Here is a 144,179-nt window from a genome sequence, read left to right as displayed (position 1 = left end):
GGAGACTGAAAGGAGGGCTGGGTATATTTATTTATTTATTTTATTTATTTCTACCAACTTGAGAGCAGAGTCCACACTTATTACCCCTTTAAACTATTCAGCTATGGCCCTTCTCCTCAAGTGGGACTCAGTCCTGCTTTTGATAATTAATGTTTATCTCCCTCCTTCACTAAGAAAAGCTGAAACCACTGCTGTATGGCTGGAGTTAGAACACTACGTTAATAAACAACTCATGGAACACCCAAATGCTAGGGTCCTACTAGGGGGAGACTTTAATGCCAGATTGGGACCAGATGGTTATACATTATTCATGAAACTTCATCAATACCCACCATCAGAGGTTCCTACAAACCAACGCCCCCCCTCATACGACTCGTTAAAGACATTAGAGCTAACTATGCTGGCCTCTGCCTTGCCAAGTTGGCAAATAAATTTAACTTCTTCATATCTAACGGCTCATGGCCCGATGACTATGCTGGCAAGTTTACATTCATGGCAGGGTCCAAAACTAGCACCACTGACTACATCTTAACTTCTATGGACTTAGTACCTTATATAGAAAATTTTGAAGTCCTGCCTTACCTAGAAAGTGATCATCTTCCTGTGTGTACATACATGAAGCCCTTTATCAGGCAGATAACCTCCAAGGACCATTTTATCCCTGCAATCTCTACAGCCAGCCTAACAAGATGTCGGGTCAAATGGACCCAACAACTTGATCAGAAGGTAAGGAGAGCCCTAACAGAGGATAATTTTCAAAAAATCCACACAGCCTTTATATCAGCCAATTCGACTCAAGATTTATTAGAACTATATAAAAGTTTAGTTTTTGAGCTACAACCATTATTAGCACATGACTGAAATTTCTTAGCTAAGAGGTCCTGTACCACCTCCAAACCATGGTTTGATAAGGATTGCGTAGAAGCCACAAAAGCCCTTAACTTGGCATACAAGGAGTACAAAAGCGAGACTGGATATGGCAATAAAGCAATTCTCAAACAGTTACTTACACTTAAAAAACAATTCAAGCAATTGATTGCATTCAAGAAAAGACAAGAGACAAGGTCTTCCTGGGAACAGCTCATCGTGGCAGCAAAGCAAAAGAACTCTTATTTTGGCGTTTAATAGCTTGCCACTCTGAAAGAATCTATACCCCATTAGACTGTCATATATGTCCTATAACCTGGAAACTCCATGAAGACCCCTCCAGCGAGAGCACAAGGTCTATAATGAAGGATTTACCTGAGTGGGCTCCAGTTTCAGAGTCTGAAATCAAATCCCTCATTGGCCAACTCAGGATCGGGAAGGCTCCAGGAGCTGACTTCATTTCGGCCGAATTACTAAAGAATAATATGGAGTGGTGGATACCCGTCCTGGCAGCGCTATTCACCTATATTGACTCTACCAGCCATGTCCCAGAGGATTGTAGCTTGGCAATTGTGGTCCCAATTTATAAAAAGGGAAAGAGAGACAATCCTGCCAATTACAGACCAATAAGTTTGCTAAATATAATCAGCAAACTCTATGCCAAACACCTTCAAGATAAATTAAAGGAGTGGCTGGATCTTGAGAACCTGATTGCTGAAAAACAAGCTGGGTTTAGAGAGGGGAGAGGCACCATAGATCAGTGCTTAGTTCTTCATCATTTGATTGAAAAACATGCATCAGATAGACCTGTATCATTATACGCTGCCTTTATAGATCTTAAGGCAGCTTTTGACACGGTTACAAGGACTAAGTTATGGGAGAAGCTGGAAGCTACCTCAATTGATCACAGACTTCTCTATCTGTTACGTGCCTTACATACCAAAACTTCCCTCAAGGTGAGGGAAGAGTCTCTCTTGAGGTCAGTTAAAACTCAAAAGGGGGTTAAACAGGGGTGCATTTTGGCCCCCTTGCTCTTCAATTTTTACGTAAATGATATGGTAAAATGGTTAAATAATCCAAATTAAGGTAAAGGTAAAGGTTCCCCCGCACATGCGTGCTAGTCGTTTCCAACTCTAGGGGCCGGTGCTCATCTACGTTTCAAAGCCGTCTCCGTGGTCATGTGGCCGGCATGACTAGACGCCAAAGGCACACGGAACGCTGTTACCTTCCCACCGTAGTGGTCCCTATTTTTCTACTTGCATTTTTACGTGCTTTCGGACTGCTAGGTTGGCAGAAGCTGGGACGAGTAACAGGCACTCTGTTACGCAGCACTCGGGATTCGACCCGCCAAACTGCCAACCTTCTGATCGACAAGCTCAGCATCCTAACCCACTGAGCCACCGCGTCCCTAATCCAAATTACCACCCCCAAAAAATAGGTGACCGAAGCATTGCTCTGCTGCTCTATGCAGATGACGCCGTGATTCTCTCCAGGACCCCAGTTGTCGTTAAAAGAGCCTTGCGAGCCCTTGTCCAGTATTGCAAATATAATAAACTGGACATAATTCAATTCTCAAATTGGACTACGACCAAGCAAAACAAGCCTTTGCGTCAAAGGGTAGAGGACATCGAGAGGCAAGCGGACTTAGGTATAGCTCCGCTGTTTCTGCCTCGACTCTGTTAGATACGTGGTTACACCTGCTAGGTATCTTAGTCAGTTGGAGTCAGTAAACCACCGGAAAGCATTCTTGCTTGCATGGTGCCATGTGTTTCCATCGGCCATCCTGTATGGCAAGCATAAAAAGACACCAGTCTGAAAGACTCTGCTCCTGTGGCTCAGGAGAGATGGAGACCATTGGACACATACTCCTTCGATGTGTCATTTGGAAAAACCAATTATGCTCCCCATAATTGATAGCTATCCTGGTCATTCAGAAAGTATTTATCTCCAGTGGCTGCTTAAGGACGAGCAGGCAGTGATCACGGCGCAGGTGGCTAGATTCTGTGCAGCAGCATTGGAGATTTGCCAGAAACATAAATAATCATCTTAGATCTTTTTAATAATCTTTTATAATTGATTTTATTATGTGTTTTATCCAGTTTTAGACTATACTTAATGTATTTTTATTGTCAGGCCAGTATGATTGGTTTTTCTGAAGCTAGCTTGTTTTTGATATACTGTCTGTAAAACTAGGCAGACCCTGGTCGCCCACTGACTGCATCATTGATTGTGATGTATTGCTATGTCCTCTTGTGATGGGTCTGTTTAGTTTTGTTTTATTTGGATATTTGATTTTTGTGTGGCCTTTGGCTGTAATTAAAACAAAAACAAAAAAACAAAACAAAACCCCAGTACGGTATACTCAAAAGTATACATGGGATTGGAAATTTTCCACACAATTCTAAACATATTTACTCAAGTCCATAGCAAAAATAAATTGAATATAAGCTGGAATAAACATTTTACTTTATTGGCATAGCATTCTACAATGTTATGTTATTGCTACTTAAATTAAATGGAGGACGCTTCTGTTCATTGTTTGCCAAGTTCTATGTTTCTAATACAGAAAGTTTCATAGGCTGTCATGCCAAAGGTATTAAACTGACATGATTCTTCTCTGTGGGTATATGACTGAATGCACAAATAATTAAAGCAAATGCTTTTTTATTTTCATTTCAAAAATCTAAAGATCAAAGGATATTAGAAAGTTGCCTCTGAGATTTTGTATCATCTCCTGACATACATACATACATGTATGTATGTATGTAGGTCTTGGCGTATTCGGGTCTTTTCCCAGGTAAGATTGAGGGTGTCTTGGCGATGTTTCGACGAGGTCCCACTCATCATCTTCAGGCTGGTGTCTTCGGCTTTGTGCTTGTGCGAGCACGAAGCCGAAGACACCAGCCTGAAGATGACGAGTGGGACCTCGTTGAAACGTCACCAAGACACCCTCAATCTTACACGGGAAAAGACCCGAATACGCCAAGACCTACATACCTGTACCCATGTAAGTAACTGGCTAACCTACCATGCTGTTATCATGCTTTTGCTCATATGTAGTATCAGCCAGCTCCTCAAAATTAATTTTCAGTCTCCCAATTCTGTTAACTACTGTATATGAAAAGAAGGATCAAGTAAGCATAAATGTGGTTCAGAAAGACAAACGAGAATAGTGAATATATCCACACTTAATACCTAAAAATAATAAAAATAAGATGTCCATTAACAGAGATCAGATATTGTAACTTAATCTCTGCCATAAGAAACCACTTTTCATTATTGAATGTAATGTGCACATTTCTTATGTAAACCTTTGCTATTAGCTATCACACTTGATACCATTTATTATACCACATATAGTAAAACATATATATGAACCTTGCGGGATCACAGCAGATTCTTCTATTTTAGTATTTGATCCCAAAACTGGTTAGTCACACCTTATTGAGGGAAAAAAAATTTATATTAATCATCTGTGAAGTAACTATTACATCCAATAAAATTATAACAATAATGAAAAACAGAAGCGACAAAACACTTTGTTCTAATGATTTATTTCATGATATTCTGCATATGGAACTACAACTTTGTTTAGAGGGTGTTTTAATTTAAACTATAAAAACCAATGTGTAACATGTTTTACTATAGAAGGAATTTTGTAAGGAATTTCAGATTTGAATTCAAATATTAGAAAACTTCAAATATACATTTTTCTAAGCAGCATTATACCTCTTAAAAGTAATACAAGCATATAATAGTTTATTTATAAATAAGATTTCCAAAAATACAGTACAGAAGTAAATTAAATCACCCGTTTTTTTAAAAAACACATAAATGTAACCCAAATATAACCACCAATATACACCAATACAAAAATAAGATCTATAAAGTAAACACATTTTTGTTCAGGATATTACTGCATAATAATTACAGTAACCTTATAATCCTTATAATCTGATATTATCCACAATTTCCCTTCTCCCAATCATATCTGCGCACAATAGTCTAACAGTTAAATGAAAGCAGCAAATTTCCTTACAGTGCTGAATATAAACAGTTTTGATGATTTCAGAAACAGTCTAAATATAACAGGTGTAAATCAAATAGTAGAGGAGTTAGATGTGGAGTAAAAATTTGAATTTCCTGTTACAAAACTTTACCATTTACGTGTCATCGTAGAACAATAGTTATCATGGCATTTAGGCTGCAAATTGTTCAGAAGAACCGTTAAGCTTTTTAGAATAGCAAATAAAAAAATATACTTCAAGTAATGGTGCAACTGATGCCCCTCCATTTCTAAATATACAGCTGTCAGTAGCTTTCCATATTCTAAGGTTCAGAAATTATTAAACAGAAGTCCAAGGGATTGTGTAAAAATAAATACCATGTTTTAGGAAACTGTTCTAAAGAAACATGCATTTATTAAGGTTAAGTGAATGACGGATTATAAAAAGCAATGTATTTGGTAGATTACATTCAACTTGCAGTGATCATATAAGAAAATGTGTCTTCTGAAATATATCTAGGTCTAAAAGCTCCTAGAACTCAAAGAATGGATACTATCACACATTGCCATATTAACAGTGGAAAGTTGTTACTGTACCTGCTTCCACAGATGCAGCATATGCCAGTTGAACGTTCTGGTGGTGGTGATTTTTTATTTTTATTTTTTAATATATAATTATTCTTACCAGATTTTAAAAAGACATTTATTTTGAAAATAATCATTCATCATCTTAATTATTGCTACCCACATTTCCTTTAAACTATGTCATTTCAGGAAACTCCTATAAATTTTACTTTATCAGGCTGAAGGACACTATTCTTGCTTTACTGTTACAAGGGATCAGCAACTAAGGCCAACGTCAGAAGTACAATGCAAATAAAGCATCCTGTTCACAACGCCTATTTTCCACTTCTAATTATTGTGGGAAATGGGTGCATAATTACATCACCTTTTCACTCCTGTTATCATTACCCCCCCCCAAAAAAAAAGGTGCCTCTGGTAGGCTTAGGCAAATCTCTAGTGATAGAAAATTGGCCTTGTACAAGTGTGTGTGGGGGGTTTTAGTCTCTCATGGAATTCATTAAGTTTCCATGGAATACAGCTTGAAAAAGTCTGCTCCAGAGCTCCTGGAGTAGGCAGCATCAAATTGCATGTTCAATAAACATGTCATCATTAGGTGGTCAATAGCGGGTCCCCGTAAAATTGATAATTTGGCTTTTGAACAGCCCAAACCAGATTGAAGACATTATTAAGGAAAGGTTGTATGGTAACAGAATTCAAATCCTATCAGCTGAATTGATGGTAACCTATAGAGCAGGGGTCCTCAAAGTTGGCCACTTGAAGACTTGTGGACTTCAACTCCCAGCCAGCCATTTCCAGAAGTCTTCAAGTGGCTAGGTTTGAGGACCCCTGCTATAGAGGCTGTGTAAAGTTATACTAGTCATTATGCAGAGGTAAGGGATGATCAGGAGGCCCTGGAAAATAGACCACAGCTAAGCTGTCTTTTGATAGCCACAGCATCAAGTCTTGAGTTGGCTCAGAAGTTTTAAATGTATTCCTCTACTGAACCAGAAATGCAAGGATTGCACTGGAAACCCTGGTGATACAAAATGAAAATCCTGTTGTTAAAGTTACCCTAATACAAAGTCCCCTAGTTGATAAAAATAAATGGTGTTTTGTTTTTTTGGTGGTCAAAGTCAATTTGCAAAATTCTCAATTTTAACGGTAAGATGACTATTGAATGGCAGGAACAAATATGGGAATGTGTCTATAAACAAGTGACTTTTATTTATAAGAATTACACTTGGCACAGAGCATTAAACCTTCAAAGTTAGAACAGGATTCTATTATTTACAAATATGTTCCATGATTTAGGAAAAAAGACAGCTGTATCAGCGTGAATTTTAAGCCCAAACCTCTTGCACATTTCACTCACAACCATTTTTTTCTATATTTTACATTAATAATATTCTGGCTCAACAAATACTTTTTGTCATTGGAATCTCAGAAAAAAAATTCAGTGAATGGATTACAATGGAACTACTTATCCCAAGAAGCTTTGCAGATGGCACAGTACGGAGGCTTCACATACACCCAACACACACTGGAATTCAGGCAGAAATGGTGGTAGACGAAATGAGCCAAGTCACCTGTGCTGCACAGAAGGTTCAGCCGAGATGGGCTGTGGGTCCCATTAAGGATTGGAATGCTTTTGACCCCCATTGTTGACTGAACATTGTAAGCCATATACCTGGGAATGGATGAGAACGGTATGCTAGTCCTTAAAACCTCCATCAGTCAATAAAACCCAACCATATCACTCTGATCACTGGGAACTTTGCCATCAACCTACCAATTTGCCTTCATAATTATTCAGTTGTTATTAAAAAGCCCCTAAGCATTCTTTTATTTGTGGATTACTCACTGACATCTTGGTAATATACTCCACTTAGCACACAAGAGACAGAATTATAATCCATCTTTTGAAAGGGCAATAGTGAATTAAAATTGTGATTTTTAACAATAGTTCTGAACAATGGAGATTCTAACATACTGTATTTACTATAGATATTGATAGCTATATGATTATCTTATAACAACACAGGTTAAGAACTTTTTCTGAAGGGATGAATTGCAGTTACAAGTTAGGTCCTTAGGAAACAAAACTATTGCTAATTATTCCAAACTATTTTGATGGGATGCTAAATAAAGATACTAAAATATATAACTAAGCAAATAATGGAGTCTAAAATATCTATAAATAATTTAGGTGCAAAATACATGTCCAAACACTGTATAATTTGCTCAGATAATACTTAGCATTTTGTGAACAATATCTCTCTGAACAGTTGTTTAAATTCATGCATCAAAATCAAGAGATTATGAACAAATATAACAGATGCAAAGTAAGAAAGAAAATTAAGCAGCTGTCCTACTCATATTAAAACATATTTAGTTCCAACTAATCTCTCAATTTATTATCCTAGCGGTATTTTTATATACAAAGGGAAAACATTTTCCTAAATCTGGATTTTAATGTTTATGAAAATCCCCTGTACTATCGATATTTTAAAAAGCCAATTAATGAAGTTATTTTTGACACTCTTTTTAAACTAACAATATTACATGCATTATGTGACAGTCAATATTTCAAAGAGTATGTAGAATGTTTACAGTGAAAATATTTTACTGAACTTTTTAAACAATATATATGTAACCGTTCAACCATTAGATGTTTATCTTAAGAGGCACAAAAATCTATTTCCCTGACACACCTTAGTTTGTAGGCTTTTTTGGAGACAGGAACATAATTATTTTTTATGATCCATTTTAATATGAGCAGCCAAGCAGGTAACTGGCAGATTTTTCTATATGGAAAGAATGTGGTATATAATTTTGCTGCATCCCTCACACAACATGATCTACTAACTTTTTTCTCCTGCAAATCTAATTATCTGTGTATGAAAAGATAAGGCATACAACTACCTACTTTTCTTAATAGTAATGAAATTGCACAAATCAACCAAGAGAGGGCACTTCAAGAACAAAATAAGGGTAGATATCTCAAGTACTGTACAAACAATATGGGACAATGCTTTATTTTATTCTAGATAGCATTAATTTTAGATTTCTTGCCTCATTTAAACAACAATGCAGTATGGAATGCATGAGAGAGTACTGTTAAATATATGTTTAGCTTTCAATGCTTTCTCGGTTCTCAATTTTCGTTTTGAGATAAAAGTTATCAGTGAACATTCTCCACAGACTAGCTTTTCTGAGTTAAATTTTATTGGAGCTGCAGAAACAGTTCATAAAAGAATGCATTCAGGAGTCATTAAACTAAAAAGCTGTAAATGGATCCAGATATCTGAGTGACTTTTAAGACATTTGGGATACAATGTAGTCACCTCGAATGAATCTGAAACTTTTTATCTATTAATTACATTTTCCTAAAACTCAGTTCAGTCAATATCCTACTATGTGCCAAAGTTCTCAAGGTGAAATTTACCAAAGGCTGCTCCAGAGTTTATGTAAAACATAAAGTGATATTTATTTATTTATATCCCATCTTTATTGTTTTTATAAATAATTCAAGGCAGTGAACACACCTAATATTCCTTCCTCATCCTACTGTATTCTCCCCACAACAACCTTTGAGATGAGCTGGGCTGAGAGAGAAAGACTGGCCCAAGGTCACCCAGGTGACTTTTGTGCCTAGGGCAGGATTAGAACTCAGTCTACTGACAAAATTGGTTGTCTAGACCAGGGGTGTCAAACTCAATTTCATTGAGGGCCGCATCAGCATGGCGGTTGCCCTCAAGGGGCCGGGTGGGTGTGGCCTGGGTGGGCGTGGCCTACTGGGTGGGCGTGGCTAGAGTGCGTATGGCCTACTGGGTGGGCGTGGCCAGCTCTACATCGTTTGCATCAAGGGTGCCTATGGGGGCCTGGGCAGGAGTGGGACAGATCCGAGGGTCTCTGGCAGAAGGAGGGTCTCTGGGCCGGGGCCAAGGCAGTGGGGGCTGTTCCCTCACTGTTTCCAGGATGGCTTCGCGGGCCACATGAAACCACTTCGCGGGCCGGATCCGGCCCCCGGGCCTTGTGTTTGACATGTCTGGTCTAGACCAAGAGGTCTGTAACAGTTTCATCAAAATAATTACACCAGCCAACACGTACAGTATTTCTAAGAGGAGATGGGTGTCAGATTAATGAACTTCATGTTCCCTCTTGTGAATTATTTTTTAATAAACGTATTTCACAGCTGTTAGAATTAATAACATCCTCGGGATGTCTCACTATATAATACATGACTCCTATCTGAGAGGGTGAAGCAACAGGATGCTTGGTTCCCAGGAAGTCTCCATATTAGAGATTGAAACTTGTGCAGAATACACACTTTGGCTGGACTTGGCTCAGGCTGGTCATGACTGGTATTGTACACTCCATTAGCAGGGAATGCTGCGTGTGGCATAGGTAAACTACAGCTAGTAATATTGTTTACACCTTCTCTTACTAAAAGGTGATGGGTGAAAGAGTAATTAAGCAAAGCGAAGTTGGACAACAGGGATTATTACCTATTAGGCCCATCAGGGGACAATCTTGACAATTTGAAGATGAGGAGCACAATGTGGAACATTAAAGAAATAAAAGCCCAAATGCAGGGATTAGCAACTGAAACGTAAGAAAGAAAACTAAATATGTTGTATGTCTGTGAAACACTGTAGTAGTAATAGATGGGAACATAGGAGGTTTATACATGTTGAGTTAAAGAATATGTTAAAAATAAATAAATAAATAAATAAAGATGCAGTTCCAATTAGAATGAGCCAAAGTATATGTCAGAAAATATGAACTGGTATTATTTGTGCATATAAATGTATGAATCTGTAAGTTGATGATTAGTTGCCGATTTACGTTCCAATGTATGGAAATGGTGGAAGAAGCAGGAAGGAGATTTATGGAAAATATTCAATATAATGAATGAATGCGATCCAGGTGAAAACACTAGTCTGTTAGATCATTTGAATCATGTAAAAGAAAATAAAGAAAAAGGACTGGACTATTTAGACAGCCCAAAATAAATGAGAATGGTGAATATCTGGTGAGGATCTGTTTAGAAAAAGCTGCATTTTTTTTCCAAATTCATAAGCATAACTAAGTTCATTTGTACATATAGCAAACACACAAATTTAAAAGCCTGATTGACTTGATTGTTTATGATGAAAGCTTGAGAGGGATAGAGGCATGATAAGAGAGGCTCTGAATGTGGAACAAATCATTTTTGATACTCTCAAGAATGGATCTTCAGATAGAAATAAAAGTTAGCCAATTTCAGGAAGGTGACCTAAATATCTTTTATGAAAAAAGTGTTAGAAGACAAGATAATCTCCAATCAGAATGAATGGAAAGTAGACTTAAGCAAAGAGGATATGGAAGCTGTTTGAAACAAGCGAACAGAATGTTATATTACCAGATGCATGTATAATCAGTGTAAACATCTGTCAGAAATGATTTAATATAATTTGTTCTGTTTTTATATATGAAGTGAACTAACATCTGTCATCAGTAATTATTCTGTGTGCTACTACTCATAAACTGATATTGGTGCTCTAGAACAGAGGTCCCCAACCTTTTGGGCACCAGGGACCGGTTACACGGTGCAAGCTTTTCCCGAGGGGGCGTGGTTTTGTGTGCTGCCTGCATCCTGCTGATGGGGCTTTGCTTGTTTGTGCAGACCGGTTGCTGGCATGCCGCGGCCTGGTACCAGCCCATGGACCGGGGTTGGAGACCCCTGCTCTAGAACAGAACTGTGCCCCAGTCCAGATCTGTAGGGAAAAGGTGATTTGAAGCACACCTGGACACACTCCTTAGCAACTCAAAAGAAACTGCAGCTATTCCCGAGGCTGCCTCACTAGCCAGTATCTGCCCCAAATACAGGTAGTCCTTGATTTACAACAGTTCATTTAGTGACAGTTCAAAGTTACAATGGCACTGAAAAAAATGACTTATGACCATTTTTCACACTTAGGACCGTTGCAGCATTCCCCTTGGTCATGTGATTTACATTTGGATGCTTGACAACTGGTTCATATTGATGACGGTTTCAGGGTCCCGAGTTCATGTGATTGCCTTTTGCAACCTTCTGATAAGCAAATGTAATACAGAGTAGATAATGCTAAACCTAACAACTATATTTACTATATAAATACTATTGCTAAAATATCTCCAACATATATTACACGATCTATGAATGCATGAAATTTAAATTTTAAATCCTTCTAGTGGTGACAGTACAAAACAAGAAACACAGTACACAGAAACAACAACACAGTACTGTATATGTTTTCGGTAGATATGATATAGTAAATGTTGATAAATTTTATAGGCACAATCAAACCAAAATTAGGCACTTAGTAGAATCCTATGCATATCTATTCAAAATAAATCACATACAGGTATAGGGCTGGAACTTAAGCCCAGAAAAACAGATCTGCCATTTATTCCAATTGCAACAAGGCAGCTTGCCTGTTCTTTTGGGAGAGAATGAAAAAAAATACTCAATGTATCACTAATATAAGTAGGATTTAAAAGGTGCTTAACTTTGGCTGGATCATGGCATAAACTTTGCTCAGTATATACTTCTAAGACACATCTAGCTAGCACTTAAGGCTAATTATTGCATGTACAAAGAGGAGAGAATTACACATTTTATAAGCAATTTTTCTTTCAAAAAGCAGTGGATTTTATGTTTTGTTTTTACACAACGTATTTTTTAAACACACAGAAACAAACATTATTCTTCCTTTTAAAAATACACTGTTGAAATGCCAGTCTTCTCTAGAGATAAGCTGCAGTTTAATATTATGCATCATAAATAAAAAGGCATTGGAGGCATTAAAACAGATGAATAGGAAAACAGACATTTCTACATAATCCAGCTAGTATGACTGATAAAAAAATAAGAAATTCAAACCAGTCATGATACTTCCAAACCTGTTGATCTGTGTGATAGAATTTCTATCAAAATCGACTGTATTATCAAAGCAAAAGTAATATTTGTACATCAATCATTGTTTTAATCATTTAATCAGTAATATTTGTACATCAATCATTGCAGTGGTTTCTCTACAATGCTAATCTGAATGGAAGTACACTTTGAATATAAACAGAGAACTGTGTCTTAATCCCTAGGCAGAATGAAAAATCTTCATTATTAAAAATAAAAATAAAAGCCTGGGGCACGTTGTGACGTCTAAGATTGGTGGGTAGATTTTAATTGACTTTAAGAGTGCCATAGTTCTATTATCACAAAACCTGCAACACACATCCAGCATGGAGAACCCATCTGTGCCTACCATCCATCTGTTTAGACGTGATTGGCAAAGTGGTAGGGAACGCGCAGTGGTCGCCTTTGCCTGAAAGGAATAAACCACAGGATTTTCCAGCGAGTGCCAAAAACTTCTGAGAAGGTCTGCTGCCATGGCTTTCGAGGTCTTGATCTACAGACGACAGCATCATTAGTGAAAGACAGCACTCCCATGGTGCACTTCAGTCAGCTAGCACAATACAGGTTGGCTGGGGATCCATTACTTGACTCTGATGAATTGCATCTGAGCCGCCCTAAGCAAAGCTTTTCTTTTCCCTTCAGCAGCAGCTGAGACTTTAAGAAACAGAAACTGCATTTGCACTTGTAGAACTAAGATGTTCCTCATAGTCAACAGACTGTTTGCCAACAAAAGAGAGCAAAACAAAACAAATCCCCTTTCTGGACCATGCTTTGAAAGCATTGTTTTGAATTGAACCGGACAGAACTTTTTTTAAAAAAATAAAAAAATTTAAAAAAAATTAAAGCACCATGTGAATCATTGTGAAAAAGCTAAGCTAAGCTTTCATTAGTGCCTTAAGTGTTTCTCATACATGCATTTTATTGCCAAGCTCCATAAAGATTTTAACAAAACAAAATGATACTCACATTTCTTCACAACAGTTGGCCAGTTTTTCTATACTTGTAATGTCCTATTTTAAGAAAAAATAGCTTAAATATTTCTTATCATGAAAATACAAAGGCTGTTATTTTTCAAAAGTATAGGAGGAGCATAAATGTTACAATTTTTTTTTTGATGTATCACTGACAGTGAGGTACTCTATTTCCTCTATCTGTGCATACACACATAAGACAGAAATAAATAAAAGTAACACTTTCTACAGTTTAACTGTAATTCACACTCATACAGACACAGATACAAATATATATAGATAACAAAGCTGACATTTTTTTTACAATTTTACTGTAATCTTATCACTCAAGAGAAATACAAATGTTTTCTGTTTCCATGTGAGTATCTTACTCAGTCAGATGATGAAATCCAATATTCCAAATATCTGAATATAAAGGATCTTTAGAGTTGTGGCCAAAATAATTTCTTTCATTTATTGTACCTTATCAAAATAGTGTGCCATGTATTATTTTAGCAAATATTATATTGAGAATAGTGAGTCCTTGACTGGGTTAGTTCAGGTATTTTCTGTAATTAAAAAATAATTCAATTTCAATAAAAAAAATATCCTAAATTTAAACTTTTAATAAAGAAATAATTCCTTATTTTTTTTAAAGAACAATTTGCATAGTATAGCATATATGCCTTTCGGGGGACTATAAGTCAGACCAAAATAAGAGCAAACCCATTTAGTCTCATCCTTTCTTCATTTAACTATTTGAACTGGACAATTAAATTAATTAAAAATCTCTCCAATATGTAAGAATGCAGTTCAGCAACTTCAACCTGAGCAATACAGCCACATCTAGGAAACAAGATACTTATCTTTGTATCTTAGGTAATGAAACTGGGCTGGTGGGTGACCTCCCCAAGTCAAGGTTATGTCAGAGTACCTTCAAAATATCCTAACAGGCAGAAGGGAAATCTGACATTCATTATGAAGTGGGCTTTGCTAAAGATTCAGCATACAAAGTCATGAAAGTTACATTATTTGATTAATTTAAATAATAATTTAAATTCAAATAACTTGAAGGCTAAAGAGAAAATAAATTTAGAAACAATGCAAAAAATGTCTAAGGTAAAAAAAATCCAGAAAAGGCTGAATATGAATAAACTTACAATGATATTCTTTTCATGTTTATAAAAATAAAGTATTTATATAAAGAAACAAAATTTAAGCAGACTGCAGATATTGTTGAGTCTTTCAGTATAAATATTCCTTTTAGAGTGCTATAACCATATTAATGCAGCATTAACGACCAAGGTTGTTTTCCCTGTTTCCTAGTTCAGGAATTTTCATTATCTTTAATAATAATAAAAAAATCCTGTCTTTTAACCACGGCCATCTGGTTGTCTGTGTCTTAACTTGGAAACTAAGCAGGATACGATTACTTTGTATCTGAATGGGAACCAGTATGATTATAATCTAGACTACAAAATTAAAAGACATACCTCAGATTAAGGCAATGGCAAAGCTTCTCTAAAAGTTCCAAGTAAACTGTTTGGTTGTGTCCACATAATCACAAGAAACGTAATCATAAGGCATCTTTTACTGGGCTTACAATTCAAATATGGGCATATTCAAATATTTGTGTAACAAGCGTAAGTATCTAGCCTGAAGCCAAAATTTTCAATATCAAACGTTTAACATCCAAATTCACCCAAAGAACATCTCACAAACACCAAATGTTTTTTTTACTACCTCTTCGTTTACATCCTTCACTGGATTGTGAGAATTCTAGAATGAATATGTGACATAATGCTGATCATGAACAGCAAGGAAAAATTCTCAAAAAAATAAAAAATGAAAATAACTTCTAGTTATGATAAGGATGTCTAGATTCTTAAGAAAGGAATAGCTTTTTCAACATGCACGACATAACCTATGGGAAGAACAAGGCATCAAGTGAATCAAATAAAAAAATACAAAGTTTAGGAAAGACTACAATTCTTCAGAATTGTACAAAAATTAATTGTAAAAGAACATTGTAAAATTGCCTTCAGACTAGATCTAGATGCCAAAACTGTTCTTGTAAGAAGGGACAAATGTATACATTTGCCATCCTGACCTGACCTCAGGAAGCAACAGCAGGCCTTATTCCGGGCATTGATTGATTCAATAACACTTCAGAAGAAATGTTTCACTTTCTGAATTGCCAACATTTCCTGTAGTGTTTAAGCGTTCTCCCATAGCTGTACATCTAGCCACTGACCGGGAATGACCCTACTTAGCTCAATACATCTAAGGAGATCACAGCTGGAGGCACAGTAGTTCAGTGGCATTTTAAATAACTCATAAACATGGCTATATGAAATAACAAGAATGCTAACAAATCCACAATATCTTCAGGTCAGAAAAAAATGAGACATTTGAAAATTTTACCAACAGTTTCAAATCTGTAACACATACAGGCAGAAAAATCAGTCTAGGACCAGCTTCCCTGATCAATTTTAACCCTTCTTACGTGCAGGAGAAGCTGTAGGTTGGAGTCCCAACAATGCTTTTCTGTTGCAGGACCAATAATAGGGAATTCTTTGCCCCTTGACATCCATTCTGTTCCTACTTTATTAGGTTTCAGAAAATAAGATGAAATAGAATTAAGAGGTCCTTCATTCTTAAATGACCCCCTTTGCCTTTTCTCATTTCTATGATGGCTATTCTATACCTACGGCTTTTTCTGATTGCTTACTTTTGTCTTTTTAGTGGCATGACTGTCACCTGATGGGTCTCTCAACTGCCAGCAGGTAAAAGTAATCAACCAACCAATTCAGGTGCAAGGACAGACTAAATTTTCCAAAACTGTATAGCTACTAGTACAGGTTGGAGAGTTTTATTGGCCTCTAGACCAGGAGTCCCCATCCCCTGGTCAGGGGACCAGTACCAGGCCATGGCATGCCAGCAACCAGTCCACATAAACAAGCAAAGCCCCATCCGCTGGATGCAGGTAGCACACAAAACCACGCACCCTCCGGTCTGTGGAAAAACTTCTCTCCTTGGTGTCCAAAAGGTTGTGGATCTCTGCTCTAGACTACCATTTGCTCCTTATCAGCTGGAAAGCTCATTTATTCAGCCCAATTTGGGCTTGCAGGGGTTGACTTTAAGAGAGGAAATGAAAATGGAAGACTTCTGGGGCTGCTCCCAAATCTATTTTAGGCCTGTTTAATCATTCTCTCCCTAAACAGGAGGAAATCATGTTGCTGCCATTCAGTCACAAAATAGTTTCCTGGAGGCCTATTTAACTTGCCTCTCAGAATCCTCCTCTACTAGGCCCTCCTTTATTCTTAGAGGATTAATAGAGCATAAATGAGGTTCGCTGATAGCCTCAGAGTACAAATTGTATTTATTTTTAGGATATCTGAAAAATTATAGCCAGAGTGTAATCACAGTACAAATGACATATAATTGTAACCATTCACAGATCGGCCACCTGTGGGCTGCAAATGCACCCCCCCCCAGCCAATATTTCCAACTTTGCCTTGATGAAATTCAGCTGTAAAATGGCTGGTGTCAGGCAATACAATAATATTCTTTTCCTTTTTCCAAAGATAACAGGGAGATTGGATTCACTAATTACAGCAGCGCCTGCAAATGTCCCATATGCATATCTACCATTCTATATTGAAAGTATAACACTGGATAGAACACTTGTACAACTGGCCATTATTTTAATAAAAATGTGTAAAGAAATCAATTTGTTGTGATTGAGCCATTCAAGAATTCCAAAAGACTAATTCAAAGGCACCCAAAAACAATAGCAAAACAGACATCACGATCTACATCTGAAATACAATGCGCTCCAGACTATCATTCTTTTTTTAAAAAAATCTGTTAACTCTGTTAATCATTTGCAATAACATATGGAAAATAAAACAGATCCTGTTTAAGATTTTAAATAAAAATAATCAAAGATAATCCTTAAAATTAGGCTTCAGATTAGTCTCTTCAAAGGATGCATTTCAACCAAAAACATCTGGCAGTATTATATTGAAAGACAGATCTTTTCTAACTTTGGAAATGAGATTAGAACAGTAAATCATTCATTTGTAAGTGTCCAAGTAATTTCTAATTATTTTATCTGGGTCATGGTAATCCTCTTTTACTAACCTCCCACAATGACATCAGAGAATCACTGCTTAAGCGATTATCCTGTTATTTTCAGCAGTTACTGATAACCTGGATTTTTTCATTTATACAAAAGACTCCAGATAAGTGGCTTACCAAATGAAAATCTAATGTAAAATTTAGTCAAAAAAAATAAATCGACCCAAAATGTTTCTGCCTCCAAAATTGCCAGAAAATAAAAAGGAAAGGAAAAACACTAAGTATTTTATTCATTTTAACTTAAAAAAAGGAATATTGTATAAACCAAACAAATTGATTGCAGAATACATTAAATACATGTTTAGCATGTTAAATTATCATTAAATTCAGATTAATTTATTATTGTTGACTTCGGATAACGTAAGCTCTGAAAGCGGGTGAAAGAACAACAGAAGCTAAAAATACTGACTTGTATTAAAAAAAAATCAGCAGATAAATAATTAGAATTAATTTGGCAGCTAAGTGATTAGAACCATGCTGATAAGCTTTGTACAGGAATTGTGGAAATAAGTATATCAAGAAATTACCATTGCAGTAACAGCTGTTTAAGTCACGTAAAAGCAAATGAGCTCATTTCAAATTTCTCACTCTTATAACAACTGAAAAATAATCCACCACTCCTTCAACAAGACGCTGCATACATACAATATAGGTCACAGGAGGTTAACAGTACCAACCCCAATCATAAGAAATATCCATGTACTATACATGTACACGCTGCCAAAACCAAGTTCAGATCACAACTAGGGATCACAAGGTGGGAAAATGATTACTGTTTTATAAACAAGGTGAGAACAGTTATCCTACAAGTTACAGATCTGTGTTTAACAGATCTGACTATCAGGGAAAGACTGATTCCTTTCAAATACAACATGTATTTTTTCCCCCTTCCATACAAGTCTTTTAATATAAATCGGAAATAGCAGGGGGGGAAAAAAGCCTCCTTGCATGCAGCAATGAAGGACGTTATTTTTTTCCATTAAAATATATAGTATCTTCTCACTGGCAAATAGTGAAAAAAATTTTTTTTAATAAAAGTTATGGAGGCAAAGAAGGGAGGGGGGCCATTTTTTAGTTAATGCCTTAAAATGTTAAAGACTTAATTTTTCTTTCTAATACACTTAAAGAAATCAGGAATACAGCATTTTTAAACTTTGGATGCAGGCTAATGGTAGGTGGTATTTAGCCATAAGGCTACTTCAGCTGCAGACTTTGTCGGCCAAGGAATTCCAGCTAGTGGGGCCAAGAAGAGCATTTTCCGCTGTGACCTGAGACCTGCAGAACATTCGACCACCAGAAATGAGAACGGCTGCTACCCTTCTGGAAGGGTATCAAAACTTGGTTTTGCTGATTGGCTTGGGGCTCCGAGGGCGGCATTCACCTTCGGTCCTTCCGCCATGACCTGAAGACCTGGTTGTTCCAACAAGCGGGCCTGGACTGACTACGTTTTTAATTAGGCTTTTTACTGGGTTAAATTGTCTTTATTGCATCTACTGTTTAATTCTTTTTTTAAAAAAAATTACGTTATGTTTTTTAATTTTTACGGTTGTGAACCGCCCTGAGTCCTCAGGGAGAAGGGCGGCACATAAATTTAATCAAATCAAATGAAGTGATTGACAGGGTAAGAAGATACTTAGCCCATGCCATTCAGGACTAGGGTTAGGCCAGAATCCCAGACACTACAGTCCTTCTAGAAACAGTCCAGTTTTGGGTATAGTCTGGCTTGAGAAAGATAGCAGGAATACTGCCAAATCACACTCCCATTCTGACTGGAAAAAGAGAGAGGGGACCATATCAGAGCATAGTGAAAAAGTTTTATTTGGCTGGAGGGTGCGGACAAGTTAATGGCCACCAAATTTGATATCTTCTGATCTAGGGACTTAAGATTATGCCTTCAGCGTAGCCAACTATTTATCTTTTGCACCAAACTCCTAAAAAGCACTGGATGAGCTACACTGTTTTTTTTGTCACATATAATGAACTACATAAATGTTAATAAATTGAAACTAAATTATGACAAGACAGTATTACTAGGTAGTTAATTCTGAACTGAGATGGTCCATTCTGTCCTGCAAGCAAAAACCTGTTCCTCAAAGATTGGGCTCTTAATTTAAAGTGCTCATGATCCATAATTATCACTAGGAGCACAAATGCCCTATAGATTAGGATGACTTCTTCTAGCATAAGCTTCTGTGCCAGCCACAATCTTAATTAGATAGGGATCATCCTGCTTCAATGATACATCCTCTGGGAAACTCACATTTGAATTACTATTAATGCAGGGCTGCCTCTGAAAATGGTCCAAAAACTTCAAATGATAATGAAGTTCTGAGACTGGTAACTGGAACTCAGCACTATGAACATATTATTGCCAACAAAATGGCTGTTATTTGGTTTCCAACTCTGTTTTGACCCTTTAATATCAACCTAATTTGGGCCCAAGGTACTAACAGATGAAATCTTCAAACGTGTATTTACTATTGACAGGCAAATCTGGCAAATTGATAACTTTTGGGTTACAAAGTTTTGAAAACAACAGCTGAAGAACAATAACAGATTATATACTTTCAGCACTGCATAAATATATGCATTAAAATATTTCAAAGGAATTAAACACTTACATTAAATACACCAATTAGCTGAGTATAAAAGAGTCCAGTAATTCCAACTAACATAATTAAACCCATGAATGTTGATATTCTTGTTAGGGCAAGCTCATGTCTAAATACAAAGACATCCTGTAAAAGAAAACATAATAATTTAATCTTGTTATTCTGATAAGCAGAAAACGCAAAGGGGCACCTCGAAAGTTCAAAATTGCAGGTTCTTTGGCCAACTGTGGGTTGTTCCCTCACACGTTTTTTTTGCTGCTCATATTTTTTACCATTGCAGATTGTTTACTACAGGAGACAGCAATGCATACCCTGAATCTCTCCTACTGATACTTTAAAAATACAAATTGTCAATTGCAAAAACTAAGTCTTGCAACAACTCTTGTGTTTTCCTATGAAAGCATATGAAATTTTGACATTTGCAATGACTTCCGACAATTACCAAGAGATCTTTATGTTGTATTTACTTTCCAGAGAGATCTTGTGATAATACTCCTCCTACTGGACAAACAACTGCAGTGGCTGCAGACTTTCAAATGAAATGTATACTATTTTGCTCCTTTACCAAACACTTCTTTGCTGCAGTCATTCCAGCAGAATGTGCAAATTATAGTCAGTTCTGCCAAGCTAATATTTCTTAGTTCACAAGTAAGAAAAGCTTTTATAGTATTCAAGCTTTTGAATGTAATGTGGGCATATTGAAGTTCATTTTTAATATTTATACATTAAAAACATTAAATGTTTTTACAGGCTGGATCTTGCTGAAATTTGTCATAAATAAATCTTCTGAGTCGCCACCTGGTAGATATTACTTTTATTTAGATTTTAAAATCTGACAAAAAAATAATAATAATCGATAGTTTGATTCTATGTGCAGTGCAGCCTAATAAACAAGAGTTGTGACAAACTGTTGCATGATGGAGATGTTGTGGCTATGATGCATCACAGAAAAGCTGAACTAGTCCTGTAATCAATCAGGAAGGTAATAAATAATGCTTTAGTGTAAAGAGAATGAGAAAGAGTGAAATGTGACATGGCATTTATTACTGCAGTTGACATTGTGTAAGATGAAACATTGACTATGCTGAACTTTTTTCTGGATAAAACAGGTTTTCCTCACTATTTCTGTTTCTTGTTACCAAAGGACAGAGTAAAGAATGGGATGATGCAGTTATGCCGAACCTCAAAGTCTCAACTCCATATATTAACGATCATCCCCAAATTTAGCTGACATTACAGCTGACCTTGTTTAGCGACTTCAACTGGGACTAGCAACTTGATCATTAAGCAAAGTGGTCACTAAACGAGTTACTTTCTCATCACTGTTATAACTGCAAACAATTGCTAAATGAGACAGTCACTAAATGAGGACTAGCTAGTGTTTTTGAAGCTAAATTCCTAAAGCTTATTTATTTTTTCTTTTCTTCTACCCTTTCACTGCCTCTCTTCCTCTCTTGCAGCTTTCTCAAGGCCTCCCTTTCTTCTCCACTCACTCATTTTTTTCCTCTCTTGGCTTTCTCCTTCCCCATTTCCTCCTACCATCTTCTGTGCAGACTTTCTAGGGGTCAGCAGGGGATTATTTTTGTAAGGGGTCAGATGCTGCCCCACCTCTCTGGGTGCTGTTGGAAGACCTGCAGGCCAAGGAGCATGGCGGCAACAGGATAGCACTGGCTCCAGAGGAAGGAGGCTGCTGATAGGCTGCTACTGCTGCCCTGGAAGCTCAGCTGAGACTCACATCTGGCTATCTTGCCACCTACCACCCACCCATTCCTGTTTTTATACAGATGGCAGGCAGGGCATGGCCTAAAGGCCGCCAGTTGACAAGTCCCGCTCTAAGGTAAAGGTAAAGGTTCCCCCGCACATGCGTGCTAGCCGTTTCCAACTCTAGGGGCCGGTGCTCATCTCCGTTTCAAAGCCGAAGAGCCAGTGCTTGTCCGAGGACATCTCCGTGGTCATGTGGCCGGCATGACTAGACACCAGAGGCACAAGGAACGCTGTTACCTTCCCACCGTAGTGGTCCCTATTTTTCTACTTGCATTTTTACATGCTTTCTAACTGCTAGGTTGGCAGAAGCTGGGACGAGTAACAGGCGCTCACTCTGTTACGCGGCACTCGGGATTCGACCCGCCAAACTGCTGACCTTCTGATTGACAAGCTCAGCGTCTTAACCCACTGAGCCACGGTGTCCCGCTCTAAACCATCCTATAATTCCCGTGGACTCTTATCCTGTCCTCCCAAATGCTCGCCAGATTTGAGAGTGTAGTAATAGTGGTGTAGCGGACTCCCTCCTCCAAAAGCAATTATTTCAAGTATCAAAAATATGTCAGCACACAATTTTTATCCTACTCTTGACAAGCAGAAGATTCTCTTACCGCATTAACTTTTCTTAGTGGTTCAAAATAGTAATAGTGGGAGAAGTCAAGTAGCAGTGTGTAAGAACTCAGGAGTTCTGTGTAGAAGCACAACTGCAAAAACAGCCAATGATTATCTTCACCTACACAATTGTTAATCCTGCAGAAAACAGTGTAAACACAGAGATAGGAACATCAAAGGTTTGTAACATTCAACACTAAAGCTGTTGAGTCAAAAAAACTGGCGGCCTTTAAGAAGAGAAGCGTGTTTCCCATAGTGACTGAAAAAACTGGGGCAAAACCCTTACCGCTACTTTCCTTTGCCTTTATCATTTGTACTGGTCTAGTTCTACCAGCTATAACCTTTCACAAAGATAAAGTAGTTTACTACACAAGGAATTTTTATAAAGTTGCATCTTTTTGCTCTTGAATGAATATCTTCCTTGTAATAAGGTCAGAGGATGATTCTATAGCATACGCCAGGACTCCTTGACTTACAACCACAGTTGGAACCACTCTAGTGCTAAGCAATGCGGTTGTTAAGTAAGTCACACCTCACATTCCAATCTTTTCTGCCAAAACCTCTTTAAGCAAATCACAGCTTCCCCAACTGAGTTTGCCTGTTGGAAGGGAAGGTCATAAATGTTGATCACATGATCCCAGGATGCTGCAATCATTGTTAAATACATGCTAGTTGCCAAGCACCCAAATTCTGAACCCATGACCATATGGATGCTGGGACAATCGCAAGTGTCAGGACTGATCGTAAATCACTTTTTTCAGCACTCTCGTAACTTCAGGCAGTTCACCATTTCTTTCTCAGAAGTCCCAATGCTGCATTTGTAAGGTTAAGTACTCTCTGGCTTCTGAACTGTTTTTGAAATATAGTAGGAATGTTCCTTGGTTTTACAGTGCTACATTAATATCTCATGTATTTAAAAACAAAATTAGTACAGGTAGTCCTCAGGTTATGACCCCAATTGAGCCCAACATCTACGTTGCTAAGTGAGAAATTTGTTAAGTGATTTTTGCTCCATTTTATGACTTTTTTCTTGCCACATACGTTAAGTGAATCGCGGGAGTTGTTAAAATTAATAACTTGGTTAAGTGAATCTAGCTTCCCCATTGACTTTGCTTGTCAGAAGGTCGCAAAAGGTGCTCAGGTGACCCTAGGGCATTGCAATCATCATAAACATGATTGTCAAGCATCCAAATCTAAATCACGAGACCATGGGGATGCTGCAAAGGTCATAAGTGTGAAAAATGGTCATAAGTCACTTTTTTTCAGTTGCGTTGTAACTTTGAACTGTCACCAAGCGTTCATTTCAATATCATTTTGGTTCCTGAAACATCACAATGCTAGTATAGAATTAAGAATTCTGTAATTATTAGAAAAGCTTACATAGTCACTGTAATTAAATTAGAAGTTTTTTTAAAAAAAGATGAAATTAGATGACATACTTGACAAGTCACCTTACCATGGACAGTGATGATCCATTCTCCTAACGCAGTGCCCACACCGACTGCAGTGATGGGAACGCTTTGGTCTCATCATGTTACACTTGTTACATAATTCCCAGGAGTCTTTTTCTAAAGTGAGACACAAAGATAACATTAACAGAAATACAGAATCGTTGCTAAGTTTTTGTTTCTTTTCAAGAACAACCACAGAGTTGTGGTACTTGTGGGGACTAATGTTCAGGATTTTAGAAAAAAGCATATAAAAATGTCCCTTATTGCAATAACTCAAAACCATTGGATTTTCCCATCTAGAGAGTGAAACTGGAATCATGGGTCATAATAAAAGTACACTGAAAACAATATGCAAAGAAACCTCAGAATTTAAATTAAATCTTTAGAACTTGTACACAGCCCCTTCAAATTCAAATATATTTAGGTACGTCTAACTGCTCCCAATATTTATCTGTGCATATATTTTTAAATTATTTTTATTTTTAAGGATGCATTTAATTCCGCACCAAAAAAAAAACTTTAGATGCAAGCTACGATACTCACATTTTTATAAAAAAAACAGCATGGTTTTATTTTTATATCTGAGCACACTAAAATAATGTTAAAGCTATTTTTGAAATGACACTGACATGGCCAAATGTGTCTTATATGTATGTTATACCTATTACTTCCATAAAATTACATTTATAGTGAATAATCCAATTTTTAAATTTTATTTATAGAGATTGATTTTAAGTTTTCTGTCAGTTGCCATATTTCTCAACTTGGTGAAAAAATGACATACTTGCACATTGGCAGTTTGGAAATCTAATATTCAAGATCATTAAACTAGCAATAATGCCAGATGGGAAACTGATTTTCAGTCTGTTCTCATAAAGCCAATGTCACAAAGGTGTTACTCTTTAATAAGAGAGCTACCATTAACAGAAGGCGAGTTCCACAGTGTAATTTAAAATCAGGGAATAAATGCATCTGACCATACAAGTACGTATAATACTAAAGAAGCAAAGAGATATCTTTGCTTCTGGAATATTGGGTATATTTGCACTCCACCCCCCCAAAAAAGAACCTTCCCCAGATTACATTAATATAATTCAACAAAATCAACAATATAATCTAAGCTTCTTCCACTTGCATGCAATAAACACGTGGAATTTCTCTAGACACTTATCTTAATTATAACATACTGCCTCTTCTGTTTAATGTTGCTTCAACACTTGATTCAAATATCTCTAGGGATTTCAGTACTAATTCATTCTCTCTCTCTCTCTCTCTCCCTCTCGCATCAAATATATTGTCCATAGTTATGAGTGTCCACTGTTGCCAATAGAAGAAAGAATTAATCATCTTTTCCTCATTTCCCCCCCACCCCCAATCATCCAGCATTGAAACTTCCACTGCATGGAGAAAGGCAAGAAGGAATGGTTAGCTTTCTCATTCCCACGTGGTAGGACATCTAGTCAACTTTATAATATAGTATCAGCAATTACGTTTTAAAGACACCTTCTTCTCTTTGCGTGACAGGAGGACATTGTCCCTTTAGATGGCTGTTTGTTACAAGGGGCTTTGAGACTATTAGGATGTTCTAATTTTTTTAAAACCTCATTTTTAGAACTATTTCATAAGGTTATCTTACTTTCTTGAATATCAACATTTGACAGAAAAACTAGGAGACAGATAAATAAAGGAAATTATTGATAAACATTACAGTTGCATTCCACTCCAAATCTTTTGACAATCCCCTAAATAGGACTCAGGGCTGGGGAATTCTTGGCCGGCATGCAACTGCCCTGCCCACCCCACTACCCCCAGCCTCATTTGCAAGCTCCAATTTCAGCAATATCATTTCAAGGTCTTTTCTAGAATCCCATCAAGCTCTTCACTCAGCTCTTTCTTGAAAGCAGCCAGTAATCCGCTGGATGGTGTGTATAGTAGTCCCTGACGTACGACCACAACTGAACCCCAATTAAGTGAGCTTTGTCCCAGTTTACAATCTTTTTTTTTGCCAGAGTTGTTGAGCAAATCACTGTAGTCATTAAGTGAATCATGCCATCATTAAGCAAATCTGGCTTCCCCCATTGATTTTGCCTGTCCAAAGCCCGCTGGGAAGGTTACAAATAGTGATCACATGATCTCCAGGACAGGGCACCTAATATAAATACACGCAGTTTCCAAGTGCCCGAATTTTGATCATGTGATGATGGGGATGCTGCAACAGTCGGGTCAAAACCAGCCATCTTTTTTCAGTGCTGTTGTAACTTTGAACAGTCACTAAAGGAATGGTTGTAAGTCAAGGGCTACCTGCATACAAGTCAAAATGCATAAAATGACCGGGGATATGAAAAGATGCTGAGAGATTCAGAGGATCAATGGTGTCAATTCCTTATAGACTCAGGCAACCAAGACAGTTTCCAACCATAAAACAGATCAAAACATGGATGAAGATTTTGGGCACGTGACTAAATTAAAGCATACAACCTCAGTCATGTTGATATAAGCTGTACCTGTAATTGGTATCTGTGGGCTTTCAGGTAAACTCCCTGGATCTGCTACTGAAGCTCTTAACAATGAGGCCATACAGAACAATGAAAATAGATAGTAGCCTGAAAAACAGATACATTTCCATTCAGAAAACTTTAATTAACAGCATTAGGGAATTTACAGAGAAGAATTGTATGTACATTTTTGAAAGTTCAAAGGCACTCTACCTCATGCTGGTCATATAAAAGACAAATATTACAGAAGAAGCAATCAAATCGCACGGAAAGTATCTAGATGCCTACTCTATTTCCACGTAAATATTGGATAGAATGAAGAAAACGACAAACTTGACTTACATAGTATAGCAGCTGCAGATATATGTCCTTCTTCATAATGTGGGAAAAGGATAATTTTTGGAATTAAGAGACTATTGTAAAGCCAGACAACGATTAATAGGCCCATACAGAACCAGCCCTGAGGGTCAACAACAAAATGAATTCGTAGTCTCATTGTACATAATATGATGAGTTTGTCCCACACTGGAAGGGGGAAATCAGCCTAAAGGAGAAAAGAATTGCAATTAGAATTAGATTAGCAATATGAATAATCAAAACACCTAATCATAATATCTGCAAATTTATGAATTTTTTGAAGTGCCTCCAATCTGGAGTTATGTTAGACTAAAATACAGATAGTCCTCGACTTACAGTCACAACTGAGACTGGTTGTAAAGCAAGTCACCACTGTCATTAAGCAAATCATGGGGTCTTAAGTCCAATTCCAGCTTATCCAATGGGTAATTGTTTGCTGATCACATGTTCTGTGGGACGTTGCAATCAGTCATAAATGCAAGCCAGTTGCCAAGCAACTGAAATGCAATCATGTGGTATAGCAGTCATATATTTGAATATAGATTGTAACTTTTTTTCATATTGGTTATAAATTCAAACAGTTGTTAAGCAACCAGTTGTAAGTCGAGGACTATCTCTAACCACAGGCCCGACCACACTGTAATTCTTACTCTTTATTTAAATGATTGTCAAGCCTCCACTTCTAGTTTACCCTAACTTTATACTTCTTTGATTTTTCTTTTTTATATTTAGGGAAATCTATACAACCTTTCAACCCAGATTTGCTTCCACAAAAATGAAAACAACATAATTATATAAAATCATTAAAGAAGCAGCAGGTAGAAGTAGGGAAGAATGATGCCTTCTTCCCAGAAAGACAACAGGGTAGATGCAGGCCAACCTTCCTCAGACAACAATTTCAAAGATGGGGCATTTCTATCAAGAAGACCAAGTCTTCAAAATCCCCAGTCCTGCCATTAATGGTGTGGCTTCCTCCAATATGACTTCAGAATTACAGAACACAGTTGGAGGGGACCTTGAGCAACTCCTTCCTCAAGCAGGAGACCCTATACCAGGGGTAGGCAACCTCGGCTCTTTTATGACTCATGGACTTCAACTCCCAGAATTCCTGAGTCAGCATAGCTGACTCAGGAATTCTGGGAGTTGAAGTCCATGAGTCATAAAAGAGCTGAGGTTGCCTACCCCTGCCCTATACCATTCCAAACAAATGGCTGTCCAGTCTCTTCTTAAAAACCTCCGTGATGGAGCCTCTACAACTTGTGGAGACAAGTCATTTCTCTGATCGTTCTCTCTGACAGGAAATTTCTCCTTAATTCCATTGGATCTCTCTTTGAGAAGATTCCATCTGTTACTTCAAAGCATGGTCTTTCAAATTAACAAATTCAAAACCACACAAGGATTCTAAATTATGTGCACAAATCAACATTTTAGTAGATAATGCAACAGCTCAGCTAATAAAGTGTAATTTCAAAATCTTCAAAGAGAGCTTCACATGCTTTGTATATCGCATAAGCCATATCCTGATTATTTTGAAGCTGTGGTTAACCAGTCAACCCATTTCCAGCCAAAAGAGAATGTAATTGGTCCACTATCCTAAGAGGCACATGACATGATGTCATAAGACAATATTGGTCAAAACTGTAACAGTGTGCCTCCCTGAAACCTATGAAATGGATCCCAACAAAGAATAGGCTAAATTTCAATTCTCCGAATAGAGAAGCCACATACCTACAGAATCTTCAATGTGTCAAAATTAAACTTTAATCTCCTGACTCTCATCCAGCCCATTACTGGTTCCAGGTACTGATTCAGCACTTTTACAGACTCATCTAAGTGACATGTAAAAAAGAAACAATGTTGAAAGAAAAATAGTCATAATTAACCTTTGATAATTTTACTCAATGGTCTGATGTACATGCTGAATAACAGCTGAAAAGTATTCAAAGCCTTGAGCTAGAGTCCTTCAAAATGTTGTTTTTACTCGTCTGAACTCTTTCATTTTTCATCGGTTGTTGGTTGTTAGCTGCGAAGTCGTGTCCGACCCATCGCGACCCTATGGACAATGATCCTCCAGGCCTTCCTGTCCTCCACCATCTTCTGGAGTCCATTTAAGCTCACACCTACTGCTTCAGTGACTCCATCCAGCCACGGTAACAGAAAATAACTTCATCGGTAACAGAAAATAACTGATTACAATTACTGTGCAGTTGTAATTCTAATCATTCAATAACAAAACTACTGTAGTTTTCTGGATGTGCTAAAATGACATCTCCAATATAACTCTCAACAAGAAAAATATTAACCTTGCTGGCTGGGAATTCTGGGTGTTATAGAAATGGCCTGCAGAGAATTTAGCTAATGCAACATTCTGCAGGAGAGTAACTATCTTGATTTCCACATAATTTGTCAAGGTAATCAGAACAAAATAATGTAGGAATGTTTATAATTTCTTATTTGAATTGAAAGTATTTTCAGTGATACTCTGCACACCACAGGACTCACTGCTTATCAGCAGTTTGTTCCATATTCTATTAAAAATTGAAATTATATGCAAACTAACTTGAACATCATGGTTTTTTTTCCCTCCTCTACTTCTCCTTTTGCTTTTCACTTCTTGCCTGAGATTCTTAGCAGCTCAGAAGCTTAGTTAAATTGTAAACATTAACTGTAGTGCAAAATATTTATTCTCAACTCCTGCAGAGTACCGTATTTTCCGGCGTATAAGACTACTTTTTAACCCATGAAAATCTTCTCAAAAGTCAGGGGTTGTCTTATACGCCAGGACAGGGCTGGCTGGAAAACCTGGAGCGGATCTCCCATTTAGTCTGCACAGGGAAAGCGGGACCAATTGGAGAAGAAGCTGCAGTCTGTGATTTTTTACAGGCTGGGGTCTGGGCGTCTTTCCTTCTAAAGTTGAAGAGCAGCGGTAGTATATCCCAACTTGAAAGGCAGGTGGGGAAGGCAGCAGACAGAGCAGCGGCTTAGCTCTAAGGACACATTTGACTCAGGAACTGGGCAGGCTGGCTGGAAAACCTGGAGCGGATCTCCCATTTGGTCTTTTTTTAAAAAAATCCCATTTATATCCTGCCCTTCTCCGAAGACTCAGGGTGGCTTACAATTTAAAGCACAAATCAATGTGCTTAGCAATAGCCTTCATTCTGTATATATGCCTGTTTATTAGGGCTTTCACACCACCCCCCCCAAGCAGCATTATTACAAAGTCAGCTTATTGCCCCCAACAATCTGGGTCCTCATTTTACCTACCTTGGAAGGATGGAAAGCTGAGTCAACCTTGAGCCTGGTGGGATACGAACCTGCACTAATTGCAGGCAGCTGGTGTTACTTAAGGCTCTGCGCAGGGAAAGCTTTAGAGTGAATTAGGAAAAGTGAAAAAGTGAATTAGGAAAATAAGGGACGGTTGCTGGAATTGGGTATGTGTAGTTTAATGAAGAGAAGGGTGAGGGGTGACGTGACAGCAGTGATCCAATATCTCAGGGGCTGCCACAAAGCAGAGGGAGCCAAGCTATTCTCCAAAGCACCTGAAAGCAGGACAAGAAGCAATGGATGGAAACTAGTCAAGGAGAGAAGCAACCTAGAACTAAGGAGAAACTTCCTGACAGTTAGAACAATTAACCAGTGGAACAACCTGCCTCCAGAAGTGGTGAATGCTCCAACACTGGAAGTTTTTAAGAAGAGACTGGACAGCCATTTGTCTGAGATGGTATAGGGTTTCCTGCCTTAGCAGGGGGTTGGACTAAATGACCTCCAAGGTCCCCTCCAACTTATTATTATTATTATTATTATTAATATTATTATTATTATTATTATTATTATTATTTATTGTTTAATCCACTTGCACTGTTTTATGTTTACATGTTTGATGACAAACGGCCTTATGTTTATAAGTGACAGTTTTCCTACTAAGCACCTGCATGTCATAAGCATTTGAATTAAAATTACCATATTAAAATCAAATCTGATGTTTTTTAATTTTTATTTGGTGTGCGTTGGAAGAGGGGTAGTTTTATACGGCGAGTATAGCCCAAACCCTATAATTTAACAGGAAATGTAGGGGGTCGTCTTATACGCCCAGTCGTCTTATACGCCGGAAAATACGGTATAGCTTTTTTTTTTTTAAACAGAATCTGCTCCAACAAAAAATGCATACAGAAAATGTGTTAAGTGAAGCTCTGGTTTCCATCTACAGATACAGAACACTCTATGGGAAATGCTCAAATTCAAAAAAGATAAGTCAAGTTTTTCTTTGCCAAGAAAAGTTCAGCAAACAAATCAGAAATTGCATAAAAACAAGTAACATTCTGAAAACATACAAGAGAAGAAGGATTACTTCACTGAGGGTGTATCACGCCATATCTAGTGGTCATACAGCATATTTGTACTTAATTATCAAAGGTTTCACTTTGCTATTAGAAAGGCAATAGGTAAGAACTGGAGCAAATTTTCTGCTATAAAATGATCAGTAAAGACCTAGAGGAGTAAACATGGGAAGATTAATATATGTAACTATCAGCCACTAATATCCTTGGCTCTTGGAAGCTATAGAATAAACCAGGCTGGCATTATCTGATCCATAATTCTAATCAATATCTATCTTGGAATTTATATAATTAGACTTTGCAGAGCAAATCTTTGATACAAAGGTTCTATTAGAAGCATGCAGATCTGAAACAGCAGATAGGAAAACCGCCTATCATATCAAGACTTACTAATACAGGAGGAGGGATAATTTTATATAAAGTCAAGACAACAATTGGCTGAAGAAGGATACTGTTTTCAACCGTTTTTATATACTCAGTTAAAAGAAAGGTTTGATATGGATAAAAAGATAATTGGAATTGAAAAACCAAACAGAAATTGACATTGAATTATGTACAAATGATAAGCTTTTGTTAAGATCTGAAACAGAAGAAAAAGGTTAAAGATTGCATGACAAAATGTCTATTAATTTTGACGTAATATGCCCGATACGAAGAAGATTCACTAACTCTTTCCAAACTAGAAATCTACAGGCCATTGCCTTTTTCTCCACTCACAAGCCAGGCAGCCTGAAGACAGCTTTAGGTGTTCTGCTCTGGAAGCTGCGTTTTCCCTCTTCCCTCCAGATATGGCATGTCAGCAATGCTGCTGGTTACGTTAATATGCATGCAGGAGGAGATTTGAAATGATGTGTAGGCAAACTTGTGGCTCCAACTGATCCTGCCAGTTTCCTGTTAGAATACCCTTTTTCAACCAGCTCCTGACTTATTCTCTTGCCCTCTTGATCCTCTTTGGGCTATGAAGGAGACCAGATCCTGACTTTCATAGTCACTTTTTAAAAAAAATCACGCCATAGATCCACCAGTTGACACAGAGTGCAAAGCCCAAATGAGTAGCCATTGGTGAAGAGGAACATGGAGTTGCTCTTGAAGAAGAAATTCAACAGCAGTTACGCAAACATCAGCTTTGCCCTCTGGAAGGAGTGAGGGGAAAAACTTCAAGATCGCCTTGCCTTACTTTGGTATAAGAGCAGGGAGAGAGAATCTTCATCAGGCTGTTAAGATTCTGTTATTATATTCTGCAACAATAAAGTAAGGTTCTAGTAGTCCTTGTGGAATCTGTTTCCTAAGCTGGGTTACCTTAAAGGGCTGACACTGGCTTTAGATATGTAACTGGAAGTAAAGCTGAAAGGATTTGTCCATGGTACATCCATACCCTGAATGGCAGGGAATTTCTTTCTCAGTGGACATGGCTGGGAGGAACCATGGTTCCTCACTTAAATGTTCTTGGGTAGTCTACGGCTTTCTCAGCTAAATCCTTATTGACATACTCTTTTTGCTTCTTCTTAAATGGTTGACAGGTTGAACTGGTTGTCCCATCATTTCAAGAAAAATTTAATCAGTCTATGGAGAAAACAAAATTAAACTAATGGAACAAGCAGAAAACATTGTGTATGCCAATCTGCAGAGGCTTTTCTTGTGGCGAATGATGTTCATGACTGGAATTCCAGTCAAGCCAAGCAACCCATTTACAGCCTTCAGGAATTTATGCATGTCAGCTGTATTGACAGCAACACTGACCCTTTCTGGGTGCTTTTGGGGGGAGGGGAGGGCGATCTGCATAATTTAGGACAGACGGATTTGAGAGTTGAGAGTGGAGGTTCGCTCTCCTAGCTTGTGGGTCGGAGAACAAACCTCCACCCTCATCCTCCACCCCAGCTACAGATATTCTCTCCGCTATCGCAAAGAGATTGGTTTCTTAGTTGGATCAAGGACAGGAGGAGGAGAGAATGGCAACGCAGGTGTGGGGATGTGGACTGTCTCATTAAAGCAGCTACATCGTTGGACAAGCTCTCGCAGCTACCCGGGCAAGGCTTCGGTCATATCCCTGCGATTCTGGATAGGGGCATTTATTTATTTATTTTTATTTTTATTACATTTATATCCCGCCCTTCTCCGAAGACAGGGCGGCTTACAAGCTTAGCAGTAGCCTTCATTCTATGTATATGCCTGCTTGTTAGGGCTTTCACACACACCCCAAGCGGCATTATTACAAAGTCAGCTTATTGCCCCCAACATTTGAATGAGCCACCAGGCAAAAATACTACAGTACATTCACACGCATACACGCACCCCCCCCCCCCACACACACATTTTGCAAAGAACCTCTTCCACACGAAGCACCGGACCATCCTCCTGAAACCACCCACCCCACCCCCGCTTGCTCATTTCTAAGCAAAAAAGAAAAAGTCTTGGCAGGCAAGCCAGGCCAGAGAAGGGAGCCGCGGTTCCTCAAGCAACTCCGCAAACCCCCAGCCTTTTGCAAGGAGCTGCGCGACAAGGGAAAGTAGGCGCGGAGCGTTCCTGCCGTGAAAGGCGGAAGGGAAACGGGCAAGGCAGGCAGGCAGGCAGGCAGGCAGGCAGGGTCCCGGCTCATTCGGCTCCCTCCTTTTCCACACCGCCGCCAGCCGCCCCTCCCGCTGCCCGCGAGCCCCATCCGAGCGACAGCGCTGCCTCCCGGCGCTTGGCGTCACTCTCGCGTCGCTCACTCACCGACGGGAGGCCCCGCGGACCCCCGCGCGCGAGATTCAGCGCCGCGCCGCCGGCTTCCGCTACCGTCCTGCGCGCGCGCGCGAGCAGAGGCCCTGCCAACGGCTCGCGTCCTCTCGCGCCGGGAGGCTGGAGGAAAAAAAGCAAAAGCAAAAAAAAAAAAGCCCTTCCTACCCGGCTCGTTTTTACGTGCTTAAAAAGCCGGCGGCTTCCTGTTACTTTCGCTTCACTTCCGCCCGTGCGAGAGCGAGTTGGGTGGAAAAGCTTGCAAGCTTTCTTAGTCGCGGTCTGGAGCCTAAAGGAGGAAGGAAGCGCCGCTCCGTGGCAAAGGCGTCGTGAGCGTTGATAGTAGTAGAGCCGAAGGCTCTGCAAGGCGGTCCTAGACTCACCACCGCTATTGAGCCCAAAATGTTTGTGGTTAAGTGAAGCGTTTGTTAAGCGAGCGTGGCCCCATTTTATGACCTTTTCTTGCCAGAGTTGTTAAGTGAATCACGGCGGTTGTTAGTAGCTAGTAATGGTTATTAAGTGGATCTGGCTTCCCCATTGGTTTGGGTTGTCATAAGGTCACAAAAGCTGATCACACGACCCAGGGACACTGCAACTGTCATAAGTACATGCCAGTTGCCAAGCATCGGAATTTTGATCATGTGACTAATGGGAGTGCTGCAGTGGTCATAAGTGTGAAAATAGATGTAAGTCGCTTTTCAGTGCTGTTGTAACTTTGAACGGTCACTAAATGAGCTGTTGTAAGTCGAGGACTACCTGTAATATCAAAAGAACAATGTACCTATATCCTTTTTTTTACCTAATATAGTGATTGCCATGAAATACAGGTTTTACAATACAGTATTAAACAAAGCATTGCATAAAATAAAAAGGGGAAATACGATTTTGTGCTGGCAGCCATCCAGTTGAACAGGCAAAAGTTATATAGAATATGAACTTCGGAAGTTGGGTACCAATCTTTTCAGTATGGGTTCAAATAGCACTCAGCTTAGTAAACCGAATAGGAGTCTCAAGTTTATATAATACTTTGACAAATTCAGCGTAGGGTTGCCTTGTATCATATACGTCTATGTAATTGCGATGTTTTGCCTTTCAAGGTAGAACAAACAGAATAGATGTACTTTATTAATTTTGCTCAGTGGCCATCAGTACAATTCCAAAGTAGTAAATCTGTGAAATAATAATGTATTCAATTTGGCCATTACCCAAATTGCCAGACTGACTGAGGGTGGCTCAACATAACATGACAATACCAAAATAACAATCTGAGTAAAACAGGCTGGTCTGAACTGCATAAAAAAAGATCTGATCAACACACAAACCTAGTATCTGCACCCAGCAGGGGTTTCCAGAGTCCAGGAGAAGAGTCATGTCCAGAATATCATCTGGTATGAATCTACCCAGATTTCAGGGGGAACCTCATTCTGGAGATCAGGTGCTGCAACAGAGAAGGGAAGCTATATAGGTCCTGAAAGATGGCAGTTTTTGATTGGAGGGAACCAGAGCACATCAACCCTGTTGGTCTTGAACCATCCATTTTATGACCTTGCCACAGTTGCTAAGTGAATCACTGCAGTTGTAACAGAGTTAAGTGAATCTGGCTTCCCTGTTGACTTTGCTTGTCAAAAGGTCGCAGGAAATGATCACATGACTCCAGGACATTGCAACCATCATAAATACTGTATGAGTCAGTTGCTAAGCATCTGAACTTTGATCACATGACCATGGGGATACTGTAACGGTCATAAATGTGAAAAACAGTCATAATTCACTTTTTTCAGTGCCATTGTAACTTTGAAAAGTCAATAAATGCATTGTTGTAAACTGAGGACTACCTGTACCACTAGAGATACATAATCTTTCAAATAGCCAGATTCCATGTTCTGAAGAGCTTTATAGGTGACAGACAGTTTGATCTAGTGGTTAAGGCACCAGGTTAGACAACTTGGAGACCCTGAGTTCAAGTCCCCTTAGCCACGAAAGCCAGCTGGGTGATTTTGGGTGGCCAGTGTCTTTAAGCCCAATCCATCTCTTTAGGTTGTTGTGGGGGGAACAGGATGAGGAAGGGGTATTAAGTACATTTGCTGCCTTGAGTTATTTGTAAACATAATAAAGGTGGGATACAAAGGAAAATAGCCAACCAACAGCATCCTGAATTGCATCTGGAAGCAAACTGGCAGCTAGTGCAACTCACAAAGCCGAGTTGTCACATAAGCATGCTAAAGCATGCCCATCTCTACTCATGCCACTGCATTCTGGCCCAGTTGAAGCTTCTGAATGGCCTTCAAGGACAATACCATATGGAACAGTAAAATAAATTCTTGGTATGAAAAGTTGAATATACTTCCATGCTGTACCTTTACTCTGAGTTATGGTAAGTCATAAACTAGAATTAACTTTGTGGTGCAGAAATTGGGTTCCTTATTATTTACCTGTTTTAGTAAGATAATGTTCTAGACCAGACATGTCAAACTTGCGACATCATGTGACATCGTGCAACGTATCGGGATGGTTTTGCCATTGCCGGCAATGAGATGGGTGTGGCTTCCGGATGACACATCTGGCTCACGGCCTGGCAGTTTGACACACCTGTACTAGACATATAGAATGTTTGGGGCCATACATTACTCTGTTAAATGATATAAAGGTGTCAGTAAGCTATGCATGGAACTTGCTGTCACTTCTTAGGTTGCAAATATAGGAAAAATTCCTACAAAAGCATTGGTACTTTTATGTGGAATTTTAGCTACAGTATTACATTAAATTTAAATGAGATCTATTTCGAAATTTTAGACAAGTGTGTTACTGTAAAATAGAAATTTACTTCATTAGAGTTACCAGATTTGGGCTTGAAAAAATCCAGGTGACCACTAAATAAAATCCTTGCTTCAATCACAAATGAAATGACCAGGTAATATGCTTTTCTGAAGTGAGTAAGACTTATTTCTGAGTAAACATACTTAAGGTTGAGTCACCAATTAAGAATCCATTTGAATAATGAAGAAACTGATAAATTTGATTACGGGTGCAACAGGATGTCAGCAATAAAGGCAAGGTAAGTAGGTTATTATTTATTCAAAGTAAGTCATAGCACTTAGCTTTGATCTTATCTGAACTAGAAAAAGCCAAGCAGGGTTCACCCAGATCTACCTAACTGATAATCCCAGATCATAGGCAATGGCAAGCCATATTCTTGCTAAGAAAACTACATAGATTTTTCCTTGAAGTCTGAACCAAATTTAACTCTAGAGAGTCTTTACCTGGAAAGTCATGGGCATACAAGAGAAGTGGTGGGCAGGCCAAAATTATGGTAATGTGTGACAACATCATCAAGCAATGTTGCAATTTACATGCATACATAAGGCATTGGGATGCAAGTATGTAATTGAGGCATTGTGTGTCATGATGGTGACGCTGTATATGTGGCCATTTTGCTGTCATTGCAGTTTAACCACAGATGCTTCTGGGAATAGTCACAATGAATACAACCTACAACACTTCTCCTTTCACATATGCACAGAGATACTGAAAGAATGGAAGAAAATTGCAAACCTTCAGAAAATTCTTGGATATATACTGTATATAAAGGTAAAGATAAAGATTTTCCGTCCAGTTGTGTTCAATTCTAGGGGATATACATACATACATACATACATACATACATACATGTGTGTGTACATGATAGATGATACATACATACATACACATATAAAGATACATACATAGAGCTGGTATGTATATACATACACCAAATCAAAATATATTAAAAAACAGCAAAAGTCAAAATCGGGAGGTCCTTGGTGCTCTCTGAGTTTCTTTGTTTTCTTGGCAGCCGTATGATTTTTTAAGTAAAAATTACATCAAGTATAATTTCTAGCACATTGTCCAAGTCCAATGAATTATCTTATATGGCTCCTATAAAAATTATCTTGTTTGGATTCTATAGAAAGAAATATTTTAAGCAAATTCTGCCCAGAGCAAAATCAATTATGGCTAATTGCCATAGGCAGATCAGGATGGATGGCAGCTTCATCGCTACCAGCTGGGAATTCTGCATTGAGCACCCACAACTGATGCACATACTCAGTCTCCTGGCTGTGAAGACACCCCCCCCCATCTGTCAGAGTGGCAGGATGCCCACCCTGAGCTAGTCTGATTTTTCTGTTCTGCATTAACATTCTAAATGTAGGTGAAATAGACAGCTTAAAGATTATCAACTTGCATCATATTTGGAAAAGAAATATACAATGAAATATTAACTATTTTTAAAGAGGTAAAGTCTAAACGGGTAACACGTATATCCCAGTTGTTCAGTGAGTTTTACCCCATTTTATGACCTTTCTTGCCAAGTGAATCACCACAGTTGTTAGTAACATGGCTGTTAAGTAAATCTGGCTTTCCCATTGACTGCTTGTCAGAAGATTGCCAAAAGGTGATCACATGACCCCAGGACACTGCAATCGTCATAAATGCATGCCAGTTGCCAAGTGTCCAAATTTTGATCATGTGACCATGGAGATGCTGCAGTGGTTGTAAGTATGAAAAGCAGGCATAAATCACTTTTTTCAGTGCCATTGTAAATTTGGTCACTAAGTAAATGGTTATAAGTCAAGGAGTACCTGTAACAAAATTGTTATAGGTTGGGTTTTTTTTTAATTCAAATTAAATAGCCTCCAAGGATTATTAGTGTTGACCTGTCCTTTCCAATTAATCAGCTGTTTTATTCCTAGCTTCTTTCTCCTATGCATGTAGTCCTTGACTAATGACTGGTCACTTAGTGACTGTTTGAAATTACAATGGACCTCCTTTCCCAAAGCAATTTACAATCTTATTCCTAAGTTATAATATCTGAGCCTCCCCCATGCAGTCAGGTGACCATATTTTGGGCACTCTGCAATCACACATGTTATGTATGCAGGCATCTGCATAGCAACAGCCATCAGGGGGCGTTGGCCTGGACAGTTTCGGCGGGAAACCTAGGGCCAACCCCATTGGCTGTTAGCTTACCTGGCCAGGTATATAAGGAGGCCAGGTAGCCCTCATTCCTCAGTTCACTTCCCCTTCCAATAAAGAGCTGAACTCACACACCGGCTGGCGTCTCTCTTGCGTCGGACCCACTACACAATAACACATTTACAGCCATTTGCAGCTCCCTGTGGTCACATGACCCCAGTTTACAATAGTTTTGCTGGAAACCTGCATTTACTTCTAGTTTACAGGAAGAAACAATGGAAAACAACGATTGCCGCATTTGCTTAATGACTGCCATGTTCACACAGCAAAAAAGGCCGTAAAATTGAGTACAGTGGTAATGCTGAGAAAGCTGGTTTCTCAAGATATATCAGCTACACAAATTCTACCGAGCCCTTGCAGAGACAATCCTCAGTGCTTACTCAGCCCAAACTTTTCATCTTCTGTCATCTGCCTGCTGTTTTGAGATGAATCCTGGAAGAGTCTTTTGTTTTCAATATTTTGGTTTTTTTATTTGCAGTTTATATAATTTGCAAGCCATCTGGAACGTCGTCCTGAAAATGTGAGAATATGAATAACTGGAAATTGACTTCTATAACCTCAATTTGAATTGTACCAAAGGCTGACTTTCAGCAGCGGTTCTGGACTGTTTCCTCAAAAACCTTACCAGCAAACAAATATCCTTGTGTCTGGGGTTCCTAAACATTGCACAGCCATGCAGAATCTTTCTTGGGGCTCCCCGATGTCTTGTGTTATGTTGTTGTTTATAAATTACCACAGGAATCACCAGCTGTCATCATAAAATTTTTATTGGCACTCTGTAAATATTAAATCAGCAGGCTAAAATCATGCCATGTGCCTGAGCAGCTGATGCTCTCTTGTGGATGCAGCCAACCAGAGAAGAGGATACACGCAAGCCTGTCTACAAGCCTGGTTCTTCATGAGAAATTCTGGCAGGATCACTCTATAAGCATCGTCTTGAACCAGAACCTGCACCTTTCCTTCGCATCCATCACAAATGTTTTAAGATTAACAGCAGTGGATTATCTTGGCTAAATATATGAGCTTCCTACTCCAGAGATGAGAACTGAGCCTCATTTTCAAAGTGAAATGTGTGGAAAAGGCACAGATCTGCACCCTCATACTTTAAGACACACACTGAGGGTGCTTCAGCTTACATTTTGTTCCTCTGAATTTAGAATAAACTACGTACCTTTGAGCAGCCTAGCAGTACTGTTTAAGCCTCCTGGAAAGGCCTAGTTTGTACTCAGAATAGTAAGATGGTAACTTAATTATACCATTGCAATTTGTAGGTAGGTAGGGCTCATTGATACAAATGGAATATTGCATGTACTGTAGGTAAAACAAACACGCACATAAGGGAAAACAGTTTCGTCTTAAATTTCTTCCTGCCAGTTTTCATTGCTTTCAGGACCCTTTTAATGAAAGGGAGAAAAAAAAAGCATTGTGCTACATGGTCTCACAATCTCTAGCAATATAGGCTTGATACAGGTTTACCAGTTTGGAGAGCAAGCCTGGGTTATTAGGTAATAAGATATATGAGAAATACAAATCTTCACAAAGGATAATATATCTATGTATTCATTCACTCATTCATTCAATGAAAACTTCTTCTTGTTGTTGTTAGCTGCGAAGTCGTGTCCGACCCATCGCGACCCAATGGACAACATTCCTCCAGGCCTTCCTGTCTTCTACCATCTTCTGGAGTCCATTTAAGCTCACGTCTACTGCTTCAGTGACTCCATCCAGCCACCTCATTCTCTGTCGTCCGCTTCTTCTATTGCCCTCGATCTTTCCCAGCATTAGGCTCTTCTCCAGTGAGTCCTTCCTTCTCATTAGGTGGCCAAAGTATTTGAATTTTAGCTTCAGGATCTGGCCTTCTAAACAGCAGTCAGGATTGATCTCCTCTAGGACTGACCGGTTTGATCGCCTTGCAGTCCAAGGGACTCGCAGGAGAGTCTTCTCCAGCACCATAGTTCAAAGGCCTCAATTCTTTGGCGCTCAGCCTTTCTTATGGTCCAACTTTCACTGCCATACATTGCAACTGGGAAGACCATAGCCTTGACTATACACACTTTTGTTGACAGGGTGATGTCTCTGCTTTTTAGTGTGCTGTCTAGATTTGCCATGGCTTTCCTCCCCAGAAGCAGGCGTCTTTTAATTTCTTGGCTACAGTCCCCATCTGCGGTGATCTTGGAGCCCAGGAAAACAAAATCTGTCACTACCTCCATTTCTTCCCCATCTATTTTCCAGGAATTGAGAGGGCCAGATGCCATGATCTTGGTTTTCTTAATGTTAAGTTTCAACCCAAGTTTTGCACTCTCCTTCTTCACCCGCAACAAGAGGCTCTTTAGTTCTTCTTCACTTTCTGCCATTAGAGTGGTATCATCTGCGTATCTTAGGTTGTTGATATTTCTTCCGGCAATCTTAATTCCAACTTTTGATTCATCTAGCCCTGCCTTTCTCATGATGTGCTCTGCATATAAGTTAAATAGGCAGGGCGACAGTATACAGCCTTGCCGGACTCCTTTCCCAATTTTGAACCAATCAGTGGTTCCGTGTCCAGTTCTCACTGTTGCTTCTTGACCTGCATATAGGTTTCTCAAGAGACAAATAAGATGGTCTGGTACTCCCATCTCTTTAAGAACTTGCCACAGTTTGTTATGATCCACACAATCAAAGGCTTTAGCATAGTCAATGAAGCAGAAGTAGATGTTTTTCTGGAACTCCCTAGCTTTCTCCATGATCCAGCGTATGTTGGCAATTTGATCTGTAGTTCCTCTGCCTCTTTGAAATCCTGCCTGTACTTCTGGTAGTTCTCGATCCACATACTGCTGAAGTCTAGCTTGTAGGATTTTAAGCTCTGAATTGGCTAGCTTCTTATATACTGTACTGTGTAGGAAGTTTGACAGCAAGTATTTTAGCATCTTTATTTTACTTCTACTTGTGATTTGTGCAACAAAGTGAACATAATGCTCACCTCTCCTATTTTCCTCATGACAACTCTGTGGGGCTGAGCTGTGAGGAAATAACTAAGCCAACATCATCCAGTTGGTTTTCACATCTAAACAAGGACTACAACTCATGATTTCATGGTCTCTAGTTCAGCACCTTAACTCCTACACTAAACTGGGTATTATATTGCAGTTGTATGATAGTACATGTCTATTTAGAAATGAATTCTGTTTATTTAAAGATGAAGTACTTTGAAGAAGGTATGTATAGGACCATGATCAAGCTATAATTCAATTCCCAACTTTGAAAAAACACTGTTGAGCTAGTAAGGGTTACTTCTGAGCACACACACACATATATGAATAACTTACAACTAATAAAGGAACTAAAGCATAAAATGAATAGTTTGACAAAAAAAAAGCATGTTCACATCACACATGAAATCCTCACCAATTAACCCAATTCAACATGGACTTTAAATATTAGGTAAATATTTTAACTTTTGATCTTACACAAACAGCCGACATAGTTTCCTGGATGCTAGAAACTGATCTTCCATTGTCAGTATGGAATATTTTGTAACCATCGCTAGCCCATTCCTATTTTCTTACAAGAATGTGTTTTAGCATTTATTAACATTTCAGATATTTTAAATATTGCTCACAGTATTTTCAAGTTTTTGCATCCCCTCCTTCCCTAAAATCTGTGCTAACAATAAATATGCAATTCTTTTTTTAATTGTTAGAGGCATTACTGGGATAGTGTGATCCAGAACAGCTATTTATGTTAATTAACCTGATTTTTAAAACAGAAAAAAAGTACTCTGGAGACTGACAATTACTCATATTTAAGTAAGATAAGTATAGCAATAATTGTTAATTACTTCTCCAGCAGGAAATACCTTTGAAAATCCAGAATATTTAAATTGAATTATAAAAACTCAAAATACATAAGCTACTTTTGAGAACAGCCCATGTCCTATGTACAGTGAACTGTGATTGTACTGAAGCCCTTGGCCGCTATCCTTGGGCGGCAATCTTTTGCCTTTACTTTTTTTTTTTTTTTTGGTTGTTAGCACCTGGGCTCAACTTGCTCTGAATATGGGAGTTGACTCTTAAAATCAGATCCAATTAACACATCCTTGATATAACAGAATACAGTGTTAATTACATGCAGCTGATCATTGCTGGGTTAATTAAACACTCACCCCCCCAGCAAAGGCATTAATCTAATTAACAATTACTACAGCTGCTGTTTTCTCTTTACACTTGCTTTCTAAATGGTGCATATTCACACTTCAGTCCTAATCCAGCAAATTCTTCCTCTAAAGAATTCCCTTTGAGGTGGATGGCAGAAAGAGGTTAGAAATTGTGGTCAGTGCTCAGAGAACTGAATACTGAGAAATAATTTGATACTCTTGAACATGCGTGGTGTTTGCTAAAGACCAAACTAAAATATGTTTATATTTTCTTATTTGATATACCCCTTTTAACTGTTGGAAGTTTGAACATTGTAGCAATTTTACAGTACCCATTAAGAAGTAGTAGCAGCAACCTTAAACTCAGTTCTCCTTAGAACTAGAACTGATGTACAGCAATACTGTAGAGTTTTGTGTGCAAAGTTCTACTGAACTAGTGGTATAGGTATACCTACATGTGAATATATGGGAAAAAAGATTTAAAGTTTAATTGTACACATCAGCTATTAGAAAGGAATTGATGGAAATTAAAATTCTAATAGGTCTTGAGTTCCAATGTATTTAATGTATTTACTGAGAGTTGGGCAGCATATAAATTTAATTATACTTTCTTTTGGTTATTTATTTATTTATTTATTTAGTTACATTTATATACCGCCCTATTCCCTGAGGACTCAGGGCGGTTTACAGGGAATTAAAAAATCCACCATACAAAAGTTAAAAAACCAAATTAAAAAATATTAAATTCACCCTGTATACTTAAAACCCCAGTTAAAAATTTCTCCTCAGCCTGGGCCTGAGAGCTCAAAGAGCCAGGTCTTCAGGCCCCGGCGGAATGATCGGAGGTCGGGGGCAGTCCTCAGCTCCACCGGCAGCTGGTTCCAGAGGGCAGGCGCTCCCACTGAGAAGGCCCTATCCCTGGGTGTCACCCGCCGGCAATCTCTCACCGGCGGCACCCTGAGCAGACCCTCCCTGTGGGAGCGCACTGGGCGAAGGGCGTTTGATGCCGGCAGCAGGTGTTCCCTCAAATAGCCCGGACCCAGGCCATGTAGGGCTTTATAGGTAATAACCAGTTATAATACCACATACTAGAATATTGTCATCGTTTTTGTTTTAAATGAGCTGTTCAGATCTCTAATCAACTTGATGTCACATTTGGAACCATCAATGCTGGGCTACAAAATATGGAAGTCTGCAGCCCAAACTGGTAGCCTAATTTTCCTTTCATTCCTATTCAGGATTTTTTTTCCTCTGAAATTCAAATATGAGGCAGCATACATAAAGATGGAGAGGAAAAGGCAATTTAAGCTTTATAGGACATACTGTACTGCTTGTGACATCCCTATTTCCCTATTACAGCAAAAATGCAGGTGAGGATATATCCCAAAAGCTTCAACAATGAGAAAGGCACATGATTTAGTGAAAATGTGACTTTGAGAAATAAATGTTAAGAGCCTTGAAGCAAAACATTTTTTGCATACTTTGTAAGAGATCAGTAATTTCAGGCCATAAATTGTAAAATATTTTTATTCAAAGTATATAAAGCAGGCAGTAATTCCATATTTTATTGTGGATGATAAACAGAGTATTCACATTGCGCATTTAGTCCTACGGTGCAAAAGCAAGCTTTGCTTTGCTACTCAATGTTCACTCCAGTAGGTCTACTATTACTATCCTGTCTTGTGTTCCACATTTATCAGGATCATACTTTTGTTTTAAAATGTACATAAAACACATACCCAAATATACCCCTAAAAAGATGAAGCCTATTAAAATTATTGTTGCTAATTGGACATCTCAAGCTGCAATTATGTTTGGAGTGTGCCGTTTCCTATAAGCTACAACAGTCTTTATCAAGGCAGATGCAAACTATTACAGAAGGATTTATCAGTATTCCTGGCTGAGCAAGTATAGATTCAATTGAAAGTCAAGTTATTTCAGATGGTTCATATGTGCTAAGGCTCATTCAAATAGAGGGGTGGGTGTAGAAACCCTCCTTCCATTTCTTCTGTATTCTGAATTTCACACCTGCATTCTTCAATGATCATAACCCTCTTGGTTACTGGGTTAACCATGGTGCAGTTCATCTTCAGTTGCTTCATGGAGAATTTGGTGGGCGAGCAGTGGGAACAAAAGCTATAAATGCGATCATCAGCGCCAGGAACATGGAAAGAACTGCATTTCCCAAAGCAAAGGTTGTTTTGTATCACCACTTTGTCACAATTTTCATGTGTAACGCTCTGAAAGGAAACACATTTATTAAAACAAATGCCATAGTACTATGTTAGAATAAGATAGCCAGATATACAAAAAAATAATGTGTCCCTGCAACCTTTAGGTGCAAGCCAGTAATATTAATACAGGGGTAAGAATTGTTTTAGACACTAATAAATTCCAACTTTACTGCCTTGACCATTATTAGAAATGCAGAAAGATTTAAAGGGAAAATCTGTTTGCCGGCTCTTTGAAATATAGATATTTCTACAAATTACTCAGTTATTGCCTAAGAATTCCTTGAAGATTTTCCCCAGCAGAATGTGAGTCAAACACCCACTTTCAGCTTTTTGCAATTTCAGTAGAACAAACCTGGAGTCTACTGTAACAGAAATTTCCAGCCCAAAGTTATTAATATTCTGGGTTTTTTTTAATACAGTTGTAATATTTCAAATATCAGACAATTTCTAAGAACCACTTCTTTCACTGCAATTAAACTCCAAGGTTTTGGCTGCAAAAATCCATTTGCTATCAGATACCAACAAATATATATTTTAAAAATCCACATTTTTTCACATAGGGGCTGTGTAAATTTTTACAACCCTTATTTTAGCTTTTCTTCTATAAATTGGGGAAAATAGCTTCTCTTGTAGGGCTATTCTAAGCTTGAGCAGTATAGCATGGCCCATTTCTAATTAAAATGTAGGAAAGTATTATATTTGTGACATTTACCTGAGAGAAAGGAAGCATGTTGCAAACCTCCTGGTAAATCTCAGTTACCTTGATTGGAAGGATCACCTCTTCAGATCTTGACTTGGACTTCAATTTAAAAAGGTCCCAGAATTTTTTGGCATCTTTTCTGAAGGCTGCTGCTGCGTCTCGTTTAGTCTGTGGGTGAGAAGGTGGAGAAGGTGGATGTTTTGGATACACAGAGGATGAGGTTATGTTTGAAGAAGCCCAGCCTCCCAAATCAGCCATTTCTTGCTTAACTGTATCTGGGGAAATAAAACGAGGTTTTTGAGGTCCTCGTGGCAAGTCTTGTTTGATTTTCATTTCTGCCAGTGATGCCACTGGCCCCTCAGGTTTCCTCACAATTCTTTCAAATGCCCCCAAATACTTAGTGAGCATATGTAGGGAGTTTTTCTGCTGCATGTCTTCTCTTTGTTCTGCTTTTCCAAGCCATGAAATCAACAATATCTGAAACAATAGTAAAAACATCGTTGTTGCCTCTTTCCTTCAATTCCCTTCTGTTAAAAAAAAAAGGCAGCAGGAAGATTGTTGTATTTATAAAGGAAGCCTGAAGTACTTGTTTCCAGCTGTTGAGTAAGGGAGGGGGGAAGAGACAGAGGAGAAGGCTAATCAGTGACACCCATTAACATTCATTAACTACAGCCTCTAACAATGATAAAGTTAACTTGTCCTGCTGTGTGTGTATTTCTAGTTACATCTGTTTTCTCTAGTAGGAGTCATTCTGAATTTTTTGGATTAGAAGTTTAGCTGTTGTCTTAAGTATTGGGGAAAGTTCGCAGATATTAATTTAGCTAGTGCTTTTGGTCCCAAGTCACCATAGGGCATTAAGGATTCAATACAATAACATGGAGAATGCAGCTTTGAATTAAATTTCTTGTCTTAGTAAGATGAAAGTTTATCATTTGAAAATAACAGCTGGGTTATATCTAGTCAAGTTATATGCCATTTTGAATGGATCCAATTAGATTTTTTTTAAAAAAACAACAACACAATTACACAGTGTAAAAACTAATAGAGGATGTACCTTTTGAAAAATGCAAATATTAAATAAAATAATGAGCCAGTTTCTCACTACTCAGATAATTAAAACACTTAGGATTTTGGAAATGTTCTAGTTCAACCTGTACTTATTGCAAGACTCTTTAATTTGTAGATCTTTTTAAGTCTTACAATAGGTAACAAAAATTGGGAAAATATTAGTCCACGCAGGTCCCCAGAGTGTAGACTTTAAGTATTGTCTTCCTTTTGATAATTAGGTATTATTCTCAACTTTGTTTGCACATGAACAGTTTGTAAATCATGGATAACTAACCAAAAATGTTCCTGTTGGTTTGGGTCAACCATCTTACGCTGTGTTTAAAAGAGAATGATCCATGTCAACTCTTGGTATTACTACTTGGTACCACTACTCTGGCACTCCATGTGTACCATAGTTGTAGTAATTTATTTTATCCATTTCTGAGGAAATGGGTTTGCCATGAAGGTTCTGTAAAATAAAATCTGAGTATTCATATTCCATCTTTTCTAGAAAGCCAAAGTTAACAACTGGACGTGTATAATAGGAAAGTTAACTATCTGGCAGGAGTGCCTTTCAAATCTCACTTACAGTTTATAAGCGAAACAAGCACTGCTAAAACTATCTTACTCATGCTGCACCAAAAGCATCCAGAATGTTTATAGACCTCAATGCAGTGGTGGGATTCAGCCAGTTCGCAACAGTTCGGTAGAACTGGTAGCTAACTTTTTGTTGCCCCGGCCCAGAATGAACCATCCACACAGAGAACCAGTTGTTCACATATTTAAATCCCACCACTGCCTCTATGGTGTCTTCATATATGAACTTTCAATGATTGTTTGGCTGTAAGTTATTGCTGTTCAAGCTGAAATCACCTCACCAGAAGGGATTGGATCCTATGTCCTTTCATATTATGGTGTAATTTTTAATCATTTCATAACTCTTCTCAGTTTAAAACATTGAAAACAGCATTGGCCATCAGTTCCTTAGTAGTTGCTTGACCTATAACCTATGTCTTTAAAAAATAAAACACATCATGTTCTATAATGGCAAGTAAAAAACATAACTGCTTTTTCTAAAAGTGAGAAGGTAAGTTTCCATCGGAGATACCACGTGGCTTTAACAAGCTAGGAAAAAAAAGTCACTTTCAATGCTTCATTTTATTATGATATATATTTTTCAACAGCTGGATGCAAGAAGAGGTCGCCTCCATTCTCATGGGACACATAAAACATACAGGGATGGAAACGGAGATAATAATCTTGGTAAGCAGTGAGTCCAAAGAAAGCTACTGCATTGTTTTAAGTGTCTGTCTCAGTCCTTGTTATAGATTTCAATCTGGATATTTAAGTTGCTGCAAATGGTTCTGCTGGATGTGGACTGAAATGAATAAACATCTTTGGGAGACATGATAAATCAACATAATATATATTTGCATAGTTTTCCTTTTCTTTGTTGAATAGCCATCCTGAGAGGGAGAAGGAGACTGACCTGCACTGAGACTCGGGATGCAAAGGATGAAGAGTTTTACAAATGTTGCTACTCTCATCCCTACAAAAAACCTATCCTATAAGGCTTACTGCTCTGTCACTCAGGAGAGCCTCTGTCCCATTGCAAGGAGATGGTGTCATGGTCGAAGAGACTGTTTCTCTTTGCCTTCAGAATTAAAGAGGTATATAAGTTCCCTTGTAGCCCAAAACAATCCAGCAGCAAAACAAAAAGAGACTTGCACTGTCCCAGAAAGGAGGCATTTTAGGGATTCCGGAAGAAAAAGCATTGTTGTAAACTTAAGGCAGAGAACTCCTCTGTTGGTTCTCTCTTGTAAATAGGTTGGGACTGTTTTACAGAAGAAAAATGGTAATGACTTGAAATGTCCTCAGTCTTCTTTCTTCTCATTCCTCCCCACCTGCGCCCCCACGCTTCCTTTCCCCCCTTTTTTTAAACAAACAGAACAACTCTATGCAATTGTTTGGGTTACTGAATATGGCAATCATGCACCTGGACAATCAATGCTGGAAAAGCCACATGGTGTGTGTGTGTGTGTGTGTGTGTGTGTGTGTGTGTGTGTGTATTTAGTGTGGGAGAAGACCAGGCAGAGATAGGAGCAATGATGCCTATGTTGCAAATTGCCTCCTCCGCCTCTTTTCTATGGGTAGCTTGAGGTTTTGATGTGATATACTTTGATCAATTATCACAGCACCAAGTTTTTTCTGGAAAATTGATTATACATTCTCATCGATCTCCAATGCTATTTTTATTAATACATTCTATTTAGATATTACAGTAGAAAACAGCACATAATGCATGCCATTTAAGGTACAAAAGTAGTTCGGCATCCTTTAAGTTCAAATAAAACTAAAACTACAGCAATAAAGGTATTATTTTATGTAGATTCATTCTGTCCCTCCAAATACACAGTGCAGGGGGGGGGAAAAAATCTTATTTTCACTGCCACTAAAAAAGGGGGGGGGGGAAATATGTGTCCATAAAGGATCGGTATACTTATAAATATTTTCACCTATTTATCAATATGGAATAATGGAAGGTAAAATTTGACTTTAAAAAATAACATTATTTTTCCAATGAGCAGTCTCAGATTTACATACAAGTGTGTATTAGGAGATTATTGGCCTGTCAAAGTGAAGTGCGGTGATTTTTTAAAAATTGTTTTTGTTAGTACATGTCTTTTTCCCCTTTCAGAATTTGTTAGAATATTCATTCAATTCCAGGCTTTTATAATAACTCAAATAGATTACCCAGTGTACTTTGCACATTCCAGTCTGTACGAATTACACATATATTCTTCCTATATATTTTTTGTGTGCAAGTGGATTTTGTTTTCAAATTCTACCTCCCATTTGCAGTACAATTCTTCCCAGCAAACATCCACACAAGAGGATTGGGAAATGTGTATAAATTCTCAGGTTTGTCTGGCCCAGTCTAGCACCTTCAAAAGGTGTTGGACTGCAACATCCAGAATTCCTGTCTAGGTTGGCTGTAGTCTCAACACATCACAAAGTCGCAAAAAGTTGAATGGACATTCAGAATGTCTCCAGTGTTAATGGAGGGAAGGAAAGAAAATTATCAAAGAGAGGCCAGAGAAATTTACATGCAAACAAAGCTTATTGCTTATCAGGGATGGTAGCAAAAGTTAAAATGCTTCTGTTGGGAAATCAACTAGCAATGATGGCTAGGGAAATCCTATAATGCTTCAGAAGTTGTATTCATAACTCATAGACAATTTTGAAGGGAACACATTTGAATTTGTTACCATGAGAATTGGAAAGTTCACTGGACAGTTAGCAATAGCACTTAGACTTGTATTCCACAGTGCTTTACAGCACTCCCTGAGTGGTTTACAAATGTCAGCATGTTGCCCTCAACCATCTGGATCCTCATTTTACTGACCTTGGAAGGACAGAAGGCTGATTCAACCCTGAGCTGGTCAGGAACAAACTCCTGGTTGTGGGCAGAGTTCACCTGCAATACCGCATTCTAACTTCTGCGCCACAAGGGCTCTTACATTTGCCCCAAATATAGACATATAGAAATTCATCGCAGAATAATGTAATGCAATTTTGTTAAGGGAATGTTTGACATTTGTTGGAAGTTTACATCCAGTCATATTATAAAATGGGCATGAGCATTACGGATTATGCCAAAAGTGGCATAATGTCCACTTTTTTGCTCAGTGTATCTGCAACCAGCCTCTCTTGACCAAGTGAAGAGCAGGATTTTGCCTGAATTCCTAAATAACCGTAACAGTTGTAGGGGATGAAATGTCTTATCCGAGAAAGATGGTGAATAGCATATGATATAATGTCTATGTTCAATTCAGAGCTTTTTCCAATGAACCTTTTAGCCTCTCCATGTACCGGATCTCTTGAAAGAGACAGAGATGAGTTCTGGAACTAATACATTTGATTCTTGACACATAGCCATTGTACCACAAACCATGGGAGAGCAAGGGAAGATAGGACGGCAAGCAGGAAAAAATAATAATAATTCTCCATCTCATTTGAACCCTTTTCTCAAGTAGGGATTTTTGCAAATGGGCCAAGCAACTGCCCATTTATAAGTGCCATCCACACTTCCAACTGACTGAAAATAAAAAGTTTTATCCTATAGAAAGCCAAGTAGGGGTCTAGCTATCAATTTTGTTCACAGTTTTGTGGAACATATGTAACTGTATGCTTTGCCCTTCCTGCACTCCTTTCTTTGCCATTTGCCTTGCTGTTGCACTAAAATGCAGTTCCTCCGTTGCTTTGAAAGACGAGGCGGGCCTCTTCTCCAGTTTGTGAAGGCAACACGTTCCCTGTTGATCCATTCCAGCTGACCTGGGTTTCGTTGATCATTCAAACCTATAATGCATTACATGTATAAGCAGACCGTTGGAGAACAACTGATTCAAGCATTTTAACCAAGGTGTGGTTTTTTGGTTCTATCTGATCTTCCATGTCACAGATTTTCTAATCATTTCCAGGGGTTTTTTTTCCCCCCTCTTCGACAATAAATTTGTTCCGTGGACAAGGAAGATTACATTTTGTGGTGAAAATAGATTCTGCTAGTATTTTAGACTAGAAAAATGTCTGAAGATTTAATTGCAAGGAACTGCTGCAACCAGGGCTTTTTTTCTCATAGAACGCTCAGAACGGAGTTCCGGCACCTTTTTTGGATGGAACCTTGTAGGGTAGGCAAGGAGGGTTGTATGACATGTGTGAGTTCCGGCACCTTTTTCTTTTACAAAAAAAGCACTGGCTGCAACTGATCATACCTATTTTCTGCTTGGTGTTTTTCTACCGTCTAACTGAGAGCCATCTTTCCATTAGCTTTTAGGACAGAAGTCCACAATCTTTTGGGCACCAGGGACCGGTTCCGTGGAGAACAGTTTTTCTGTGGACTGGAGAACGTGTGGGTTTGTGAGCTGCCTGCATCCCACGGATGGGGCTTTGCTTGTTTGTGTGGACCGGTTGCTGGCATGCCGTGGCCTGGTACTGGTCCACAGACCTGGGGTTGGAGACTCTTGTTTTAGGACACAAAGGAAAAACACCAGAAAAATTGAAGTATGGGATCCTTGGTTGTTTTCTTGCAGATGTTTCATTACCAAAATAGGTAACATCATCAGTGCTAGAAGGGAGTGGGAGTTTGCCCTCATTTTATATACTAGTGGTTTGCCCTGTCAGTGTTGATGGGAGCATGGAAGTAGTTGGAAGATTTGGTCAAATTACCAAGTGCCCCAAGGATAGAAGTGTAAGTCAGAAAACTGAACAGCCAGGAATTTACATTCCCCGACCTCTCAGGAAGACTTAGATGGACTAAGAGGTATTGCTTATGAAAATGTTTTATTGTAAATGTACTTGCATGTGCAGTACCTAAACATTACAGTAATATTTAATCCTTGTTACTGTATCAATAGAACTTAGTCAAGATTTATTGTCCATTGGTCAGACCACACCTAGAATGCTGTACCAAATTCTGCACACTGCTTTTAGGAAGGATATTGGGAAACTGGAGTACGTTCAAAGCAAAACAACCAAGATGCTAAGAATCGTGAAAGGAAAAACATACCAATAATGGTTAGTGTATTGGATATCTGTAGGTTGAAGAAAGGTTACAGAGAGAGAATGGGTCCCCAACCTGTGGGCTGTGGCCCACTAGTGGGCCACAGCCTGCTGGCCACCGGGTCATGGGACAGGCTAGCCAGTGCGTAGACATGTGCATGGACATCCCCCCCACTAGCGCCACAGCTGCGGGGCACAAAATGGGCTGCTGCTGTGCCTTGGGGCGTGAAAACAGGATGCCGCCGTGCAAAAATGGGATGCCACCAGGGGTGGAAACAGGGCGCTGCACCACACAAGGACAGGGCAGGGTTATAGCAAGTATTATGTGGGCGCTAGCCCCGCCCTGTTTGTATCATGCGTGTGTTCACGGCCCCGCACCCACACGCATGTGTGTAAAATGCTTCCCCCTCCCTTTCCCTCTGGTCCGCCAACTGAGAAAGGTTGGTGACCTCTGGTTTAGAAGATGGGCAAAATTGTTCAGATTTGATACAGAGAAACAATGGATTTAAGTGACTAGGAAGTGGATTTTCCTTGAACTTCATGAAAAAACCCTAATGGTAAGAGCTATCTCACAATGGGACAGATTGCCTAGGGAGGTAGTCCATTCTCCTTTGCTAGACGCTAAATGGCCATCTGTTAGGGATGCTTACAGGTAGTCCTCAACGTATGAAAGCAACTGATCCCAAAATTTCTGTGGCTAAGCAAGGGAGTTGATCAGATAATCGTGGGAAATGCTGCAATGGTCATAAAGTGCAAGGACTTGTAACTTTGTGAGGGTCACTAAATGAATGGTTGTAAGGGAAGGACTATCTATGGTGGATTCCTTGTATTGTAGAATTCTGCATCTTTTATAGAGAAATTTCGGACAGTTGTAAGAATACATACCTATCCAAAAAGGTCTTTTTCCACTGAAGTTCCAGAGCCAGTTCAAGTGTGATTTGGAAACCACACTAATTAAATGGCCATGGTACCTAGAAATAAGACATTTTTTTAGACTCAGGGAAATACAGTACCTCTCTCAGCCCAACCCACCTCACAGTTTGTTGTTGTGTGGAAAATAGGAGGAGGAAGGAGTATTATGTATGTTCACCACCTTGAGTTACTAATAAAATAATAAAGGTGGGATAAATGTCAAATAAATAAATAAAGCAATGTACAAATGAGGCTATTCTTACCTTCTCTTGCAAGTTTGGGCAGCAATTGCCCATGTGGCTTTTGGGTCAGTGATTAGGATATAGCATCTTCCATCATGATAGGTCCATCCTGACTGACAAGTTTTCATTTTAATATCCTGGAATAAAGCATTTTTTTTTAGTTCAGAATGACTTGCTAAATTGTCCACCTTGAAGGAAGTGTTTGACTCCTTTCAGAATTGGGCTTGGGAAAGTTAAGAACATTGGTAAATTGGGTCATTTCTGTTCAAAATTATGAATTTGGCTATTATTGCATTTCTGATGACATCAGGATATAAACGAAACACAAATACTGCCTATTGTTTGGCAGTAATAAGTGAATACTGTACACTACCACTCAAAAGCTCAATTTTTATTTTCCTTGCTGTACCATGTGGGGAAGGATTTTTTTATTACAGTGTATGCCTTCTACCTGCTCATAACTAAGTCACTGAAGATACCCGACTATTTCTGCCTTTGCTTGTTCTCGTAATGTACATTCAATATCTTATCACAATAACCTTACTTGCTAGACCATTTGCAGGACCGTCTGCTGCCAGGAACGACTGCCCATCGCCCTGTGCGCTCACACAGAGAGGGCCTCCTCAGGGTGCCGTCGGCCAGACAATGTCGACTGGCGACCCCCAGGGGGAGGGCCTTCTCTGTGGGGGCACCTGCCCTTTGGAATCAACTCCCCTTGGAGCTCCGGATGGCCCCGGATCTCCATTCCTTTCGTCGTGACCTTAAAACATGGCTTTTTCAACAGGCCGACCTGTTGAAATCGGACTATTTATGGGATAATTTGATTTAATACCTTTTAATGTTTGTATTTTGTGTTTTTATTGTTGTTAGCCACCTTGAGTCCTTTGGGAGATAGGGTGGCATACAAATCCCATAAATAAATAAATAAATCCTCCTTATAGTGTGCCACAACTGCTCCCTCATGACATGTATCTTCCTGGAGTTATAACTTTTGTTGTATCAACGGATGACCTTCGATCCACAAACTGTACATTTTCATAAGTTGCAGTATTCTCAAGCATGCCGATAATGAGTGTGTTTACATTTTTCTCCCTTCAAAGTCAGATGTGGGGATCAAAATTGTTACAATACCGTTTGGCTTCACGGGTATTTACATTTCTCAAAAGTTAAGCACCCTGAGTACAACCACGATTCCTTCCTGCCCTTTTCTCTATTCCTTATCAGCTATAAACCAATTTTTTTTGCCAGTGGTGAATTAAAAAGAAACAAACAAACCGAAACCATACACACGCAGGAAAAAGAGATCCCTGCCTTGTTTGAGTAGTTCCACAATGTCCAGGCAGTACCATTGCACAGAAACATCTTCTGTATGTTTTCTTCAAAAGACAAGAGACCCTTCAAATTTGGTGTGCATCTATTAGGAAATGAAAGGCTGTCATCCTGAAAATAAAACACTTGAAATATTAGCATTCTATATTGTTTATTGCTTCTTGCCTATGTATATTTGTTGATAGATGTTAAATCAGTGACGTCATTGAAGAAATCCATCATTTTAAAACCTCTTTCAGAATTAAGTGCACATTATTGTCGCCCCCCCCAAACCAAGAACAGCACATGGTGATTTCTCTAAGCTGAGTTCTTTATTGCTTTCACATCTGTAGACAGAATCTTGCCAGACTGAGTACTCTACTATTTGCATATACCATATACTCTGGGAATTATTAGGGAAGAGCTGTCTTCGCCCTCTTTCTTTCACACCTAAGATCTGGGCTGAGTTGCCTCTTACTCTTAGGAATACACTCCCTCCCTCCTGGGGTCCACTTGCCTACTACATTCCATCACAAATATTTCCTATAACTTTACTTTTTTATTGTTGTCATAAAGTAACTAATAATAATAAACACCCAATAAATCTGAAAAGCTCAAACTTCTGGTTTTAAAAATGTTTCAAAATTCACCTGAAATCAAACTTTTAAGCTAGAGATGGAACCCTACCTTCCTCTGCCTCTATCACCATCCCTCACCATTGGATAGTCTAATCCAGGGGTCTTCAAACTTGGCTGCTTTAAGACTTGTGGAGTTCAATTCCCAGAATTCCTCAGCCAGCCATGCTGGCTGAGGAATTCTGGGAGTTGAAGTCCACAAGTCTTAAAGCAGTCAAGTTTGGAGACCCCTGGTCTAATCTAAAGGTGCCGGGAACTTTAATTCTGGACGGTGACATCTTCCCCACTGGAAGTGCAAATTCAACAGGAACATACCAGAATACTGGAGTCTGCTTGCAGAACTCCCATTTTCTTGGAGGAAGGTACATTTTTTCTTGGCTCTCTTTGGCTTCTTAAAGATACAGTTCCCATTTTGGTTTTTCTAGGCAATGAATTGCCTTCATCTATTTTCAGCCCTGTCATCCCATGATACTTTTTAAGAGATAGGAAAGAGAGTCTCACATCAGTTAATTCCAAAGGCATTTAATTCACAGAACTAAAAAAAGACAGAGATGGTTTTGATATACAAATGTCAAAGACATAGAGGACCCAATATGTGTGGAAATAATATTTAAAGTAGAGCTGCTCCAATCCTATATAAAATGGGCAGTAATTTTTGAGAACAAACAAAGCATGCAAAGTGAATTGATAGATCCTCCTATTCTCACAGTCTCTTTTTCTCTATTTTTACATGATTTGTTTCCAATAATATATTCTGGCTAGAGAAACCTATTGGGGAGTTAGGTTTATATGTATGAGGGTAAATGGAAAAATGAGCACGGAAAGCATTCTTGCAGTCATCACTCACAAACATATTTTGCACTAAAACAGCAGTTCTGTTTACTTAGTACTGTTTATTTTTCCTCTTTAAGATTCAGCCTACATCAGGGGTCTTCAAACTTGGCCCTTTTATGACGTGTGGACTTCAACTCCCAGAATTCATCAGCCAGGCACGCTGGCTGAGGAATTCTGGGAGTTGAAGTCCACACATCATAAAAGGGCCACGTTTGAAGACCCCTGGCCTACATGTTCAACTCCACCCTATTTCACACCTAACATTGACTAATTTAAGTTGCCATGGCAGGGGAATCCTTCTCTAAAATGTGCATTATCATTTCTGATTAAATTATTTCAGATTTTGTCACGCTTCAAAAAAAACAGTGAGATCTGTTTGACTAATAGAGCATTTTAAGGAAGTACATACAGCAGAGCTGGCTTTAGACTAAATAGTCAGTGACCGAAGAGTGTGCCAAAATTTTAGGGTGTGCCCAAATTGTGGTCTGAAAAAATACAATAAAAAAGGGAAAAAGCAGAAACAGCACTCACTCAAGGGTTACATATAATTTTGCAGAAGTGCTGTCATATGACAAAAATGGGTGGTGATGTAAGTGAAAATATTTGTAAATAGAGTAAAAATATCTGAGAAACAAAATGGGACTGGAAAATCTTAAGTGTAAGGCTCCTAAGTCAAAGAAAAGAAAAAGAAAAGAAACAAGAGGGCAAAATCAGGCAATGAGCTAAACCCGGCCTAGGAGATGCCAGGATATGACTTGCTTAGGGCATCAAAATGTCTATAGCTGGTCCTGCACACTAGTGACAATAGAGATAGTCCTTGACTTACCACTGGACACTTGGCAAGCATTTGAAGTCACAACTGACCCAAAAAGAGTACTTATGAACCAGATTCAAAGTCCTGACGGCTGAGTCCACGATAACTGTAACTTTAACCTTACATCGTATCTTAAGGGCCTTTTTTTCAGCCTGATCAGCAGTCAGTCTCATTTTTATTAAGTCAGCTGAGATCTTCATGAAAACATGCATGTAATTTTGGATCAATGCTTCTTTTCCCTCTGTTCATGAGGCCACACTTACTATTTTGCCATTTCCGATGACCCATAGCTGGCTCCTCGTAAGATTCACTGAGCTGAATTTGGGCGGCTTGTCCTGTCTCTGTGCTATCGTCGCTTTGGAAGAGGGCAGCGGGATTCCTTCCAAAGTAACAGTGCCGTGCCTGGAAGATGAAGGGGAACCTGGAAACAGTCTTTCTTTCATCCCTAAGCTCTGAAGATTTTGGCGTGTGGAACGGAATGAATTGCACTGGCCTAAAACAAGATGGCAGATGGTTAGTCTTTTTTAAAAAAAATAAAAGCAGAGCGTTGGTCACATTGATATGGATGATGAAACAGCTTGTCATTAAAAATGGGATGATAGTTCATTTGATATTTACTTAGTTCTTTTAAATAATCCTTATTTCTCTACTTAATTTGAAAACTGAAAAACAATTTTAGAAGTTCGATGTGAGAGATGAAAATACAATTTCTCAAAATGAAAAAAAGTGATAAAACTGCTTGTGCACATAAACTCCACATTAAAACTTATCCTACTTTGGCAACAGTATAATCACACAAATACTGTACCTCTTTTTAATTTCTTTTTTTAATCTTGCTTTTCCTCCTGGAGTCTCAGTTCTACTCTTCCCATCTGTTTGAGTCACAGAATTTCACAAGTTTGAAAGTCTGACTCTTGATGTCAGCTGTGCTTGTTCACACTGGCTTGCCAAATCATGGCTGGACTATGTCTTGATTTTATTTGTCTAAATATTTTAGATTGCTTTCAAGCCATAAACAGCCTGAGGCAGTGTACAAAATTAGAACTAGTTAAACTATATTGAGAAGTGAAGATAAAAGGAAAGAAAAGGTTGGGAAGAACAGGGACCCATATCAGGGTCTAAATGTTACCGGCTCCCCCAACTAAATGTTACCAACTAAATGTGCCCACTGTGCTGAAATGTTTATCATTTCTAAACGCACCTCTATGCAGACAATATATATTTATTTGAATTGGGAGAACCTATCTGTATTAAGTTTTAAATACTGCATTTGCTCTTTTTTAATAGTGCTTATTAATGCTTTTGAAGACAGAAGGGTAGGCATGCTTCTCTAGCTATGCAGCCATGCAGAGTGGTTCAAAAATTAATCTCAGTGGATGTATGATATCCTGTGATGCAGCAATACATCTAAACTCAACATTGTTTAAAACTGGGTTGCCAGGACCTTAGCTCAAATGATATTCTGAGCCAGTGGCACCCTTTCCTGGGGAGGCAAGTTCTCCACTCAGTCATTTGTGCTCCACTCATCTCCCATTTGAACTACTGCAAAGTGCTCTGCATGGGGCTACCTTTGAAATGTATCCAGAAGCTTTAGTTGGTACAAAAATGCAGCAATTTGTACCAGCTGAAGCTCCTGGACACTTTTCAAAAGTAGCCCCATGTAGACCCAATTGCAATAGTCCAAAGGGGAGCAATTTTGGGTGCCCAAAGAATGGTGCGTGTGGCACCTCTACTGTGTGGCTCCATTGGGTGCCAGTCTGCTTCTGGGTCCAATTCAAGATATTGGTTAAAACTTTAAAGCCCTACATGACAGGTTATCTGCAGAACCATCTTTCTCCCATGGCATCAGCCTGTCCTACCCAGTCAGGCAGAGAAGGAATGTTGTGGAGCCCACCCCACCCCCATCAGCCAAAGAATTCTGAATGGTGGGGTGCAGGAAGAGAGCCTGCTCTGCCGTTGCTTCTGCCTTGTGAAACACTCTCCCCCCTCTGAAGTGAGGCAGACCCTAACTTTCCTGGACTTCCAGAAAGGTATGAAAAAATGGTCCTGAGACACCAAGAGGAACACGCAGCCGTGGGGCTGGTTAACCTCCTGAAGGGTCTTCCTTGCCTTTTAATTACTTTTTAAAATTGCTTGCCCCTTTTAAAATTTACATGGTTGGGTGGTTTATATAACGAGTGGTTCCAAATATGACTGATCAATCAATCAACCCATCAATTTATTTAATGGTATTTAGCCATTTCCTTCCAAAACTGCGTCCTCGGAATTACCCCATAACTGCCCTATGATTAACAGGGAAAAGAGAGGAAAGGGTATTGCAAGTCCCGCAAAAGGAGCCGTAAGCCACAACTTCGTCTGTTTATCAGTCAGATTCCAGATCTTTTGGTGGATGATAGCGGTGTCTGCTCTTGTGGTTGTTTGTTGATTCCTCCATGCTGTGCTCCCTCAGCAGGACAGAAGGGGTCTGTAACTCTCAAAGCTATTGTCTTTCTTTTAAGGGGAAAAAAATAATAATAGAGCATTTTGATCCAAAGGTGCTAGCAGCAACATTTGTGTGTTGAAAAATAAGCGACTACTCAGCCAAGATTGTCCCAGATTTCATTAGGAAGATCAAAAGCAAATACCTCCTTCCGAGTCCAAAATTTTCACTACAGCTTTTGTCCGAGTGCCAAGAACAGCATTCACCGGGGAGATCAGAGCCACTTCAAAGACTTCATCCTCTTCCTCTAATCCATCATAGGTAATTGCTATATGCCACGTCTTGGTTGACATTCCTACCAGAAGTAAACATTTTAATTACACTTTAATTGCTTTTTCAATCAGCCTAGGTGTCTGAAGAAATATATTAATTAACATGTCTACAGCTATAACAGACTGGCTTGTATAATTCTATTGTGCTTCTGCCCATTGATTGGACTCCTGGGGCTTTCCGAAATAACACTAACTAGAGATCAAATTTGTTCCTAAGTGCCGATGATTCCATTCAAATAGTAACAAAGATTGGTTTCCTACAGGGTAAATGGATGGGGGATAATAGCATGCAGTTCAGGAGGGGAGGATTGGCTCTTCATGTAAATTTTTTTAAAAAGAAATTAAGAGAAATCTTCGTTTTGAAATCTTAATTGCCAGGAACCAAGTCGTGTTTTGAAATATTGTCATTTTCAATCACCCATCACAGGGAGCTCTGTTCCAAGTTCCAGGTATGTCTGTCAACACCTTGAACCAAAGCCAGTATCTTGATTGCAAAGTCCAAGTAATCTGTTCGGCTGTGAGTAGCAATAAGTATCCCATACAACGCATACACACACACACACATACACATACACCCTCAAAAGAATGTCTGAGAAAAACTAAAACATACAAAGAGTTGCTACTTCTACCTAAGAGTTGGTCAGAAAGTCTAAGAAATCTTGAAAAGAAGTAATAGGTATTGCAATCTCTTAATTGCTACTGAGTTTGGTTTCATGCAAACACTCAAAATACATGGGCATATTCTCATCTAGGAAAAGAACAGTGGTTCTGCCAACAGGATAGGATAAGAATATGGAAGGCCAATTCTGGCCGATGCCTTTTAAAATAACTTCCTAAGAGTAAGAGCAGCTTAATAGCGAATCAAAGTACTATAAAAAGCTTGGATTCTCACGGACTGGATTTGTTCAAACATTTGTCGTGGGCGTTGAGCTCTTGCAGTGCTTAAGTGGTCAGGCTGGATGGCCTAAATGATTCTTTTCCACATCTGTGCTTCTTAGGATTGATGGTGGTGGCAACAGTTTTGGCCTAAGGAGCAAGAACAATGCTTCCTTCTTAAGATCTTTAAGATCTCCTTCTTCTATTGGGATGTAAGTACTTGAACTGCAGTTTTCCCAAGGCTGCCATTATTGAATCAAAATGCCCCTTTTGTATGGAAAGCCTGCATGCCAGTAGCAGCCCTCCAGAAAAGAGCGTCCTAGAATGACAATTTCCTTGTCACAGAGTTGACTGACAGAGTCCAACACTTATCTCTAATAGAGCAGTCATGAGAGAAGTGGTTTTTCAGCGACTCTGTAACCATTTTTGCACACAGGCAAAAGAAAGCAAAGAAGTGTGCCTATATTTCTTTTCACATCAGTTCCTTTTATTTGGGGTTTCGGTTCTATGGTCAGGATGAGATATTTTTAAATGAACCTAAATGATATTTATTTTATTTTATTTATAAATACTTCTTAAAAATTAAAGTAATAAAAAATAGAGCCGTGGTGGCACAATGGTTAGAATGCAGTATTGCAGGTTGACTCTGCTCACTGCCAGGAGTTTGATTCTCACCAGCTCAAGGTTGATTAAGCCTTCCATCCTTCCAAGGTCAGTAAAATAATGACCTAGATTGTTGGAGGCAATATGCTGATTCTGCAAACTGCTTAGTAAAGCACTATAAAGTGGTATATAGGTCTAAGTGCTATTGCTAATAGCAACAGTCATTTAAAAAACCCTGGAATATTAAAATGAAGAAAGAGAAGCACTAATACATCAGTAACGTGATAAAAGTTGCTTGGACAAGTGCACAGCTACAATGTTTGCAAAAGCAACAAGGCAGGACAAATAGAAAGATTTTATCTAGCACTGAAATGATAACAATCAGCGTTTCAGAGATGGGCAGTTACCACCTGCCTCACTCAGATATTAGTGAATGCCAAATAAAGTTCTAAAGAAGATCCAAAACATTAAATAAGTTCATATGGGAGCAAATGTTCCTTAAAATATGCTGGACTCATTACTGTGGGTCTTTGAAAGGCTATGTCCTGATCCTTGGATTCTAAAACAGAAGCGAGCTAAATTGTTGTGTAGTCATAGTCCAAATATCTGAATCTTTTTTATTATTTTTTTATAATCACAAATGCTTAATATTTTATCAACCACATATTGTCTGGGTTCCAACATTTAACTTACTAATACATGTTAAATTCCTTTCTCTCTACCTCGTTTTTCTAGCCATTGATAAAAGGTGCCCCATGTTCTAAAGTATACTGAATCTTCTTTCTCTTTCATTATCAGTGTCAATCTATCCATTTCTGCACCATCTAAAAATTTTTTAATTAACTCTTTTTCTGTTGGTAAATCTTCATTTTTCCAATGTTGAGCAAATACAATTCTTGCTGCAGTTAATACATGTAAAATTAAATATATGCACTCTTTCTCATAATTTCCTACAATTGTGCCTAACAAAAATAATTCTGGCTTAAAATCCACAAGTCATAAAAGGGCCAAGTTTGAAGACCCCTGATTTACAGCCTTTGGTTTTAGGCTACCACCTTAATCAGTGATGAAATCTCACCTGGATCAAACTGAGTAAGTCTGGAAGGAGGCAGGATGAAATCCTTTCCTGATAAAGCAGTCAGTTCATTAACCTAAGACAGAAAAACACAGCTGTAAAATAGAAGCTCTAAGTCGGATAGCCATTCCAAGATATCTGCCATTAGGCTTTAACTAATTATCAGCTTCTGTGCCTGAACGTGTAGCTAGCCCTCAGCAAGCAACCAAGCTAGTACACAAGGTCTGAGCATGATATTTCTAGTTTAAATCCTTGAATAGGGACACAAGTGAAAGAAAAAGGAAGAGTTATCTTTCACACCTGAAGCTTTGCGTGGGCTCGCCACAGGGCTGCGTGCTTAGCACCTATCTGTACTCACTGTACACATCCGATTGTGTATTGTCAGACCCATCCACTGCACTCATTAAGTTCGCAGATGATACCACCATAGTGGGCCTTATTACAGGTGGAGGTGAAACAGAGTACAGGGGGGAGGTACAAAAACTATCCCTATTGTGTTTAGAGAACAACTTGCACCTGAACATTGGCTAGACGAAGGAGATGGTGCTAGACTTCCAGAGGAAAAGAGAGGAACCTGCCTCACTTTACATCGGGGGGGGGAGCTGTGCGGAGAGAGTTTCCTCCTTTAAATTCCTGGGCGTCTACCTCTGTGAAGATCTTACCTGGAAAGTCAATACAACCCAGGTGCCCAGAAAGGCCCAACAGAGACTCCACTTCCTCAGGGTAGAACAACGGCTAATGACCTTCTTTTACCGGTCTACTATAGAGAGCGTTCTCTTGCACTGTATTGTGGTTTGGTATGCTGTCCTGACAGCCGCGGATAGGAAAATATTACAGAGGGTGGTGAGCACAGGACAAAACATCGTGGGCTGTCCCCTGACACCACTGGATGACCTCGCCAGGGCTCACTGCCTTGGAAGAGAGAGGAAAATTCTCAGGGACGACTCACACTCTGGTTGGTACCTCTTTACTCTCCTACCATCGGGTAGGAGATACAGGAGTATAGCCAACTGTACCAACAGGCTGAAGAACAGCTTCTATCCATGGGCTGTCAGGCTCTTGAACGGGAAATAACTTTATGTATGACTGACTAGCGAGGCCAGTATGTTGTGTGCAATTAGCTCACATGGTGTAATAAGATGGTGGGTTTGTTGCCACTGTGAATTGTGGTGGTGGGGGGCACGAAGGGAGGCTCAGCCAATCACAATGTATACATGGTTGTACTTTGACAATAAAGGTTCATTCATTCACTACAGAGTCAAATGAACTGCACTCAAATGAAAGAATAGAGCCAAAATAAACAAACAAATAAACAAATGGGAATTTAAAATATTGAGAATTCTATTTGTAAAGAACTATCCTTAGTGTATTTAAATTTATTCAGAGAGAGAAAAATGCATTTTACTTAATGAAGACTTTGCTTTAAGTGCATGATTTAAAAAAAAAGACAGCTTTGGTAAATATTATCAATTCCCATAGCAATTGTGCTGTTACGGCTTTGTACAAGAAAATATACATGGATGGATGATTCATATCATAGGGATATTATTAAAGTCGACTACAAAATACAGTTATACTGTGTATAAAATGAGGTTATTCCATTTAATAGCATGAACTAAACCTTTTGTCATAAAAATTTGTGTCAAAAAACCTTCTGCCTAATTTCTGCCCTTGAAGATATTTATTTGCTCTGGGCCAAAATCTGCATAGGGCAATATTTGTTGCACGTTAACAGTTAACACACCAGGGATTCCAGTATATAAATATAAGAGACTGAGAACAGTTGTGTGTGCGGTGGAATTCAAAAAAATCCAAAGGGCAATTTTGGCCATGCAATCAAAGCCGTGTGTTGTTCTGTACATGCATGTGATGATGTTGATGCATATACAAAAAGATGTAGGATTTGTATGGAGTTTGGTTACTAGACTCTACTTTCCTGAGAAATAACTAATTTGGTGTGGTGGAGCACACCAGATGATCCTAAAACAAATGCAAGTGGAAGCAGTAGGTTGTGGTAGGGAAGTAGTAGATTGTGGTAGGGTCACTCTTTCCAATGTTAAAAGAGAATCTAAGAATAATACACAAGGGGACAAAGGCAGATGTGGGGCACCAAACTTCCTGAAACAAAGAACATGAAACTTAAATGCAGATGAAGGCAATGGCCAAGCACTTCTGCATTATGCAAAAATAGACATGAACTGTATGGGTATGACTGAAGATGAGAGTCTTAGGTTAAAGGAGGAGATGAACACACAAAAACCACAGGGAAATCTGGACACTGATGGTAGCAGTATTAAAATCATCAACATGCATCTGAAATGTAATATATTGGATGTCTTAGGAATTAGTGCACAGCTTCAGAATGAGCACTTTAAACCAGATCTTACCTTGTACTTGTGATAGTGATATTGATACTACAAAAGGGCATTGCTAGGTACCTGCCTGGCTGTAATCCAGTCATGATAATATGTAATAGAAGGAGTGGATTTTCATGAGCATCTATGTTATACCAATAAATGTGGCTATTCCAATGCAACAGAAAAAGGTATTGAGAAATTCTGTGGCAAATTCAATAGATGCTAGAAGCAAAATAGGAAAAAGGATATAGCACTAATAACCAATGGCTTGAATGTAAAAGTTGGTAAACTAAAGAACCTGGAATCGTGTAATTTTGCAAGTAGAATTCTTTCATTATTGCAAACACCAGAATCAAATCAATTATATAATAGGAAAAAAATGGAGATGCATAATCCAACTAGCCAGGATATTTTCATGTGCATCAGATTATACATTACTGCTATTAAATAGTCTGGTAAAAATAAATAAAAAATAAAAAAAATAGATGTGATCAAAAAGAGTTACAGTCAGAAAATAAAAATCCATATAAGGAATAAAGTCAGGATATTTAACCTAGGTGAAAGAAGCAGAGTTGCTAAGGGAAAACTAAAGTAGAAAAAAAAATCCAATGAGGAAAATATTCAAGTAGTTTTCAGATGCAAATGAAGAATGAAGGTAACCAGAAAGACACGATGCCTGAATTTAGACTTCCAACACTAAGCAGCAGAGGATGATGAAATATTAAGAATGTTAATAGAAGAAAGCAACAAGCAAAGGACAGACATTTTTAAGAGGATCAGAGAAATCTTAATAGCCTAAGTATACTCAAGAGTACAGTAAAACATAATAAAAAAATAAATATTCTTAAGAAAGAAGAAAACAAATACTATAACTTTTCTCAAGTAGAATAACATAATGATAGAAAGTTTCAAAAGAGAGAATTCTGTTCAATTACTTTCTAGTGCAGGGGTCTTCAAACTTGGCCCTTTTATGATTTGTGGACTTCAACTCCCAGAATTCCTCAGCCAGCTTGCTCAGCTGAGGAATTCTAGGAGTTGAAGTCCATAAGTCATAAAAGGGCCAAGTCTGAAGACCCCTCTTTTAGTGGAATCAACTCCATTAGAATTGTAACAGAATAATAGAGCTGGAAGGGACCTTGGAGATCTTCTAGTCCAACCCCTTACTCAGGCAGGAAACCCTATACCATTTCAGACAAACAGTTGTCCAATCTCTTCTTTAAAACCTCCAGTGCTGGAGCACTCACAACCTCTGGAGGCAAGCCACTCCACTGATTAAGTGGAATAAGAGAATAAGGTATAACAGGCAATAGATCAGCTACCAAACATAAAAGCACCAAATGCAGGTGAAATACACATGTGACTGTTGAAAGCTGCTTGTGCAGTACAGTGACAATGCTTGCAGTCTCATATCAATATGGGACACAAATTTGTACAATTTAGAAGCTGGAAGAGAACAGTATATACCCCTGTGCTGAAGAAAGAGATGCAAGAAGATGTGCAAATCACTTATACTGCGCTGATTCCTACTGAAAGCAAAGTCTTCCTTTCAATCTTGCCAAGAGGATGGAATAGCCTGTAGCCTACACTGAATATCATGCAAGCGCTTGCCCTCATCTTGGTCTGGATAAAAAAAATTTCAATTATCTTTCATCAATTGGCATGAGCTCAGGATAGGAGCAGCTGAACAGTACACAGTGTGGATATGGCAGTCTGCCTCCCAGAATCGCTTGATAGTGGGATGAGTAGCAATTAAATTGAATGAATGAATGAATGAACACAAAAAAAAAAACAAATAAGCAAGCAAGCAAGCAATGTCTTAGCTTGGACAGCGCTTCAAATGTATGAGGTCTTCAAATACCAGCCTTTGTCCTGTTTAAGATAGGACACGTGACAATAATCAGCAAGGGGAGAAATGGGGGAGGAGGGCAGTGGCAGAGTCTATTTCATATTTTTTAAAATTATAATGGGACACCAAAGGAATGGGGATGATGTCATTGGGGAAGATGGGGGGTTGAACTTTTCAGTCTTCTTTTATGTTTCTTTGTTAAAATAGGGCAGTGGTTCTCAAGCTTTTGTTCACCGTGGACCCCCTTTCAATATCTTTTGTGTCCATGGGCATGGACCCCCAAGATTTAACTCAAGATTTAGATCATAACATTTCCTCATGGCTTCACAGACCCTCTGTGATGACATCATGCCCCCCTCCAGGGACCTTCAGACCACAGGTTGAGAACCAGAGAAATAGGGGATAGGTTGAGGCAAATGGGATATGTTAGGCTTCCAGCTCTTTTTTCTGGAGTGAAAAAAAATCACCCCTGTGAAAATATTTAGACCAGGAGTGTTCAACCTTTACAACTTTAAGATTTGTGGACTGCAGCTACCAGAACATCCCAGCCAGCAGCCATATTCTTAATTTGCATGTCCTTTTGAACCTAAATATGATTATCCTTTGTGATGAGTTACCTTCATTGCCACAAAAGCAGAATCTCCTTTGTATCCTGATCGTGTAAGTTTTAAAGACAGCATCTCTTCATTTTCGCACACTTCATACACATCCTGCATCAGTGCAATTTTACACCATTTTAGTTCCAACCTATTGGAAAAGAGAGGAAGAAAACATAACAAGGAAATCTCATAAAAGCCCCCCCCAAAACCCCTGCTTTTTGTCTCTGTGTTGATGCAAATTTATTTTTTCTAGCTGTGTGTCATTGTTTTAAAGAGAAGAATGGTCTTAAGAGAGGTAAGCTGTTGAATTGATCAAAATTAAGCACTGTTTGTGTTTTTAGCTGTAGTTTTATACCTGGATCATATCATGTAGAAAACAAAAGTGCTTTTGCATGGACTAATGACAGCTATTTCTATGATTTTAGCATTAGTGGGTAATGCACGTGCAAATAGAAATGATTTTAATCTCTGGCTTGCAGGTTTATATAGCAAGACATAGGAACAAGCTGGACGGCATTCCCTAATCTGGTGTTAGTTTGACAGATATGGAAAATGACAAACAGGCATAGGTTCAGTACGAGTAAATCAAAAGACAGTTTGGTATAGTGCTAAAGGTGCTGGTCTAGAAAGTAGGAGACTGTGAGTTCTAGTCCCACCTTAGTCATGAAAGCCAGCTAGGTGATTTTGGGCTAGTCACTCACTTTTAGCCCAACCCACCACGCAAGGTTGTTGTCATGGCGAAAAGTAGGAAGAAGGAGCATTATGTATGTTCACTGCGTTGAGTTACTTATAAAGTAATAAAGGTGGGGTAAAAATCCAGTAAGATGGAGATACAATATATAAAGGGGCAGTGGAATAGGATATACTCAGTGAGTTTCATTTTTCTTTTTTAAAGTTACAAAATAATTCTCCTTCTGTTCCCATCTATAATTTCATTTCATAATGCCTACAATTCTGCAAGGACAAAGGGGAACCTGTTAGACATTTTGAGTAAAAGGCAAGTTAACTACTTTTTGCAGAGCCGAATGTGTAGCTTAAGTGTTCCATAGCCTGACGTCCTACAGATGTTCATGGTCTGCAGTTCCTCTCAGTATGGCCAAATCCTTGTGAGTCATGAAGTACACAGGACAACTGTCACTGTGGTTTAAGTCTAATCTATTGTACAATATGATAGTAAGAAGAAAACAGCAAAAAATGAATGTCTCATTTTTATTGGATTTTACTTTTTTGACTAAGGACAGAATACAGATGATGGAGATACATGCCATATATAAGTACCCTCATTAAATATAATTAAAGTGAAATCCACATGCTGTAGACCTTATGGCAGCATCAATCAGCCCTTGGGCAAAGACCCAGTGTCATCAGCCTCCCTTCCCAAAGTGATGTTGCCTTCTCTCTAAGAAAGTATTCAGCAGGCTGCAGAACAGCCAAGGAAAAGCCAACAGGACTTCATGTCCTAATACAAGAATGCTACACACACACACACACACACACACACACACACACACGAGAAAGAGAGAGAGAGAGAGAGAGAGAGAGAGAGAGAGAGAGAGATGTTCTAGGTCATTTTTACACTCATATTAAGGCTGCAACTTGAACCACTTGTCCATTCTACATCTAGCATATTGGATGATTTCGGAAATTCAGTGGGAAAGTACCACAGTACCTTCTATTTAAAAATAAATATAATTAATGCTGGAAAAGAGGTATAATGGCACTGAAGCAACTGTTACCATTCCACGGTGTTCTTTTTTTACACTCAAAACCAAAATAGCAAAGAAATAGACAGCAGAGAGGTTTCAGTTAAAGTCACCTATTTGGTCCCTCCAGGGAATCTGATCCAATTATATTAAAAGCAACACCCTACAGAGCTTTTCCCATACTATTTTAAACTTTAACAAGCAAAAAAAGAAGAAGAAGAAGAATGGGAAAAAAAGCCAGTCACACTAGGCAGGATTTTAAAAAGAGTCTGTTACTTTTTATTGAAAAGTATGGGCTTTGTGAAATACTACTGCCTGCTTTATCAAATGCATGGAGCGGCTAAAACTGAGCTACATCTGTTTAGTCACTCTGTGCTTTGATGAAGTGAGCTATTGATTCAAACAACATTAGGGGGCTACTTATTGTCCATCACAGCTGATGTGAATAGAAGAATGCAGCTGGGGTACCGGTAAATGACACTGGTGGTACATTTCCAAAAAAATACTGTTTCTACCTTCAGAGACATCATTTTGTGCAGTGGGCAGATTTCAGTGCTAGTTAAAAGACAGAGCATGTGCTGACAGCTGTTATTGAAACACTGTTGAGAAAAAGGTCAGGTTTGGGGGAAGCCTTCAAAATATAATTACACTCTTGTCATTTTGAAAAATCCTACTAAGGATTGTTGCATAGATTTGCGACATGTTAAAATCCCAGAACTATAGTGACCTCTAGCTGTCAGAAAGTAGACCAAAAGGCAGTTTTCCCCATTTCCAAGTAGAAGTTTCCTTAGAGGAGTGATTTACAGGAAAAGTTCCCCTCACAAGTAGAAACGCTGTTTATCAGTGTTGTAGTGTCATCCTTAAAGTTGTGCTGCCCTGCGTCACAATGAGCATAGTGCAGGGGTAGGCAACCTCGGCTCTTTTATGACTCATGGACTTCAACTCCCAGAATTCCTGAGTCAGCTGACTCAGGAATTCTGGGAGTTGAAGTCCATGAGTCATAAAAGAGCCGAGGTTGCTTACCCCTGGCATAGTGCTTGTCAATCCTTCACTAAGAAAACGTAATGGAAAAAAACGTGGGTACTTTCCCCCAATTCAGTGCATATTTATAAGAGAAAGAGATAGATTGCCTTGAGATCAGGAGATGAATTGTCCTCAGAGGTCCTAAGATTGGGGAGATATAGACACTCCTCCCCCACCCCCATACGCTTTCAACCCTACGTATTGAAGAAGGAAGAGACCCTATGCCACTCAGAAGAACTTGCAACAGAAGCTGCAGCAGAATTTCCTGAAGAAAAGCTGGGAAAATAAGGGTCAAGGGCATTCCTGTCTCTGTGCATTAGCCAATCAAACTGCAGAGGGTTGTCTATAGCAAAAAAGGTACAGAGGGTTGTCTATAGACTCTAGAAAGAGTACAGAGAAGAGCAACAAAGATGACTGGGGGACCTGAGGCTAAAACATATAGGGAACGGTTGCTGGAATTGGGTATGTGTAGTTTAACGAAGAGAAGGGTGAGGGGTGACATGATAGCAGTGTTTCAATGTCTCAGGGGCTGCCCCAAAGAAGAGGGAGTCAAGCTATTCTCCCAAGCGCCTGAAGGCAGGACAAGAAGCAACAGATGGAAACTAGTCAAGGAGAGAAGCGACCTAGAACTAAGGAGAAACTTCCTGACAGTTAGTGGAACAACCTGCCTCCAGAAGCGGTGAATGCTCCAACACTGGAAGTTTTTAAGAGGAGACTGGACAGCCATTTGTCTGAAATGGTATAGGGTTTCCTGCCTGAGCAGGGGGTTGGACTAGATGACCTCCAAGGTCCCTTCCAACTTCTTCTTCTTCTTCTTCTTCTTCTTCTTCTTCTTCTTCTTCTTCTTCTTCTTCTTCTTCTTCTTCTTCTTTTCTTCTTCTTCTTCTTCTTCTTCTTCTTCTTCTCCTCCTCCTCCTCATTATTATTATTATTATTATTATTATTATTATTATTATTATTATTATTATTATTATTATTATTATTATACACAGGAGCAAAATTGAAGAACAATACTTGACTGGCATTAAGCTGGAAAATTCTGCTTTCAACTCAGACCATGAAAGTAGAGGTGGAGGTCTCATTCGCAGTAGGCAGGAAGTGAATAGAAAGCAATATTCATTCCTGCCAACCCAGAAGCTACTGGTGATCCATACTCATGATTAGGGGCCATCTAGCAGGGCAGATGCACCCTTATCTGTGCAATAGCAACTTCTCAGCCTGAATTTCACCTCTGCCAGGAGGTCTTGAACAGGGCAATTTCTTAGCTTCATCTACCTTTATGCCTAAGGATAATGACTAAGTTCATATATCACATTAAGCCATAAACCCAGCAGCTAGGTTCATATTGCATTAAGCCAAACCAAGTTAACAACATTAGTGCGGTGGGTAAACCCAGGCAAAGCATATGGGTGCACTGTGAAATCTAAATGGATTTGAAGTATTACTATCATTTAAGAGTCAACATGGCAGCAATCTCCTGGACTAAAAGTTTTCTTTCAATGAAACAACAACAGATATTTTAAAACAGCAACAACACTGCTTTAGTGGTGGATTTTGCGGTATAAATCTGTAAGGCCTGCCAATTCCATTAGTTCAGTTTCAAAGCTGATCCTACGGGATCTGACTTAAGGAAGCAAGCAGTAATTATTGGGAATGATGCAAATGTTTAAGAGAAAGGAAATCTTAGCTTACATCTGGGGGAGAGAAGAATGTCCTTCAGGATCCGCAACCTGAAATTCCAGATCATCTGAATTTTCCTCCCAGTAAGGATCAATGACATAAAATATTATTTTGCTATTTAAATCTTTCTGGCTGAATTGTTCTTGAATAATTTCTCCTGGTAAAATAAAGAAGATACAGAAAAATCAAAATATTCTTTAAAAATAGTTGTGTCCATGCTTGTCTAGACCAGGCGGTTTCAAATATTTTCAAGCCGTGGAAATTGCTAGTTACAAGACAAAAATCTAAACAAATCCCAGAAACCATGATCAAAAGACTAAAGTGTGCTGATAGAAAATTCACTTATGGAACATACTGTAGGCTTCCACAGAACACAGTTTGAACAACCCTGGTGCAGTCAGTTGTTAGAGATGACAATTGTTACTTGGTCAGGTAATTTAAAAATCACTGAAAAATGTGGTGTGGCTGCCAATGTATCAGGAAAGTAATACAATTCACTAGGATGGGGGTGATGTGATGTTGTTAATTTACTGTCAATAGCAGAAAAGAATGGCTTAAAGGGTTTGATCAATTTTTCAATTACTTCTTTCAAACTGGAAGGAGTTAGCCTGGATGTTTTGTCCCCAAACACCAAGAACCTGATTCATTCATTGGGGGCAATAAGCTGACTTTGTAATAATGCCACTTGTGGGGGCGTGAAAGCCCTAATAAGCAGGCATATACATAGAATGAAGGCTATTGCTAAGCACATTGATTTGTGCTTTAGATTGCAAGCCGCCCTGAGTCTTCAGAGAAGGGTGGGATATAAATGGGATTAAAAAAAATATACCGTATATACTTGAGTATAAGCCGAATTTTTCAGCCCACTTTTTGGGCTGAAAAATTCCACTTCGGCTTATACTCCAGTCAACAAAAAAACTTACCGAGGACTTGTGCGCGGCCGAGGCTTTGGTGCTTCCGGGATCGCGCGCACCTCTCCCAAGCCACCGCCGTCCGAGACCTGCAGGTCTCCGTTCCTCCGCGCCCTACCTGCCTGCTTCTTTCAGCTGTCTGCCCATCAGCTGTCCATAGGGATGCTGCAAAGCTCTCCTTCTCTAGGCCTTGGACTCCCTCCTGGCTGAAGAGTAGATGAACCAAGCCAGCAAGGAGACAAAATGTTTCTGCAGCTGTTTTTCCTCTGAAGTTTTTTTTTGTTTTTTTTTTAAAGTAATCTCCGAAGGTTATGCCAGAAAATGGAGGACGCTGGGTCTTTGCAAGCTTTAGCTGTCCGCCTGGCTGCCTGAAGGCCGCCCTTTTCAGGCAGTCTGACAGACAGCTAAAACTTGCAAAGACCCAGCGTCCTCCATTTTCTGGCACAACTTTTAGGGATTTATTATTATTATTCCTACTACTACTATTACTACTACTACTACTTCAGGAGTAAAAAGTTGCAGAAAAAAATTCTCTCCTAACCTTAGTTCCTCTACTCTTCCATCTGGAGCCAAGGTAAGATTTTAAAAAGGGATATTGGTTGGAAGGCAGAGGGAGAGTTTAGTTTTAGCATCTAAAAAAAGGGGGGGGGGAAATCAGCGAGTACATCCCAACCAGCTTTTTATGTTTTTGTTATTGAAGAAATATGGGGGAGGGGGAGGGGTTCTGGGGTGGGTTGGGGAGGGGATAATATTGTAACTTCAATAAAAATTTTCAATAAAAAAAAAGAAATATGGCTTTCTGGGGGAAGGTGGGGAGGGCGTTAAGGAAGGAAAGGGTTTTTGGAAGCTCGTCCTGAAGCTGCCTTTTGTGCAAGGGGCCTTTTCTCAAAGCCTAGAGAGGCAGCTTTGTTGCCTCCCCGTAGACAGCTGATGGGCGAACACCAAAAGCTCCAAAAGGCTAGGGAACTAGTCCCAGAACACCTTGGTAGGAGGAAGGGCAGAGGCAGAATTGGGAAAGAGGTAAGACAGGGTTTTCCTTCCCAGATGTTTCTCTTTGGCAAGACAGCCAGCTGTGCTGAAGCCCAGTATCTGGGGGTGGGGGAGACCTGAGGCAGGCGGGCTGGTGCTTGCATTAGGCCTCCCAGGATCTCCCCCACCCTCAATTAATGACCAGTGCACTCTTTAATGAATGCACTGAGGAGAATACGTATGGCTGGTCATTACTTGAGGCAGTTCATTTAACATTATTTAATGGCAGTCTCCATTAGGGTCACAACCTGAAGACTATCTGTGCAATACTTATCAACAGAATGTGTGGCTGGTACAGTCTATGACATATCTGTTTTTTCCCCCTCCTAAGCTTATACAAAAGCTAACAGATGTAGCAGAAGAATGCCAAAGCAATCAACTAAAGAAGTTGAAAGAGATTTGTGAAAGGTAAAAACTACTTAACAATTCTTTTGACTACCATTCTAGATGTACTTGGAGGGGAATAATCCCCTGTCAGGACAGAGGGAGTCACTTCTGGGTGAATGTGTATAGTGAGACCTGGGGAGGTTTGGGGAGGCGCCCAAACTTCCCCAAACTTCGGCAGGAGGAACGGAGACCTGGGGAGGTTTGGGGAGGCGCCCAAACCTCCCCAAACGTCGGCAGGTCTGCGCGGAGGAACGGAGACCTGGGGAGGTTTGGGGAGGCGCCCAAACCTCCCCAAACTTCGGCAGGAGGAACGGAGACCTGGGGAGGTTTGGGGAGGCGCCCAAACCTCCCCAAACGTCGGCAGGTCTGCGCGGAGGAACGGAGACCTGCCGACGTTTGGGGAGGTTTGGGGAGGTGCGCGCGTACCTCCCCAAACCTCCCCAAACTTCGGCAGGTCTCCGGACGGCGGCGGCTTGGGAGAGGTGCGCGCGATCCTGGAAGTACCGAAGCCTCGGCCGCGCGCAAGTCCTCGGTAAGCTCCGGGCGGTCACTTGCTTCGCGTCTCCTGAGGGAAGGGGGGGCGACTGGAACGGGCGTGTTTCCTCGCCTGCTGGGCGCCGCGATTTGCCCGGGGAACGCGCGGGCCCCGAATGGCAGCGTGGAGTGAGGAAGCGGACAGCCAGGGCTTCCCCGAGAGCCGCGGCCACACAGGGTATTCCTGTGTATTCAGGCTTGCAAAATGGCGGATCGAGCCTCTGCTGGCGGCAGAGGCTTGCAGAGCGCGGATCCAGCCTCCGAGGCATGCAGAACGGCGGATCGGCTTATACTCGAGTCAACAACTTTTCCCAGTTTTTGGGGGTGAAATTGGGGGTCTCGGCTTATACTCGAGTCGGCTTATACTCAAGTATATACGGGTAGCTCTAATTTATAAGACATATTGTCAATTTGCAAAATAGCACAGAACCATAGGGGGGAAAAACCCACCAATTATTTTAAAAAATCTAGATACACAACTTGGAGCTATATGTTTCTGTAGAATCTTAACTATATTTTACTGACAAAGATGTCTATTTCTTTCATATTCCGTAATGAATCTAAAATGAGCACGCCCAGACTTGGCTTTTGTGGTGATATTGCTACTCATTCAAAGAATGTTATTGGCGATTTGAATGGAACAACAGGGCTGACGGTCAAAAATGACTGCCATCAATGGAGCCTTGCCACCCGGAAACAGCGACAATCAGCTGTTTCGCGGTTTGGGAAACCCCCCCCTTCAGGAGAAGAATTTAATAGCGGCAGCAGGATTTTGGGTATCGTAATATTGGAAGAAGGAGGATCTGCCTATTATAGAAGAGTGGACTTTAAAAGTTTCGAACTTAGTAGAAATGGTAAAAATTTCAGTATATTTGAAAGGTTAATTGCAGCAAAGATACATTTCGGAATGGAGAAGATGGATTGATTACACTCTGAATAAATATGGGACTAAAAAGTTTTATTTAGCATATGAATGAGTATTAGAATTTAATAAGATGTATTATTGTTTAGTTATGCTTAACGGGAGTTAAAGTATGATAGGATTTAAAGTGTATTTATAGATAGTTAGCATATTCTAGCTCAAGCTTGTTAGATGCAATGCCCTGTATTCAGCTCTGGGAAGTCGGGGGGGGGGGGGTAGAGGGGGAGGGAAGGGTGGGTTTTATGGGGAGGGGGAAGTTGGGGGGGAAAGGGAGGGAAGGGTGGGTTTTATGGGGAGGCGGGGGCAATTTATGTTAAAATCTACTGTAAAACTTTTCAATAAAAAAAAGAATGTTATTGGCAACCAGAAGCGATCCTCAAATTCTAATTTTTCACAGGCTTCTTCTATCATTCTTCTTCTCCTCACAATACATCAGTTATGTAAAAAGAACTGGAAGAATGGTGAAATGGTTTTTAATTAGTCACAGTAAGACTATCCTTCTGGGAAGGGAAATAATATTAACATTCTGGGAAGGAATAAGAAAGTCAGTTTGGTCCAGAGGATTAGGTACTACGCTAGAAACCAGGACAGTGTGATTTCTGGTCCCATCTTAGGCATGAAATATAGCTGGGCCAGTCACTCTCTGGCAGCCCTACTTACCTCACAGGATTGTTGCTGTGGGGACAATACAATAGGAGGAGAAAGGAGCACTGTGTGCGTTGGCCACCTTGAGTTATTTATATAAAAAATGTGGAATAAAAAATACTTTAAAAAAACCTTACATCCTTACAAAACATAAGCTGTAATACCCACAAGAGAGATGATATAAGATAGGTTATTAGGACACAATACCTGTTGTTATATTTTGCAAGTAACCATACTGAGGTCCTCGTAAAATTTTAAAAACAATTCGATCATCTTCAGTATCACAATCTGCTGCTCTCAAGGACCGCATTGTAATGTAAATTCCATAGCTGCCATTCTGCAAAAGTTCCACATCCGAAGCTGGACGAAGATGAACAACTTCTGGTGCTACGTTTGCTGGGCTATCCACCTGTAAGAAAAAATAATTTCTATTACTGTTCAAAGGTTAGATTGTAATAAAAGTAATGTGTAAATACTACTTTGTAAAACTGAACACTTGCATAATCAAAATCAACATCCATTGCTGTGAACCTAGACTTAATATTATACAGGGAATCAAGCACATGTAATCTAAATTGAAGGTTCTGAAAATGTCTGAATGCACTAGAGAAAAAAACATACTGAAATGAATCTTGTTCTATTTTAAACATAAGCATATTCAGTTTTAGTATCTCTTCACTGCTACGGGCTGCATTGTAGCATTATTAAATAAATAGATGCAAAAATCTTATGTTTGCACACTTCCTGTATATTGAATTAAGTCTGTATACATGAATGTAGACGTTTATGTAGAACTTGCCTGAATAATAAATGGCAGGGGGTCTAGTTGCAGCTTGTTATTTACAAGAAATCCTTGATTTATTCCATCTGTTGCCATAAATGAAAACCTGTCCACCTGCGAACCACCTCCTCCATGTCTATAGGCTACATTCAGATTGTCCACATCTTGTTGGCTGAAGTTTTGTTGCCATAATCCAGTTTCCCTGTTATAGATTTGACCGTATTGTGGGAACTGTGTTAGGAGAAAAGAAAGATTTTGTGGTGGTGTATCTGGGTCTGAAAGTTGGAGAATATCTGGAGAAAGAACTGCCATGCTGCCTTCAAAGAGTCTCAGGCCCTTGTTCTTGACCACGCTGGGTAAAGTTCGATCCACTGTCCCCAAGATGACCTCAAATTCTCCATGTTTAGTTCTTAACCCATTGCTGACGATGAATCTGGCAAAAAGAGGCAAGGCATCCTTCAGCATGTGTTCTTGTTGCACCATCTACTGAAATGAAACAGACACCTTTACTGAAAAGCTTGTCTCTTACCGTCTACTAAGTCCCAGTTTCTAGCTGAACGGCTCTTGTGGCATGTTTCAAGCACAACATTCAAAACTCAAACAGACTACAACTTGTAGAAATGGGCTACAATGGCCTGTATGTTTTACTAATTTCAGTAAATTTAGCAAATTATTAAATATCTGATTTATAAATTTTTATTAAATATTTTATTTAGCAATTGCTTCATATTATTATGTTGCCTTCTGAATGTTCAAAATAAAATTCATGGAACTATGCTATAAACCGGGGGTCCCCAACCCCCAATCCATGGACTGGTACCGGACCATTGGCATGCCAGCAACCAGTCCGCACAAACAAGCAAAGCCCCATCTGTGGGAATGCAGGCAGCACACAAAACCACACACTTTAAACGGTCACTAAACAAACTGTTGTAAGTCAGGGACTACCTGTACAATGTATTTGACCAATTTAACATCCCAAAACTCTGTCGAAAAATCAAAATGTCTTCCCTGAGCATTGATAAACTAACAGTCCTTTAATTGTCTGGGAAACTGGTTCCAAATAAGAACGGCAGAATAAATGTATTTATTCCCACCTGAATGAAAATTGGACTAACTTTATATTTTCCAACGAACATTTAATAGCAACCTACCTATTCCAAATCCACACTTTTTCAAATTACTCAACTTTGTCAGTTTTAACAAATAGGAAAAAGTATTTTTAGGCAAATAATAAATCTGCACATATTCATTAAAGTAATATACAAAAATGTATTAAAACAAAAAAAATTGTAAATTTTCAAATATCGTAGACTCGGTGCATACACAAGGAGTACAATCCTTAGGTTTGTAGAAATATATAGTCAAGTGTGTATTACATTTAGTGTAGGCTTAAAAAGAATGCTAACATTTGATGAAACAACAGATTCCCCCAAATGAGACAAAGAGAAATCAGAATGGACATTTAAATAAATAAATCTATCTGTTTTTTATAACAACAAAAATAAGAAAATCCAATAGATGTATTAATTCTAAATCTACTGTGGATATGTTGCTGATTATAAATTCAAACGCTGGTACATTTAGCTCACTACAATAGAATCAGAGTGCCAGGAAATCATCGTATCACAAGCATAGGCCATGCATAAAATGATAAATATTTTGAAAAATGTAATTCAAGTTTCTTAATCTGAAGGCCTATTCTTGAACACCTGTGTCATGAATATGTCTTAATATGTTAGGTTTACATGCCTGCAGTTAAGTGGCTCCACTAAACAGAGTTTGGGATCTACTGATGAGAGCAATACTGATATCAAAGCTTTTACTGCTGCTTAAGAATTGACCAACGTGTGTGTAGGCTCTGTGCCATCAAACAGCAGCTGCCCACACTGACCTAGTACTTGTGCCAGGACAAAAACTGATTCTCTATAATCGGTTTAGTTACACCAGATTTTCATCTGGAATAACAAAGATTATAAGCATATTTGGAGGTTTTCAGAGCGAAGACCACCCACACCAAGTAGACAAAACGCTCTGCTTCACTGACAATGGTTTTCTGACTGAAGGTATCCTTAGTTCTTTTAGAAGGCAACAGGAATTGGCTAACTTTGTTTGGCCTGGAAAACTTAAACAGGATGAGGCTTCGTTAAGAACTTCATGAGAACTCCAGAGAGAAGTAAAAAAAAAAGCAAAAACATATAACAGAAATGGCAAACCATCCTCGCATTGCTGCCATGAAAATTTGAAGGACATATCAATGATGTGCCATGAAAAAAAATATCTATCTCTGGTCTGCTTCAACTCCTGCTTAAAATTAAAGAACCATAAGAAAGCAGAACAGAAGTGCCCCCATAATAGCTCCAGGAATGTATATTATTCCGCAAGACCATCCCGTCTGATGGGATGCATTTCTGTGGACACAAGTTCTCTACAGAGACTCTGGAATTTCTGCTCCCTTAATGTTTCTTGGGTTAAAACCAGCCTGTAGAATAAAAATATTAATATTAAATTATTATTGGTACTTTGAAAAGGCCAACAAAGGTGCCAGGTTCAAACCTAAGAAAGTGAAGGAGATTTAGTGGACAATTTCGATATGAGACTAGATGAAGGACTTTGCTATTTTAGTAGATTAATGAATACGAAGCAAACAACATGCCTTGCTAGGTTCTTCGAGATAAGAAGATTGTTAGTTTTGAAGGATGTGCCAGGTTCCTATCTACCACATGTTGTTTATTTCATGCTGAGTCTTCTCTGTGTTTCCCCCTGGAATAGGGAACAACCAACTTTCTCATAATACTGATGAAATTTAGGAAAAATAACTCTCCAGTTTAGTTGGGAAGGCAAGTTGCATGGTCTGATTTCACCATTATCATGCTTTTGGAGTTCATGGCAATTGAGTTGGCTACAGAACTTGCCATCTGCCGTGGTATTTACAACAGAAAAATGGAATCAGTGATAGTGCCAGCTCATTACAAAACTGATCCACCGTGTCAAAATGGAGGACATTAGCATGTTCTTTTAGCATCCTGCTGCCAGCATCTGATGTCAGATTGCTAATCACTTGAAGTCATCTGTCCTAAACAAGCATTGCCAAATCCTTCTTCCAGGCCAGCAGCAACAGACAATGCTGTAAGTTTATGATGGAATAAAGTGCCTTAACGGACGGTAAAAATCTGATCATTTAATCCCCCCATTTAATTAAATATCACCAGCTCTTGGTGTTTTAGTTTTTAATCCATTGCGGTATTTATATTTTACTGTATAACCAAATACCTTGCCAAATTCTAGCAGGCAGGAACATCATTTACAGTGATTAAAATGGAATGTATATCTTCTTTTCCTTAAAATTCTCTTGGTAAAATTAAACAGGCCTGGATTTTAATACGCTAGGCATATAATCTAATGATGTCAGTACAATTTAACTATATATCTATCCATATCTGTGGTCAGTATGGAACCCATTTCTGTATTCAAGCAAACAAATGTAGTATCAATCACTTGATTTAAATGGGGAAGTATTTAATTGGCATTTTGAATCTGGATAAGATCAGGTTTACCAATTAATTAAAAAGATAAAAATCACAAATGAGAAGAGCAAACTTATACCAAAGTGTTAATAGATACAGATTTGTTTTATTAATTAGCTGCCATGGTTTTTAATCAGCTAGGCAATGAGATAAAGGTAAAGGTTCCCCCGCACATGCGTGCTAGTCGTTTCCAACTCTAGGGGCCGGTGCTCATCTCCATTTCAAAGCCAAAGAGCCAGCGCTTGTCCGAGGACGTATCCATGGTCATGTGGCCGGCATGACTAAACGCCAAAGGCGCACGGAACGCTGTTACCTTCCCACCGTAGTGGTCCCTATTTTTCTACTTGCATTTTTACGTGCTTTTGAACTGCTAGGTTGGCAGAAGTAACAGGCACTCACTCTGTTACGCGGCACTCGGGATTCAACCTGCCAAACTGCCAACCTTCTGATCGACAAGCTCAGCGTCCTAACCCACTGAGCCACCGCATCCCTTCAGGCAATGAGATACACAACTGCAAATATATTAGAATATCTTAGAACCTGTTAATGAAAATATGTTTCACAACAATGTAAAAACAATTTTAGCATTTGAGAAATGTCATTTTAATTGTATCACCTGAATTAAGATGCAACAGTATTTAGCAAGGGTCAATTCTGCTTTAGCCACAAAACTTACACCTGATTGATATGTTAATAATCAATTAATATTTCAATCTTAGTCTTTGAAAACTATCAAACAATCTTAAATAAAGTATGTTTTGACAAACCCTGAGCATATAATTTAGATTTTTCAATCTGCAAATAACATGTTGCCTTTTTTCCCTATCCATTACTGCAGGTCATGCTGCAATATACCCCTGAAACACAGGATGTTATTTCCTCGTAACATTTCATTGTTCAAACATTTTGAATTTTACACTTTTTTATTCCAATTTTTCTTCTGGCTGTAAACATTGAGCGAACGATGCATCTGCAAGGTAAATTTATGCTCAAATACATTTGCCTACTTTTTTTTCATATATCACAGAGTCTGTGGAATTCTGGGAATTGAAGTCCACACATCTTCAAGCTGCTCAGGTTGAGAAACGCTGCAGACTTCAGTGAGAGAACCAAACTGGTATGTGGTTATGGCAGGGCTCTTCAAACTTGGCCCTTTTATGACTTGTGGACTTCAAGTCCCAGAATTCCTCAGCCAGGCACGCTGGCTGAGGAATTCTGGGAGTTGAAGTCCACAAGTCATAAAAGGGCCAAGTTTGAAGACCCCTGGGTTATGGTGTAGGACTGGAACTGACAAATGCAGGGTCAAGACCATCTGCAGCCATGGAACCCTACTGGGAGCTGTGAGGTGGTTACTTGCTATCAGCAGAACCAATCTCACAGATTTGTTCAGGGATAACAGGAAGGGAGATCCCAATATGAGGGATAGCAACTTGAATTCTTGGAGACAAGGAAGGATAATTATCTTCCTCACTGCCACCAAGCACATAGCAAATACTGATAATTGAACTAAACTGTGAAGTTAAACGGTCTTCTTTTGTTTGAGCAATTTTATTCCTTTTCTATATTTTTCTCACCTTCCTTTTCTAATGGCCCTTATAAGAAGCTAGCAGAGTCTTACCCTCTTTACGTATTATCCGAGCAGAGAAGAAAGTAGAAGCTGTTCTTAAAACTCACAGGAAGAGAGACCTATAGGAAATATACAATGTCTAGGCTCAGGAAAACCCAGACTTAAGGTACATAGGTATGGCCAAGAATGCTGATGAATACTGGGAATGCTTATTAGAAGAATGCAAATAATAAGAAGCAAGAATTGGGGGGGGGGGCTGAATGTTCCAAAGAAATATTTCCCCAGCTTTAAACTTTCAAAGTATATACTTAAAAGTTATTTACGCTCATGTTTGATTTACATTTGAACATTTGTGCATTTAACTTGCCCTCAATAGCTTATTTCATGGATTATTTAACACTTCAATCTAATTTTTATTCATTTAAATATAATTAGAGTATAGACTGGCTTCAAGGATAGCAAACTGCTCCATGAAGCTTACACCAATGACAACAATGGAACATCAAAGTTAAATTAACCTCAGAATGAATAACCAATAAAAGGCAGCTGTAAAATTAAAACAACTTTAAATGTTTAGTTCAATCCTAAGCTAAAACAAATTCCATTTAATAGCTGAATAAAACTTTTAAGAGAAAGTACAGGTAGTTCTTGATTTACGACCACAATGGAGCCTAAAATTTATGTTGTTAAGTAAGTAATGTGGTTACGTGAATCTGGTTTCCCCATTGACTTTGCTTGTCAGAAGGTCACAGACATGATCCTGGGACACTGCAACCATCATAAATATGAGTCAGGTGCCCAGTATCCAAATTTTGTTCACATAACCATGGGGATGCTACAATGGTCGTCAGTCACTTTTTCCAGTGCTGTTGTAACTTCGAACAGTCATTAAACAAACTGTTGTAAGTTGAGGACTACCCGTAATCAACAATAATGTGATTTCAAGGTTTTTGTGAAAGCCTCAAAGGATTGGGCCAGACACAGGGGAATTCAAATAGGACAATCTGATTACGCCATTGCGATGCAAGATCCAGGCCTTTGGTGATGAACTGACACCAATCCCACCGTGACTGTCAACATTTTGATGAAATCAAATATGCAAACACACACAATAAGGTGATAATCAGTCCAACAGGTATAGGATTATAGTTGTTATCCTATGACTGCCAATTTACAGAGATGGAGATACAAGTGGGGCTTTGGATTATGAATTTAAAGCGATATGGATGAAAGAAGGTCAAGTAACTCTGTGCCAAGCCTTTTAAGCCTTTGTAAAGGGTTCCCCCCCAATGCAAAGTCTCTTTCAAGTTAAACTTAACTCATAGTAATTTAAAGAGTATTTTCATGAATTTTCTTTGCCAGCAGTATGGAAGTGGTTTCCCATTGCCATCTTCCAGGATGCTTACAGCTTCCCAGTTTAGCCTACAGTGTCTGCTTAATTTCCAAATCCAGACTGGTGGTGCTGCCTCCCGAGAAAGCAATATTTTAAACTGAGCTCAGAAATATGTCACCAATAAGAGCAACTGGCGTAGTGCAGAAATTAGGCTTTAATATGTGAACTCTGTATTTGCAGAACTGCCAATGAAGTATAGGACCAAGAGCATTCAACAGCAGCTTATATGATTCTTAAGCATCCCTTTGTTCCAGTATTGGACTCCCGACTCCTATGAACCACAGCTGTCAGAGTTTATGTCAAAGAAATATGGGAGCTGTGGTCTAAAATATTTGGAAGGCACTGCATTGCTAGTCCAACATATTGCTTTGTCTATGGCTATGTAAAGATGAACTAGTCCTAATTTGGATGATTAACAGATGACAGCAAAGAGATATGGAAAACTCATACTCTTGAACGGTTAATAATAATAATAATAATAATAATAATAATAATAATAATAATAATAATAATAATAATAATAATAATAATAATAATAAAGTTGGAAGGGACCTTGGAGGTCATCTAGTCCAACCCACTGCTTCGGACAAGTGGCTGTCTTCTTAAAAACTTCCAGTGTTGAAGCATTTACAGCTTCTGGAGGCAGGTTGTTCCACTGATTGACTGTTCTAACTGTCAAGAAGTTTCTCCTTAGTTCTAGGTTGTTGGGATTTTTGCAACCTGGATCTGAATTTCCTCTGTTGCTCAACCATTTATACTGCCCAATTAAATACACTTCATTATAAAGCAAGACTCTTCTCTGCTTACCTGAATGTATCTCTAGAGGAAGATGCTTTACTACTGTGGACATAGCAGACCTTCTGCCCTGCTATATCCATTTGGCTGAAACTTGTAATGGGAATTCCAGGATAGCTGACATATTCTATCTGTCCATACTGTGGTGGGGAAGTAATCGCGTAGTGTAGCTCCTCTGGCTTCTTGGTACCATCAACTGCAAGGAGGACATCGGTCATCAGGAGGCCTTTGTCACCCGTCAGCACAGTGAGGGGTCTCATAAACATTGCAATGTTTCCTATAAAACATTTTGAATATGGGCCATTATCAAATATTTTGTATCAGCCTTTCTCAATATCATGAATCAGGTTACAATTTTTATCCCCCGCTCACCGGGGCATAAAAGTTGCTATATTCTGCCACACATTCATATGCCCAGGCCTATCCCAATTTGATGCTTTCTAGGTATCTAGGTAACATTGTCCATGGGGTTGCGATGGGTCGGACACGACTTCGCAGCTAACAACAACAACAAGGTATCTTGGACTACATCCTTTCTCTCCTCCTCAATCAGGATAGTGTTTTATTGCACATGCATATGTATTAGTTTTTGCCCCTATCTGGGGAGCATCCAGATATGCTACACTTCAATTCCCACCCTTTATATCCAGGGTGGGCATTCCCTTGGTCAGTACTGTGTGAAGATCTAAAATAAAATTACCCTTTTCCACATCCTTAATAGCAACAGGAAAAACCACTTCTGGAGATCTGTTGCTTCCATCCCAAAGATGAAAGGAGAAGCTGTCTTCATTGCTTGATCCAAGAGCTCCAGTGTGTCTATACCTCACAGTGTTCATGTCTATATTCTCCTGGGTGCATTTCATCCCTTTGTACAGTGTCACCCAATCGTGATCTACCTAGGATAGGAAATTGAATCATGACTTTGAGATATTATGTGGTGTATTACTATCATCATCATCATCATCATCATCATCATCATCATCATCATCAATATTAGAGAATTATTATTAACATTACATGCTGTCCATCTCCTAGTAACTCTGGTATTATATTATTGATGCAGTTGTTAAAAAAGATTTTACTACTGAACACAAGCTGTAAAACAAACTCCAGTCTTCTTCGACTTGGCACTCATCCCATCAAAAAGTCAGCCAACACACAAAACACACGCTCATGCCCTGGCTACCAAAATTTTCTCAAAAATCCACTTTATTTCCTGACTGCTTGATGCAGGCCTAGCTTTTATACACCAGTGACTGCCATTTATATCACAATGGCAGCACTAAGGACTTTATTTGTAGGAGATAGCTAATCAGACATGCCTGCTAAATGTGCTGTACAATTCAATCAGCGTTGTGAAACTGACTGTGGGATTACTGTAGGAACTTTGGAAGACTAGGTTATGTAAAATCAACGTGTGAAGTTGAGACAAGAAGGTGATAAGTGCCAAGGGTGGAGGGGTAAACTATAATCTCTACTTCTGCTAAGGTCTTGGAAGGCAGAAGAGGGCCAGTTTCTTCTTTTAAAAAACAATATTCATTTCAAAGATATACAAAGGGATGATGACCCCATCCTGTGCACATCTGCAGGCAGATAACTGGAATAATATCAAAAAAAGAAATAAGATACAAGTTGAGCTGGAACTGTAATATCATTGGCTGCCAAATTTTCTTTGCTTTTCTAAGACGTCCCACTTCTCCCTAATTAAACTGGGGTGCCTTATACTCCCTAATTAAACCGGGGTGACTTATACAGCAACTACCAAGCTTGTCCTGGATCTCTACAACTGCTGTCTCTCCTAGGCCGAAGTGGCTCCAGGTTAGAGCCGCCCCTGAATTTTTGAACTGAGACTCTTAGAATAGTTATGGTTGAGAAGACCTGCCATGTTCCTTGGCAGTGTATAACATTGTTCAGATTCAAAATTAGAAGCATTTTGATTGTTAAAAAAATGTTAAAGCTGTGATGGATTTTCAAAACAATCTCATGCTCACGTTTCCAATATAAACAGGGAACCCTTCAATGGATTATTTCAAAAATCAACTGTAAATTGTATTAGTTGCTGCAGCGTATTTCAGTCCCATGACAGATATCTAAGAAGCAGAAGGATTACACTCTCTCCCATTCTTGGTGAAGACTTGAATCTCTTTTTCCAACACTTTGTTTGCTTTTGTTGAAAAGTAAAAACTAACCTTGAGCTGAAGATGTCCATTTTCTGGAACTCTTTCAAATAGATAATAAATTTGTTCCCGAGGAGTATCTTTATCTTCAGCTGACAAAACAGCACTAGAAATTATCTGTGCTTCCCCCATATTCACCTCTATCTTACCCTTTCTGCAACAGAGAAAACAAAAATTCTTTGGAAGTGTGTTTAAAATGAAAATTATCACTGAAATGTTCAAGACTCAAAAGAACACATATCTATGTGCACAAAATTTCAGTGCAAGTAGAGAAGGCTCTGTGGTGCTATTGTGTCTCAATGATATGTATTGAGATTTTAAATTATGAACTGATTCACAAAATTTTATGAAGAAAAATAGAAGCATACTAAATCATGCCCTCTTCTGTTTCTTTTGTGAGTTTTTTTAATAAATTATCACTTCAATCTATTTAAAGTAAAACACAGTTCTTTTGATTTTAGAATGAAATTAATTAGAAAGTATTTTTTCTTATCTAGTGGACTGCTCAAATAATATTTTAAACAGATAGGATGTGAGATTTATTTTTTCCCCAGCAGTGTAAGAGGTTTTAGGATACTTTAATTCATATATTTTGGTTTGAAATCAGAGTATACTTTTAATATAATTTTTAAGAAAAATGTAATAACCAAAAATGCACATGTGATGTTTAACCAGTGCTTTTTTTGTAAAAGAAAAAGGTGCCGGAACTCACACACGTCATACAACCCACCTTGCCTACCCTACAAGGTTCCATCCAAAAAAGGTGCCGGAACTCCGTTCTCAGCGTTCTATGAGAAAAAAAGCCCTGTGTTTAACTATACCCCTAAAATATGGAATCTGTCATTTCAAGAAATGCTTTAGCTTTAGTAAATCTGTTGCACGGCAAGGAGGAAATCTTACGTAAATGGAAAAAAAGATGAGAACTCTTCTTGTTCTAAAAAATGAAAAAACTGAAACACTATGCTTTTATATAGTCTAGATCAGCGGTAGGCAACCTTGGCTCTTTTATGACTCGTGGACTTCAACTCCCAGAATTCCTGAGCCAGCTGGCTCAGGAATTCTGGGAGTTGAAGTCCACGAGTCATAAAAGAGCCAAGGTTGTCTACCCCTGGTCTAGATTTAATGATAAGCTTAAGGGTTAAATTAGTTTTGTCTGAATAATATAATAATAATATAAATTTTCATAACAACGTATGTTAATTTATATTGACAGTCCATGTATGATATGCAAATAAATAAATAAATAAATAAATAAATAAAGGACATTGTATGAATTTTTCTTTTTTCTGATTAGTTTATCTTTTTGTGTTTCAATTCTATAGCTTTCTTTATTCTTTGTATACTGACTATATTTGTAGGGAGGGGGTATACAGAAATACATCTACACACACACAGTATATAAATGGATCAAATTATCATGCTTTGGACAAATTATGGGATGAACCAGCTCTCTGGAAAAGGCTGTGATGCTGGGACAGGCAAAACAAAAGATAAGAGGAGGTGATTTGGACTCCGTTACAACGGAGATGGGTGCATTTCTCATTCAAGTAATTTGATTAAGTGCTGCCACATAGTATAAAAATAAAATAAACATATTTGTGTACTTATGGGTCATAAGTACTTCTGTGAATTTGCAAAGGCTTAATTTTGAAAACAAATCCATACATTTCGCCTGCTAGGAGCACTGATTTATTTTCTAGCTCTAGCTCGAAAAAGCTTCTGAAAAGATTGATGGTGGCAAGCCTGTCCACAAAGTGCTTCCATCTCCTTCAAGTCAATCTAATCAAGTGCAAAACTGCAACCATGTTCGCAAGTGAGCTAGCTTGTCAATAGGACTGCAGCATTGGCACTGTTCTTCTCTGTACCCAAGACAGAAACAAAATTGATGAAATTGCTCAGAGATGGAGATAAATACTGGGAGGATTTTTTTTTTTACTGTTTTCTGTGTTTTAGTTTGCTGTTAAAAGACCAGGAGAGAGGCCAGTAGGAAGATGGAAGTCCCATACATATTATAAACAGAATAGGACATTTTATTGCTCATGAGCTTGAATAGCCTCCTGCATCTGTTGCCTAAGAAAAAAGCATATGTATCCTACGCTAATTAGTCTTCAAGGAGCTACAGCATTTCCCATGTCTTGCCACATGTTGCTAAGGGTCTGCACCTTTAAGACTCTCTTACATTAAGACAGGAATGCATTAGCTACAGCTTTTCCAATGGGATTTTCCCAAGGCTGAAGCTTGCTTGGCACAGTGTTGTTTTTGGCCCGCAATCATAAAGAGGTAGATCATCCGATAAAATCGGATTATGACATTTACCATGGATGATCTCCATCAAATAAATGATGGCGAGGGTAAGCCCCCCCATTGCTGCTTCAGTTATTTGTTTGGGGGAAGGAAAAGACTCTTTTTTTTAAAGCTCCATCAAATGTACTGGAAGGATGGCTCAAAACTTTGCTCATAGACAGATGCACCTAGACTAGCAGTCCCCCCCACACACACACACAACCCACCCCTCTGCAAATCAGCAGCTGAAGCCTGCAGCACCAGCATTTAGATTGTCAAATAAAAGTTCATCACTTCATACCTCTCTATTAATGATGAGGCTGGTACTTCATGCTCAACATCACAAATATTGCATTGTAGTTTTTGTCGTGCATCTTCTCAGCACCATTTGAGAAATCAAACATTATAAAATTAATGAGGGGCTGCCACACAGAAGAGGGGGTCAACTAATTCTCCAAAGCACCAGAAGGCAAGACAAGAAACAATGGATGGAAACTAATCGAGAAGAGAAGCAATCTGGAATTAAGGAGAAACTTCCTAACAGGGAGAACAAATTGACCAGTGGAACAGCTTGCCTTCTGAAGTTGTGGGTGCTTCATCATTAGAGGTTTTTAAGAAAAGACTGGACAGCCACCTGTCTGAAATGGTATAGGGCAGGGGTAGGCAACCTTGGCTCTTTTATGACTCGTGGACTTCAACTCCCAGAATTCCTGAGCCAGCTATGCTGAGGGGAAAGGGAGAGGTTTCCATACAGAGCCATTCTGGCTCAGGAATTCTGGGAGTTGAAGTCCACGAGTCATAAAAGAGCCGAGGTTGCCTACCCCTGGTATAGGGTCTCCTGCTGGAACAGGGGTTTGTACTGGGAAGACCTTCAAGGTCTCTTCTTCCTATCTCAATGTGAGATGCTTTCAACATGGAGCCCCCTCAAAATCCTATCAGGTACTTTCTAGTAAAAGCCTACCTTTCCAATCAGGTGACTTGTCCCACTTAATCGGGGACTAGTATCATTTTACCTGTTGAGTTCAGACTAGAAAATGCTCTTTTCTTTTCTCGGTGGGTGGTATTCCTCTGCTGCTTGACGAGAGTAACACACACGGGGAGTTGGAAAGAAAGGGGCAATAAGAAGAGCTCATTCATAATGAATGCTTCAAGGTAAAGATTTCATGCTGGAAGCTCCCCTAAGGGCTTGTTAGGTGGTTCTGATGGAATAGTCAACGTCAGAGCTGCAGAGGGTTTTCGCTGTCCCTTGAATTCATCCCAGTTAACATGGCTAAACATAAAGCACAGAGAACAGCTGGTAAATAGAATCTGAATTCCCTTTGGAATTTGGCAGAGAGTCATCCTAGTTTTCTAATAGGTTTTTTTTTAATGCAATATAGTCTGTGTCCATCTGCGTTAGCCGTGGAAGGACACATGTTCTTCCTTCTCTCTTCTGTTTGTGGTGACCATGCCACATGATAAAAAGAAGGAGGCAGCCGGAGCAAGGTAACACAATGGGATCCTTTGTGCCAGTAGCAGGCACACAAGGAGGTTGTTTTGAAGTTTTGTTTTTGGTGGGTTTTTTTGGAAAAAAACCCTACTACCTCAGATTTCAAAGCAACCCCTTGGTGAACTTCCTGCCAATGCAAAAAGTTCAGTTGCTATCCTGTCTTTTGTATTACAAAGGACACTTTTCTTTTGTCAGGAGAATGATATAAAAGGGGGGGGGAAACGATTAGAGGTAATGTGCGGGGAAAACAACCACGCTCTTAAATCCCAAGCAAAATGTTTTCAATGCCTTTGAAAGCAAGAGGGGGGGGAAAGATCTCTCATAAATGCTCTAGTTCTCTGATTCAGCCTGGCATTATTCCAAATGCCCAACACGTTCACTTGCAAGGGAAAAAAATTGCACAATCCTTTCTTTCCATTCTCTTCTCCTGTACAGTGATTTCCTGCATTTACATCTGAAGACATGACCCACCCTGCAGGATTCTGAAGGCTTGTTGAGGAGAAGTTTGATTTGCATCCTCTCCGCAATTTATAGCATCTTTTTGCAAATAGGTTGAAGAATGATTGGTATAGATAGCAATATAAGTAGGTTTTGTCTCCTTGGGTGAACAGAGGGGGGGGGGGAGAAAAGCTATTCTTGGCCCAAGAATAAACTAACCAATAGAGGGTATGCTAACATTGTTATTGCTTTTTTATCACCTTCAAAAACCGTCCAGACAATATTAATTCATTGGAATAATATGTAACATTTGCCCGCTTGTATACCCTGGTCATTACACAATATTCTTCAGTGAGGAGGAATACTTCATAGCAAACGTTGCTAGCATTAGTGTGGGTATTTACCAAAGATGAACTTTTAATCACAAATGTGGTCAGTGCCCAATCATTTGGTCAGTATAAACTTAGCAGTTTGGAAGAGGTATCTGTAGCTTACCTGCTCAGCACTGGCTTCTCATCATTAACTGGGTTAACCTTAACTGAAATGGTTTTTGACACTTTATGTTTCCCATCTGACAGCTGGACTAAAAAGTCATCAGCTAAGCTGTCAGAGTCATCGTGCAGATACACAAGCTTCAATCCTGAAAGGTAGAGAAGATAGGTGGGTAACAAGCAAAAGGAGGGGAGAAAGGAAAAGGAGAAATTTATTTAGATTTATAAATTTATAAGTGCCTCACGTAATCAATTACCATGTTTGTTGTTGCTGCCAAACTAGTGATTGTAATTAATATTGCAAAATGCCAGCATGGCAACTAAATGGCAAAATATTGCCAAACTAGAACCCAACATTCCTTAAGTCAACTGTGTTTGAAAATATAGGAAATTGGCTTGACTTCAAGATTTACACAATCGATGAAATCTTGAAAAATCCTTCGTACAGTTTGTTCGAATTTGATCTCTCTTTATTTTATTAAAAGACTATTTTTAATGAATGAACTGAGGAATCTTTTATTAATAGAATTCTGTTTCATTTATTAATTTTCAATTTAGTATTCTATTGCCCATTATTTGGAAAGAACCAACATGGCCAAAAGGAATACAACCCTTACCATTTTTTAAAGCCTCCATGGAGAAACCATCCACATGGATCTCATGGTACTGTTGACTAATAATTGCCCACCTGTAATGGAAAATATTGTTGCCATATACTCCCTTAACAAGAAACCCATGGTGGGGCTGTTGAAGGACAGTAAACATGAGGATATCTTCTGGTACATCCAAATCAACAGCATTGATTACAGATGCATCCAACTCTTTCATCTGTCCCTCTTGCACCTGAATAGTCAACAGAAGATAAAAGTCAACTCTTTCACAAAATGAGTGATAAGAAGTAAAAGTCTCGGGTCTACTGACCAATCAAATATCACTCAGGAAACTACCATTAGACTGTTCAGTGTAACAAAGGCTTTCTTCTTTTTAATTAATACAAGTGAGCTCAAGATTTAGAAAAAGAACAAAGTTCACTTTTCATAAAGCGATACCCGCCCCTGAGCTTTTTTGGTACGTCATTTCACATACACGCAAAGAGAAAGAAAAAGAAATGTACTAACAGAACAGACTTGAAACAGGTGAAAGGAAAGAGAAAGTGGGAACTGGCACAAGAATGAGAAAAGCAAGGAAAGAGTGACGAAGTGAATTTTCATTCACAACTCATCTACACTCATCTGGGATTGGTGTCATACTTCTGGGTTCCCACATCATAACTGAACCTCTGTAACTCAGCCAATTAGGAAGGTTGTAGAGACGCAATATTTAGTCTGCTTTTTCCATTGGTCCTCCATACTCTCCTCCCCAAAGTTAAAGCAACACAAAGAAGGCTTCACAGAAGTTTAGGTGCACACAGGGGATGGGGTAGCAAAAGGACCAAGAAATAAAAGAACTCTGCAAGTGTTGGGTGCAGGTGAATGATACAACTCAAAACATAGGATAGTAAAAAGGCAAGAGGTATAAATAAATTATTGTGAAGATAAACATAACACAGTATTTTGCTTGACGTGGTTACATATACATGCACATAAGATCAGAGATGGAAAAATTTTGACAGGAGACTGTAAAAGCAAAGATCACTATATTGCCTTGTTAAAAGCGGTCCTTGGGACACCATTTCCTTCCTTACTGTAAAATTCCTTGCCATGAATTCCGGTTCTTCATCATTGGTTGGATGAATTAAGACATAAAATGGGGTCTCCACTGAATGATGGTTTCCATCAGTGACATACAGGATAAATTGGTCTATAGTTGGTTCAATTCTCTTGTGCCTGGTCTGAACATAGTTAATATGCATCTTCCTCACATTTTCCATTTGAAACGAAGCTAGGCATGTTGGGGAGGGAATGAAAAGTAATGAAAATGCATATTTCTACCCTTAGCGAAAATAACAGTACAGATAACTAACAAAACATATTCAATGCAAAGAAAAGGTGGCAGAGAAATAAGAGAAAATTCTTTATATTTACTACTGGAGCCAATGTTAATATCAGATAAATATGGGAAGTCACCTTCAGCTAGCCTCGCCACAGAATACAGTGAAATCCACTAACAAGAACATGATAGAGCCCAACAGGCACCTATCAGCATATACCATAATGGCAGGACACCCCAAAGAAGGTACCAACTTTCCTGTATTTAAAGGCAAGTGGCCCTTCCCTGTAGCACAGACCTACCTATACTTATTCCTGCATTGCTTTTCTCAAAACCAGGTGATGGTAATATATTTTCTATGTAGCCAAACTGGGGAGGGGACGTTAAAACAAACTGTAAGTCATCGGCCTTGGTGTCAAGATCAGTGGCATACAAGTGTTTACTTGTGATAGCTGCTGAGGCGCCCTCCTGCACAGCAAACACAAGTCCTGCAAAAAAAGAGAAGGAGAGACCAAGAGAGAGAGAGATGATTACTGTAATTTAAACATATTAAATCCCCATGGTACTTTAGGCTAAAAAAAATACAACTAATAATTAATGAGGAAAATTCTCCTTCAACCACTTGGTACCATTGTTTTCCAGTCAGACCAATGACTCTTCTTTCTCAGCAAGAGAAGAAGAAAGGAGTTGGGGGGGGGGGAAACACCACTTGCAAAACAATTTTGCTGATAAGCTATTCAGGATGGTTTATGGGTTGCTCAAGATGGGTTGTTACCCCTGTTTGTCACAGCATTAATTGCCTGAAAGCTATTATGAATTGCTCATAATGAACCATTTTTCATGCATCAGTGCTTAATTTGTCTGCTGGGACAATCCTTCATTTTCAGAACATTGCCTGGATGATAGACAGCAAATCACAAATTTGCCCATACTGAGTTGTTGAAATGTGGTGTGCTTGCATACAATACTGGCAAACCAGCTTTATTTTGCAAGATGTGGAACAGCAATAAAGAAATATTAATTGGGACCATTGCATAACACTAGAGCTCATTCTGGTAAAACAGTCATAGTATTTAAGACTCACATATAATTTCATTCACAAGAGAACTCTGGTTTTTAAATGCAATTTTTCTTCAAATTCCAGTTAACATGCCCAATATAAAAACTTTTAATGAGAAACTTGTGTAGGGAGATTGCCTTGAATTTATTATTAATTCCTAGTAAAGTTTAGATACTTAATAAACAATTAATAAAAATAAAGCAATATGTATACAGTAATTCAGTTTTATCTCTATAGATTCTAAAGAAAATCCTAAATAGGACCAGTTTTCATTTACTGATTTAAAAGTTTGTTAAATTAAACCAATATTTAATCTTTTTACACACACACACACACACACACACACACACACACATATAGGTCTTGGCGTATTCGGGTCTTTTCCCGTGTAAGATTGAGAGTGTCTTGTCGACGTTTCAACGAGGTCCCACTTGTCATCTTCAGGCTGAAGACACCAGCCTGAAGATGACAAGTGGGACCTCGTCGAAATGTCACCAAGACACTCTCAATCTTACACGGGAAAAGACCCGAATACGCCAAGACCTACATGTGTATATATATATACATATATACATACATATATATATATATATATATATATATATATATATATATATATATATATATATATATATATATATATATATATATATGTGTGTGTGTGTGTGTGTGTGTGTGTGTGTGTGTGTGTGTGTGTATATATATATATATATATATATATATATATATATATATATATGTATATAATTTCAGAGAACAAAAAACGATTCATGTACTTTTAATGCATTTTTCCAGATTATTTATGTTCTAAATATGTTTCTGTGTCTATGTCTGTGTCTGTGTGAAAACCACACAATTTTTTTTTAAAAAAACACCTTCTTGGAATATGTTTCCCTTTTATCTTTGCAACTTTATTATTGTAGAGAAGTTTCATTACCCAGAAAGCATTTTTAAAAGTAGCCTCACCTGCAAACTGAAATAGTAAAGTTCTTTCTGTTATTTGGGTTTTGTCCAGCATAGCTAGAAATCTCAGCTCTCCAGACATTGAACTTTTTTTAGGAACTGGCTTCTGAGTTGTAACTCAGCAGGATAGAAGAAAATCATACGCAACAGAAGGAAGATCTGCCTTGTGAAACAGCATTTAAATCCTGGACTTCTTACTACTGTTCCAATGCAACAGAAAGCCATTCTTCAGCGCTAGGGGAGGCAGCTGGGATGTGTAAACATAAAAGTTATCTAGTGTCTGCAAACCTCCTGCTTCCTATCTTGCCAACTTCATTCCTGGCAGACGTGTTTTTTATGTTACCCTTTCAACAGGTTATATATCTTACCTCACATTTCAAAACTGACTTGAACACAGACTTTGAACAACAAAAATAGCAATTGGGATTAATTCCTACAACTCTGGGCTGCTGTTTGTTCTTCTTTGTAGTTACTTTTCTCCGTACCAAAAAAGACCAAGGCTGGTAATTTCACGTAATTCCACTAATCGCCTAAGTAAAAGAGTGTTGAAAGTGGAACAGAATGTGGACTGAAAAAGTTCTGCAACATTTGCATGAAATCTACTTTCAGCTAGGAATTGCATTTATATTTGCCACAGTAGTCTGGATTACACAGTGACTGAATTGATGGTCAAACTTTATAATAGAAACCCCATTCCTGTAGTATCTGCTGGAACTGAAGTCCATCTTGGACAAACTCAGTAAAAATTGATTGTGAAAAATTGGGTTCCACACTCTTCAGTATTCAAATGCAATTCATACAATCATATTGGAAATTAATGACAGCATACTAAGCAAATCCCCAAAGATTTTAGCAAATCCTAGAGTGGAATCATGATTATTTTTCTTTGTAACTTGTAACACAACCCATATTTATTGTACAGTAATTCTGGCTATTGGTCAGCCTTGTAGTGGCATAAGAAATACGGATTGTGTTATGAACTGGATGTATGAATAACTGACTGTTGGCATCCTTCCAGATCCTGTAGCCCAGTCAAATTGGCACTGGTCTATTTGGCATATCACTAATGATATCATTATCTATGAGGACAATGCTTTTACAGGTAGTCCTCAACTTACAATCACAATGGAGCCCAAATTTTTTGTTGCTAAGTAAGACAGATGATTTTTTTCCATTTTACGATCTTTCTTGCCATAGTTGTTAAGTAAATCACTGCAATTATTAAGTTTGTAATATGATTGTTAAGTGAATTTGGCTTCCCCATTGACTTTGCTTCTCAGAAGGTCGCAAAAGGTGATCACATGACCCTGGGACACTGCAACCGTCATAAATATGAGTCAGTTGCCAAGCATCTGAATTTTGATCAAATGATCATGGAGATGCTGAAATGGTCATAAGTGTGAAAAATGGTCATAAGTCACTTTTTAGTGCCTTTGTAACTTTGAACAGTCACTAAGTGAACTGTTATAAATTGAGGATTAGCTGGATTGATGGTACTCTACATAAGCTTTATTGCTCCAGTGGTACAGGTACAAATGAAGATGTCCTCCATCTTCTACATTCTGTCTTAGTTTTAAATGATAGAGTGTGGCAATATGAATGTGGAAAGAAGAAAATGTTTATCTATTTTACTATCTCCTAAATTTTGCATATGTTTACATAATGATCATGCCCAATTAGACAGATAAAAAGCAATAAAATTTTTACCAGTGGCAATGGATGGAGGCTGGTTGTCAACTGGAAATATTGTAATATTAATATCATATACTGGTACAGGAAAAAATGGAGATTTATCATCACAACAGGCCTTTACATCAGGACCAATTTCATCATCCAACACAATAAATGTAAGAACATCAAAGACAGGAGCTAGGCCAATCTCGCCACCTGGAAAAACAAGATATATAGATGAAGTATATGATATTTTGCAGCACTGGCTATCAAGAGGATGTATGAAAATTATTTTCAGCAATAACTATGAAATCATGATTAGTGAGAAGAAGTTTAAGAAAAATGTCTAAAATTGTGATGCAGCAATAGCGCAGTATCCATATTTTTGTGCTGAATCTAACAGTCACAAAACTATCAAAAGATTCTGCACACATCTTTTCCATCTAACACAAACAGAGTAAATTTTCTGGGGGTGAGAAATTGGAGAGTAACCAACTGTTGTCTCATATAAGAGATTAAAGTAATTTAATGTTTCAGCATTTTCCTAAGGACTATTGTAACAAAAGATAGTCAAACTTAAGAACTTTGGATGTCCCATTGCATCATTATAGACATTTTCCATCAATCCTGTGGAGATTAAAAAATAGATTTGAAAAGCACTTCAGTTCCTGAGTTAATATTCCCCTGAACAAATCTCTTATATACATGAGAAAGTTTGTATCTAAATTCATTAACAAATTTCATTGTTGAGTTCCTAGACCTGATTCAGTAGTGCAGTTTCTGATCTGAAATACTCTTCTTAGTGAACTACACCCCTTCAGACTGTTAAACAGAATGGTTACAAAGCAGTTGTAGAGAGAACTAAATCAGATCAGTCAGCTTTATACATGATGGGTGATTTTGAGAGATTTTTACCCAACAATTCAACAGGACTCATGAGGGAAGAATGTCAGACAAGAAACTTGTCAGCTGAATTAAACTGGCACTTTCACAAATGATTTCAAGTTTTTCCCTATATACATATTCCCAAAGCGAATTAGAATTCTAAAATGTGAGAAAAACTCCAATCACAGGAGTTATTTGGTGGTAAATATGGATGTTTTATCCAAATACAGAATTACCTTCTTGGTCAACTATCTCCCACCAGCATTTATCATCAGTGAATGTACAAGTCTGATTATTTAATATCATCTGCTTTTATGTCATGGAGACAGGTATCATAAACTCTCTCTGTGTTATAATATTGATAGCTCAAAAAGGTGATACACAAGCAAAATGGAAGATTTATTTATATAAATCAAATGTTTGTCTATTTTGCACCTAACTGCTATTGTTTGATACTTTTCATTTCAAGTATCTTGTATTTTCAATAACAGAAATATCTGGTATCAGTCACATGAATATTATGTAATGGCCGTATGTGCTGCAGTTCTTTGTGAAATGGGACTGTCATGCTTTGGAAGCTATAAATTTAATAAATTATTACTCTAGTTAATAAAATTAATGATCATTCAGCATCAATTACAGCATCTGTCACTTGAAATCTAGCCATATTAATCCAAAGAAGCCATGTGCATCCTGACCAATATTTTAAACTATTATTGATTACATACAACTTTCATCTGGAAGTATAAGCAAGAATAATTTTGCAGAACTGCCAAAAAAGATAGTTACTATTCAATTTACTTCTGCCTAATGTCTTAGACTTATAGGATTAAATTTCTTCTTCAGGGGCAATCATTACAAAGGAGAGACTTTTAAAAATTTCTTTGCTTACTATCCCTCTGGTGAAAGAGAGTATATTTTAAGGAAAAAGTTCCTCTTTTGATAAGAGAAGCAATGTTATATAAAAACAAAAAGAAATCAGAGAAAGGCCATTTCCAGACTTATCACAGCCATTTTTGTGCCACTCAAAAGGAATAGCAAGGGGGAATAATTTTCAGGATATCAATAAAACTCAGGTCTCTATATAGTATCAGCTCTATTGGATAGACGAGGCTAAGAAACCAATGTCAATAAATTACTTTTATTAGAACAGCTATAGTAACAGAATCTTGCATGCCTGAATATGCTTCCCTCCTCCTTCACTTTATCTTTGTGTGAATTAGGGTAGATCCTGTTTGAAGCATTTTCTGCCTGTCTTTTGGAATGTGCTTAAGCCATGTTTGTCTGATCACTGTCTTGGTAATGAATCTTCCCACTGTAATTCAAGGCCATTCTCTGTGCCTTCTACAATTAGTCCCAAGTTTCTACTTACTTGTATGTTCATATGTCACTGTTCCAGAAACAACATCAGCTTGGAGAAAGCGATCTATCACAAGTCCGCCTCTCTTCACAACCCCATACTTAGAAGATCGGGCAACCATGAACATCAGCTGCATGTCTTCACTATCTTTATCAGTTGCATAGAGGTTCTCTGAAGTGATGGGCACCGCTTGTCCTTCTGGACACTGCATGAAGGGAATGAGGTCAGCATTCATCACCGGGGGCTCATCATTTACAGGAATTACCTAGGAAAAAAACATTTTTTATTTATTTAAACAAATTTATGTGGATGTCCAACTCATACACAGTGATTCCAGGCAGATTACAACATTAAAAATCCACAATCTAAAACTCCTAGCACCCTTAGGCATAAACAGAGGATTGCTTCCAGTTATATCATGTGCCATGAAATTTCTAGCTAGGTTATCATGTATTCATTTTATATCCCACCTTTATTAGTTTTATAAAAACTCAAGGCAGTTAATACATCTTCATCCTACCACTTTCCCCAGAACAACAACCTTATGAGGTGAGTTGGGCTGAGAAAGATTGATTGGCCCAAAGTCACCCAGCTGGCTAGACTAGAACTCACAGTCTAGCCCAGGGATAGGCAACCTTGGCTCTTTTATGACTCGTGGACTTCAACTCCCAGAATTCCTGAGCCAGGCGACTCAGGAATTCTGGGAGTTGAAGTCCATGAGTCATAAAAGAGCCAAGGTTGCCTACCCCTGGGCTAGCCTGATGCATTAACTACTAGACCAGACTGACTCTCTTTGTCATTCCTCCCTGTCTCCCTGTACAGTCTAGAGATCTACTTTAGAACATTGGGAGAAACAAAGTATAGGTCTGAGAGATAAATGGGAGTTTCAAGAGAAGGAAGGAAAGAAAAAGCAGTGTCCAAAGCATAAGCAGAAGTCGGCCTATATTGAATCTCTGTGAGCAAGCATGCCTCAGCTATGGCAAACATCTGAAAAATCCCTATTAACGTTCCTACTATTCCCTATTAAAATATGGAAAGAAATGGGCAAAAAGAGGAGGAAGAAATTTTCAGATTACACAGCCAGCACATCCGTAGTGCTTATAAAGAGTGAATTGCATGCTTCACACATGGACAACCCTAGGATCAAAACCTCAAGGCAGAAAGCAACCATCAGCTTCTCGGGTAAAAGTATCTGAAGTTTTCCAAACAATTTGCAGATTGCATTCCATGGGATAACTGTTGGTCATCCGTACATGTTAGCAATTTAAAAAAAAATCCCTGTAAAGAAAGAAACTTTAAGAATGGAAGACAGGAAGAGGAAAGCAATGAAAAGATAAGTGGTTCCTTCCTCTTTTTCCAGTTCATTGTTACTCTAGTCATTGCATTTTCTACATACTATATATGAGAGATCACAGATTTAAAGGGCAAAAGCGATGTGGAGTGACGATGGGTATGCACATAGGCCCTGTAAAGAGCAAATGAAATGCATCTTCTCCTTCATTTTTGTAATTCAGATCTCTGCACAGTGCAATTTGTGTATTACAGAGATGCAAGTCCCCACGAGCCAGGAGGCAGCCTACCTTCTTTTTTTTAAAAAAAAAATGTTTTATTGATTTTCTAATTTTACATTTAAGTATTTGAAAAGCTGCATGGTGGCTGGGTTAATCAATAATACAATGACATTCAAGTCTCTTTAGTACAAATCTCAAGCTGCTACATTAAATTTTTCCTCTCTTTTCCCCGTATTATATTATCATTATTATTATTATTATTATTATTATTATTATTATTATTATTATTATTATTATTATTATTATTATTATTATTATTAGAGGTCATCTAGTCCAACCCCCTGCTCAGGCAGGAAACCCTATACCATTTCAGACAAATGGCTGGCCAGTCTCTTCTTAAAAATTTCCAGTGTTGGAGCATTCACCACTTCTGGAGGCAGGTTGCTCCACTGGTTAATTGTTCTGTCAGGAAGTTTCTCCTTAGTTCTAGGTTGCTTCTCTCCTTGGTTAGTTTCCATCCGTTGCTTCTTGTCCTCCCTTCAAGCGTTTTGGAGAATAGCTTGACTCCCTCCTCTTTGGGGCTGCCCCTGAGATATTGGAACACTGCTATCATGTCCCCCCTCGTCCTTCTTTTCATTAAACTAGACATACCCAATTCCAGCAACCGTTCCTTATATGTTTTAGCCTCCAGACCTTTAATCATCTTTGTTGCTCTTCTTTGTACTCTTTCTAGTCTCAACATCTTTCTTATTGATGTTTAAACTAGTACAATTCTTACTAAATCAATTAAATAAAAATGGCATTCTTACATTTATCAATAATTTTTAGCTTATACATATCCTTATTATTTTAACATTCGGTCTATATAGAGAATCAACGTCCTAGTTAGTTTTCCCCAATTCTTAATTTCCCGTTAATATTTAACTTGACATTTAATATTTATAGTTTTCAAGTTTTAAGCCTACCTTCTTCCCACTTGAAAATTGATCTGCTCCTGAAGTGTTTTTATTGAAACAACCGAAGAAAAGAACAGCACCACGATGACAGTACATATGGTTGCACCACAGTACAGCTAGTTCCCAACTTACAATCGGGACCAGAATTTTCAAAAGGGTTAAGTGAGTTGCTCCTTATTTTCTTGCCACTGTTCTTAAGTGAATCACTGATGTTAAAGAATCATGCAGTAATTACGTGAATCCAGCTTCCCATACTGACTTTTGTTGTTGAAAGTTGGTTGGGAAGGTTGCAAGCGGCAATCACAAGATCCAGGATGCTGCAACCATTGTAAATACATGCCTGTTGCCAAAGTGCCCAAATTTTGATCATGTGATTATGGGGATGCTGTAACAGTTCCTGCTTTGATGACTGGTTGTAAGTCACTTTTTTTTTGTAAGCACTGTGCAACTTTGAATGGTCACTAAGCGAATGGTTGTAAGTTGAGGACCCACCTGTATGCAGAATTAGTCTTTTATTCATACCTCTAAAAAAGCATAATCTACATATTTGGCCTGACATTTTCCTGATACTACAAAAAGCAAACATTTTGAAAAAATCTGATAATCTATAAATAATCTAGGAATGGTAACCCAAATAAAATGCAACGTAGGCTTGGTTTTCTTAAGGGGCTTTTGCTGAAATCACTTTTTCTGACACATTGCATTTTCTTCATCATTTAACTCTAAATGAAATTCATTCCTGACAATAGGGGAATAACATGAACAGGTGCGGATGTCTATCAACTCCAACATATCAAATCTATTGCCTAACAAATACTGTCACAAAAACCTCTAAAGTGAAGAACAAAACTCTTCCTGTCTATGAATTCCCACTTGCTGAAACCAAGTGCAACTCCCTCTGACAATTTCACTTTTCCACTGGATGTGTGTTTTGAGGAATCTTACACTGACCTTCACATGGAGGATGAATTCGAAGGAATTGATGCCATCTGTAGCCTCAAAAGGAATATGATCATGTGGAAACTCTGAACCATTATGATGGTACCTATGGGAATCAAATGATAAACCTAGGTTTGCAAGGTTGCTACTGCAAGTGTTGGCACTCCAACTGCTTCAGTAATGCACTAAATTCTGTACACTGTCACTAAATTCAGTGATTTCTAAAGAGAGCTAATATATCCCATTCGTCACTAAGAGGCATCCATGAGGAGGCATGTCAAAAAAAGTAAAGATATCAAATACAGCTGTAAAAATCAAAGCCTCCCCATTTTTTTAGGAACAGAACTTTAATGACATGGCCCAACCCACCATATTGACATCTCTCTCTCTCTCTCTCTCTCTCTCTCTCTCTCTCTCTCTCTCTCTCTCTCTCTCTCTCACACACACACACACACACACACACACACACACACACACAATTTTATAATTGTGGTCAATTATAACTGATGTTTTTTCATTGGACATTGATCATGCTGTCCTGTAGATCATGGAGATTGTATTCCAACATGTCTTGATATCTCTCCGTAGGAAGGTTGGGCTTCCAGTTATATATACAGAATCAACTGTTTGAAATAAAATTGAAAGAGACAATTTCGAATCAATTTTCTCAGACATGCTGGTTAAATTTGCAAAGAGTTAATATGAAGAGGATGGGAAAGACTTGAAACATATTTGCTTCCCAATAAATATAACAGGTGACTTTTCATCAAAATTAGATCATTTTGAAATCAGGCTTTTGCTCTCTAACCTGACTTTGGACATCTGTAAATCTTCACAGGTTAGCCAATCTCTTTGATTCATAGGATTCTCATCTAATTCAACAGTTCCATGAAGGGGAAGCTTAAGGAGATGTATACGTATGTTTTCCAGTTTGGTGTCCACATCTGAAATTAAAATATGGCCTTTGGTAATGGTGCTCTGCCCCCCTTCTTCTACTTTCAAGCTGTGTGTGAGCACCTAAGCAAAAGAAAAGATACAAGAGTTGCCATTTCCTCTCAGAACAATATTTTTGCTGATGCTTTAGTGCTAAGCTAAGGCATATTCTTTTTCACGGCACCCAGTTCTGAAGGCTTTGAAATCTCTCACCTAAACAAAAAGAAGTTTTGCAATCTGGAGAGACTCTCCACAATATTTTCTCAATTGGTGGAAGTCAGACATGGAAGGTCACCCTTTGTACCCAAAATGAAAAACTATAATTTTCTGAAATTATATTTTCTTACTGAAGGAGATAAGGTAGATGGCCTTGGGGGAGATATGCAAGCTCCATGAATATGGTGAGAAAGAATGAAACAATTTCTAAGCCCAGAACATCCAGTTAGCATTTGGAAGTGGTTCAGATCGATGCCTTCTTAATTCACAGAGATGCCTCCCTAATAAGTAAGGGGAGGAACTACAATACAATCAGACTACCAACTTTCTGTTGCTACAGCCAAACTCAATTAAAGTTGTTTTAGCCCTCCTGTGGAGATAATCTCTCTCGTGGAAGTGACATTCCTGCTATAAGGGTTCTCATGTTTGGCTAGATTAATTGAGATTTCAAAATCATACGGCAGTTCCATTTCTGCTGGTTCCCACTCACAAATCCTCCCATGTCTGAAACTGACGCCATTATCATCTTCACTTCTACCACCCTCAAAGTGCAAAAAAAAAACATGCAGAGAACACTATGATCCAGTCAGCACCCACTATATTTATTTTCAGTTGACAAAACGTCTATCTCCACTGCACTAAACTATAAGGTAAGAGTGTTTGATTTGTACAATTAATCTTCCTCCTCCACAAACCATCATTTTTATTCCATTTAAATCATTCTACAGCAATAATTCTTATGAGCATATGTTAACAGTTTTATAGCCAGTGTTTCTTTCCCCCCAATGATGCTGAGTAGAGATGATTTTCAAATTTGAAATTTTCTGAGATGGAAACAGGGCTGTTTTTAATTCAGGATACTCCTGACAGCACAAGAAGAGCATCAGAACATTTCCAGTGAAAAAAGAACAGCCCACTGAAATCAAAACAGATATTCTGTTTTGTCCTCAAAAACTTAAAATGTGAAATGTTTTGCAGTATTCTAATATTCTAACTCTACACGTGAACAAAGGGTAGAGGAAAAATAATGGCTGGTTTTAGCAAGGACATTGGGAAAGTTTAAAACAAAGAATTCCCAGAAGTGGGCAAAAACCACTTCCAAACTCAATTGCGCTATGATTCGAATGAAAGACCAGTTTTGTTTTGTTCTGATTGCAGATACACTGAATAATTTCTCAGTTTCCAAATACAGACATCATAAAATCAGAGAAAGACAATGCTAATTCTGAAAATGTAAAGAAACCAGCAAATCATCATTTGGGCTTTAACAGACTACTTATTTCTTGTACTAATCCTTTTCAATCCAATAAAGCTTTCTTTCCACACAGGAAAGTGAATGAGAATTATGAATTCTATCCATTTACACCTGAAGCATGCTTGTTTTAGCAGATTGTGAATGTTTCTAAGTGGGGGAAAAACTCAGATCATATGAAAAATAAAAACAAAATAATATAATTCCAATAGCCTACAACAGGGGTCCCCAACTGCTGGTTCGTGACCCGATGCCAGGCTGCAGCCCATTCGAAACCAGGCTACAGAAGTGGTGAGCGAGCATGCACATTCACACGAAGCTGCATTTGTGAAAGTGGCATGCGTGCCCATGAAACAATCCCTTCTCCCCATTGCCACCACCTCTGCAAGTTCACCAAGCCGGAAAGGTTGGAGACCGCTGGTCTACAACATAGGCAGGTTTATATTTTACAAAAGCTTTCCATCCCTTGACACCAACAGAGAAACTTGAAAAGCAGAATATAGAACAAGGAAAGTTTAATCGTTTACAATCCTGCTGACTTTTCTTACAGGTTTTTTTTTTGTCCTAGCTCAGAAACTGGAAAATTGACAATTCCAAAGAAGAACTGACAGCATCAGAAAGTATTAAAGCTTCCTGTTTCTATCCATTATTCCCTTTTCTAAACCTGTTTTGCCCACCCACCTTCTCTGGGAAAAGCATGTTTTGTAAAACCTGATTCCATTCTGAAATATCACTATCACTATTAGGGTGATAGTTTTAAAATCATACCAAAAATACAACTGAGCAAATGATTTTGAAAAAATAAAATCCACATCTGAAAATAAATGAACAAGATCTTTGCCTGGCTTCTACACCTACTGAAAGTCAGACCTAAGTGATACACAGCTAGGCCTCACCTTATGGAGTCTGCTCATCATGGTCATAAGTCATGATAGTCGTAAATCAAATCACCCACCCAACTGACCCTTTATAATCTTTTTGGTATCATGTGACAGCAGGATGCTGCAAATGGCTCTAAGTGGAGGCTAGCTGCTAAGCGCCCAGTGCACGATCATGTGACTACCAGGGCCATAGCCGTCAGTACTTCAGAACTAGGTTACAAGTACTCCTTGAGAAGGCCATTCTAACTTCAAATGATCACTAAGTGGCCGATTATAAGTTGAGGTTTATCTGTAATCTCTATTTTCTTCTTTTAGCATCAGAAACATACCTCTGGAGGCTGATTGTCGACTGGAAGAACAGTAATGTTAAAACAGTTGCCATACAAAGTTCCGCCATGTTGATTGCTGATGGAAAACGCGAACTGGATATATTGAGGTTCAGGACCAATGTCTTCCATGGGTGGCACATAGGCAACTTTCATGTGGTTTATGGCATGCTATAGATGCAAAACAGTTAAATACATATCTGTTATCTATCAGCAAAACCTTCCCTTTTGTATCTACATTACTAATAGCTTTTAAAATAACGAAATACTTTCAATCTTACTATGCCATAATCCATGGGTAGGCAACCATGCTGACTTAGGAATTCTGGGAGTTGAAATCCACAGGTCATAAAATTGCTATAGTTGCTCACCCCTGCTTGAATCTATTTGTGCATACATTTTTACAATAAGCCACTTTCACGTTTTATATTTCAATCGTTATACAGCTGTGAAAGCTGATTACTAAAAAGGGATGAGGAAATGAGGGTAAAAGACCCTTAAATTATAGATTTCAATTTTAAAAAAAAACATTGCAGACTGCAGGAAAAAAACCATCAAATCATCCTAGCTCAAATTAAGATTGATCTCATGGGAATTCTTTAAAATTAGCATTAACTTTGGGCTGTTTTTTCCTTCATAGTTTCCATGTAGTGAAAACAGCTTCTAATCATGTGCAGAGCACCTTGGTTTTCAACTGACTCTTTTTAAATAAGGTAGGTGTAATGCATGATGAGAGATTTCCAGGTAAACTTTAAATTTAACGACAAACCTGAGTGAATGATCTTAGTGACAGAATAGAAGGATCCTTGATGAGTTTAGGAATACTTTCTACCATGAACAATTTTCCAGCATCTGTATGACTGCAGAAAAAAGTACTGTCATATGGGTGTACAAAATCATAAAATGTTTTGCAAAGCAAGGGAAGAAATACAATTAGTCCAAAACAGGACAGAAAGTTCATTATGATTGCCTATTGTTATAATTGATAGCAAAATAATTGTGACCACAGAATGTCTGTGTAAGTACTTGTACTTATGTAGGTCTGATTTTATAACAGATTTTGATGTGACCATTAAGCAAATGCTAACTGTATTCCACTGTATTCCTATGGGCATTTTTTTGCCAGAAACCAACCCAAAAGACTAGAAACTCACAAAAGGTTATAATAAACCGTGGTCATGTGACCGCGGAATGCAATAATTATCCATAAAGGTAAGTCAATTGTCAAGCATCCAAAATTCAGTCACGTAACTGTAGGGATGTGTGCAGCTAGCGGAATGCTAGAACTGGGTCATAAGTTGTTTTGGAGGGGGTCCACTAAGTGACCAGGCATAAGTCGAGGACTACATGTAACCACAACTGCATAATGTCCATAATACTGAGATGTTATGGCAAGCTACCTATGTACTTAGTAGTTCTTAAAGCCATGTGCATAATCTGAAGCTTCCCATTCAAATAATCAGAATTGTGTTTTCAAGTGGCCCCCCTGAGGCCATTTTAAGTCTCTATTTATTCCTACTTATTCCTGTTGGATCCATATTCATTGTCATCGATCAGCTTGTCATATTTTGTCACATACATGTCAAAGATATTCAAAGTGTCTTCAAATTTCTGCTTAGATATAAATTGAAGTCTGCCTCTAGTATTGTGCGCGTAATGTAGCCCTATCTCCACATATCCAAGCAGGTAGAATAAGTAATTGCAGGGAGGGGCCTGAATAAATGTAGAAAAATTGGGAAACTCATCAGTCAAGGTACACATAATATGAAAGAAACAGAGAAGCAGGAGTCCTTCCAATCTCTCCTTGACAATACTTGCAACTGACCATGAAAAGCTAGCTAAGCCTGAAAACACACATGTATGCAGGTAGACCTCAACTCATAACCACAATCGAGTCCAAAATGTCTGTTGCTAAGCAAGACACTTACTAAGTGAGTTTTGCCCCATTTAAGATCTTTCTTGTCACAGTTGTTAAGTGAATCACTGCAGTTGTTAAGTTCATAACACAGTTGTTAAGTGAATCTGGCTTCCCCCACTGACTTTGCATGTCAGAAGGTCGCAAAGGGTGATCACATGACCTCACAACACTGCGGCCATCATAAATACATGCATCTGAATTTTGATTACATGACCATGGGCATGCTGCAACAGTAATAACTGTGAAAAATGGTCATAAGTCACTTTTTCAGGACCATTGTAACTTTAAATGGTCACTAAATGTATATCCCCTGAGACTTACTAATGTGCAAAGGAGAAGAATGGGGGAGACGTTATGGTGTATATTAGCTCACTATCCTGGGTTTCCATGTCTATGTAATGAAGGTGTTTCTTTGTTAAATAAGCAATCTCTGTTTCCTTGACAGTCAGATGACGGTTTGTTCCTGGAGATTCTTTTGGCAGCTGATCATTCACAGGAATTATGTGTAGTCTTATTATCTAGGATAACAATAACGAGAAAAATTACTATACCCTGATTTTTTTAAAGAGAGACCATCCAAAATATTACAATGAAATAATTATGGCATTTAAAATGAATCTAAGCAACTTGTTGGACCACACACCTCAAGTACAAGAATTGTCAAATTTTTCAAGCATGATCAGATCCTACATTTACCTAGATACTATACACACACACACACACATACACATACACACACAATGAGATTTCAGCATTTTTTTACACGTGCTCTCATAAATTATCACATGGGCAGGTTGAAATCTTGCAAGAGCTAGCAATCTTGTGAAATGTCACTCTTTATATTTTGTTTAAGTTAATCTGTGTTATATTTTAGAAGTCCAAGGACATTTTCTGTAATGTTTTTTCAGACTTTTGTTCTGGCATCTTCTAGAAGAAACAGCCACAAAGACAGCTATATATTCTACTAGTATTGCTATACTATATATTATTACTATTGCATCTTACTGAAGCCTGAGTTACAGCTTCCATCATCCCCTTCTACCAATAGTAAATAATGCTGCGGGAAGTATGTTGGGAACTAGTCTTTTCCAGGATAGGAATTCTGATTAGGTAAACAACCAACTAGCATTCAGCAAAAAATGTGAGACATGCAAAACAAACTGTAGATTAAACATTCAAAAGCTGGAGAGAAGAAATAATTTCATTATTGTATGAAATAAAGGTATTTATCTATCCTTGCCATGTCTATCAAGACAGCTAAGGAAGGAACCTAACAACATTAATATGTAATAAAGAATTTGATCTAACTGGGTAAGAAAAAGCTCAAGGTATATTTGCATTCTACAAATGGAAGATACTTATTTGTAAGTGAATTTAACACTATATGTTTGATTATAGAGAAATGTCACTGCATTCTCTCATTCCTTAAAATAAATTCTAAATCTTACCTGAATTTCTGAAAGATTGGGAGGATCATGGCTATCACACAGAACCAACTCAACTGAATCTTCAAATATTTCTCCTCCTAAGTGATGGTAATAAATTATCCCATTAAACAGATCTTTCTGAAGGAATTTAGTGACTGGATAACCTATTAAATAACAGAAAGAAGTCCGTAGCTTAGATTAGCAGAGCTCACTAATATTATAATATTTTGGCATGAACTCTTAGACATAGTAATTCTGTATTAATTCTGAAATTAGTAATTTCTTTAATGCTTTTTGAGGTACACAAGGGAAGACTTTACATTTCTTTGGTGTTTTCCTTTAATATGCCTTCTAAACCATCATTTTATTACTGTTCCCACTTATTTAGGAAGGATATAACTGATATTTGTTGTAAGTAAATATCATGCTCATATTCTAGGAGAAATTTGTATTAAATTTTACACATCAATTACTTTGTTCCTCAGGCAGGGGCATTCATAGCGATAGGAGACAAAACAGTAAAGATGGTGACTCAATTGTGCAGTCAATTGTATGCATATAAAAAAGGGTAGGTCTTTGATCACAGTCACAGCTACTATCTTAACTTTTCTATTCCTCCCTACAGATATATGGGTATAGAACTTCCAGGGTGAATTTGGTTGTTTGTTTGTTTATATCACACCTTTATTATTGAGGAATTCATTTAAAATTTGAATGGCATGCCAAAGACAATATGCCAAAAAACCAAATGGGACTAGGACAAAAAAAAAGATGGAATCAAATGAAAATTAAATTTGATTGAATTTATAACCATGGGTAAATTTAAATATAAAGTCAATTCAATCAAATATTAACTGATAATAATTGATACGAATGTACCACTTGTTTTTCATAAATTCTCATTCACATTCTGTCTCACTGAAGGTTACAATTTTGTGACAAATTAAGCCCATAGCCAAGACATTTCGAAGCATGTGGTCCTGGAGTTTCAGGTTGTTTACTCTTGGTGTTTGTTTGATAATAGAAGTTGTGATCAAGAGTAGCTAACATAAGCACCAAAGCTAATAAGGTGGACAAGTGTGAAATCTCATGTGTAGCTGGAAATAATTTCCAGATATATATGAAAACACAACTTGAATATTGTGTAAAGGAAAAAGGAATAAAGACCCCATACACACTGAGCATATTACCAATAAAATCTGTTTTAGGTTTTTTCATTATTTCTCCAGCTTGTGGTGATCTAGTGATATTGAAGAGTATGTAGTCATCGCTAGAGTCCATATCAGATGCATGAAGCATTGAGCTTTGAATCAGGATCGTTTCTCCTTCATGGACCTCTATTTCAACATTACTAATGAGAAAAGGGGGGCTGTCATCTTTGGGCAGAATATTGATTGGAAACCTGTGGCGGCTACTGTGGTGGCCATCAAAGATCCTAAAGACAATGGAGTCTTTGGTGGAATCGCTGTCATCATGATGGTAACGAACAACTCCAGCCTTAAGATCCAAGACGCTGAACATGAATCCTTTTCCTCCTGTTAGGCAATAGAAAGTGAACAATTCCTACTAAAATCTGCATTGGGAAAAGCAATCCTTTTTATAAAGATGGTGCGATAGCTTCTGAAATGAGAAATAGGACAGACAGAACACAGAGCATCTGTGTTCCAAAAATTTGCTCACGTGATCCTACTGAATTGCTGAGAATTCAGGGAATATGGAAGGACCCGTCTCTTATTTCCCCATGGATTTAGAAGAGTGAGTGAAACTAGGGAAGCTTTCACATTTTGCTGATGAACAGTTTAAAATGTTTCAAGTAACACACACAAAAATTATTAGGGAACCAAACCTAGAAGTTTTAGAATGCAAATGTAAGGCCTATGCATTAAAGCAGAGAGATAGTACAGTAGTCATCGATTTACAATAGTTCCTTTAGTGACAATTACACCAAAGTTACAACAGCACTGAAAAAAGTGACTTATGACCTTTTTCACATGTTCATCCCCCCCAGCATGCCCATGGTCATGTGATTAAAATTCAGATGCTTAGCAGCTAACTCATATTTATGATTGTTGCAGTGTCCCAGGGTTATGACATCATCTTTTGCGACCTTCTGACAAGCAAAGTCAAAGGGGAAGCCAGTTTCACTTAACAACCGTGTTATTAACTAAACAACTGCAGTGATTCACTTAACGAACGGGGCAGGAAAGGTCATAAAATGGGACAAAAATGGGTTAGCTGTCAAATGCTTTAGAACTAAATATTGTTGGTATTACTTTTGAATTAATCTGAACTAACATACTTCAAATTTAGACAATCTACATTGGAATTTATCTCTGCAGTGCATATGTTATATACAGTACATTGGTGGGATTCAAATATGTGAGCAACCAGTTGTCTGTGTGGATGCCGCTTCTGGAAGTCCATTCTGGGCCTGGGCACCAAAATTTAGCTACTGGTTCTGCCAAACTGGTGCAAACTGGCTGAATCCCACCACTGGTTATATACATTCCTTTCTATATACACTTAGGCATACACATATATACATTCAGAGAACACTGCTTCTTCGCTCCCAAGACACATCAACATTTCTGCTTTTTAGGCAAAATCTCCCCCACCCCACTCCCATGTGCAAAAAATAACACTTTCCATTTAAGCTCATTCTCAGTGGGCACTCTAACTATTATCAACCACTAGTAGAAGTCAACAGGAAGTAGGAAATTGAGGCCAAGAGAACAGAACTGATGGAGCAAGTAAAAAAGTTCAACAAAAATGAAAATATAGATGCAGAAAAGGACAAATAGAAATAAGGCAAGCCTTTTCTGATTTTTGCCCCTTATCCAATATAACTAATCACAATGCAAAACCAGGAGGCAGAAGGAAAGATATTTCCATAGTCTCACGTTTAGGAGGCTATACTAAATGCTGCAACATTTTAATGTGCATTTTCCAATTTTGTTTTACCCAGCACATTCAGATCAGAGCGAGCACAGAAGCCACTCAGTTCAGCTAGCAGAATATAGAGCTGGATGTATATTTAGGAAACATCAGAAACATCCAAAAGAGTTAACTGGCAAAGACAGGACAAAAAGCAGGAAAAGGAATGAACAACAGGCAAAAGATAAAAAGGGCAGAGAGCTGAATAAGAATAAACCTACATTATCTCCATCTTGTACCAAAAGTACAGAATGTTTCAGAGTTGCTAGAAGCAGTCTTGTGGATAATTAGCATGGTCAGCCCCATAGGAAGCTGGTTATTCCAGCTTTAGCCCTCTTGTGTCCATAACGACAACAGAATAGAAATGGAAAGTAGGACACAAGGTGATCCCTTCTCTGGTCCACACCATGAAAGGAACATTTGGGTGAACAAGGAAAAAATATGTTTTTTCATGTTGCAGAGGCTGTGCTGAGAACCAAATTGCAACTACTGCAATGAGACTTTAGAAAGAAGATGATACCTCTTACAGTAAGCTGCCCATGTTGTAACCCATCCACAGGAACTAAACGAACTCCGCTGATATCATCGTTGTCTACAATCTGAAGCTGCTCCCATGTTATGGGGCGAGACTGACCTTCCAGGAGATCAAGACCTAAAAAAGACAAGAGAAACAATGATACAGCCAGAGTTAATATGCATCAAATGTGAGAAATATTTAACATGAGACAATAATAGGTACAGGTGTATAGGTGTATAACAAAAAATATAGGTCATATTTTTATGCATAGTATAATTTTTTTTATAGGAACTTAAAAAAACATTTGTAAACTACTATCTAAAGAAACATTTCTCTGTTTCACATTCCACATCACCTGACTTCACTGTGCTTTATTGTAAAACAGAGGTATCCGATCTTGGCAATTCTAAGGCGGATGGACTTCAACTCCCAGAATTAGGGAAATTAGAACTCAGGGCTGCTGCAGTCCAGAACCTTAACCACTACACCAAAGTGGATCTTGGATTCTAATTGCATGTCAGGAAAAAAAAACGATTAACAAATAGCTTGATAATAAAACTAACTTCTCTGAGAGATGATCAGGTCCCTTTCATTGGATATCTGGCATACACTAGGGCAGACAGTAGGCCAATATGGCGGAGTTCCATTAAATGTAAATAGAAAATTTCTCCCTCATAACTACTTCTGCTTCTCCATCCCCCTTGGGATTGCCCCAGTGGGCGGTCTTATGCTGATAATGTGGAAAACACTATTTTCATGCCAGAAAATCTTGGACCAGCTTCAGTTCACTTCAGTGGCAGTTGCCCACATGATGGAGGAGCCATTGTGAGGACATGCCCTTAGCAAATGGTCAGTGGGGCACATCTGTACCACGTTAAGCACCAGGTGCAAATGAATCCTTAGGCAGCCATTATGGATGCTTTCTTGTGCTAAATAGGACGTTACCCAGAACAACTTTCCACCTTTGTGACTGTATGATTTCTTAGGAATACATATTAACATAGAAGAGCAATGAGACTTGTTCCATAGATATTTTTACTCCTTTGTATTCAATGCTAACTATTTGCTTAAAACCACGTTTTTTTCTCTGCATATTTTACTACTTTCCCCTAAAGCCAAGAGAGATTAGATCTACTAGAAATCTCCATGGTTTATTTAATTTGATCTTGTAAGTGTTCTTTGCATTTTAAATCAAAGATATTATGACATTTAAAAAAAATTCTCACCCATGTTCCATGAAACCCTTGGTGCATTTGTGTCTGCTGTTCTCACGGAGATATGAAGAGTAATTGGCACACTTCTTTCAAAGTACAAATCGTAAACTTCAAATTCCACCTATGAAATAAAACAGACATAAACTGTTTACTAAACACTGTTTTCCACTCTGCAAAGTATAGTTCAGAATTTTATCCCCACCGCAGCTAAAGGGACGTTATGGGAATTGTGTAGTCAGGACAGGAGCAAAATAATGCCATCCCATTCTCCTTCCTGAAGAAAATAGAGCTGAGGCAAATGATTTTGATAATAGAGGCAATCCACAGCAATCTACAGCAATTATGTTTAGTAGCAAGTAAGAGCATTTCCTCTATGAATTTGTCTAATCTTTTTTAAGATTACCAAAATTGGTCATGGCTCATTACTGCTGGGCAGATCTGATTGTTGATCAGGTGATAACTCTTTTTGTTGTTGTTAGTTGTGAAGTTGTGTCTGACCCATCACGACCCCATGGACAACGTTCCTCCAACTCAACTCTTAGTGACCATATACAGAAATGGGCTTCAAGATGGGAGCAGATCTAACAACCGCTAAATAATATTCTAGAATCTAGACCAGGGGTAGGCAACTTCGGCTCTTTTATGACTCGTGGACTTCAACTCCCAGAATTCCTGAGCCAGCATGGCTCAGCTTGGAAACCTCCCCCTTTACCCTCAGCATGGCTGGCTCAGGAATTCTGGGAGTTGAAGTCCACGAGTCATAAGAGACCCAGGGTTGCCTACCCGTGGTCTAGACAGAGAGACATAATAATTTACAATCAGTAACATTTGTGGCACCAATAATTTGGGACCAAATTCTTTCGAACAGCAGCTTTCAGCATCTCATTTTGAATGGAAGAAAAGAATATTGTACCTTTATTTTCTTTCTACTAAATCAGCACAATGATTTAAGGCAGGGGTCTCCAAACTTGGCAACTTAAGACTTGTGGACTTCAACTGGCTTTTAGCCAGTTTGGTTTGGAGACCCAGATTTAAGGTTTCATGTGTAAGTTATTAATTTTAATTTCCACAAGAGGGAGCAGTGATTTTTCTGCAGACCCAGACGCTGCTGAAGAAAGGCAAATAATACTTCTAGTTTATTGGTTAAAAATCAGAAAGAAAAAAAACCTTTACGCTGACAGTGAAATACAGAGTTGGTGCAAAAGACATGCATGATGTTCATCTGATTTTTCATAATATGATTTTAACGTTTGTCAACTTGCAACTCTTAAAAGTCATTGTGAGCAAAAGATAATGTGAAATGCTTTCTTTGCCTCCTAGCTACTCAGAACAACAGTACTAAACAGTGAAATCCTCAAAGGTTGCTTTTATTGTACATAATATACTATTTACTCAGGATCAGGGAAGATGGCACACTGGAGCATTCAATTACCTCATAGTTTCTTCTCTCTGTATGGCTGCTGTTTGGAGGTTGATATGCAATAAGCATGTTATCCAGGCTGGTCCACGTGAAGGATGAGATAGATTTAGTGTGGTCTTGTAGGTGTGTAATGAAACCTTCCTGGGGTGGCTTGGTGATATTAAAAACTAGCAAAGATTTGGGTGTTTCACTGTCTTCAGCATCCAATATGGCTGTGGACAGAGGACTCAGGATGAACTGATCTGCCTCTAAGATGAGCAGGGCCATGAAGGCAGGTTGTGGGGGCTGGTTAGAAACTGCATTTTTTAGCTGAACAGGAATCCAAGCATACTCAGACTGTGGAATAAAAAAGAAGCAACAAATCAGATTCCTCCTTTGTGAGAAAGGAAATCCTCATATTTATAACTTTTTTAACATCAGATGATATAAGAAATCTCCAGTTCTGACCATTGTTTATTCAATGCACAAATATAATGTTGATTTAGATGAGGTCAAACTGAAGGGAAACACTGAATATCAGCACAATATATTAGCACAGTAATATAACAATGAAAGATAATTCTCACACAGTCGTTGAAAAATAATACAATCAACAGATCTGACCATTATAGAAACAAAGAGACAGATGGAGCCAGGCCCACTGCAAAGAGAAGATCAGGAGCCCACTACTTAAAAATAACCTTAAGAGGGTTTACATATTGTTTCTATATTTAGGGCTTAGTCTTTAGTTATGACTTTTTTAAAAAAATATTATTAATATACAGTTCTTGCATTTCTTATGAGCTTGTCTAATTGGTTTATTTCCATCTGTGGAACAAAAACTGACAGTAGTAAAAACAAACAAGCAACAACGCTCACTGACCTCCAGGAGATTTAAAAAAAAACATATTTCCGTCTTTTCATTGCTGAAAATGTTCAGTTATAGAGAGAAGCTGTGTCCTAACAAAACCAGCTAATTGATACCATAGTTCAGGGGTGTCAAACTCAATTTCATTGAGGGCCGCATCAGCATTGTGGTTGCCCTCAAGAGGCCGGGTGGGTATGGCCAGGGTGGACGTGGCCTACTGGGTGGGCGTGGCCAGCTCTACATCGTTCGCATCAAGGGTGCCTATGGGGGCCTGGGCAGGAGTGGGACAGATCTGAGGGTCTCTGGCAGAAGGAGGGTCTCTGGGCCAGGGCCAAGGCAGTGGGGGCCGTTCCCTCACTGTTTCCAGGATGGCTTCGCGGGCCACATGAAACCACTTTGCGAGTCGGATCCGGCCCCCAGGCCTTGTGTTTGAGATGTCTGCCATAGTTGTATTTAGTATTACCTTTGTTATTTAAAAAGTGAGTGGCCAAAGCTGATGGCTCCATGATTCACATTAGGGGGAGAAGCTATACAATGGTCCACAGAGCCAGGAAAGTTCTAAAGGGTTTAAATCTAAACTACCAACTCATTCTCTTCACTCTGACCTTCTGCTGTTTCATTGATTGAAACTAAGCTTTTTTCTTTATTCCCAAAAAGGCTCATTATTCCAATCAGATGTTTCATGACAAAACTTTATAATGGCCACTGACTAATCTTAGGTTCACTCATCTTGTCCCTTGCCTATGCTCAACAAAACTGTATGATAAAGAAAGAGAATTGCAGAGTGTAGTACGGCTCAAGAGAAATCAAAGAAGCCGCTGAGCTGGACAGAGATATCCTTTACTTAGTAAAGCTTTTAAGATTTGTATCTGTCTTTTGGAAGTTCTTTAAGAGTTTTCAGGTTTACGGGGTTTTCGGCAGAAACCAGGTTGGGCTGGGTTCTGATATGGGAGAACAATTAAAGGTAAAGGTAAAGGTTCCCCCGCACATGCGTGCTAGTCGTTTCCGACTCTAGGGGCCGGTGCTCATCTCCGTTTCAAAGCCGAAGAGCCAGCGCTTGTCTGAGGACGTCTCCGTGGTCATGTGGCCGGCATGACTAGACGCCAAAGGCGCACGGAACGCTGTTACCTTCCCACCGGAGTGGTCCCTATTTTTCTACTTGCATTTTTACATGCTTTCGAACTGCTAGGTTGGCAGAAGCTGGGACGAGTAACAGGCGCTCACTCTGTTACGCGGCACTCGGGATTCGACCCGCCAAACTGCCGACCTTCCGATCGACAAGCTCAGCGTCCTAACCCACTGAGCCACCGCGTCCCCTATGATAAAGAAAGAGAATTGCAGAGTGTAGTACGGCTCAAGAGAAATCAAAGAAGCCGCTGAGCTGGACAGAGATATCCTTTACTTAGTAAAGCTTTTAAGATTTGTATCTGTCTTTTGGAAGTTCTTTAAGAGTTTTCAGGTTTACGGGGTTTTCGGCAGAAACCAGGTTGGGCTGGGTTCTGATATGGGAGAACAATTACTGTTACCTAAATCCAGGCCATTTGTGGAAGATTATCTGAGACTGCTATAAGAAGTCTGATTTTGGTCTTTCATCTGAGACATTTACCTTATACAAAATCTTGCTTCTGGTATGAGTGAGATCCAACCTGATGGGAATGTAATCAATATTAGGTGAAGGAGGGTCCAAATGTTGGTATCTAAGTCCCATCAGAAGAAACTCATCACAGCTCACTCTGATATTCTGAACACTCTTCAGGTCTGAAACAGAAATCTTAATCAGACAGTTTCATCCATCGTGTGGTTCAAAATCAGTGTAGATAAGTCTAAGGAATAGAAGCCAGGATTACTACATTCTGAGCTCGGGAATGCAGGTCTAAATCAACAATGCCACCCTTTTTCATTTATCCATAGGATATATATCTCTGAACTGTTATCAGGCCCACTTCCAGGGCAGTGTTCGTGGAACTCTTTCAATTGCTACAAAGTCTGGCAAAAACAAAGCTGGTCACAAGGTCAAAAGAGTCAATTTCTATTCACGTTTCAGGTACACTGAGCATTTGTAGTTCCCATAATTATTAAATAACCAAGCCACAATAAAATCATATGTTATGTAATATGCAGATAAACAACCCCTTTATATTGATTTTAGAGTAAACTAGTAAAGTCCTGATCTGGGTAGTATGCAGATTGGGAGAGTAGTCTTATTCTCTCTTAAACACTTTGTTTTTCAAATTCTTATTTGACCCTAGTTTTTGTTTATTCTACTTTTTTGTGTGTCAATATATATATATATATATCTAAAGGATGGAACCATCAGCTTTAGCCACTCACTTTTTAAATAGAAAAGGTAATACTAAATACAAATATGGTATCAATTAGCTGGTTTTCTTAGGACACAGCTTTTCTCTATAACTGTACATTTTCAGCAATGAAAAGATGGAAATATGTTTTTTTTAAAATCTCCTGGAGATCAGTGAGTGTTGTTTGTTTTTACTACTGTCAGTTGATTAAAAAGCGTCCATGAAAGAGACCTAAAACACGATGGATCGATGACATCAGCAAGTGTTGCAGGCCCAATTGGCCAAAGAAAGCTCAAGTTTGTATTGGTTGGAAAGATGTGGAAAAGGTCTTCATCCTGCAGTGGGTAGGCAATGGCTAGAATGATGATGATTTTGATTTTAATTAAAACAAAAAACAACCTTTTTGCAACTTCTGTTTATTATCGAAGTACATGTCATCAATGAGCAAACTACTTTTCCCTCTCACTCTGAATGGACTTAAAATTCAGAGGACCGGTTTGAATAAAGGACTACCCTCAGACAGCAATAACAAAAGTGGCTACAGCTCATAGGTAAAGGTAAAGGTTCCCCCGCACATGTGTGCTAGTCGTTTCCGACTCTAGGGGGCGGTGCTCATCTCCGTTTCAAAGCCGAAGAGCCAGCACTTGTCCGAGGACGTCTCCGTGGTCATGTGGCTGGCATGACTAGACGCCAAAGGCGCACGGAACGCTGTTACCTTCCCACCGTAGTGGTCCCTATTTTTCTACTTGCATTTTTACGTGCTTTCGAACTACTAGGTTGGCAGAAGCTGGGATGAGTAACAGGCGCTCACTCTGTTACGCAGCACTTGGGATTCGACCCGCCAAACTGCCGACCTTCTGATCGACAAGCTCAGCGTCCTAACCCACTACACAGCCCTAAAGATCCAGTCGTGGACCCACTGCAGCTCCACCGATGGTTCCAGACTTCACAGGGTATTGAAATGCTGAGTGAAGAGAAGACAAAAAGCCTTTCTGACTTCTAAAAGAAAAGAAACTATGGGTAGCTGTGTATGTGTGAAGATCTCTGTGTTTAAAAGGCAAACATGGTTTGACTGGATAGAGGGGTGGTTAAAGTGCATATGTATGAGAGATAGGTATGTATCTGATCATATGCATGTGTATGTAAACAGATGTAGCCATTTGCGTGCTGGCACATGCAGACTCCAAAGACCCACTTAATGTGGCTTCCAGGGAAGCACTAACCAGTGATATAAGACCAACTTGGTCTCAATACTATTCAGAAATTATTGAGATAATCAATATATTTTTAAAGCAGGACGTACTGGTTGTATGGGAGGAACTCTGTGGCTGATCTCCTCTAGGTTCTTCTTCTTTGGTTTCTCCAATAACAAGTTGCCCATGGGCCGGCAGGAATGTCTCTACAGAGTTCAAGCTTATAGTGCATTCCACGTTTATCTTCCTGTTGTAGTCCAAAGTGATTGTGTTCTTATTAATTATGTTAGACAGGCCATGAAACTCAGGGACTTCCAAAGCACTGGCCCTCATCTTGATAATGTTACAATCCGGTTCAAGAATCTTTACAAGAAGAGTGACTGTTTCTGCGAAAGTTTCAGTCTCTGTAAATCTGCAGAGGATAAGGAAACCATACAATCAGAATTCAGGAAGCAATGGTGAAACATCTGTACAAAAGGTGAAGTGTACAAGAATAACTAATGATTGAACAATAGTGACAAAAACCAAATAAATGTTGACCAAATTATGAGAATAAATTAAATGAAAACCCTAGATTTTATATATTTCATGTATCCTTGACTCATATACCGCTCAGGTGTTGCTTACCTATATAGCCTTAGCACGATAAAGTCTTCATCAAGAATTGGGCATCCATTGTGAGTGTACTTGACTTCGTTGGGAAGAAAATGGCAGTCAAACACCTGTTACATAAAGAGTATGTTTCAAGAAGGAACATAGTATTATAGACATTTCTGTTTGATCATTATGCATTCATATCCTGAGAAGGGCGTATCACAACGTAGATGAGATTTTCAGAATTAAATCATGCACGATAAAGATAGGAACCTAACAATGTAAATGAGGCACAAAAATGAATACTGATTTTCTTGTACTATTTAGAAAGTTGTAAAATCAGAACTTCAATAACTGATCATTGTGGAAGGGACACTGTAGACTACTTCTTTTGCTTTGTCACAGAAAAAAAATATTCTCCTGAACTCAAGTTATTTCTCTTTCACGGTCAGCTTATCCCAATCTAATTCGAAATCAGATAGTTTAAAAATCACTTATTCGTGTTTTAGGAAAATCCACCAATCCTCCAGTAAGCTCCATGTCATAGGAGAAAGAAACATGTTTTAGAACTGTGAGGGAGAAAAGTGAGCGTGGCTTCCTACTGAATGTGTGAACATTTTTCAAGTAACTGTTTGTCCCCTTTGTAATTTATAAACATCCTGAAGAAGGTAGGTTATCATTCCTTATGTCATAGTAGAGAGTCATTTTGGTGTAGTAATTAAGGCACAAGGCTAGAAACTCAGTGGCTGTGAGTTCTAGTCCCATCTTAGCTACAAAGCCAGCTGGCTGACCTTGGGCCAGGCATTTTCTCTCAGCCTTAGGAAGCAGGCAATGGCAAACCCCTTTGGAAATCTTGCGAAGAATCCTGTAGCAACAGGAGTCAACGCTGACTTAAAGGCACTCCTCCCAAAGAGTACCGTAATCTTAAAGGGGTGAACTTTGAGTCCTCCAAATATATGGATATTCGAGAAATAATATAATTGCCAAACCCAACATTTTACATATAAAATTCATTTGCTACTGCAAGGTCTTATGCTAAAGAGAGTTCTATTTGTTTAACATTTTTTCCTTTTGCTCCTCCATGCTTTTCTTTTAATGTTTAATTTACTTTGATTAATTACAAACATTTTAGGTCATTTGCATTTATCGAAAATGCTCTGAAATTACGGTGGTGCTCTGCCAATTATGTGGATGCTGGGGAAAAAGAACCTCACTCATTCAAATTAAGGACTCCCAAATGCCAGCAAAGTCACAAAACACCTGAAGATTGATAAACGAATTCCTTTCTTACACTAGAAAAAGCAAAAGTAGTCATCTTGACAATGATTGGGGGGGGAATAAACTAGATTCATATTAAAATGAAGGTTGAGAAAATCTAGAATAAGCCTTTGAGCCCCCAAAAATTTTTCTCTAAGCTTTTATAAACTACATTGTAATAGTTGCTCTAAAAATGATGTTGCCTTAAATTGCAATGTTTGACATTCCTTATTATGTGTTCTACACTCAAGTGTGGCTCTCAAACATTTTTGTGCCTAAGACAAAAAAACTGAAATCCCTAATACAGATTAAGACTGAACTCTTCTTTACTACTATTTAAAGGTGCTCCAAAATTTCTCCTCCAAGACATCAAACTTTATGCTGCTTAATGGTAGAACCAGCCATTAACAATGCCTTTTCTCCCTAGGCATGACATTCAGAAATATATCTGTGTCTTCAAGCTAATGCAGGAAATAATAGAAAGAAACCAGATGTGCACCTCAATCAATATAAGCGTACATTAGTTTTAGAGGGTTTTTTAAAGCCATATTAAAAGCTGGTGTGTGAAAATGACTTCAAATAGATGGGAAAAGATAAAAGCAATTAAAGCCTCCTGTTTCAAACCACTCCTAGCTTTGAGAATGGAGCTCTTCTAATGCAAAAAGATACATCCGTACAGCTTTTGCTTATCCGTCAGAGAATAACAGTCATGATATTCATAAATTATAATTTTTTTCTATAAGACATCATTGCTTCTTCCTCTTAATTGATAACAAGGGAGCTAAATAATGAAAGCTTTCTTCTCAACAGGACTGTTACCAAAAACAGACAGCAATTATAACATAGGCGCAATCTGCTTTGTTAAAAAGAAACATCTGTTTTATGCTACCTAATATGTTTTCCTTTTATACAAACAGGCATCCATAATTGTCTATATATTTAACAAGTAAAACAAAGGAGAGCTAAATCTTTTCTTAATTAATGTCTGCCTGTGCTTTTATTTCCACTTCAACTACTTTTCAATTACAATATGTAATTAAATTGTCACACATCCCTAGCACATTACTCACTTTAATGACAGAAATGAGATCATAGGAAAGGCTCATCCACAATGCAGCTTTTTCTAGTTAAAAGAACAATTTCTACCATTGCCTTCATCACAGCCTGATGCCCATCAGATGTGCTCAGTTTCAATTCTCCTTGAATAACATTCAGTTGCTATTATTTTGAGATCATCAACAATAGTCAGTGTTTAGTACAGTCAAAAACCAAGGTCTATCTTGGCTTTATTCAAGACCATTCTCATGTTTGGTGGAGCAGTGGGCTAATGCCTCCTTAAGTAACACCAGCTGCCTGCAATTAGTGCAGGTTCGCATCCCACCAGGCTCAAGGTTGACTCAGCCTTCCATCCTTCCGAGGTAGGTAAAATGAGGACCCAGATTGTTGGGGGCAATTAAGCTGACTTTGTAATAATGCCGCTTAGGGGGTGTGTGAAAGCCCTAATAAGCAGGCATATACATAGAATGAAGGCTACTGCTAAGCTTGTAAGCCGCCCTGAGTCTTCGGAGAAGGGCGGGATATAAATGGAATTAAAATAAATAAATAAATAAAATAAATATTACAGCAGCCAGCATTGTTGATGTTGATAAGCACTGCCACTTGCCAGGAAGTCATAGGACAAGACCTGATTGGTGAATGATGAATCAGTGGGCAGGAACAGAATTTTGATGCCATAGAAGAGGAATTTGTTGAGGTGCTCAATGTATACATGGTTGTACTTTGACAATAAAGGTTCATTCATTCAACAGGCCAACTGAAGTTAGTAAACCAGTTGACATCCATAAACTGTGGTGCTAGCCTTGCTTCTGGTATGCCATCTTTAAGAGCTCCTTTCTAAAACAAGAACCCCATAGAATTTTCTATTTAATAAAAGATTTGCCTGTCAAACAAATAAATCATGCTTTTCATGCAATCCCATGTGACATGAAGGCAAAGTAGGACATTAGAGATAAATAAATATTAAGTTTCCTGGATGACATCTGCTTCCCAAAACCTACTGGGAAAGGCATTAATATCTAATTCTGCTTAAATGCATGCACACACACACACACACACACACACAGAGAGAGAGAGAGAGAGAGAGAGAGAGAGAGAGAGAGAGAGAGAGAGAGAGAGAGAGAGAGAGAGAGACTTATCCTGAACTCATTTTTAATGTAACATTTATTTGTATTACAGCATGAAAGGCAATGCAGCTATAAAATGTTAAACCTGCAGAAATCCAGTGGGCCTTTTCTTCTTCAAATTATGTCATGTCAGAGGGTTTCTTTTAAAATTAATAGGTTTTTTAGGGTAAGATTTTTCCTGTAAAAAATAAATGTAATTATGTGATATTTTTTGATTTTCATGGTTATATTCAAATGTTGTCATTGTGTTGTGTTTTTGAGTTGCCTTGGGAAAATTAAAATCTCAAAATCAAAATATAAATCACTAAAACAGACATGCATACAGTTGGTCCTCGACGTACGACCACAACTGAGCCCAACGTTTCTGTTGCTAAGTAATATAGTTGCTAAGTGAGTTTTGCCCCATTTTATGACCTCTCTTGCCACAGCTGTTAAGTGAAGCACTGCAGTTGTTAAGTTCATAACCCGGTTGTTAAGTGAATCTGGCTTCCCCCACTGACTTTGCTCGTCAGAAAGTCGCAAAAGGTGATCGCTTGACCCACGGGACACCGTCATCGATATGAGTCAGTTGCCATGTGTCTGAATTCTGATCATGGGACCGTGGGGTTGCTGCGACAGTTTTGTGAAAAGTGGTCATTTTTCTTCAGTGCCATTGTAATTTGAACAGTCACTAAAAACATAGTTGTAAGTCGAGGACTACAACTGTATTCAAACACAGACTCCCTGGTAATGAAAATGTGGCCTTAACAATGGCAACACGTAGGCACATGTAAATAACAGCACATGATGATTCCCCAAATATGTGTCTTTCCTTTTCAGTTCAGCGCATGGTCCATTTATTATTATTTTAAACCATTTCAAACACGCAACAGATAATAATCCGAGCGACTCATTGAAAACTGCAAGAATGTCTCTTTATATAGCAACAGCTGCTAGATGGAACAACTTTACAAGGAAGATGGGAGATTAAGAAGTTTGACAGACACACACACAAACATACACACACACACAGGTCTTATTTGTCCAACAGATATGAGCAAGGTGCAATAATGAACAAATATCTGTTAAAAACAGATAACGCATATATATGCACGTAAATCCACTCACAACAGAACAGTATTGCATGGACAGGATTGGATATGGGAACAGGATGTCATCCTCCTAGGTGCCATTATTTATTACACATGAAGTTTGCGAAGAAGGGATATACTTCTGGATTAAATCAAATCAAAGTCCTATTATAAGTTTTTCACAAAAAGCGCTGGATCCACAACTAGAGTTTTTGAATTGTTGCTCAGGTGTGACATTACAATGAATACAACTCAATACTTACTATGCTTGCATCGTGAGTATGTAGCAGTTTGGGTGTGTATGTGTGTGTGGTAAGTATAGAAGACATAAATGCTGAAAGATCACAAAAGACCACACGTGATTTAAATTTGTAGCACTGAGGCTCAGTGTGTTTGCTTTCCTGTACATCCCATGTACAATTTGTTTGTTTTACCGGCATGTGGTCCCCTGGAAATCCTTTTCCTTTCCTCCATTAGAGTTTTGAGAAGAGCATTTGGATAAACGTAGGTATTAAGTCGTGGGCTCTGATGAGCAGGAACGAGGACACGCAGATGAGTACAGGAAAACTCATACTTTATTTAAGCAGAAACTGTACTGAGAGATTGGAGTCAACCTGCTTCAATATATAGCCAGGCCCTATGGTATCAACCAATCGGATTGAAGCCATGTTTGCCGCCCAAAGTTGACCAATTGCAGGACCGGAGACGTCCTGTCTGAGTTGCTGGAGAACCGTTAGTTCTCCAGCAACGCACGTGGTGATATTCCAAAAGCCCAGTACTTAACAGTAGGACTCTTTGTAAAATTTGAAAAACAGTTTAATTTGGAAATGATGTTCATTTATAGTACTTAGAGTAGGATAGATAGCTCTGAATTTAGTCTATTTGTTCTGTTTCAAGCAATGGGCTGCTGATTCAGACAGATAAACTCCACAGAAAGGATTTCATGCAGATTATTTTAATTCATCAGGCATTCTCTAAATGTTAACTCACAGTTACTGGAGAGATTCTTCTGAAGTACATTTCAAAGTACATTTCATAATCTATTCCAGTGCTTTTTTTGTAAAAGAAAAAGGTGCCGGAACTCACACATGTCATAGAACCCACCTTGCCTACCCTACAAGGTTCCATCCAAAAAAGGTGCCAGAACTCCATTCTGAGCGTTCTATGAGAAAAAAAGTCCTGATCTATTCTATCCCATCACGCAGGTAAAAAGAGGTAATATTTCCCATGTTGAACGGAGCAAAAAGCACCGTGGCTCTAGTGGCTAGAATTCATTACAAGACATGCAGCTCTGCACATGTACAGGAAACCCAGGTATCCCAAATTGAAGTCCCTCCCAGTGGCCAATCCAAAACACGGTTGTGACCAAGTAACTTAAAACTACATTACCCAGAAGGCTATCCTTTAAGGGGACAGTTCTTAATTCCTAAAATAACTGTCTACTCTGACCAGCACCCTATTTCAGTTCTGAATTGCATGGAGCTTTATGACTGTAAATACCATCTGACTGTCTCCCTCAAATTCTCCACTGATTTCTTTTAAAGTGGCAATAACTCTTCATGATATTCTCCCATTCCTGAAAATGTCCTCTCATAGGGATAAATGTAACATGCTTTTGTATTTTTCCCACGTTAGGCTACAGGAGAAGGAATTTCTGCTTTTTCTGACTCTCATGTTGGACCTATACATTAAGTTGGATTGTGTTATATCTGGAATACCCAAAGATCATACTGAAACTTATCTCATTGTTTGCTAGGCAGCATCTCTTTTTCCACACATTCCATTATGAATCTTAAAAGCAGAATGCCTTTTTAGATTAATAGTTGTTTTTACTGGATGGCTATCATTCTCAGGTTTTCCTGCACTTTTCATTAGCCATAAAAGTCACTCCCAGACAGAAATTTAGATACAGCTCAGCATTCCGCCTTCTCAAAATAACAGCAGCTTCAAATAGACTTCATCTGGTCAAATAATTGCCACATAATTATGGATGAAATCCACGTACCTGGGGGGTCAGTTTCCCAACTCTCTGGGTGATTGGCTCATTCATTACCACTTCTATTTTACATGCGTCCTTCTCTCTGGGGATGGAAAACTCCAAGTCCTTTTGTGACAGGAAGACGGACTGGCCTCTCATCACTTTTAGTCCATGGTTGGTGCTGACAAAGGTGGAGCGGGTGGTTTTCAGATTCAGTGCAAAGAGCAACAGAACCCAAATGTTTTCCATAGTGTTTCCAACGAAAAAGCACCTTGTGCAATGGGGCGTTTTCTTAATCCTTTCCAAAAACCTAAATGACGTAAAAGCTTCAACACTTAGTCAAGCATTCCAGGTTACAGTGTCTGCATAACGAAACCAGGAGGTCTTTGAAAGTATCCTCGGGTTAATAAATGTGTGGATCTATCCCAACTTTCAGAATGGTGAACATATTTTTCCAAAATCTAGATGGGAAGAGAAAAAAATGCACCCACAAAGAGATGAGTACTTTCTGAAACAGTTAAATATTGTTTTATTTATATAGGATCTTTATTATTTTTATACAGTAACTCAGGGTGGTAAACATACCTGATACTCCTTTCTCATTTAATCTTTGGCTTCTACTTTTCAGAAGCCTTGGGATATCTTTTAATTATATAATGATGAGGGAGGCAAAATATTCTGGTGGCACCCAGATGTTTATATGCAGTTAAAACAAAGTCCTTTTTCATTTTAAGAAAAACAAACAACATAGCATCTTATAAAACCATAAATTGGCAACTGGGCATTTCTTAAATTTTGTTTAGGTTCATGAGGTGATTTATAATTACTGTTATAATGTCACATGAGCAGTTCTGTATAGAAAATATGATTTTAAGGAAATAAGCTTTCTCATGCTTTGGGGGGAAAAGTCAAAGAATTAAAATGTTTTTCTTGGCAACCATAAGAAAAAATAACAATTCTAAGTTTTTATACCTAGTGAAGCTAAAAGTCTTATTATTGATTCCCCACAAAATTGCATATTTCATTTTTCTTTAAGAAAGTACCTATCTTCTCAGCCATTATTTGGTGCAGGCATTCTGAAAGAATTTTTTGGTAGGGTGAGTGCCTTAGAGGAAAAAGAAAGCGTGTTTGTAGCTGGTCCTCCAAAAAGCTGTGTGCATCCTAAAATTCCAGCAGAATAAAATGGACTTTGAAACACTTTAATGTCTATCTAATAACAAAGTCGATATATCTAGATAGGAAGAGTACTGACACTTCTCAGATCCAAAGAATACTATAAACAGTCAAGAAAACAGATCAATCCAGAGTTTTCACCTGAGACACAAATGACTAGCATCAATTTATCCTACCCTGGACCCATTATACAAAAACCTAGTTCTCTAGAGCAGCGCTTTTCAACCTTTTCACCCATTGTACCACTTTTAGGATATGGCAACATCCAAGTACCACCAGTCGCCTAGCAAGGTGTCAAAAACTTAATGAACCCCCCAAAAAAGGAAAAAAAGTGATGAAGTACAGGTAGTCCTCGACTTACAACAGTTCGCTTATAGCGACTGTTCAAAGTTACAATGGCACTGAAAAAAGTGGCCTCCAAGCCACAGCTGAGCAAGACACCTGCCTGCCCTGCCAGCGGCGCTCTTCCTCCTGTCCAAGGTTTTCATTGTTGTGACCATTTCTATTGAGGATTGGCAGCAGGGGTGGGGGTGGGGGTGTTTGCTGGGTGGTTGCAGTAGGTTTTGGTCACTTCACATGACCCTGGGACACTGTGACCGTCATAAATATGAATCAGTTGCCAAGCATCTGAATGTAAATCACAAGACCCTGGAGATGCTGCAACATTCCAGCTGATCGGCGCTTCTTCTGGGCTCAGAAGCGCCACGATCAGCGCCGAGCTCCAGCTGGAGCCTGGCGCTGAGCCTGGTGCTTCTGCTGAGCCCTGACAGCCCTGCAGCTGCAGCCATCTCTCGCTCACGCTTGTGCGGTGCTGCCACCAGTTCAGCTCATTCCCCTCCCCCGCTACCACTTTTCTAGGATGTTCACGTACCACCTGCCAAGTGCCAATGTACCACAGGTAGTACCCATACCACTGGTTGAAAAGCCCTGGTCTAGATAAGGCTCTAATGTTGGGAAAGATGGAAGGAAAGAGAAGGTTAGATGGACTTAGTTTTATAGTGATGATTGTTGGAAGATCTGAAAAACCATGTTAGAAATGGATCAACATGGACAAAAAGTAAGTACTACTACTACTACTGCTACTGCTAAGCTTGTAAGCCGCCCTGAGTCTTCGGAGAAGGGCGGGATATAAATGGAATTAAAATAAAAAATAAAATAAAAGTAGTCACCAGGTGTTGAAAACAACTTGACGGCACAAGATCAATCATCAATCAATCAATCAATCAATTAAACAATCTAATGACTAACTGTTGCCTAAACATAATTATTAATTGTGTAGGTAGCTCCAGGCTTGCAGATTGTTACTGTACAATCTGGAATCTGCACATCTGGAATCTATCCTATTTTGTCTCATTGCTTCTCTGGAAATTTTCTTTTTAAAAAAAGTTGAAAAGAAAAATGAAAGAGTTACAATAAACTCTAGTTGAAATGAAATACCAATAAACATAATGTCACTACCCTATCCCTCACAGTTTTCAGTCAACTGATTTCAGTACAAGCAGAGCAGGGATCTATATGTTTTACGTTTTGAAGTGCCACATAAAGTGAAGATTTAAAAATAATAAAGCAATAATGTCAATTCATAACCATTTCCCTGCATAGAATCAGAGATATGCATGGTCCAATACACAAATACAATTTGAGTTTTATTTGATGCAGTTTATGAAATACTTTTCACTTCGTTAAAGGGCACAAAGGATACTCACTATTGACAAAACACTGCTATTAATGAAAAATGCTCCTTTTATACTACTGAGAGCTATAGAATTTAAAAGTCCTTAATCCAATCCATAATCTAATCCTTGAGTAAGCAGAAATGCATATACTATCATCAACTGCATTCATGTGACTCCCAAACGGTATTATGCCTCAGGAACAAGAACAAGCCAAGCGGTGGAGAGGGTGACTATTATTACTCACCTTGGCGACGATGGTGGACCTATTCTCTTGCTTCAGGCCGCCTCTTATGGCGACGGCGTCTTCGGACCGCTTGGCTGGCGAAGAAGACGACCGGGAGTCATCTTACCGGAGCAAGGACGACATGGGGCTCCTGCATCGTGTATCATCTTTGGACTGCTTTTGCAGTGACGCCGGTGATTTAGACTACTTTTACTCTGGCCTGCCTATCCTCCTTGCCTTGGACACACTTTTTACCATCTGCCTACCTATCCTCTCCCCTCTCCCTTTGGACTTTCGACATACCTGGGTATCGGCCACGGTGGGAGAGTGGCTGGACTTTTCCATCTGCAACCACATAGAGGTGGGAGCTCTATGGGTTTGCCTACCCAGAGGATATCTGGTCCACCCCCAGGAACGGAGCCTCTACCCGTTGTGAGAGAACGGGCTGCGGCCTGTCTTGGGGGCCACCCAACTGAGTGGCAGTGAAGTTGGGTGGATCCAGGTTTCTGTCATGTTCAATCCTCCCATGGACAACTAGGGATGCCTATCCTGGACTGTTTGGACTTTTATACTTATGCGGCAATATACGAGTACGCGTTTGTACGCCCTCAGGGGTGCCCCCCTATCCTGGGTGCGACCTGCCTCCTTAAATGTTGATGACCTTGATGACGGGCCCGAGTTTCGGGTCTCTGAGAGATGGCTGGGCAGGGGCAGGGGCTATCCATGTAATTCTAGGAAGCCTCTGATTATTTTTTTATCCAAATTTTTTATAAGGTTAGGGAGCGGGGTGGGAGATAGCGGTGGTTTGGCTATGGGGGGTGGCCGATCTACCATAGTTCAGACCAGCCTTGGGTCTGATGGCACGGGGGGAGAACGGGGTGGCGTTGTCGCCGGGGCTCATGAGCGGGTCGTGGGATTATCAATTCCCACGACGGGGAAAGGCAGCAGGCGGATAGACAGGGGGCCGTATCGTTACCGGGAGGGCCGTCCCCGCTATTTGCAAGCGGTGAGGCGCTCCGACCCTCTGCTTCTTCCCCGAGGTTCCGGGAGCGAGGATGTGCAGCCTCCTGCGCTCCGGCTGGTGTATCTGAATGCCAGGTCCGTGGTTAATAAAGCTCCCCTCGTTAGGGATTTAGTTGAGGGTGAGCAGGCGGACCTGGCTTGCATCACGGAGACTTGGTTGGGCCCAGAGGGTGGGGTCCCTTTGGTTGACCTCTGCCCACCAGGCTTCCGGGTGCTGCACCGGCCAAGAGCTCAAGGTAGGGGTGGGGGAGTGGCGGTTATTATTAGGGAGACCTTATGTCCGCGGGAGACCACCGTTTCTCAGATAGTCGGGTGTGAGTCTCTCTTTGTGAGATTTGGTTCGGGGGCGCAGTTGGGTTTGCTGCTGACGTACATTTCGCCTAGTCGTGCAGCGGCAGCCCTGCCCGAGCTGCTTGATATCCTCTCAGGGTTGGTGGTTGAGTTTCCCAAACTTATAGTTTTGGGAGACTTCAATCTACCATCCCTGGGAGGCTCATCTGAGCTAGCTCGGGAGTTCATGGCTTCCATGACGGCCATGGACCTGACGCAAGTAATTTCCGAACCAACTCATGAGGGAGGCCACACTCTTGACCTGATTTTTTTTATCTAGACGGTGGTTGGATGATCTTGGTGGGGGCTCTCCATTTATTATGCCCCTGTCATGGACCGATCATCATCTCCTGCGGATGGTCTTCCGTTTTGCCACCCCCCGCCGTGGGGATACGGAACCAATTAGATGGTACCGCCCCAGACGCTTAATGGATCCTGATAGATTCCAAGCGGCGCTGGGGTCCCCACCTGCCTCCATTGCTCACAGCTCGGCGGATGCCTTAGTGGAAACCTGGGAAAGGGCAGCCACTGAGGCACTTGACCGGGTTGTACCCTTGCGGCCCCTGACCCGGCGCAGATCCCAGCGAGCTCCATGGTTCTCCGCGGAGCTCCGGGAGATGAAGCGTCGGAAACGGGGCCTAGAGAGCTGTTGGAGGTCGAGCCGATCCGAACCCGACCGGTTGCGGTTAAGAACCTATATTAGGTCTTATCTCGCAGCGATGAGGGTGGCGAGGTGTAATTACTTCTCTACCCTCATTGCGTCCGCAGATAATCGCCCGGCCGCCCTGTTTAGGGTGACTCGCTCGCTCCTTAATCAGGAGGTGAGGGAGGATCCCTTGCAGGGTCGTGCTGAGGAATTTAGTCAACATCTGTCGGATAAAATCGCTCGGATTCGGACCGGTTTGGACTCCAGCTGGGCAGAGTCAGGCGATCAGGACACGGACGGTCTTGTCAATGTTATCTGGGAAGAGTTTGATTCTGTGACCCCTGATGAAGTGGACAGGATTATGGGGAGGCTGAGCTCCTCCACATGTTTGTTGGATCCGTGCCCTTCCTGGCTGGTTTATGCAGCTAGGGAGAGGACACGAGGCTGGCTCCAGGCGGTTATATCTGCTTCTTTGAGTGAGGGTTATTTCCCCACCGTCTTGAAGGAGGCGGTGGTGAGACCTCTCCTCAAGAAGCCTGCCTTGGACCCAGCTGTATTGAACAACTTTCGTCCAGTCTCCAACCTTCGCTTTCTTGCGAAGGTTGTTGAGAGTGTGGTGGCGCATCAGCTCCCTCTGGTCCTGGATGAAGCGGATTATCTGGACCCCTACCAATCGGGTTTCAGGCCCGGGTACAGCACGGAGACGGCATTGGTCGCTCTGGTGAATGATCTCTGGAGGGCTCGAGACAGGGGATATTCCTCTGTCCTAGTCCTATTAGACCTCTCGGCGGCTTTCGATACCATCGACCATGGTATCTTGCTGCGGCGTCTCAGGGGATTGGGAGTGGGAGGCACGGTTCTTCGGTGGTTCTCCTCCTATCTCCTGGGACGTTCGCAGTCGGTGTTGGCAGGGGGGCAGAGATCGGCCCCTAGGTCTCTCGTTTGTGGAGTTCCTCAGGGGTCGGTTCTCTCGCCTCTCCTGTTCAACATCTACATGAAACCGCTGGGTGAGATCATTCGTGGTTTTGGAGTTGGGTATCATCAATATGCCGATGATACCCAACTTTTCTTTTCGACCCCAAACCACCCCAGTGATGCCCTCGCTGTGATGTCCCGTTGCCTGGAGGCGGTTCGGGTCTGGATGGGGAGGAACAGACTTCAGCTCAACCCTGACAAGACTGAGTGGCTGTGCATTCCGGCATCCCGGGACATTCAAAATGTTCCATCTCTTTCTATGGGGGGTGAGCTCTTACCCCCCGTGGATAGGGCTCGCAACTTGGGAGTCCTCCTAGATTCACGGCTTACCCTAGAAGATCATGTAGTGGCCGTGACTAGGGGGGGCTTTTGCCCAGGTTCGCCTGGTGCGCCAGTTGCGGCCCTATCTGGACCGGGATGCCCTGTGCACGGTCACTCGTGCGCTCGTGACCTCTCGCCTTGACTATTGTAATGCTCTCTACATGGGGCTTCCCTTGAAGACCACTCGGAGGCTCCAACTGGTACAGAATGCGGCCGCGAGAGTTGTCTTGGGAGTTTCCCGGTACTCCCATGTTACACCTTTGCTCCGCGAGCTGCATTGGTTACCAGTTGTCTTCCGGGTGAGGTTCAAGGTCTTGGTTATGATCTTTAAGTCCCTACATGGCATGGGTCCGGGGTACCTCGGGGACCACCTGCTGCCGGCTTCAACTCCCCTCCGCCCTGTGCGTTCCCACAGAGAGGGCCTCCTCAGGGTGCCTCCGGTCAGGGAATGCCGACTGGCGGCCCCCAGGGGGAGAGCCTTCTCTGTGGGTGCCCCGGCTTTGTGGAACCAACTGCCGGTGGAGCTCCGGACGGCATCGGACCTCCGAACTTTCCGTCGTGGTCTGAAGACCCATTTGTTTGAATTGGCCGGTCTGGCCTGATGGGGGAGCTGGGTTTTAAATTGTTATTTTAGATTGTATTATTGTTTTTTAACTGGGCATTGATTTAATCTCTGTTTTAACTTTTGTATAGTATTGTATTTTTATTTATATGCCCTGTGAACCGCCCTGAGTCCCCAGGGAGAAGGGCGGTATATAAATTAAATAAAACGTAAAACGTAAACGTAAACATCAAGTGATGATGTCCTTTCAGATTTGGTGAAAGGCAAGTTAAGGAAAGCAATTGGAGGATTTCCCTGTTTCTCCAGACACAGAGCATCATTTACCAATCATTAATCAATTTGTGATCAAGGAAATCTAAGCACAGATCTCCTCAGATCTCCCAGCTGAAAAAGTGTATGATGAAGAGGCAGAAATGAGCCTGTACAGGGGTTATTTTTCTTTGATGCAAACCACTTAAAAAAGACAACTTTAGACCAACGATATAACATGCACTTTAAAAGAACAAAGTGAGCAAAAAGATGACTTCCAAAGCATGTTGTAAAGGTTGTTTTGCCTTCTTTGAAATACCAGACTCTCTTTAAAAAAAAATCAGTCCTCTTATCTTACCTGTGAATGTTTATCTAAAAATCAGAAAAACACAGCTGATAATTCATCTTCTCAGCCATTTTTTTCTGAAGCCTTTGAAAGCCTGCCACAGACATGACTATAATTGTTGTAATCTAAGCAAAGCATTTCATTAGCAAGGTTTTTTTTTAAAAAAATGGAAGTCTTCCTCATTGTCAAACACTGAATCTTTGCAGACATGCTTACCGTCACGAATAAAGGCTTAACATTGGGTTTAATAGAGAATTACTAACACCTGTCTAGAAAGGACAAGGATTTTTTTTACCATGTCCCTTTACCTTGTTGTCAGCTTTTTGAGATAGTCAGGAAATCAAAAACATAAGTACCGATGCAAAATTTATTGTAAGGTTACAAGTAACAGAATCTTGCAAGTCTGAAAGCACTCCCCCACCTTGCCTTTACTTCCTACATAACTAGGGAGGGTCCCTTCTGAAATAGCTTCCTTATCTTCATTCCTAGGGCTAAGATATCTTTTGTCTAATCAGTGTCTAGCTGTGAACCCTTCACCTGTCTCCCAAGGTCATTCTCATAGCCCATTACATCTAGACAAAATGAAACCTGTCTGGTGAATACTATGACTTGAACCACACACTTCTGTGTATCAATGATTCACCCGTGGTGGCGGTTAGCAGAATGTTTCTGGGTGTGCAGTGAACGAGTAGGCTGGCTTGGTCGCTCAACAGTGAGACACTGGTGAAGCGGGCACAGTAACCACCTGCATTTTCTGCATCACATGAGAAAAGTACGTTTCCCTTCTTCTGTCCTTACCACTTTCTATAGAGGGACAATCAAAAGCATCCTGTCATATTGCATTACTATCCAGTTTGGAAGTACCGTATTACTGCTTCAGACAGGAAGGCGGTGCAGAGTGGTGAGGATGGCAGAAAAATATTGGTAGTTCGCATCCTTCAGTCCAGGAGACAGCATATAAGCGATGCTTGAGCAAGGTCCGCAGGATTGTCTGGGATGCAACACATCCTCTTCACAATCTGTTTTCCTTGTTACCTCGTGGTATCCGAAGCAGAACATCCAGATTCAGTCACAGTTTTGTTGTCTTATCTAACTTAAAAGCTTGGGCTTTAATGAGCGATCTTCTTGGAAATAGCCTCGTTCCCTGGCAAGAGCCGATCTGCGGGAGCAGCTGGGCAATCGGGTCGGTGTCGGGCTCCTCGGCCTCCACACCCCAGCAGATGCGGCCTGTGACGGGCCTCGCTGTCAGCCCGATCCGATCAAGGGCCCGATCCCCGAGGAGATCGCCTCTCGGGGAGCAGAAGGGACGCAACTGCGGGGAGGGCTGCAGTTTTGGATCCTCAAACACGGGAAGAGAAGCCCTAGAGACCCGCGGGAGCAAAAAGGGGCCCCAGCTGCAGAATGCTGCCGCGGAAGACCCTCCGAAGAAAGGATTCCCACAACCAGACCCGACCCGCGTCCGCCTCCCTCCCGTTCCCGGACCCCTTTGCAGCAGCCACCGCGTTGTTCCTGGGCCCGCCTCCAAGGCTGCCTATGGCAAAATGATGAAATATGCATCATGACATTATTGAGGTGAGTTTGTATCACAAGACCAGAATGCAGAATTCATTTCCGCCACTTGCCCTCTCTTCCCCACAGATTCCTAGTACCAAGGATTAATTTAATTTAATTTATTAATATTTCTATACCGCCCTTCTCCCGAAGGACTCAGGGCGGTGTACAGGGCAAGAATAAAACACAGAGTTACAAAAATTAAAAGGTAATTAAATACATGCCCATAAAAACAGTTAGTACATTGATAAAAACCCCAATAAAATAATAATAAAAACCCCACCAATCCCCCCTCAGGCAAGGCCGGCTTGTTCGAACAGGTATGTTTTCAGATCGCGGCGAAAGGAGCGAAGAACGGGCGCCGTCCGGAGCTCAACCGGTAACTGGTTCCATAGCTCCGGGGCGCCCACAGAGAAAGATCTCCCCCTGGGAGCCACCAATCTACATTCTCTGACCGGTGGCACCCTGAGGAGTCCCTCTCTGTGGGAACGCACAGGGCGAAGGGAAGTTGACGCCGGCAGCAGGTGTTCCCTAAGGTACTCCGGACCCCTGCCATGTAGGGCTTTAAACACCATTACTAGTACCTTGAATCTCACCCGGAAGACAACTGGCAACCAATGCAGCTCACGGAGCAGAGGTGTGACATGGGAGTATCGGGAAACTCCCAACACAACTCTTGCGGCTGCATTCTGTGCCAGTTGGAGCTTCCGGGTGGTCCTCAAGGGCATATTATGGATATAATGTGGGGGGGAGTACCACAAATAGACCTGGCATCGGCATTTGGCTTAGGCTCCTTTTCTTTGTCCTTTTTTTTACATATTTTTTAAAAAAATATTTCAGAGATACTGGGGCAGCTAGCTGTATACATATTCACTTTGTTACCCTTCTTGTTTAAATATGTATTTACTTAAGCAAAAATGTGCTGCTTGATTCCAATGAATGTGTTTCATATCAGGGCAGCAAGTAGCAATTTTCATTTTATCCCTGTGACTATGATGGTGCAACTGCAAGAGTGCATATTTCACTTCTCTGTTGGAGGTAGATTGTTTTTTCTTTTAATATTCAAAGAGGGATGTAAAAGAAACTAGCCCTCCTCACATCTGAGAAAAAGACAGTCAAACTGACAATTTAAAATTACTGACATCTATCACTATTGGAAAAGCAGATATATTTGCAGAGATGAAACTAATTTAATATTTCTGGAAAGGCACTCAGAAGAAAATGCAAATCAAACTTTCAAAAAGCTTTATCACTATTTTCCTTCTGTAAGAATTTTGGACACTGAATATTATGGTGTTTCCAAATGTCTTCCCCAAAGACAAAAGCAACTTGATCTTACAACTTCTTTATTTATTGTATTCTTTATGAGTGTAGGAGAACATTAAAACAGAATCATAAATCTAAAAGCTAGTTAATACTTTACAGAGAAAAATGGATTAAGCAGAAGCCTCCAGGTCTTACAGATGGATTCTGCAAGGTATATCTCACTGCTGACTAAATATACCAAGGAGATATTTTAATTTTCTAAGTTTTAAAAAAATCCTTTCAGAACAAGGATTTTTTTGGTTGGAAAATAAAGAATGAAAAGTTAACAGCATAATATACGAAAATGGTCTTCAGACAAACAAAGGAATTTTTACAATCCAGGGGGAAAATCCTTTGCACAGTTGGGATATTCGGTAATTCAGTTCTAAGCAAGTTAGAAGTAGATCCTGCTGAGTTTGATGAGATTTATTCTTTAATCAGTGAATTTAAGATTGCAACCTAAATCTCATTAAAATCATTAATACCGTATATTAAGCAGCATGTGTGCTGAATTGTAGACCATGCTCATTTCAATAATGAGCAGAAAGCTATTTCCTAAAACCTTGGATTTAGCTGGCATCTTAAAAATATAACGTCATCTTATTTATTTATTTATTCAATTTATAAACCCCATTTATTTTTCTTTTATAACCTTATGCTAACTGCATAAGCCAATCAATTCAATGAGAGGTATTCTATTTCTTTGCCAGTTATTACTGAACCTTTCCTTTATTATATTTTAAAAGTTGCAAAAATATTTTTGATTGGGATTCAAAATTCGTCCTGTCATTTGAAGCATGCTTATTTGCGTAGGAAGTTAAACTGTTCCTAGTAAATATACTACAAGGCTCTAAAAGATTTGCAATCTATTTTTAATTAAAAGCATGAGATAATGCACTGCTCAGCATGTTAAACATATTGTGTAAAATATGTTTCTCAGTTTCTCCCAGGCTGAGAACAGTCGAAAACGTCAGAAACTTCCTTTTTCCAAGTTTTATAAAGACAGAATTTGAGGCAGGGTCAGGCAAGATGTAGGTGGTTTAAGGCATGTTGTGTATAGAGTTTCACTATACAACATAAACTACTAAGGCAAGAGAATTGATGCCGCACCTTTCTTTAATGGCATTTTGTTAGAACAATGTTTTCCTCAGTCACCATTAGATTTTTCCATCCACCCCAACGACTGTTCACATGCATATGATTTAGGAAAACTTCCTGCCTTCTATGAAACTTGAGCATTTACAAGACATTATGTTCTGCTCCAAATATGACATTGCACCACTGTATTTATCAGTCAAAGCTATTGAATCAGAAAGAGAAAGAACAAACAATAGTACTTACAGATAACTGTGTCCTTTTCTTGCTCTCTAGCCAAAGAAGCCACTGACTTGGGAAGGGTAAAATGAGGCAGTGACCCAATAATGTCTTGTTTAAAAGAGTTGCAGCAGGAGGGGGGGGAAGAGAGAAGAAATCCAAGGAAATGGGGAGGGGGAAGCTGAAATTCCAGTCTTTCTGGTCAGCATGTATTTTTCTTTGTAAGAAACATCCACATTAAAAGTCTCGCTGGCAAAGCTGCCTCCTAGACAGCTGCTGGCTTGAAAATGTCAAAAATATAAAAGCTTCATGATAAGGATGTTCTAAAGATGCATTCAAATATTCATACTGAGCAATTGTTTTTGGTGTTTTTTTTTGCAAAAAGCCTTGGGGCCTTCCTGTTCCTTTCTGCTGTTTCCCTCCCTTATTTCCAGCCATACACCCTTCAAATGCATAGGTTTCCTCCACCCCATCTCCACGACCCCATTGCAGACACTCAACAGTTCAGTCAATTGCTGTCTAGCAGTTGTCCCTGATGTTTTATTTCTTGATTTAGCAGCAAATTTCAAAAGAGAAACTCTCTCTTTTATAGAGAATGCAAGATCTCTATCCTGGCTGAGAAATGATGAAGTTATACCAAAACCACAATTTGCAAACTGCTGCCTTTAGATCTCAGTAGCCTAAATTTTGTTATTACCGGTAGTTCTAGATCTGAAATCCTGAAGAGTAGATAAATTGAGTAATGGAAGGATGTGAAGGCTAAAAAAAAATCTATTTCTAAAGCTGAAAAACTCCTTGGACATCTTCTTTTAATCTTCTGGCACTAAATAGATAACTTTTATCCAGATTGTCAGAAGTCAAGCTTTGCATCTGGAAAAAAAATTCAACAATTCTATGGAAAACAGTTTAAGAGCAGAACAAGTGTTCTTAGTTTGATATTTGGAATTTCTACATGATAACATCAGATCAGATGCAAAGAAATATCAGATGTAAAAGAAATTAAATCTAAGGTAGTTTATTGTTTATTTTTATTAAATTTATTTTCCGACTTTCTTGGCAGAGGTATCTTCCCATCCTTCAAAATAATCTTTTTGGCAATGCAGTGTGGGAAGGAACTCCCACCCTCAAATATACCTTTCTCTGGGCAAAAGGTTAAAATTTGCAATCAGGATAAAAGATGAGAAATGGGTTCAACACCAAGATTAAAGTGTGGCAGGCACATATTATCTACAAATCAGTTTGGTTAAGTATTTTCTCCTACTTATTTAACCCTCTCCAAATGCCTCACATTCATCAGTTTAAAAAGATTTGCAAGAAGTTCCAGAATTATCAGGTTTAACTGTTTTTTTAAATACGGTATCCAATATCTTAGAAATACCTTTGTCTGAGGCCTATATGCTTTGTGCACTAAGAGTATGAAAGCAAAGCAAGTCATTGAACAGATCCAGTTACTCCTTTGTTTTCAAAGAGATTCAACAACATTAGTCTGCTGAGTTTAGAAATGCCTTTTCCAGGAAGATTTACAGCCAGATTGTCTTAAACAGATCAACAAGACTTCTAAGCACCAGTTATTGACAATAGCATGGAAATAAAATTCCGTTGCCTGAAGGTGTTGCCAAGCCAGGAAGAAGAAGAGTTCATTGCTTTATAAAATTACAAAATGTTGAGAGTAGGATCAATAGCGAATCAAAGAAATGTATTCCTTGGCACAGTATAAACACAGCTATTTTTGTAAACTTTTAATATTGTAAAATCTAGCACCAGTCTTCAAGTGTAGATTTCTATTCTCCACACAGAGAAAATAAAAAGATGCAGGATGTTAAAGGTGCATTTTGTAAGCAGTAAAAACAGATATGGAATTCCGGGGACTGGGGCCCTGTCCCTTCTGTCATGTGACCACATTTTGGTACTAGGCATCTGACCCACATTTCTGTTCATTAGCAGGGCTTGTGGTCATACGACTACAATTTTTGATGTTTTGCTATAAACCAGCATTTACTTCCTGTTTCCAGTAAAAAACACCCTGTAACAAACAATGGTTTGTTCAATGACCATGGTGTTCACTTAACAACTGCCACATTTGCTTAACCACCGGCACAAAAAAGGTAATAAAATCAAGCAGGGTCACGTGGTGACCTGATTAATAACCATCATGACTTACAACTGAAATTGCGAGCTCAATTACAGTTGTAAGTCGAGGACTATCTATACAACAGCAACCACCATTATATGCAGTCCAAATGTACCTGATTTATTTGGATGCTTAAGTCTGTTTCTCTCTCAAAACGTAGGATGGTTAAAAGACAATAAATCTTTCTCTTAAAATCCTTATTTTGGGACAAAGAAAAAAGTGCCACTACTTTTAGAAATTCATTTATTAATAGCAACCCTTAAAGTGGCATCGCCTTTTTCTCCTGGCTTCATGGAAGCTTGAAAAAAGCAACTATTTTAATGATCAGTAGAGAGGATCTGTATTTAGATGGAACTCTAAATATTCCAGCAAAATTGTTTTTGAAAGAAATGGAACTTTTTCAACTAGTAATCTTCTCAAAAATACCATTGATTTTAGTGAGGCCTACTTCCCAAGTCAGCATGTAAATGATTCTATACATATTTAATTAGAAAAGTATTTTTAATGAATTTTAATCTCTGAGAAATATGAACATAATGAGAAGCTTTCTTCCTTCAGCATCCAAAATTCCATTGACTAAGAATTGGAATTGAAATCTACATTTCTGGAGGATATCCCAGTGGGAAAGGCTATCCTAAATGAACCAGCAAAGTTTTCTTTTTATGCAAAGACTGCTGTAAGTGGACCAGTCTCTGGCCTGCACAAGACCTTTCCCAGTATTGCACGGGTAATGGGAGCTCAGAAATATGAGCAGAAACCTTCTGTTGCAACAAACACTAACATCTCAGTCAGTGAAATCATAACTCATTCTAGTTCTTAAAAGTTTGTACAGGCCATCATACAAGATATCCACATGAATGCCAGGAATATTTTACTCAAGGTCCCAAAATGCTTTTCCAAGAGGCAACTGGACTTTTTTGTATTTCTTTGAAGACGTTTCGCTTCTCATCCAAGAAGCTTCTTCAGCTGTTTTACATTTTACTCAAGGGTACATTATCTTTCCTCCATACCTGGGCTACAAACATTCAGGAATGGTTCAGAGGTCCCCAACCTTTCGGACACCAAGGACCAGTTCCGTGGAGAGAAGGTTTTTCATGGACCAGAGTGGGCGTGGTTTTGTGTGCTGCCTGCAACTCACAGATGGGACTTGCTTGTTTGTGCGGACCAGTTGCTGGCATGCCACGGCCCAGTATTGGTCCATGGACCAGGGGTTGGGGATCCCTGCATTAGATGGCAGCAAAGAGACATAGAAAATAACCTGCTGTAGCCACCTAAAGGTTGTCAAGATTTCTGCAACTCAGATCTGAATTATGTCTGCAGAATTAACACCTGCTGCTAATATGTTTTGTTTTGTTTATGTTTTATTTAATTTATATACCGCCCTTCTCCCTGGGGACTCAGGGCGGTTCACAGGGCATATAAATAAAATACAATACTATACAAAAGTTAAAACAAAGATTAAATCAGTGCCCAATTAAAAAAACAATAATACAATCTAAAATGACAATTTAAAACCCAGCTCCCCATCAGGCCAGACCGGCCAATTCAAACAAATGGGTCTTCAGACCACGACGGAAAGTTCGGAGGTCCGATGCCGTCCGGAGCTCCACCGGCAGTTGGTTCCACAAAGCCGGGCCACCCACAGAGAAGGCTCTCCCCCTGGGGGCCGCCAGTCGGCATTCCCTGACCGGAGGCACCCTGAGGAGGCCCTCTCTGTGGGAACGCACAGGGCGGAGGGGAGTTGAAGCCGGCAGCAGGTGGTCCCCGAGGTACCCCGGACCCATGCCATGTAGGGACTTAAAGATCATAACTAAAACCTTGAACCTCACCCGGAAGACAACTGGTAACCAATGCAGCTCGCGGAGCAAAGGTGTAACATGGGAGTACCGGGAAACTCCCAAGACAACTCTCGCGGCCGCATTCTGTACCAGTTGGAGCCTCCGAGTGGTCTTCAAGGGAAGCCCCATGTAGAGAGCATTACAGTAGTCAAGGCGAGAGGTCACGAGCGCATGAGTGACCGTGCACAGGGCATCCCGGTCCAGATAGGGCCGCAACTGGCGCACCAGGCGAACCTGGGCAAAAGCCCCCCTAGTCACGGCCACTACATGATCTTCTAGGGTAAGCCGTGAATCTAGGAGGACTCCCAAGTTGCGAGCCCTATCCACGGGGGGTAAGAGCTCACCCCCCATAGAAAGAGATGGAACATTTTGAATGTCCCGGGATGCCGGAATGCACAGCCACTCAGTCTTGTCAGGGTTGAGCTGAAGTCTGTTCCTCCCCATCCAGACCCGAACCGCCTCCAGGCAACGGGACATCACAGCGAGGGCATCACTGGGGTGGTTTGGGGTCGAAAAGAAAAGTTGGGTATCATCGGCATATTGATGATACCCAACTCCAAAACCACGAATGATCTCACCCAGCGGTTTCATGTAGATGTTGAACAGGAGAGGCGAGAGAACCGACCCCTGAGGAACTCCACAAACGAGAGACCTCGGGGTCGATCTCTGCCCCCCTGCCAACACCGACTGCGAACGTCCCAGGAGATAGGAGGAGAACCACCGAAGAACCATGCCTCCCACTCCCAATCCCCTGAGACGCCGCAGCAAGATACCATGGTCGATGGTATCGAAAGCCGCCGAGAGGTCTAATAGGACTAGGACAGAGGAATATCCCCTGTCCCGAGCCCTCGAGAGATCATTCACCAGAGCGACCAATGCCGTCTCCGTGCTGTACCCAGGCCTGAAACCCGATTGGTAGGGGTCCAGATAATCCGCTTCATCCAGGACCAGAGGGAGCTGATGCGCCACCACACTCTCAACAACCTTCGCAAGAAAGCGAAGGTTGGAGACTGGACGAAAGTTGTTCAATACAGCTGGGTCCAAGGCAGGCTTCTTGAGGAGAGGTCTCACCACCGCCTCCTTCAAGACGGTGGGGAAATAACCCTCACTCAAAGAAGCAGATATAACCGCCTGGAGCCAGCCTCGTGTCCTCTCCCTGGCTGCATAAACCAGCCAGGAAGGGCACGGGTCCAACAAACATGTGGAGGAGCTCAGCCTCCCCATAATCCTGTCCACTTCATCAGGGGTCACAGAATCAAACTCTTCCCAGATAACATTGACAAGACCGTCCGTGTCCTGATCGCCTGACTCTGCCCAGCTGGAGTCCAAACCGGTCCGAATCCGAGCGATTTTATCCGACAGATGTTGACTAAATTCCTCGGCACGACCCTGCAAGGGATCCTCCCTCACCTCCTGATTAAGAAGTGAGCGAGTCACCCTAAACAGGGCGGCCGGGCGATTATCTGCGGACGCAATGAGGGTAGAGAAGTAATTACACCTCGCCACCCTCATCGCAGCGAGATAAGACCTAATATAGGTTCTTAACCGCAACCGGTCGGGTTCGGATCGGCTCGACCTCCAACAGCTCTCTAGGCCCCGTTTCCGACGCTTCATCTCCCGGAGCTCCGCGGAGAACCATGGAGCTCGCTGGGATCTGCGC

The 144,179-nt window shown here is 39.4% G+C and overlaps 4 protein-coding genes and 1 long non-coding RNA gene across 11 annotated transcripts; 1 reads left to right on the top strand and 4 right to left on the bottom strand.

Moving 5' to 3' along the window:
- Nucleotides 1–9,347: 9,347 nt before the first annotated feature.
- ZDHHC21 (zDHHC palmitoyltransferase 21) lies at nucleotides 9,348–34,088 on the bottom strand. 6 transcript variants are annotated; one of them, XM_083356243.1, is made up of 10 exons: nucleotides 33,808–33,830; nucleotides 31,813–32,658; nucleotides 28,642–28,922; nucleotides 26,744–26,945; nucleotides 26,411–26,509; nucleotides 23,912–24,023; nucleotides 22,455–22,593; nucleotides 20,092–20,208; nucleotides 13,344–13,387; nucleotides 9,348–12,870 (listed from the first exon to the last, which is right to left on the bottom strand). In XM_083356243.1, exons 4-10 carry the CDS (start codon nucleotides 26,895–26,897, stop codon nucleotides 12,738–12,740), a joined length of 798 nt encoding a protein of 265 aa, XP_083212369.1. In that variant the 5' UTR covers nucleotides 26,898–26,945; nucleotides 28,642–28,922; nucleotides 31,813–32,658; nucleotides 33,808–33,830; the 3' UTR covers nucleotides 9,348–12,737. The 6 variants fall into 6 exon arrangements, with proteins under 6 accessions (XP_083212369.1, XP_083212372.1, XP_083212370.1 ...); XM_083356246.1 differs by lacking the exons at nucleotides 28,642–28,922; nucleotides 31,813–32,658; nucleotides 33,808–33,830 and adding exons at nucleotides 28,487–28,587; nucleotides 33,979–34,088; XM_083356244.1 differs by lacking the exon at nucleotides 31,813–32,658 and having other exon boundaries at nucleotides 33,808–34,051.
- A 2,030-nt stretch (nucleotides 34,089–36,118) lies between these two features.
- LOC310634095 lies at nucleotides 36,119–39,932 on the top strand. The gene is made up of 3 exons (XR_014491154.1): nucleotides 36,119–36,184; nucleotides 37,257–37,398; nucleotides 39,302–39,932. It is a non-coding gene; the product is annotated as an uncharacterized lncRNA (long non-coding RNA).
- A 4,625-nt stretch (nucleotides 39,933–44,557) lies between these two features.
- CER1 (cerberus 1, DAN family BMP antagonist) lies at nucleotides 44,558–46,387 on the bottom strand (the record flags this gene model as incomplete). 2 transcript variants are annotated; one of them, XM_083351950.1, is made up of 3 exons in its annotated part: nucleotides 44,558–45,195; nucleotides 45,902–46,057; nucleotides 46,160–46,387. In XM_083351950.1, 3 exons carry the CDS (start codon nucleotides 46,385–46,387, stop codon nucleotides 44,911–44,913), a joined length of 669 nt encoding a protein of 222 aa, XP_083208076.1. In that variant the 3' UTR covers nucleotides 44,558–44,910. The 2 variants fall into 2 exon arrangements, with proteins under 2 accessions (XP_083208076.1, XP_083208075.1); XM_083351949.1 differs by having other exon boundaries at nucleotides 45,902–46,387.
- A 3,571-nt stretch (nucleotides 46,388–49,958) lies between these two features.
- Nucleotides 49,959–57,413, bottom strand: LOC310634958 (FRAS1-related extracellular matrix protein 1-like; the record flags this gene model as incomplete). The annotated part of the gene is made up of 6 exons (XM_083353494.1): nucleotides 49,959–51,295; nucleotides 53,381–53,466; nucleotides 53,671–53,786; nucleotides 54,961–55,089; nucleotides 55,908–56,063; nucleotides 57,291–57,413. The coding sequence occupies 6 exons, from the start codon at nucleotides 57,411–57,413 to the stop codon at nucleotides 51,096–51,098; spliced, it is 810 nt and encodes a 269-aa protein (XP_083209620.1). The 3' UTR covers nucleotides 49,959–51,095.
- A 61-nt stretch (nucleotides 57,414–57,474) lies between these two features.
- On the bottom strand, nucleotides 57,475–127,105 carry FREM1 (FRAS1 related extracellular matrix 1; the record flags this gene model as incomplete). The annotated part of the gene is made up of 30 exons (XM_083351456.1): nucleotides 57,475–57,733; nucleotides 59,865–60,014; nucleotides 62,549–62,621; nucleotides 67,366–67,495; nucleotides 71,766–71,910; nucleotides 76,389–76,590; nucleotides 76,981–77,395; nucleotides 84,257–84,521; nucleotides 84,945–85,136; nucleotides 86,430–86,575; nucleotides 91,127–91,271; nucleotides 91,740–91,965; nucleotides 92,807–93,003; nucleotides 93,354–93,539; nucleotides 96,782–96,961; nucleotides 99,003–99,255; nucleotides 102,409–102,502; nucleotides 103,205–103,413; nucleotides 106,008–106,175; nucleotides 106,774–106,864; nucleotides 108,244–108,440; nucleotides 109,371–109,513; nucleotides 110,540–110,884; nucleotides 112,804–112,935; nucleotides 114,027–114,135; nucleotides 115,447–115,770; nucleotides 117,888–118,039; nucleotides 119,885–120,186; nucleotides 120,402–120,496; nucleotides 126,884–127,105. The coding sequence occupies 30 exons, from the start codon at nucleotides 127,103–127,105 to the stop codon at nucleotides 57,486–57,488; spliced, it is 5,736 nt and encodes a 1,911-aa protein (XP_083207582.1). The 3' UTR covers nucleotides 57,475–57,485.
- Between the last annotated feature and the right edge of the window lie 17,074 nt (nucleotides 127,106–144,179).

Source organism: Vipera ursinii (assembly GCF_947247035.1).
Source record: "Vipera ursinii genome assembly, chromosome: 2".
Classification (NCBI taxonomy): Eukaryota; Metazoa; Chordata; class Lepidosauria; order Squamata; family Viperidae; genus Vipera; species Vipera ursinii.
Note: the sequence above shows the minus strand (reverse complement) of the source record. Positions and strands in the feature narration are given on the sequence as shown.

Coding starts and splice junctions, on each gene's coding strand:
- ZDHHC21 (XM_083356246.1), bottom strand. CDS start 26,897: ATGAGACTACGAATTCATTTTGTTGTTGACCCTCAGGGCTGGTTCTGT. Junction 24,024..26,410: donor CCCACAGATACCAATTACAG/GTACAGCTTATA, acceptor GTCTCACTTTAG/AAAAAGACTCCTGGGAATTA. Junction 13,388..20,091: donor AGCTAATTGGTGTATTTAAT/GTAAGTGTTTAA, acceptor TTCTTAAAATAG/GACATTACAAGTATAGAAAA.